The following is a 123,440-nucleotide window of genomic DNA, read 5'->3' as shown; positions in this document are numbered from 1 at the left end:
ATATGTGGTCGCACGGCGATCCGTTGTCGTATCGCCACCATGCCATGCCCCCATAAATACATTGCCCCCATCTCTGGCGTTCATGAATCCACTGCCGCCAGGATTTCCTTACCCACCAACCCAAAGTACACCCCATTATCTCCCAAGGTCTGCTTCATGTGCCCCCATGCATGCCACAGGCGGCATCCACCCAATCCACTTCTGCTCCCTATATCCTGGGTCCCCTCTGCCCTCCACTTACCTTCCTCCTGCCTCTGACCGGGCTGAGGCCTGCCCTCCACCCCGGGCTTCCCCTGTCCGCCGCCCGACTGCCGGGCGCTGACGTCATCCGCTCTGTCTCCTGCCGCATCAGACTTCGGCGCTGTCTTCCCACCTAACCTAGCAGGCCTAGTCGGCGTAGAGCTCGCTCCTCCCAGAGATTCCAGTCCGGCTGGTGAAATCCCCTTGCTTCTCCTCCTGGTGCTGGCTGTCCTTGCCATCCTTTGGGTCCTGATCTCTGGACTCAGTCGCTCAGGCGGCCTAGCCCTCCTCGCCAGCCTGTCCCCCCTCGGCCGTGGAGTCCTGCCTCTGCCTTCTGTTGTGCCTTCTTCAGCCGTCTCCATCCCGGATGCCGCCAACTGCTCCATCACCCACTCCCTGGCTTGAGCCATGGCCGTGACCGCCTGTAAGAGGTCCCACAACTCCGCCATGACATCCACTGCCGTCCGCTCCTGAAGGTAGGTAGAGCGAGTAGAAGCAGGTTCTGCTCGCACGTAATCTGTAACTTCTTGACGCCTATTCCTGGCTATACCCACCATTTTATACCCTACTCTAAACTCCTCCCTTAACATCCACCCCCTGGGCTCGGTTCACCCATCTTCTACCTATACCGGGGTCAATTGCCCCTTCCTCAAACTATGGTCTTGTCTAGGGCTGTCATTTTAAAAACATTTTTACTGAAGGTATCTAGTCCTATAGTATTATTCCCAATCAAGCTAATTTATTATCCCCTGGATTTTTCTTTGCATAAATGTTTAGTAGATGATCCATTTATATAGCCCATAGAGATTTTTTTTTTAAAAAAAAATGTATAGTTTTGCTTATTTTTAAATAACATTGTGCTGATTTTCAGACTCCTAACCAAGCCCCAAAGTTTTAGAAGTTGTATAATGGGTCTTTTCATATGCAAAGGAGGGGGTAGTGTCTGACCTTTTTGCTTTCCAGCCAATTTCAGTGGGTGTCCCTGCCTAACCTATTCAACAGTGCTTAACAGGGAGCTTCTAAGTAAGTTTTTAAAAGGTTTTATACTGGATGTTTAGATCAGTATCTGTGCATATTATTCGTTATAGTTGTGTCTATTACATACATATATTTATATGAAAACTGGTGTATACTGTCCCTTTAAGGGGGAAGTATAATATGAAGAATTATGTTTATGTATATTTTGTAGTTGTCCTAAAACCGTGAGCTTGGAATGTTGTGGGTGTATACTTGGCAATAAATTCTTTGAATTTTGGTATATGTGCTGCTGTTCTATTTTTTTTTATTTTTTTTTATTAGCTTAGGATGTAAACCAGTGTTTTGATTCTGATTAACAGTTAACAAGGGACAGTACTGTAAAAATGAAATTATATAACAAATTAGAACATTTAAACCCTCACAAAGAGGTTAAATGAGGTTAAATGTAGCTAAAATAATAATGATAATAATAACAACCATAATTGCAGAATTTGAACAGGACATTGCAGGTGATTGGTAGATTCATGCATAAACTACTCCTAATTGTCTCACTGGCTGTATCATGCTAAGAAGATGGTATGTATTGCAGGCAGCCCTTATTTAGTACTTAAAGGGACACTGAACCCAATTTTTTTCTTTTGTGATTCATATAGAGCAAGCAATTTTAAGCAACTTTCTGATTTACTCCTATTATCAATTTTTCTTCGTTCTCTTGCTTTCTTTATTGGAAAAAGAAGACATCTAAGCTAAGGAGACAGCCAATTTGTGGTTCAGACCATGGACAGCACTTGTTTATTGGTTCTGTCCAATCAGCAAGGACAACCCAGGTTGTTCACAAAAAATGGGCTGGCATCTAAACTTAAATTCTTGCTTTTCAAATATAGATACCAAGAGAATAAAGAGAATTTGACAATAGGAGTACATTAGAAAGATGCTTAAAATTGCATGCACTGTCTGAATCATGAAAGAAAAAATTTGGGTACAGTGTCCCTTTAAGCTATGTGCTTATCTCACTTCACAGCTTTAATCCATTGCATCCCTTAAAGGGACAGTGCATCGTAAAATAGTTTTGCCCTTAAAGGGACATGAAACCCTTTTTGTTTTTCTCTCATGATTAAAATAGAGAATTTGACTTTAAACAGCTTTCCAATTTACTTCTATTATCTAATTTGTTTTTTTTTTCTCTTTGTATCCTTTGTTAAAAAAAGAATACCTAGGTAGGCTTAGGAACTGCCAATTGTTTGCCACACGTATATGGCTCATGTTTTTGGGTCACCTAGCTCCCAGTTTTGCACTGCTACTTCTTCAACAAATGATACCAAGAAAATAAAGCAAATTAGATAATACAAGTGCATTTAAAACTGTATGCTCTATCTGAATCATGAAAGATGAAAAATGTTTGCATTCCATGTCCCTTTAATGTGTTTCCAATTACTTTTTATACCATCTGCAAAGGTTCATTTTTATATATATATTAGCTTTTTTTGTTCTTTGAAACCACAACCCATTAATATAGGATGAGCTTGCAGGAAAATCAGAGCTCCTTATTTTATCACTTTCTGTACACACAAATACTTCCTTATATCTAACATTACTTAAAGAGAGAGTAAAAACCAAAAATGGGATTGTTTAAAAAGATAGATAATCCCTTATTTACCCATGCCCCAGTTTTGCATAACCAATACGGTTATAATAATATACTTTTTACCTTTGTGATTACCTTGTATCTAAGCCTCTGCAGACTGCCCCTTATTTCAGTTCTTTTGAAAGACTTGCATTTTAGCCAGTCAGTGCTGACTCATAAATAATTCCCCGGGAGTGAGCACAATGTTATCTATATGACACACATGAACTATCACTGTCTAAGTGTTAAAAACTTTCAAAATGCACTGAGATAAGAGGCAGCCTTCAAAGGCTTAGAAATTAGCACATGAGCCTACCTACATTTAGCTTTCAACAAAAAATGTCAAGAGAACAAAGCAAATTTGATAATGAAAGTTGTTTAAAATTGCTGTCAAAAGTTTAAATTTGACTAGAATGTACCTTTAAAGAGAGCTTTTGAAAATTAACATTTAATTGCTTATCTTTCCTAATCCGCCACTGGGAGTGTAATTTTTTTTTCTGCTGGCTATGTTTACACACCTTTTCTATAGCCAATACTTAGAGGGACATTCCAGCCAAAAATTAAAATGTGCATTGGTGCATTTCCATTTTGAATATAAGCATTTTTTCAATATACATGAAATAGCAAAAATGCTTTTAATAAAAGTTATAGCTGTTTCAAGAGTGTACCGAAGTATGCTCCGTGTACCAGCGTTTTAAACGTAGCATTTGTTCAGAGAGCATAGGGTGTTGTGTTATCTGGTAATGACTCAATTTGCATAATTTCTGATATGATCCAATTCCCACTGGTTTTCTTAGCAGCTTCAGTATTTAAAATGCTGTTTCACTGAAAATATCTAGCTATGCTTCACCTGCACGTGCAGAGAAAAATGCTAACACTAAAACAATAACTTTTACTAGAAGCATTTTTTCCAATATACTTAATTCATCTGTGTGCATTTGAATTTTGACTGAAATGTCCCTTTAAGTATAAGTAGGGACTAGGGGTACCACAGGGATAACAAAAAAATGAAAGGAGATATTTGTAAAACAATTTAATACACTCCAGCAAGTAAAATGGATAATTTGGAACAAATTAAAGGGGAAAAAATGTAGGCTATACTGTCCCTTTAAGGAAATCACAGTCAGTGAGCCAATCACTGCCCTATTCTGCTCATGAGCTGCAATGTGTTGTCTACTTCTGGTGGGATTTTAACTGTGTGTTTAAGATTTTGTTGGGGTTCAACACATTCACCCCCATTCAGGCTGAATTTGCACAGGAACGCATTATATATGTTTATTTAAAAAAAAAATTTTTTCAATACCATTAAAATCAAAAAGCAAAATCTTAAATAAAAAGATATGAAACCAATTTTTTATTTCATGACTCAGAGCAAACAACTGCATAGAACTTTGTAATTTTCTTATCACATTTGCTTTATTTTCTTGGTATATTTTGTTGGGGGCTAGCTGAACACATTTAGTAAGCCAATGACAAGAGGCAATTATAGTATGCTCAGCCACCAATTAGCAGTTAGCTCCCAGTAGTGCATTGCTGCTCTTAAGCCTACCTAGGTATGCTTTTGAACAAAGGATACCAAGAGAATGAAGCTAATTAGATAATAAACAAAGACTAAACAAGTTTTTTTAAAGTGTATGCTCTGAATCATGTTTATTTTTTATTTTGTTGCTTTAGCACACACAAAATTATATAAAACAGACAGATTATTAGGATTTTCACACAACTTGGTTATTTACAACTCTGTGTGATTGTTTTCTTCACTGAAGAGTAAGTGAGTGTGTGTGTGTGTGTGTGGGGGGTAAAATGTTTGTACACTCAGGGATCAGATACCCCTGGCTCATCTCTGAGCTGCCTTGGATGAATGCAGGTTTTTTATAATGTGTTTTATATAATTTAGAGTATTTATAATTCTCATTTTTAAATCCAAAATGTTTCACTGCAATTATAAATAAACAGATGATAATTTGTGTAAAACATTCATAGTTTGAAAAGGTGAGGTCTAAGGTGCTGAATTGAGTGAAGAAAAAAAAAATATCCATTTGAATACCCTTGGCAAACTGTCCCTATGCAAGGTATAACAGTTTATTAGTAGTACAAATGCATTTGAAAAGTGTAAAGGGACAGTGTACTCTAAAATGGAGAGAATTAAGCAAATTAAATAGTAAGTTTGAAAGTTCTTTAAAATTGCATTCTCTATCTGAATCATGGAAGAAAAAAAATTGGGTTTGATGTAAAATGTATGTGAAATTTATCTTTAGATTTATTTTGGTATAAGAATGAATGTTTAGAGACAGTGTTTCATGGGCTCAAATCCCAACTCCAGCAATTAGAAATGAAAGAAAAACTTTTCAATATACCTAAACATTAATTTTGCTATATCAAGTAAAATCAGTGTTTTATGAGTACACACTTGCACAATATATCCCTTTAGAAAATGCAGGTACATACTCTCAAATCCAGACTTTCATTAGTAAATTTTAAAAATTACCATTTGTTTCCCACCAGTAAGTCAAAAATCAGAGACACAGGCAGAGAAGTCTGTTGTAAAATGCAAATACTATTCTATAATACCTTTCTGATTACAGTACTGTACTATCTTACTGATGGAACCATTATAGAATTTTTGATACTTATAAGCTGTATCATGACGTAATTATTGCCAAAATGACATAAGATACAGTTGTTTACAATTGGTCCCATTTTACAGATGCAAATGTTCTAAAATCCAAACTATTCTGAAAGCTAAACCTTTTCCGGTCCAAACCAGTTTAAATAAAGGATTTTGTTTCAGATTTTTAAGTTCTTCTCATTGGTTAAACTACATAGGGAATGCATAATGGTTTATTGTATAAGCTATATTTTGTAGTACAAATTGATGTAAAAAAAAAAAAGTATATATAATTTTTTTCCCCTAGACTTAGATTAAAGGGACATGAAACCTAAACATTTTCTTTCATGATTTAGGTAGAACATACAATTTTAAAAAACTTTCCAGTTTACTTCTATTATCAAATTTGCTTCATTAGGTTGGCATCATTTGTTGAAGGAGCAGCAATGCACTACTGGTTTCTAAATGAAAACATGGGTGAACCAATGACAATCAGTATATATATATATATATATATATATATATATATATGCAGCCACCAATCAGCAGCTAGAACCTAGGTTCTTTGCTGCTCCTGCGCTTACCTAGATAAATCATTCAGCAAAGGATAACAAGAGAAGGAATCTACTAAAATAACAGAAGTAAATTGGAAAGTTGTTTAAAAAATGCATGCTCTTTCTGAATCATGAAAGAAAGGTTTCATGTCCCTTTAAATCAAAATGATGTGCTCGATCATACGAGTTTTGAGATTCCAATTTACTTCTATCAAACTTGGTTCATTCTCTTTGAATACTTTGTGAAAATAATAAACCTAGGTAGGCTCAGCAGCAGTGCACTACTGAAACCTAACTGAACATAGTGGGTGAGCTAATTGCAAGAAGCATAAATGTGTAGCTACCAACTGCCAGCAGTGCATTGTTAAAAATAATAACTAGGTAGGCTCAGGGCAGCAAACAATACCATGAAAACTAAGCAAATCTGATAGAAGTGCATTGGAGAGTTTAAAATGTCATATGCTGTCTGAAATAAATTTGACTTTACTGTCCCATTAACAATGTCATTTATGACACACACTTGTGACCCATTTATACCTGTCCCTAACTGGCCACAGACAAGAATACATGGCACTCATTGCTTGAGACAAAGGACTAGATAAACTTACTGGCATGGAGAGAAATCAAACAAAAATAAATTGTGTGTGGAGGTGGGGGGAGAGAAGGCCTTATATATCTGTAACCAAACATGGATAAATAAAATTGACCTTTCTAAATTTCTTTGAAGGACCACACACAAGTACTGACAATACTTTAGGTAAACTTAAAGGAGCGGAGATCTTTAGATCAGAACCTAATTTTTTTTTACATATTCTAAAATGATCTATTCTGTTAAATGGTCAGTCACACAAATGGGCTGATTTAGACAATTCTTAAAAGAAACCTTTAACAGATTTAGTTTAAGGTATTCCTCAAAAAGTAAAAATACAGAGTGAGCGTTCCAGGGCAATCTTTTTGGTACTTTCACTAAAACTAGGGTTTAGCTACATTTGTTAATGAAATGTTACTTTCCTTATTATTGAAGAAGATTCAAATATTGCAAAGTATTGGTAATTATATTGATCCCAGAGGATACGTACCTGTAGGAAATATTCAAATGTAATTGTAATATAACATTTAAATGACCAAATCAATTTCAAAGTTAAAAAGGCTTGACATTTGCTGATCTCCCATTGAAGGATTGCCTTCATCAAGTAATACATTGTTTTGGTACAAACAATTCTACTCAAGTTGAAAATTGATTTTCTTTAGAAATCATCCTCCATACACATGGAGAAAAGACCCAGGTTACTTTAAAATTCTGGGCATTTAATATGTTCAATTTATTTTTTACTATATATGAAAATAAGCTTTGTTAAAAACAATCCAGAATACAGAACTATTAGGGATTTTGCACTGGGGGGGGTGAAGAAAAAAATAAGTTCGACAAAAAAAAACCAAAAAAAAAAACCTGTAAATTTTCATTTTATTTCTAGGTGGCATTAGTTTCAAATTTTCATTTTTAACTACAGCGCAGATTGACAATTTTTTATCTGAAGCTGTAATCGGCTATATTAGGGTTTACATTTTGTCATATGTAATTCTTAAAGGGACAGGAAACCCCAAAAAAGGTTAGTTAGGATTTGGATAGTACAATTTTAACAACTTTCAAATTCACATTTTATCAAAAATGCTTCTCTCGTTATCCTTTGCTGAAGGAACAACATTGCACTACTAGCAGCTTAGCCAATCACAAGACAAAATGTATGCAGGCACCAATCAGCGTATTCATTTTCAAGGATACCAAGAGAAAGCACATTTGATATTAGAAGTGATTTTAAAAGTCTTAAATTCCATGCTCTGATCCTTGCAAGTTTAAATTTGGTCTCTTATCCCTTTTAACTTTTTATTTATACATCTAAATTTGTGCACTGCATTTTTGGTATAAAAATGAAGTTTACTTGGGTACAATAACTAGCATACTTTTCTGAATAGACACTTTCAGTATAGGGACACAAAACAATGATTTCATTTGTGATTCAGAGAGCATGCTATTTTAAGCAACTTTCTAATTTATTCCTATTTTTTTTTCGTTCTCTTGCTATCTTTATTTGAAAAAGGTGTCTAAGCTTTTTGTGTTCAGAACTCTGGACAGCACTTTATTGGTGGATGAATTTATCCACCAATCAGCAAGGACACCCAGGTTGTTCACCAAAAATGGGCCGGCATCTATACTTGCATTTCAAATAAAGATACAAAGAGAACGAAGACAATTTGATAATAGGAGTAAATTAGAAAGTTTCTTAAAAATTTCATGATATATCTGAATCATGAAAGAAAAAAAATTTTGGATTCAGTGTTCCTTTAATTTGCTTCTTTTTCTTGGCATCCTTTCTTGAATACCGGTAGGCTGAGAAGCAGGAAGGGAGCTAGCTGATTGGTGGCTGCACATATGTCTCTTGAGATTTTTTTTTCTCTTTCTTCCAAAAAAAGAATGCACATGCCTTTTGTCTCCAGATGAGCAAAAAATAGTAGGCATAGAGCACACACATCCATCTGAGACCAGAAATGGGCAACATACAAAAAGCAGGGCCATTGGCAAGTGGAAATTTAGGTGGTGAGTGAATGTCTACAAAAATATTTTCTAAATGGAAATTACATATCCATGAAAGGGCAAGGATATGTTATTCCTCTAGGGCTATAAGGACCCCATTTGTGCTTAGACTGTTACTTCTGAGAGGGTAAACTAGGGCAGAGAGAAATAATGAAAGTCGGGAAATAGTGTTAAGAAAGGGTAAAAAATAAAATAGAGTGAGGAGAGAGTGTAAAGAGAAGATATGGCCTGAGAGAGAAGGGAGGGAGTAAAAAGAAAACTGGAGAGAAGGGAGTGAAGATAGATTAGATAAAACAATTTTTCCAGGTCTATGACCTCACATTAAAGAGCCACTGTAAGTAAATATTTTCTATGCCTGTTACTAACTACCCCAAATACGCTTTTTATCAATAGCATTTCATTAACATCTCTCTACCGTATATCAGAAATCTTGTCTGCAAATTTAATTGTTTTCCAAACCCACTCCGTGGGTATCCTTTGCTCTGTACCAATCCGTTTACAATACCTAGGTTTCAAAATGGCGCTTTAAACACAAAGTTATTGGTTTAAGTATTTTGAACATGCAGTGCTGAAAATAGTGGGCAGGATAACGTAACATCATCGGCGAATAAAAGATATAACTTTTAGAACGTTATGAAACTTCGTTTTGGAGAAAATATAGGTCAGTAGGTTTTAATTAATGTTTATTAACTTTAATATGTTAGTTGTTTGGCTTAAAAATTATAACGGAAAGTAATCCTTTAATGTCACTCTGCTTTGTCAGTTCAACAACTTTGATTTTCTGTCTAGCTGTCTTCCCTAGAATCAGCCGATGTTAGCCGTTATGCATTTTTGTTAATTACTGTATGTAGCATTTAATTTATGGTAAAACAAAATGACTGCACAAAAAAAAAAAAAAAAAAAAAAATTGCACATTGGCTTAAATGATTACTTTCTGTTATAATTTTTAAGCTAAACAACTAACATATTAAAGTTAATAAACATTAATTAAAACCTATTGACCTATATTTTCTCCAAAACGAAGTTTCATAACGTTCTAAAAGTTATCTTATTCGCCGATGTCACATCCTGCCCACTATTTTCAGCACTGTGTTCAAAATACTTAAACCAATAACTTATTGTTTAAAGCGCCATTTTGAAACCTAGGTATTGTTAACGGATTGGTACAGAGCAAAGGATACCCACGGAGTGGGTTTGGAAAACAATTAAATTTGCAGACAAGATTTGATATTCAGTAGAGATATGTTAATGAAATGCTATTGATAAAAAGTGTATTTGGGGTAGTTAGTTAGTAACAGGCATAGAAAATATTTACTTAGTGGCCCTTTAACACATGCAAAGAGGGGGGGGGGGTTTAGTGGCGAGTATCATTTTGGGCTGGTTAGTGGCTTAAGGCTTGAAATTTTGAGCCCTGCAAATACAATTTCTAATGTTAATCTATTTGAAGCCATTATATTTGGTTACCTTTCTGTAAGCACACCTATATTCAGTAAGACCACAATACAGGATAAAGCATTTGTTTAATATTTTATTTTTTCTATCAACATGAGCTATTTCTTAAATACATATTTTACAATCACAGCAGCACAAGCCACAAGAACGGCAAGACTTAGAGAAGTTATTGTTACTAAAACCCAGACTTCAAGGTGTATGGGCTCCTGCCTTATAGCAGCTGCTTTGTTTTCATCCTTGTTATGGTTACTGGGTCCAACCACCACTGCTGCTTTGTTTTCAGCCTCTTTATGGTTACTGGGTCCAACCACCATTAGTGGTCCAAGAGCAACCAAGCCTTGCTCAGAGTGATCCTCTTTATGGTTACTGGGTCCAACCACCACTAGTGGTCCAAGAGCAACTAAGCCTTGCTCAGAGTGATCCTCTTTATGGTTACTGGGTCCAACCACCATTAGTGGTCCAAGAGCAACCAAGCCTTGCTCAGTAGTGTGATCTGAAATGAAGCATAAAAACCAATTTTCACACTAGATACCAAGTATTATATATTAAGATTCTAAATATTAGGATGCTCAAAATATACTTGTTGGCAACCAGGAATTTATGCAAACTAATATGTACTAAAGCAACCTGCTTTCCTTGAAAGGACCATTAACACAGCAAAATTAACAAGATATGCATTTAAAAAAAAAAAAAAAAAAAAAAATTAAACAAAACTGCATTTGAAATGCAAACATTTCCTTTTTGTTACCAATCTCCTGTATCATTACAATACAGTATTTTATTGCGTCTTCAGGGTGAACTCTTGTACACGTTAGGAGCCGGTACTTCAGAAAGTGTGCACAATTTTATAATGAAAGTTGGAATTATTGTATTCATGAAAGCTTAAAATGAGACTGTTCCTTTCAACAGTTTTCTTTGTTAACCGACTCACCAAGTCCAGCTTTTCTCTTCCAATGTCTTCTACCAGCATATGACCCCATCCGCCTGCTCTGGCCATCAGGGACTGCACAGTTTCCAGTGTCACAACATATGCAGATGTTGCTGGTGCCTTCCAGAGGGGACCAACTATGGGTACAAAGTTTCCAGATTAAACCAGAAGTTCCAGAATAGTAAATTATATTAACTCCTTAAATTAGTATTCTAACAGATGTCCAACATGTAGACAGCTACAGGATTTAAGATATGAACTATAGAAAAAAAAACACCCTCCCCACATAAAGAGAAGATAGAATCTGTAACTGTACCCCCCTCCCATCTACTCACGTGTTGGTGATTTTGCTAAAGGAGCAGGCCTTATTCATACGATCTGGTGTCTGGGTGACTGGAACAGCTCTTAGATTACAGGTTATGTAGATCTGAGAGGGGACATTTATAATTGTTTTACTTGTTTCCTAGAACAAAAAGGATCCTTTCCAACCAAAGATCTAAATAAATTTTGTATAACTACTCTATACTTACTGTGGACACAGCTATCCCACTAAACCTGAAAGCATCAACTGTAAACTGGATCTGGTTTGGCTGGGGTCTTTGAGGTCTGAATGCTGAGGAGGAATCTTCTTGCTTTCCATCCAGCAGACACCTGTCAGTGAGAATGTGATCAGTCTCTAGCTCCAGTTATTAGCCCATTTATATTGCAGATTAAACATACCCATTCAAGTCAATGATGTCATAACGCGGATTAGAGTTGGTATCTGGAGATAATGTGGCCACACATCTATCAACAAACACCATCATAGGCACATGGTTGGCAATATCCACAGAGGCTTCGATATGGAAGATATCCCCCAGCTGGAAGGCCATAGACGTTTCTGGAGCACTCCAGTCATCTGAAGCAGAGCATTTAATTATACAGAGATCAGACCTTTTAATTTATGTAGGTTAATATAAACTTACCGTTCATGAGTTGTAAAGAGAAGACTAGCTTTTCTTCCACAGATATAGTGGAGATGAAGGGTACCCATGTTGGCTTAATTGCATCACTGCTTACATTACCATGTCTAAAATTGAGGGAGGAAAAAAATATCCTAGTTAAAGATGCAAAGAGTTTAAATAAAAAGCAACTGGATGGTTTCAATAATAGTAGGGATGTACAACTGAATATTACTTTCTACTTGTTTCACTTACCTTGGATAATAGCACTTGATTATAGTGACAGCATCATTGGTCCGGACAATTGGAGCATTACCTAATGGAGTTGGTTTGTATGTAATTTCTGTGCTGTAAATTACAAAGTCTGGGGACATCTGCAATGATAAGGGAAAAGACAACTGTAAAAATAACAAGACTTAGCATGAAAGGGTTGTTCACCAGCCACTTCAGAGAAAAAAATGGAAATAAAAGAACCATTTTTTCAGCTTAAAAGTAAAAAAATGTTTAAAATTTGAAGTGAAAATGGAAGTGTATGATTTACACCAGTTCTGGAACACTGCTGCTTATCAAAAAGGACAACTCAAAATATATTAGTGTAATCAGGAAACACCCCTACACACTGTTAAACATATGGTTCTAGAAAGAATTTTAATATGTGCCTTTAGAAAAAAAACAAAACCATTATCTATTTGTAATTGGCCATAGCAAGAGATAAAAATGAGCCATACACCTAGGAATTAAATAGCTATAATATCTGTTGCAGGGTAAGTATTCAGAACACTCTGGAGTAGTGGGGGGGGGGGGGGGAGAGAAGAGAGAGAGGAGGGAAAAAAAAAAAACCCACACATGGGGGGGCTGTGGTCAAGGCTTGAGTTACATTTTTACTAGTTTCCCATTAAGATATTCTTATAAGTTAGCAAATTTTTGCTTTAGGAACTTATGCCTCGTTAATTTGCACAAGAATTCCCAAAAAACAAACCAGTAGTACAAAACAAAAACAAAACAAAAAAGGGAAGGGGGGTAATTAAAATAGATTTATAGCCTCATTTACCTGTAACTGGATTCCACACTCCTGCAGCCCATTCTGGAATACAACACTGTCTTCCCTCTGGAAACTGGGCCCGCAGAGCTGGGATCCTAAAGTGAGGTCTGAGGCCTTCACCTGCTTTCCATTCCCATACAAATCCTTCAGTACAGTGACCACCATGTTGTCCTCCTGACACTGAACACTGATAGCCTGATGCTGAGGCAGCTGTCTAGATTGACCAATCATCTGAGAATATCCCCTGTCAAAACTCTGAGCAACTCCAATCCCAGGCTGAGCAAAATTGCTGCGCCACGAAGACTCCCCTTGTCTCCAGTTCCGAGCAGGGACATTTATCTGGCATGTTATTCTAGCTACAAGAAACACCAGGCACAGCCAGCTCAGTTTCCACCACAAACCCATTCTGGCTACAGCATGGAAAACACCATGGGATACTGCATAGAAAAAGCCTTTATACCCTCCCACCACTTGTAGATCCTTTTCACCTGGAGCAGATAATCACATGCCTGTATACTCATCACACCTAATTAAAGGGGCAGTAAACACCTTGATATTTTAATATAAAAAGTTTAGTTCATTTTAAGAAAAAAAAAACACTTTGCAAGATGCATTCATTTTCTTTTATCCCCTTTAGTGTAATTTAGCTTAGAAATTGTGGATTTCTAATTCTCAGAACTTAAAATGCACCCTGCTAACTTCTTATGGCAAACCCTGCTACATATTTTTCCCTAATTGTATTTAAAGGGACACTGAACCCAAAATTTTTGTTTTGTAATTCAGAAAGAGCATGCAATTTTAAGCAACTTTCTAATTTACTCCTATTATCAATTTTTCTTTGTTCTCTTGCTATCTTTATTTAAAAAAGAAGGCATATATGCTTTTTTTGGGTTCAGTACTCTGGACAGCAATTTTTTATTGGTGGATGAATTTATCCACCAATCAGCAAGGACAACCCAGGTTGTTCACCAAAAATGGGCCGGCATCTAAACTTACATTCTTGCATTTTAAATAAAGATACCAAGAGAATGAAGAAAATTTGATAATAGGAGTAAATTAGAAAGTTGCTTAAAATTTCATGCTCAATCTGAATCACGAAAGAATTTTTTGGGTACAGTGTCCCTTTAACCTAGGAGGTTCATATGCTAATTTCTTAGACCTTGAAGGCCACCTCTTTTCAGAATGCATTTTAACCATTTTTCACCGTTCATGTTTTTCATATAGATAACACTGTGCTCATGCACGTGAAGTTATCTGGGAGCAGGCACTGATTGACTAAACTGCAAGTCTGTCAAAAGAACTGAAATAAAGGGGCAGTTTGTAGAGGCTTAGATACAAGATAACCACAGAGGTTAAAAGTCTATTAATATAACTGTGTTAGTTATGCAAAACTGGGGAATGGGTAATAAAGGGATTATCTATCTTTTAAAACAAAAACATTCTGGTGTAGACTGTCCCTTTAAAATAAATGACATGCTCTATCTGAATCATGCAAGTTTAACTTTGCTTTCCTTTCCCTTTAAGTCACTTTAAATACACAGCCATTTAGTAAAGTGGTAAATAATATATGCATTAAATTACTGTGTCTGCTCTGCACAATTCAACTTTTCTTTTTTCTATACAACCTTTACTCAGTTGTATAGTTATTATCAATCATACTGTCATTAAAAATATTTATATTGTATTCAATTATAGTGAAACACATCCATTTTAATAAATACCACTTTAGGACTCACAAAACTGTAAGTTCTTTGATACACAGTATTTAGTGTGCTCTTGCATCTTTGCATTAATTATCACAGTGTACCTATATGTTGTATGACACAGCTCAGACTAGAGAACATAAAAGTAACATGAACAATGATATATCAGGTTCATTATATACAACAGAGAGCTTCACAATTCTCTATATAAGCTTTGTTTTGGTGGAAATGATCTAAACCATTTTCATGTTCCTATAGTGAGTTACAGTGACGTGCACTCATAGGAGGCAGGTGAGGCAGTGCCTCCCCTGGCCAAATGGTGCATTACAGGCTTATTTATAAAAATAATAATTAAAAAAAATAATGTTTTTTTATTTTCATTTTTTTTTTTTTTATCTTAAAAGGTGACCCCCCCAACCCCCCCACCCCTCCACCAAATTCATTATTTTATTTCCATTTTGGTTTTTAAAAAAAAACAAAAAACGTAATATACATTCATATTGTGCAAGAAAGAAGAGGCGAGCTATCCTTTCATTGCGCAATATGAATGTAACAGGAATGTGTTGTATATGGGCTGCTAAAGACTGCCACCCACTGGAATAATAGCTATGTGCAGCAGTCTCTTGCGGTCCATATACTGCTCCCACCGGAGGCTTGAGGAGCCCTCAGCCCTGCCTGCCCGCCCCTCAGCCAATCAGACATGAGTATGTCTGAGTCTCTGGGCTGAGTTACCGGGCGGGAAATTAGGCAGGTCTGCGTCTGCGTCAGGAGGACAGGAAGGAAGGGTCAGGTGGTGTGCTGTGTTGTGTGTAATAATCTTATGTATGTACTACTACTAACTACTGTGTACTGTCGGCGAGGGACTGAGTCACTGAGACAGTCTACGACCGGACCGGGTGTGGAGTGGGAGGACTGGTGGACTGGACTGAATGTCGGGCAGGCTGTCAGCTCAGCTGAGTGAGTCAGAGACTCAGAGGAAGTCAGTGCGGCACTGCACGGTCATAGGTGGGTGACTGAGTGACAAGAAGACAGCAGTAGTCTAGATAGAACTTGGTCTTGAGTTGAAATCTGCAATTGAAAAGAACTATTGAATATTATTTTATTATTACAGCCGGAGTACAGTAGTACACACACAGTGAGTCACGTGACAGAGACTGAGCTGCTGATCCCCCTACCTTAGGAAACAAAAATATCCCAGAATCATTTGTGGAATGCTTCCAGATGGATTAGAATCATTAGAGCTATATATCTAATGATTCTAATCCATCTGGAAGCATTCCACAAATGATTCTGATATTTTTGTTTCATATTAATCTGCATGGCCGTGCACTGCAACTGCATACAGGACAGGAGACTTTCTAATACAGACAGCATGCAGGGAAAAGACTCCGGTAACGGTTGCTAAGCAACCAGCTAGCTGCTGCAGCCTTCAGTGCACTTCCTGGATCTATACTCTGCTCCTACTGGGGACCTCAGCTTCTTCTTTTTCCCTGGATCCCCATGTTTATGGAAACCCCACAGCTGAAGGTAAGTCCTCCCAATGGAATATTTTCAGGGCAATTGAAAAACATCCTTTTAACAGAGACAAAATACTACATTTAATTTTGTATTTGAACATTTCCCTAAATTCTTCAGTGTAACCTTTACAATACAATTTGAGCCTGTTTTATAAAATAGTTAAACTATTGCTGCAGTATCTTGTTTAACCTCTTGCCTGCCAGATTTCAAAACACAGGCACATGAACTTTTTTATGCATTGGTTATTCTATTTCTGTAGTTCTTTTTACTGATAATTCAATGTTGTAGCACTTTAAATATAATTGTATCCTCATTTAAATTTTAAGACCACATTATACATTTTATGAAAAATAATATATAGAATAATTATTTATAAAACAAAATGCAAATTTATACTGAATATTTTACATGGTTAAAAAAATGTATATAGGGATTTTCAGCATAGACTGAAGCTTGCTTAATGTGCTTTGCTGTAGAAAGTACAGACTTTTGTTCCATGCAGCCTTTTTACTTGCTTGCTGTCATGGTTTTTATCCTGTTCTGTCACTCCTCTAGTTAACAGTCATTATAACAGGTGGGAACTTGTAAAGGATGGTGTGAATACAGTTATATCTTTATAGTTTTGTCTCATTGTATATTAAATGCTTTTTATTTATTCAAGGGAAATTCATTTTATATGTATAATGTGCTTGGCAAGCAGCACTGCATAAAGTCTGCACACATTTAAAATTTATTTTGTTGGGAAAAAAGGGGGGGTGGTTCCTACTTTAGAATAAGGATAAACCACTTGAAGATAACTTCTTGCTATGACCAATTAGAAGCTACAGTTAGTCTGTTTAGCATCATGGCAACCTTTAGTGCAGGTCAAATCTGAACACTCTTGGTCCTGCACTATCTCCCTCCCACCCTTCCTCCCCTGTATCTCTCTCCCACCCTTCCTTCCCTGTGTCTCTCCCCCACCCTTCCTCCCCTGTGTCTCTCCCCCTCCCCTGTGTCTCTCCCCCTCCCCTGTGTCTCTCCCCCTCCCCTGTGTCTCTCCCCCCTCCCCTGTGTCTCTCCCCCCGCCCCTGTGTCTTCCCCCCCTCCCCTGTGTCTCTCCCTCCTCCCCTGTGTCTCTCCCCCCTCCCCTTCTCTCTCTCTCTCTCTCTCTCTCTCTCTCTCTCTCTCTCTCTCTCTCTCTCTCTCTCTCTCTCTCTCTCTCTCTCTCTCTCTCTCTCTCTCTCCCCCCTCCCTGTCTCTCCCCCCCCTCCCTGTCTCTCCCCCCCTCCCCTGTCTCTCTCTCTCTCTCTCTCTCTCTCTCTCTCTCTCTCTCTCTCTCTCTCTCTCTCTCTCTCTCTCTCTCTCTCTCTCTCCCCTCTGTCTCTCTCATTCTCTCCCTCCCCCTCTGTCTCTCTCATTCTCTCCCTCCCCCTCTGTCTCTCTCATTCTCTCCCTCCCCCTCTGTCTCTCTCTCCCCTCTGTCTCTCTCTCTCTCTCCCCTCTGTCTCTCTCTCTCTCCCCTCTGTCTCTCTCTCTCTTCCCTCTGTCTCTCTCTCTCCCCTCTGTGTCTCTCTCTCTCTCTCCCCTCTGTCTCTCTCTCTCTCTCCCCCTATCTCTCTCTCTCCCTCCCCCTCCATCTCTCCCTTTCTCCCTCCCCCTCTGTCTGTCTGTCTCTCTCTCTCTCTCTCTCTCTCCCCTCTGTGTTTCTCTCTCTCTCTCTCTCTCTCTCTCTCTCTCTCTCTCCACTCTGTCTCTTTCTTCTGTCTCTCCCCCCCCCTCTGTCTCCCCCCCCCCTCTGTCTCTCCCACCCCCTCTGTCTCTCTCCTTACGTGTCTCATTTTCCCTCATGGTCTCTTTCTCTGTCTCTCTCCCCTCTGTCTCTCTTTGTCTCTCTCTCTCCCCTCTGTCTCTCTTTGTCTCTCTCTCACCCTCTGTCTCTCTCACCCCCTCTGTCCAATTTACATTTAATATATAATAGTCTTCATTCTCTTGATATCCTTTGTTTAAAATCATATCTAAATATGCTCAGTAGCTGCTGATTGGTGGCTGCACAATAGATACCTCATGTGATTGGCTCACCCATGTACATTGCTATTTCTTCAACAAAGGATATCTAAAAAATGAAGCATATCCTAGCCAGTGCCTCACCTGCCTCTGACCTCACTGCACGTCACTGGTGAGTTATGTGTAATAGATGACTGGGTGTGAGTCTTTCCACAGGTGTAAAGCATTTGCAGGTGGTGGGAGGGTATAAAGGTTTTGTTTTTCTCTGTTTTTCATCTGTTGTAAGCAAAATGGGTTTGTGGGTGATTCTGAACTGGCTGTTGCTGGGTTTTGTGGTAACTGTAACTTGCCAGTGGAATATTCCGCCTCCTAATAGGAGACAAGGGGAGACTAGGTGGAATAACTATCAGCCTGTAATTGGTGTTGCTCAGCAATATGACAGGAGATATCCCCAAGTAGAACAGTCAAGACAACTGTCCCAGCAGCAGCCTATCACAGTCCAATGTCAAGAGGATAGCATGGTAGTCACTGTTCTGAAGGATCTGTTTAGAAAAGGAAAACTGATAAAGGTTTCAGACCTTACTCTTGGAACTGAGCTCTGTAGGCCCAACTTCCAGAGAGAAGACAGTGTTGTGTTTCAGAATGGGCTGCAAGAGTGTGGAAACAGTTTACAGGTAAGGGTTTTACCCTTTTATCTTTCAGCTTTAATGTAATTTGTTTAACTGTTGCACTTGGCTTAGGATATGTTCAACTGAGGTGTTAATACTAACTGGGATAAGATACTGTCTTATATACACAAACTCTTGTGCATATGTGTTTTCATTATTTAACTCTTTCTGCCCATTCTCCACTTGTTTTGATCCCATTATACAGAATATGGGATAGCAGCACCTTATTTATGATTCTTCTATCATAACTTACATTAGCCCTATAAGACTTAAACTGCTTTTCATGTGAAATGATTTCCTTGTGCTATATACCAGATTGGTCTGTCATTTTGATATTGCCTCTTGTGAAAGCTAGAAAAAGTACTAACAGCCACTTTATTTTAAAGTAATATTCAAGATAGGGTTGTTGTTTTTTTTTGTTTTGTTTTTTTGCCCCTCTAGAATGCTAATATACTCCTTTTATTTATTTTTTTTATTTTTTTTTTAGGAATTTTCAAATACCAAGATAAAGGATCTTACTTTGTTGGCTATTGACCCAGTGTTTTTAGTCTTCTTGCTTAAATTCCCTGCCATTGAGTTAAAAAAAAAAAAGTCACAAGTTAAAGGGACACTATACCTACATTTGATTCAGGTAGAGAATACAATTTTAAACACCTTTCCAATTTTACTTCAATTATCTAATTTGCTTCGTTCTTTAGATATCCTTTTCTGAAGAAATGGCAATACACATGGGTGAGCCAATCACACGAGGCATCTATGTGCAGCTACTGAGCCATTCAGCAATGGATAAAGTGAATGGAGCAAAATAGATAATAATAAAAGTAAATTAGAAAGTTGTTTAACATTACATACTTTATAAATCATGAAAGAAACATTTGGGTTTAATGTCCCTTTAAAGGCATTATTCCCGTCTGTAACTTAACCTCATCCTTAGTAATCTGCAATCTTTTGTATTTGCAGATGACCCCAGATTTTCTGATCTATAGCACAGAGCTGACATACAGCCCAACACCTTCTGGTAATGTTCCTATCATCAGGACTAATGCGGCAAAGATTTTAGTCCAATGTTATTATCAAAGGTGAGGTGTTTCTGGACAAAGGGTAGAATATAGTTGTGATGCCAAATGCTGTAACTTTGTTTATTTTTGCTCCCCTCACTTAAAACAAAATATACTAATGATCAACAAGACTGCACTATGTAGCATCAGCCAGCTTTCAAACATTGACCTAAATGGATTTTCCTCCCCTTTACAGAAATGCCAATGTGAGCAGTAATGCCATCAAACCAACATGGATTCCTTTTAGCTCAACAGTATCTGTGGAAGAAAGGCTTTCCTTCTCATTGCAACTCATGAATGGTGGGTGATATGTCTTAACAGACTTGGTTTTGGGTTTTTTTTTTTTTTTTTTTTTTTAATAGTTTTTCTTCATCAGATGACTGGAGCGCTCCACGAACTTCTACAGTCTTCCATTTGGGTGATGTCTTCCATATTGAAGCCTCTTTGGATACTGCCAACCATGTGCCTATGATGGTGTTTGTTGATAGCTGTGTGGCTACATTGTACCCAGATGTATCGTCTGATCCTCATTACGACATCATTGCATTGAATGGGTAAGTAATGCAGCATGCATTAAAATGTTTACTGATTATAAAACAAATGTTAAACTACAGGTGGCTTCCAGGTGCTTGATGGATGGAAAACAAGAGGATTCCTCCTCTGCATTCAGATCCCCAAGGACCCAATCCAATAAACTTCAGTTCATGGTTGATGCATTCAGATTTACTGGGACAGATGCATCTATGGTAAGAAAAGGTCTTAACTGTAGTTTAATTATGTTTTGTTAGGGATGTGGGTGCCCTCTAAGTCGGTGTATGTTGAAGTTAAAATAAATTTTGTGTTTGGGATTTTTTTTTTTCCCCTCAGATCTATGTAACCTGTAATCTGAGAGCTGTAGCAGTCATTCAAACTCCTGATCCTGTGAACAAAGCTTGTTCCTTCAGCAAAAGCACCAACTCGTGAGTAAATGGGAATGCAAATTTGGAGAACTAGATTTTTGCAAGAACCAGTAAAATATATTTATACTTGATGACTACAGAACGACACTTTAAAGTCGTTTGTTTGTGTTTGTTTTTTTTTTTTCTAAGCCCACAATTTTCTTACTCATTGATATCCTTAAATAAAGTGTTGGGTCAGACAGTTAAATTTGACATTAGATGCCCACTGTGGGGGAGAGTTTCTAGTCCTTGGATTAACCTTCAGCAACAATGTTTTAAAGTTACCCTAATGTGTGGTCTCGAAGTTATATTCATACAGCTATTTGCTTTTTATTTTTTCCTACAGATGGTCTCCTGTTGAAGGAACACCTAACATCTGTAGGTGCTGTGACACTGGCAACTGTATGGTTTCTCCCCAGAGCAGGAGGATTGGACCATATATAGGTGGTGGAAGGGGAAAAAGACAAGCTGGACCATGTAAGGGAAAAAAGTCATTGTGTGTGGATATATAACACTATTCCTGTGTAAAATTTGCACCAAGTGATATTGCTTGAGTCTACTAAGTACTGGCAAGAGCTCCTAAGGTATATTGCCCCAATGAAAGTTTGGGTATCCTCCCTTAGGAGTCATGAGCAGCATTAGGAGTGCCACAGTGTGAAAGGGAGCTTTTTAAAAAAAAAAAAAAAAAAAAAAAAAAAATTGGGTTGGATTGCCACTAACGTGCTTTACTTTAGGTGCCAATCTTTGTTCTATGTGCTAGTAAAAATGCTCCTTTGGTAATGCTGCCACTTTCTAAAAGTATGAAGATGGCAAAAAAGTGTGTGCCCCCCTCCCCCAAAAAAGACATCCATGTTGTCTTACTTCTACCATTGTAAGATAATAAACACCAGTTCTACCAATCAACATTAAAGGGATAGTAAGGTCCAAATGATCCTTTCATGATTCAGATAGGACGTGGTTTTTATTTTTAAATCAATCTAGCTTTCTCTTAGAATTCTTGGTTGAAATCTAAATCTAGGTAGGCTCATTTCTAAGCTCTTGAAGGCTGCCTCTTATTTGAATGCATTTGAGTTTTTCACAGCTAGAGCATTAGTTCATGTGTTTCCTATAAATACCATTGTGATCATGCACGTGGAGTTATTTATGAGTCAGCACTAATTGCCTGAAATGAGAGTCTGTCAAAAGATCTGAGATAAGGAGGCAGTCTGTAGAAATAAAAGGTAATTTCAAAGGTAAAGTATATTTCTAGAACAGTGTTGGTTATGCAAAACTGAGGAATGATAAATAAAGTTTTTTTTTTTTTTTTTTTTTTTTTTTTCTTCCCCCTCACAGATTCCGAGCAAGAACATGGCTTGGCCACTCTTGGACCTTTAATGATAATTGAACCAAATAGTATCAAGACTCTGACAGAGACTCAGGATTCTGGTTCACTGGAGTTTTGGGTGCTGATCACCATAGGTTCTCTATGCATATGTTTTGTACTAGCGATCTGTGTTGATGTAATTAGGAAACAAGTATTTAAGAAGCCTATTGTTCCACAGATTAAATAAAAACCTTTCTGAAATGAGTTCATCTGACTTTATATTTTTTGTTTTAATTCCCCACCCCGAATGTTCCTAGTTTGCTAAACTGGGGTATTTAATCATCTAAATGTAGAAATTGGTTGCATAAAAAAATGGAAGTTCTCGTGTACAAATGCACTCTTGATATTTTAGTTTATTTTTGCACACTCCATGCATAGCTTACACTGTCGGAAAAAAGGGTATGGTTGGGGTAAATTTGTGAACACTTGGGGTACAACTGCTATGGTTGTACCCTCGATGGATCATAATTACAACTTGAACTAATATCTACCATTTAGTGGTAAATAAGGTACAAATGTTTCCAACTGTTAGTGTCCATGTTGTACCATTTAATCCCCCAAAAAGGTACAATCACTTGTGTGACTAAAAGGTTGAGCGGGGTGGGTGGTTCAAGGCTGCCAAACCCTGCAAGGCCATATAATTTGTCCACCTCCATTATTAATTGAACACATAACTGGCAGTCGCAAAAAATGAATTCAACAAACATGTTGTACAGCAAAATAATTAATGTTCAATGGTTGTTGGTAATATGCAAGAGGTGGGCAAGGCAACAAAATACTTAACTCATGTTCAATGATACTGAGTGCTTGTATGCCATTTAGAACCAGCAACAAACATTTTAATGTTTATATTTAGAGCATTAACTAAAATTACAGAGAAATGTTTTCCTTTTAAACTCAAAATAAACAAGAGCTGTTTAAGAACCTGTTTTAAATAATAAAAAAAAAAAAAATTAAAAATAAATTAACCATTCACATACATGGACATTGTGTAACACGCTATAGCGCCATCTATTGGTTGAAAGTTCCTTGACATGTGTAACACAGGCCCATCTATTGGTAGAAGGTTCATCACCAAAATATGTACTGGGGAAATGGACTAATATATTTTGCATAGTGACAATTGAATATATGGTTGTAATTTTATTTTTATTTTTTTGTCGCTGCAGCTCTTTAAAGCCTTTCTCGTCTTCTAACAAATTACAGAAGCCTGTTGATAAAGCTCTGCGGGTGCCGCCATCTTGTAGCACGCATATTGTTGCATCCTGTGATAGAAGCAGTGAGCTTTCAGATTAGTGAAGCTACTGCCTTTTGACAGCTGTACCCTTTGGGAGGGAAACTGCAACTATGTAAAGCCTCTGTTTTCTGTTGTGTAAGCTAACTAACAGTTTAAGTTACATAATATATAAAAAGGCCTCGGGAATAATAAAGAGCAATGTACCCACAGCAAAAATGTACAGCTCCTGCTCAGTATTGTGCACTCTGAACTGAAGAGAGCAATGAGGCTTGTGAAGAAAGCAATATCGCTGATCTGTGAATGTGCACTGCTGTGTGTAGGGTAGCCAGCTGTCCTTCAAAAAAAATACTGGATAGCCAAATGGGGAATTAAAGCATGGTAGGGTTTTGAGGCAGAAAAAAGCGCACACGTGTTAAATTTTTATATATATATATGGAATGGCAAAGGAGAAAATGCCTCAGGATTATAATCCTGAACAAAAGACAGGGAATTCAGCGCTTTTTTTTTTTTTTTTAAGGGAGAAGCTCATATCATTCAGTTTCAACAAAATTGCAATTCTTGTTATGGGATAGCATCCCCTATTACCGAAAAGGCACACACGATGGAAGAATAATTATAACTCTTTAATAGATAATTAAATACATGAAGGATATAAAGGAAACTTTACAAACGAAAGATAGAAACAATGATAAACCTGACCAGTCAGTGGTACATGTTGATGTCACAGTGATGCAATAAACGGTAACAGAAGTGGTGTTCTCAGAGGACCGTATTCTTGGTCTGGGCCTAATGAACCCTGCTCAGCCTATTGAACACAGTAAGTGTGGCTGTACCCTAAGCAGGAAAATAAGTTATGGAAGGCCAGAGCAGAATACCAGTAATACATAAAATGCAAAATTCAAAACGTGCAGAATGCAGGCTCTAATAATTGTACAACGTATGTAGCGTATACCTAAGAGGACCACTCTAGCTACACAAAGCACCCCTGTGAGGGGGAGTAACGCTGGGCAGGTTTTCAAAGGGGATCTAAGCAAACTGATTAGTGGATCCCCCAGATATGTACATAGTAGGACACAATTATAGGATGGTGCACAACAGAGTAGTACTTGATAAGGTAATAGATACAACTGTGTTTCATGCCCAGCTTATAGGCTGCTAGAGTAAGGATATATGGAACATGCAGGGTGTATGCAATAGCCAAAGCTCATGTTATAGCAAGTTTGTCATGCAGTCGTACTTATGAGCAAAGCCAAAAGCATCACATATTCCATGCAGCCACAGTTAGTATTCCAAAGCCTAAGCCAAAAAGCATCACGTATTCCATGCAGCCACAGTTAGTATTCCAGTAGCAGAATTTGAGAGCATGAATTAGTAGGCAAGCACACAAGTAATGCGTGTATCGTCACTTATTCAAGTAGTATCCAAAAAATCAGCCAAGTGTATCGGTATGATCTTCGTCGAAGCACGGTCTGAATTGAAGACGGGCGGGTGAAACGCGCATTGGCTAAGCCAGCCGGTCATGTGATACATGTTTGCCACGGTCGATTGGATTCATGAATGAAGCCTCAGTTCCGCTCTTGCTTACAGAATTTGCTTGAACAGTTAAACCTGTTGCGGAAAGAAGCAAAATAGGACACCATCAACGAGATCATCCACAGATACTGCATAAACAGGTCGTATGAACGCTGTCTCTAAAATGGCAAATCGAGCACTGCCAGCTATCATACTGGGTAGTATTTCCTGATTGCTGTTCCCCCGCTGAGGGTTGTTGTATGAAAAATAGCAGCTAAACGACCATATTCCTAACATCATACCGATACACTTGGCTGATTTTTTTTTTTGGATACTACTTGAATAAGTGACGATACACGCATTACTTGTGTGCTTGCCTACTAATTCACGCTCTCAAATTATGCTACTGGAATACTAACTGTGGCTGCATGGAATACGTGATGCTTTTTGGCTTAGGCTTTGGAATACTAACTGTGGCTGCATGGAATATGTGATGCTTTTGGCTTTGCTCATAAGTACGACTGCATAACAAACCTGCTATAACATGAGCTTTGGCTATTGCTTACACCCTGCATGTTCCATATTACCTTTACTCTAGCAGCCTATAAGCTGGGCATGAAACACAGTTGTATCTATTACCTTATCAAGTACTACACTGTTGTGCACCATCCTATAATTGTGTGCTACTATGTACATATCTGGGGGATCCACTAATCAGTTTGCTTAGATCCCCTTTGAAAACCTGCCCAGCGTTACTCCCCCTCACAGGGGTGATGGGTGCAGCTGGGTGTAGCTAGACTGAAGTGGTCCTCTTAGGTATACGCTACATTCATTAGAGCCTGCATTCTGCATGTTTTCAATTTTGCATTTGATGTATTACTGGTATTCTGCTCTGGCCTTCTATAACAGTGTTATTTTCCTGCTTAGGGTACAGCTACACTTACTGTGTTCAATAGGCTGAGCAGGTAGCAGGGTTCATTAGGCCCAGACCAAGAATACTGTCCTCTGAGAACAACACTTTTGTTACTGTTTATTGCATCACTGTGACAACCACATGTACCCCTGACCGGTCAGGTTTATCATTGTTTCTATCTTTCGTTCGTAAGGTTTCCTTTATATCCTTAATGTATTTAATTATCTATTAGAGTTACAATTATTCTTCCATCTTGTGTGTGCCTTTTCAGTAAGAGGGGATGCTATCCCATAACAAGAATTGCAATTTTGTCGAAACTGAATGATATGAGCTTCTCCCTTTAAAAAAAAGAGTGCTGAATTCCCTGTCTTTTGTTCAGGATTATAATCCTGAGCCATTTTCTCCTTTGGCATTACATATCACATTTTTTAAGGGACTGCACCATTATGTCTACAATACAAATTTAGGCTATTGTGCCTGTAAAAGTTTTTGCTTTTTGTATAAATTTATTACAAGCTCTTGTTTGCAATTGCGTCCCCACCGTAACGTTCTTGATTATTATTTATATATATATAAAATTTTGAGGATATTGCAAACACATACCTCATGGTGAGGTAAACTCACTGTCAGTTTCACACTTTAACTTCCGACTGCCTAGCAGGCTGCAAATTTATTATACTCAGTCTCAGACCACACAGACCGCAGCTTGCTCTCTCTACCAGAGAGTGCACGGACTTGCTTTGCTGTCTGACACTCACTCTAGTCTCAATAGCATGTGCGCTGTGTGGGTCTACAGACGCGCTTATGTCACTTAATCATGTGACTTGTGTGTCAGTCTGATAATGCTGCTAGCCTGCTACCCCGACTGGTGGTGTGAATTGAATGTTATGTCAAAAGAAAACACCAGCAGGGTGGCACCAATCCAATACTTTAGTTTACACTGAGCACAGCACACAAAGCCATATGGAAGTTAAGTGACAAAATAAAAAAAGACCTTGAAATGTCCGTTTTTTTTCTACCACAGATAATACTGGACAGAAAAGTAAAATCGGTCTAATACCAGACACCTGGCAACCCTAATAGTGTGAGTGTATTTCAATTCCAAGATGGTGGCACCCAGTGTGTAGATGCAGAGCTTCACTAACCGGCACTTGTATAGGGTTAGAATAAGAGAATGGCTTTAAAGAGAGCTGTAGGTACAAGAGGGAAAATAGTATGCTGAGTAGTAACTTTACTATTGTAGTTTTAAAGAGATAGTAAATTCAAAATTAATCTTTCACGATAAGGCATGCAATTTTAAACAACTTTCTAATTTACTTTTATCAAATTTGCTTTGTTTTCCTGTTATTCTTAGTTGAAAGCAAAACCTAGGTAGTTTCATATGCTAATTTCTAATCCCTTGAAGGTCGTCTGCATTTGAAAGTTTTTCAGATAGAGGGATTTAGTTCATGTGTTTCATATAGATTATCACTGACTGCATGAGCACAGTGTTGTCATACAGTCAACATGAATTGCATTGCAGAAGCTTAGATACAAGGTAATTACAGAGGTAAAAAGTATATTTCTATAACAGTGTTGGTTATGCAAAACTGAGGAATGGTAAATAAAGGGATTTTCTATATTTTTAAACAATATCATTTTTGGTGTTTACTATCCCTTTTTTAAAGGGACAGTATATACCAATTTCTATATAGCTGCATGTAATACACTACTATAAAGAAAAATATGCTCAGATACTGATCTAAAAATCCAGGAATATTTTTTTTTTTAAATTTACTTAGACCTGAAACTGCCAGTTTAGAACTGATGAGGTTAGGCTGGGGCACCCACTGAAAGGGGCTGAGAAAACAGGAACAGCAGACCTTCTCCCCCCTTCCCTTACATATGAAAATACAAATTATACAAACAAATATTTAGACATCGGTATACATCTAGAACTTGTGGATTTTAAGACTCCTAGCCAAGCCCCAAACATGTTTAAAAAGAATAAGCAAAACTATACATAGTTACAAAAACACTCCCAGATTTGTCTGCATAAATGTACTGTAGATTTATATAAAGAAAAACCTAGTGAAAAATGTCCCTTAACTTCTGTTAATTAAATGTTCCTGTCATTAGAACTAATGCTGATGTACCACTTTGTTAATGACCAAAGTGAGATGTCTCTATACTTTCTACCTCTGCTTTTTTTTTTATAAAGGAAATTTCAAATGATTAAATATATGTATCCTATTTTTCCAGAAATAAAATTACAAAGATTAAACATTTATTTATTTTTTATATACAAGCCCCACTGGCTCTTTGAGCAGCTGCAGTATTTAAAATGTTGATGCACTGAGAATATTTAGCTATGCCTATATTCTAATACTAAAAGTAATTTCTTTTTACTAGAAGCACTTTTGCAAATATATGTATATTGCAAAAGAAACAAAAAAAATCAGTGTGACAGTGCAGCGTGTATCATGTAAGCAATTAACAAATTGAATCATTACCGGATGCTACAAGCACCTTTAGGCTCTCTGATCAAGTGCTGTGTTTAAAATGTTGGTGCACAGTGAATGCTTAAATACAATTTTGAAACAGCTATGGCTTTTATTAGAAGAATGTTGGCTAATACATGTATATTGCAAAAATGCTTATATTCTAAACTGAAAGGCATCTATGTGGATTACAATTTTGGCTGAAATGTCCATCTAACAAGCTTGTAACTAGATAATATCTTTATTATTGTTCTGATTTGCACCATTCACTAACTTTGCCCAGATATGGAATAGAAGCACTATCACTATACCCTAATCTCATTAATATTTAAAATAAAAATACTCGTAAACCGTTAGTGAATCTTTTAGTGATTTTTATTTAGATTTTCTTCCTGTCTTTCTCTATCCATTATTCAGTCATTCTTCTACAGTATCCATACTGGCTTTAAGGACAGAGAGTGTAAGAGGGTGTTCATAAATATTCATAAAGGCTGTTCTTCCATAGCTAGATAGCACATCATGCTCCCACTTTCCTGCTGTAAATTTTAATACTAAATGAAAGCTACAGAACAGTGAGATCTCCAGTCTTGCTCTCAGCCAGGTACTAAAGCATCTACACATAGCTGCAACAGTCCCTGATTTCAAGTGACAGTCTCTGGATTTTTTCTCTCACTGGAAATGTCCCCTCCAAGAGCTTTGGAGGGCTACAGCTAAGCTGGGGCATGTGTGATACAAATTAATGGGGAGGTGCTCCTGGTCAGGCTGTGCGTACAGCAAGTATTCTGCTTGAGCACGCAGACCAGGTCTAGGCCGGGAATCCTTGCTGCACTTTTTCTGAGTAATCATTGTTTAAACTACCACAAATTAAAAACGCATACAAACAACTCATCCATATTAGGTAAGGAGCTGTGCTGATATGTTGTAAAAGAGGGAAGATTACTTGGTAACTACTGTAGATAATTGCATCTATGCATTATTTAGTCTGACAGTAATTTTCATATTTTAGCACTCTATCTGCAGCTTACTGGTTTTAGCATGAGTTTTAAATTTACACCACTTCCTACACACTTTGCAAAAATATGAAAATTGCTAAATTATATAAAAATCTATTTGCCCCCAACAGCTCACCCAGTTCGGTGCTGTGCATAATCACACAGTAAGATCAGCTGCTGTGTCTCCCCTCCTGTTTATAGTAATTGGACACACTGCAGCCTTGCTCCTCCCCTGTACCTGTGCCCTCATAGTGTCATTAGGAGTACAGGATAACTTAGGAAGCATTGCTGCTGGCTATTAAGACAGTGGATCTAAAGTAGTTTTGTTTCACATCAGTTCTGTGTGTTTTTAGGTACTCAGCTGATCCCTGCATTAGTGTAATACATAGGGAAGTGATAATATAAGAGCAGGACAGTTAAAATGAATTGATTAGACCAGTATTTCCCAACCGCGGTCCTGAAAGTACCCTTAACAGTCCTGGTTTTCATTATAGCTGAACTAGAGCACAGATGAACTATTCAGCTGATGGACGAGAGCAGGTTAGTAACCATGATTACTGATCAGTCGATTACTTCACTTGTGCACTGGTTCAGCTATAATGAAAACCAGGCCTGTTGGGGGTACTTGAGGACCGCAATTGGGAAACTGCATCAGGAGATGGTTTATGTTTAATTATGTTACTGCAAGAATGCTTTTATTTTTATGGTCTTTTGTAAACATATGTGCACATGTATTACTTTACGTTTAAATTAGATACGTTAATACATTTTGACTAGTGATGCAGACTACTTTAGAATTTGTGAAAAAGAGTACAATTATAGCACTCGTAACGTTATGTGGTTATACTAGCTTGAATATTGTGGCAGAAGGCAAAAAAATATAAATAAAACTTTTATTATTTTATTAACTTAAAAAAGGGGGAAAAAGGAAAAATATCTCACATTAAAATTAGCATATGCCTGTCTGAATGCTGTCTAATAGGTATAGGTGTAATAAGAGGAAATGTATACACTGGCAAAAAATATATACTAAAAAGTGGGCATACGTCTACAGCTATCTATAATAAGAGGTGCTCATATTCAAAGCCAAAATATGGCCTGTGCTTATTTGCAACAAATTATTACAAAGACCTTTTAGTTACCGCTATGAGTGGTATAGATATAATTCAATTATAGCATGTGCTCTATAAATTATGGCTCTAAGAAGATCAGAGACCTATACCTTTTAGTTACTGCTATAAGTGGTATAGATATCATTAAATTATAGCCTGTGCGTATGCTCTACAGATTATGGTTCTAAGGAAATCAGAGACCTATACCTTTTAGTTACCGCTGTGAGTAATATCAGAAAATAGCCTGAGCATATTCTCAACAAATAGTGGCTCCGAGGAGACCAAAAACCTATACCTTTTGATTACCGCTATAAGTGGTATTGTGAGATAGCAAATTATGGCCTGTACTGATTCACAACAAATTGTTACAAAGACCTATACCTTTTAGTTACCGCTGTGAGTAGTATAGATATCATTAAATTATAGCCTGTGCATATGCTCTACAGATTATGGTTCTAAGGAAATCAGAGACCTATACCTTTTAGTTACCGCTGTGAGTAGTGTCAGAAAATAGCCAGTGGATATTCTCAACAAATAGTGACTCTGAGGAGACCAAAAACCTATACCTTTTGATTACGGCTATAAGTGGTATTGTAAGTTAGCAAATTACCTTTCTGGAAATACCAGAAACCTATACCTTAAATACCGCTATCTATAGTGGGGAAAACAGGAAGAGCTCCTATTCGAGAGTCAATCTCTGTGTGTATCGCCTGTTGAGAATATGACAATCCTCAGAAAAATCCTCTTAGTTACCTATTAATACCATCTGTGGCGGTCTTAAGAAACAGGCATAGCGAGTTAAAAATAGGGGGGGGGGAGAAGGGGAGCAGGGACACCACTGATGCGTTTCGCCGTAGTGGCTGTATCAAAGGGCAATCTCGCAAACTTCTCGTTGGATTTTTATACCCTTAGCTGTGTTATGATTGGCTGATTAGAAAACCTATCATAGTGCGGTTAGAGGATTGGCTGATATTCCTGTCAATCATCAGCTGCACAGGGGGATTGGTTGATTTGGGATTTGTTTACTCCCCAGTTTTAGCGTGGCATAAAGAGAACAAAAAACGTATGTATTCTGACAATAATATAGCGTATTACACCAGTATGTGACAAACTGACATTGTTGAACTATAGATGTTAGCGTAATGTTCTCATTTTGATGGTACTTGTCTTTGTTTCAACGTATAGTAATCCGTACATCTATTGGTTTATGCATTTGTCAATCAAATAATCAGAATGTTATAATTGGATGGGGTGGCATTCATTGAAACAATTATGTACTATAATTTTTTGGAGTGACATACTATTTATATATCAATCTACCTTTCATACTTAATAAGTGAATGTTAACATAAGTTCCTTTTTGGCCATAAAATAGTGAGTATATATAAAAAAGAAAGGGATGAAATAATTTCTCTTAGGATGTTCGATTTTGTTTAAAATGTACATACTTTTGTTTTTTTCTATATAAGTGTAATGATCAGATACCCATTGATTGTGAACTTATCAATCATATTAAAGTATATTAAAATAAAACGACATGATGATCATTCAGTTGTCTTATGCTTTAATTTGAGTGATATTGGTACTTTGGATACTGTGTATCAAACTATGATCTACACTTGAGAAACAATTTCATACATTTGTTGCAAAAACAGTATCTATTAAAATGTGAATTTTATGTTGTGATATAAAGTGTTTGCTAAACAATAAAGCACAAAAGTCTATGTATTTTTGTATATACTGCTATTTTTCTACAATTGAATATGATAATATATTTATTTTGGATTCATCAGACATAGTTTGTACAGGTAGCCCTCAGTTTACACCGGGGTTAGGTTCCAGAAGGAATGGTTGTAAATCGAAACCGTTGTAAATTGAAACCCAGTTTATAATGTAAGTCAATGGGAAGTGAGGGAGATAGGTTCCAGACCCCTCTCAAAATTGTCATTAGTAACACCTAATACATTATTTTTAAAGCTTTAAAATTAAGACTTTAAATGCTAAACAGCATTATAAACCTAATAAAATAATCACACAACACAGAATATATAATTAAACTAAGTTAAATGAACAAAAACATTTGCTAAACAGCATTATACACCTAATAAAATAATCACACAACACAGACTTCACTTGAATTTTTCTGCAAAATGTTCTTTCTATGCATTCCAATCTGGACTGATTTATAGACAGGAAGATATTGTTCCTTTGAAATCTGCTCGATAGCTCAGGTCTGGTTAAACTGATTAATTTCAGCTTGCTTGGCTTTGCTGCAACACAAGCGGACAGCTCCACCAATTGTCTATTTTAATAAATGCACTGTTTCTCAATGCTTTTCAATAGCAGTCACATGACTGGAAAAAAAGGTTGTTATTCTGAAACGGTGTAAATTGAACCGTTGTAAAACGAGGGCCACCTGTATAAATCTATAAGGACTGCTCTTTTCCAAGCAGTTACCTAATGTTAGACAGTATTTATGAAGTATATGTTATAATTGTAAATGTGGTCAGCCATCTCTTACGCTTGTTTGTACAATATTTCCAACAGATACAGGAATGTAATTGTATCACATACTGATTGTGTCTATTGAATTTTTTGAAACTTAAGATGACAAAATCTGTACATATTGATTAATAAAACATTTCAGTCTCGCATAGAGATTCAAACTGTTGTGAGTGCAGTGAAAAAAGAGAAGCCCGGTACAAACTATCGTGGGCTTTATATAATGGACCTGCGAATAAGGGAAAAAGTATATTTAATTTAATAAAGGAAGAAAAAGTGAATATTAATATCCTTATGTGAATATTTAGGATGTGTTCCTCTTACTAGAGGTATTTTTTGTTTGATCTATTATATGTGTTGATTAGATTAACATAATAAAACACAATATATAGGTGATGAAAGTTATAAGTGCATCAAAATTTAACATTAAACAGCAAGTGATAACTTGTGATTTAAAAATGTGAAAACATTAAAAAAGTGAATGTGTTTGTTAAAATAAATCTCTACTTTGTGTTATCATAAATACATATTTTTTTAATGAACAATATAAGTATGTGATGTAAATTACTTTTTATTTTTATATTGTTATTTAGGTAAGAACACATAATAATTATTGTTCTCATTCAATCCATTGGGATTGACTGTATTCAGTGCATAGATCCATCTGCACTCTGCTTGTAATAATGCATTCTCAAGCTCACCTCCTCTAATACCTAATGAGATTTTTTCCAATCCAAAGTATGATAGATCCTCCACTTTTTATTTATGTCTTTGAAGAAAATGTTTTGGCTACCTGTGTACGTAAATCAGATTCAGCATTTCTGATGTTACTCATGTGTTTGCCTATTCTTTTTTTTTCATGGGCCGGCTAGTCATACCCACATAGTACAAATCACAATTACATTTTAAAGCATATATTACTCCACACGTATTACATGTGATATGTTGCTTGATTTTTTGTAACTTGCCAAATCTGACTTTAATTTGATTGATTGGAATCATTTGGGAGCAATACGTGCAATTTCTGCAGAATAATTGCCTGGGTATGTGATAAACGATCTTTTTCTTTCAAAATGGCTTTGGACCAAGCGATCTTTGAGATTCCTTGATCTTGTGTAACAGATTGATACTCTTTCCCCCAGACTTTTATTTAAGTCAGGGTCATTCAAAAGAATGTTCCAGGATTTTGGATATAATTGGAGACATCTTTTATCTGGGAATTGAAAGTAGTTATTAATCAGTTTTTTTTATTTTTAGGATGTAAAAGTTCCATCCTAGGGGTATATAGCACTCTGTGTTTAGCTCTTTTCAGGCTTCTATTGCTGTATCCTCTAGCTTTGAATCTTATTTCTAATTCAGTAGCTCTTTTTTTGAAAATTTCCATAGATGAGCAATTTCGACGTATGCATAAAAATTCACCAGTCGCTAGTGATCTTAGGGTTCTTCTGGCATGTGCATTTTGATGATGTAGGATGGAATTGGTGGCAGTTTGTTTGCGAAATAGGTCCGATATTAGATTGCCTTGATCATCTTTCAGAATTTTGAGATCCAAAAAACTGATTTCAGTTAAACTGCATTCATATGATAATTTAAAATGAATACTGTTCTGGTTGATTTGCTATAAAAATGAATCCAGATCTGTTTTGGATCCTTCCCAGATGAACAGGATATCTTCAATGTAATGTATCCATAGTGGTATATGTTGCATATAAAGGGTATTACTATTGGTGAACACCATCTCTTTTTCCCACCAGCCTAAAAAATGATTGGCATATGTGGGGGCACACGCCGTGCCCATTGCTGTTCCTCTGACTTGTAAGTAATGTTGATAGTTAAATTCATCCTAAATCATAATTTTCTGTATTTAATGAATTCCAAGATAAAAGTATTGTGTTCTGGAGTTTCTGTTGGGTCTAGATCTAAAAAATGTTGTATGGCCTGTATACAATAGCAATGCTCCATGCTGGTGTATAATAATTCAACATCGGCCGTAACCAACCAAGTATCAGATGATAATTGAATGCCATCTAGACGCTAGAGTACTTCAGTTGTATCCCTTACATAGGAGGGTAATTCCTCAACAAAACTTCTTAATCTTTTATCAACCTATAAACTTGCCTTTTGCCCAATACAATTGGCAGGCCGGGGGGATTGGTGATATTTTTATGGACCTTCGGGATAAGATATAGTGGCGAGACTCTTGGATGTGTTACTTTTAGAAATTTATATTCTTTATTACTGATAGTATAATCCTCCTTAGCTTTATCAATTAGATTGTTATAGTGTTTTATATATGAAGCTGAGGGATTAAATATCAGTTTCTTATAACAATTGGGGTCGTTTATTTGCTTCACATAGATATTGTTCTACTGGCCAAATGACTATTTCCCCCTTTATCAGATCCCTTAATCACCACATCTTCCCTGCTCTCAATTTCCTTTAAAGCTTCTTGTTCGTGACGGGAGATGTTATTAGCTGAGTTTTTGATAGAAAGTATGTTGATTTCATTGCATACTATTTGATTAAAAGTTTGGATGTTGTGGAACTGAGTTATGTTTGGTATGTATTGGGATTTATTTTTGATTAGGTCACGCCATTTTGGAGTGGATAGTGGGTCATTACTTTCTTTTAGTAATTCCTCTAGATCTTTTATTGTATCCAGTCCTTCATTAGTCCACTGGATGTTATTTGGATTATTTCTCATAGAATGAATCTTTTTTAGCATCAATTTTCGTACAAAAAGATGAATATCTTTGATCAATTGAAACTTGTCAAGTTTGTTAACGGGGCAGAATGATAAGCCTTTTGTCAAAACTGATAAATGATGTTCAGATAAGATATGATTAGATAAATTGATGAGTTAATTGTTCAGTCGAATGTGTGAGAATGGACTCAGTTTGTTTCCTCTGTTTGACTCCTCTGGTTTCTCTCTTCTCTTCTTGGGGTTCCCGTTTTATTCTTGCTTTGGCCTCTCCCTCGCCTGGTGTGTCGGTTTCTGATCCTGAACTGGGATCTAAAAAACTAGTGTGTTTGTGAGGGAGTATGAGTAGTGGTATTAGAGATATTGGTGTTATTGTTCTCAGAGGTAGCTGTATCAGATATATCCGTTTGTACCACATTTTTAGAGGCTGTTGGATTCCTCCATCTATATACTTTCTGATTAGAGAAATCATTCTTATCTCTATTTAATTTCTGTCCCTTTTCTTTAGTTATTTCTTCTTCCAATTTATCCAATTCTTTTTGATATTGTTTATATAGTTTTTAAAAGTCTTCTAATGGTTCAAACTGGATTAATTTAGATTTATATTCATCAATCTCTGCTTGGAATCGGGTTACTTCTGCTTTGTCATGTTTGACTAAGATAGCCATTAATTTTTGTGAGCATTCTGTTAATGCTTGCTCCCATTCAGTAGTTAGATTATCATCTTTGAATTTAAATGCTGGGAAAAGTTGAACACGTAACCGACGTGGAATTTATTCTCAATATAGCGTTCAAAAAAGTGGTGATTCCACCATACCTTGGATTGTTTGTATAATGATTTATGCAGTTCCCTTAATATGCTATTCATATCTGAGGTTTCATTTATGATTGAGGTTGTTGAATTAAATACTGCATTTAAATCTTTTTTGTTGTCGAGCAGCCAAATCTTGGTCTAATTAATTCAGTCTTGAATTTTGGCCTATAGCCACACAGATTATGTATATAATTGAGTGTGCTCTATTGGAGAAAATCTAGTGAAGACTAGATAATATAGATTATAATAGAGAGAAAAACAATGGCACTACTCAGATCAACGTTCCCATATAAATGATGTGGTTATACTAGCATGAATATTGTGGCAGAAAAACAAATACAACTTAACTTTTATTATTAACTTAAAAAAAGAGGGGTAAAAAGGAAAAATATCACATTAAAATTAGCATATGCCTGTCTGATAGACAGCATTCAGCTAATAGGTATAATAAGAGGATATGTATACACTACCTATTAGACAGCATTCAGCTATCAAGACGGGCATATGCCTATTTTAATGCGTGATATTTTTTCCCCCTTAAGTTAAAGTAATAAGTTAAGTTTTATTTATGTTTTTCTACCACAATATTCATGCTAGTATAACCACATAACGTTATGAGTGCTACATTTGTACTCTTTTTCATTCTTTCACTGATTAGCTTTAAATACATTTTCAGTACAAGCACCTTCCCCATTGTTATGAAAAATAATTCATATGGGAACGTTGATCTAACTGAGTAGTGCCATTGTTGTTTTTTTCTCTCTATTACTTTAGAATTTGTACCAGTAAACTGAAAACAAAGGATTTTTTATTCTTTAAAAGTCTCTTTTTGCGTTTTACTTTATGGGGCATCTATTTCTATGAAATCTTACTTTGATGTCACTGAATATGAAAAATGACTGCAAATTATGAAACTTAAAGTTGTGAAGATTGCTCTCAGACCTCTCAACTGTCCCTATTTCGAGGTATAGTCCATGATTCCAAGCTATGTCCTTTTGTCTCTCTAAGACAGCCAAATTTCCCTCTTTACAGAATTTCCCATAGCCCCACCCAGAAACATCCACAATCCCGCACTGACACCTACAGACCACCCAGAATCCTGCCCACTAACCACCCATCTTCGCTTCCAACATGGCTTCTATCAACCCCCTGTATTCCCAATTCTCAGCCACAAATGATGGGAGGTGTGTGCTTTTTATGGTTGGGGGAGGTCTGCAATACCATTCTGTCTAGAAAGCTTTGCATCTAATTAAAATGGTTTACATAAAGATTTGTATTACTGTGTTATTAACCCTTCACAGGCTAGACCTATATATATATATTACACATACACACTTCTATATGTATAGCTCAGAATTTCAAGCCCTAAGCTACTAACTACTACTTTGATCCCACCCCTCCCCTTTGTAAAGGTTGTCAATGTGAAACACCTTATTGTACAGTAATGTAATTTTTTTATACCATAAATTAAATAATGCTACATACAGTAATAGATTGACAAAAATAAGTGCCTAGCAGTTAGCATCATCAACTAGGGTTCTGGGGAAGACAACAGCTGGACAGAAAAAGGAAATTGTTGAACTCAGAGTGTTGACATTAATGTGAGGTCATAGTAGACCTGGAAAATTGTTTAATTCTCTCTCTTTCGCCACTCCAATCTCACTTTTTACCCACTCCCTTCTCCAATTAATGAAGTAGTGTAAAGAGAAGATATGACCTTAGAGAGTCATAACAGCAAACACCATACCATTTACCAAATGAGAATATCAATGCACAGGCTCACTAATACAACATGAGCATGATCTAACTGGGCATTAAGAGGAATATGAAAGTCAAAATGTAAGCTTTCATAGTTCAGAGAGGGTAAGTAACAGTTTATCCAATTGACTTCTATAGTTGAATTGATCTCTTGGTATCCTGTGTTTGCTACTTCTAAATCTACATAGGTATGTTTCAAAGACAGCTACAGATATGCATCTTGTAATGTTGATGAGGTGGTATTAATGTTTGTTTAATTACAAAGAAAAATGGTAAAAACTATTGCTAGGACATGTTTCCCTTCCTTAGCAAAATTCACATTTCTTAAATTAGAAAGAAGCTGCTTTATTTTTCAAATTAGGTTTTTTTCATTTGAATCATAACTACACATTGGGTGGTCACTTACAATTTCTGTCAGCAGTGGCCCTCAGCAGCACTATTCTGGTTAGTTCTTAATACTGGATTAATTTAAGAAGCAATGCACCACTACACCATGTAATTACTTCTCACCCGTCCATCTCGCTCACTGATGCCAGCAAGAGGTTGGCAACTTGTATCAAGTTCTGATTCTTTTTCACTGGTCAAGTTTTGCGCCCCCCCCCCCCCCATTAACCCTTCCACCAGCCTTTGACCTGGATATGAAAGTATGAGGGTCTCCACTGGTGTCTGAGCAGCCCTAGGTAACTGGTTCTTGTCAGCACATATGAACAATCCAGTGTTGAGCATTGAGGGAGGGAAAGTTAGGACAGGGAAATTACAAACCTTACTATAAATACATAAGGTATCAGGGGGAAGAGGTTACAAGAGTAATTGAATGTCCTGTTGACTAGAGAATAAGGTAGGTCGCGCATCACAAAAAAAAAAAAAAAAAAAAAAAAGTGAATCTGGTAGGAAGGCTAGTATGTGTTAAGCATGATGTATAGTTATAAAATTTAGAGGGTGGAGAGGATTTTCATAGAGCAGCAAAACTTCAATGCCACTATTTTACCCTCATATGAAACCTAAGATTGAGGTATTGTACATGTTATCCCCCTATTCTACTGGCTTTTGCATCAAATTTTTAGTCTCCTAAAATCTTAATGTTTAACCATTGATTCCATGTGTAAATTAAAACCCATGGAATAGTTTGAATTAAGAGATTCCTCCATATTGAGCATATTTGATCAAGACTCCGTGATCTCCAGCAGATAATCTAGCAATTAGTTGAAATGCACTGTTACGAAATATAAAATGGCATCAAAATGAAATATTTTATATTCAAAAAAAGGTTTTATTCAGCCAGCAGGATATGTTTCCCCACTACACGTTTCCCCATTACAGCAGCACAAACCACCAATACAACAAGACTCAGAGAACCTACTGCCACCCACACCCAGAACTCCAATGAATCCAGATTCTGGGTCACTGCCAGCACTTTGTTTTGGTCCGGTCCAATTACCAGTAAGGGTCCCAGAATGGCCAAGGTTTGTTCTTGCGCTACAGAAGTACCTGTAATAGATAAACAGATTAAAGGCTTTGTACTATACACCTACCTATGTGTGCTAAAACTTTGCTGTACTGTTAGTGTACTAAAGTTGCATTGTGGTGGACTTAAGATAAGTCAGGCAGTTGTATGTAGTTATAAACACAGCTATTTAGACTTATGGATGGGACACTTTAGAATCAAATTCTGCTCAATTGTTTAATATTGGCATAATTTACTCCAGATTATAGTGAGGTATGGGTACAAAGAACCACTCAGTTATTCTAGGCAACCCAACAGCATTAACATGACAAACCTACCAGGTCCAGCTTGCCTCTTTCCTCTACCTCGATTATACTGGTTAACCCTCCTGCTCTGACTAGGAGATGCCACACAGTTCCCAGTGTCACAGCATCTACAGATGTTACTGGTACCTTCAAGAGGGGACCAACTGTGAAGACAAATTAGGTCATTAAGCCTATGTTAGTGACCTGTGTTAAAGAATTATGGGGGGAAAAAAAAAAGAAAAATGCTAGTTCAAGTTTTGTTTTTTATAGAAGGCTTTTTACCACACTCACAGGACCAAACAAATAGTTGTCTTGTTGTACTAGAATCCTTTAACCTATTCTGCAAAGCATAAAAAAGGAGTGCTTTTATTAAGATAGATGTTTCCCAAACTGCTTCTAGGCTACTTACCTATTGCTGGTTTTGCTGAATGAACAAGCCTTGTTCACAGGATCTGGAAGCTGGGTAGCTGCTGCAACTTTTAGGCTGCAAGTGATGTAGATCTAGGGAACAGATTGGAGAAAAAAAAAAAATTAGACTCAAAATTATAGTGTGAGAATTTATGAGCTCCATATTTCATTTAATGCATTACTTACAGTGGATACATCTCTCCCAGTAAATCTAAAAGCATCAACCGTGAACTGGAGTTTGTCTGGCTGGGGTCTTGGGGACATGAATGCAGATGTGGAATCTGCCTCTTTCCCATCCATCAAGCACCTGTAATTGATTTACAATAAGTATAATAAATATGCCAGTGCCTAGCATTACTAGCTGTTAAGACTCACCCATTAAGAGATATTATTTCATAGCTGGGATCAGAGTTGGCATTGGGATTTAATGTGGCCACACAACTATCAATAAACACTGTCATAGGTACATGGTTGCCAGAAGCAACAGAGGCTTCAATATGGAAGACGTCACCCAGTCTGAAGACTGTAGAGGTTCTTGGAGCACTCCAGTCATCTGATGAAGAGCACAAAGTATTACATACAGAATTCTAACACCCTTTCTTCAGGGAGTACAAACTTACATACCGTTCATGAGATTTAAAGAGAACCCTAATCTTTCTTCTGCAGAAATTGTAGAGCTGTAAGGCATCCATGTTGGTTTGATGGGATTGCTGCTCACATTGCCATGTCTGTAGAGAAAAAAAAAAAAAGTCTAGTACAGGGTTGTTTAATGTGTATCCACCACTCATTGGGCAAGAGTATTTTAACAACTTGTCAAAAAGCAGGAGTTGAGAACTTTTCATTTAGTGATGGAGACCCAAGACTTTGGGATCTTTAATTCCAAAGTGTTGGGTAAACCTGTTCAATAAGGAAAATGAAGACTCACCGTGGATAATAACATTGGATTAAGACGGAAGCAGCATTGGTTCTTATGATAGGAGAATTGCCAGCTGGAGTGGGGTTGTAGTTCAAATTTGTGCTGTAGACCATGAATTCAGGTGTCATCTGAGAAGAATTAAGTATTCCTTACTGTCAAAGTGATGTATAACTAGATATGGCAACTAAGAGTTACATGCAAATTGAAACTAAGCCATAAATAAAATGATTTTGCAGTTTGATACTATCTTGTTCTGTCTGTTCTTCCTGCTTTTTCAGCCCATTTCAGTGGGTCTCCCAGCCTAACCTAATCAGTTCTAAATTGGGAGCTTCTAAGTATGTTTTTTAAAATGTTTTAGTTTGTAAATTAGGCAAGTATCTGCATGTAATACACTAGTATAAAGAATATGCAGTTATATGAAAATTGTTGTATACTGTCCCTTTAAATTTAAATGGATTAAAAGGGATCTGCAATCAGAATGAAGTCAGGTATCAGAATAAAAGGAGGGAGGAAGATCTAACATAACTTTAATGAGTGACCATAGTGCCTGCATGGTCAGGTCACAAACATTGTTCCCTCCAAGATCAGTTTTGTAAGCGGCTTACTAGTGAAAAAGAGAAATTAGCAAACGCTACTGAATGCAAGGTGTGGATCCCTTATTAACGGTTTCACTGCTGGGTCACAAAACTGACAGAGGAAACACTGGTCAAATTAATTTTACACACTTACAAGTAAATCTATTTTGCAGTTCAGTTTAATTGACCTTATGCAGAAAACACCTAGTTCTCCTCTTTAAATGGGACAGTAAAAAAAAAAAAAAAAAAAAAAAAAAAAAAAAAACCACACACCTCACAATTCAAAAAGGGCATGTAATTTTAAAGCAAGTCTGTCAAAAGAACTAATATAAGGGGGTAGTTTGCAGAGACTTAGATACAAGGTAATTACAGAGGTAAAACTTGTATTATAACTTATTTATGCAAAACTGGGGAATGGGTACTTAAGGGAGGAGCAGGCAGTGCGCTGCTAGGTATTTCCAAAATACTACACATTCCTCACAATTTCAGTAAAATTAAAGGAAAGTCAATAAAACTTGCAATATTCAGATAGCACATGTAATTAAGACTTTAATTTACTTCTATTTAGAAGTGTTTTGTTCTCTTATTATCCATTGTTGAAAAAGAATGTACATATCCTACACTACTGGCAGCTAACTGGCGATTGGTGGCTGCACACGTTTGTCTTTTGTGATTGGCTCACTTGATGTCCCGCTAGCTCCCAGTAGTGCATTGCTGCTCCTTATACAAAGGAAAACAAGAATTAAGCAAATCTGATAATAGAAGTAAATTGCAAAGTTGTTTAATATTGTAAAGGTATCTGAATCTTATAAGAAACTTTGCTTCTTGTCCCTTTAAGGGTTTTCTATTAAGAGAATGACTGCTGTCCTTTTATGATTAAGGATTTCCTACATGAAAAGTTAATAGGCCCATAGTCAGAAGTTATTAAAACAAATATTAAGTGCAGCTTGTTAACGTTGTGAGAGCAGCCAAGTTTATTTTTATAAATGAAAGGACGGGGCGTGTATTCATATAGGGGAGAATAAATATATAGGACTTTAATAATCAAATTTGTATTTTAGTCATACATGGCCGTCAACAGCATTTTTAAAATAGTCTATTTTTATGTGGATGTGCACCAGTAAGTCCTGTTTTGTTAAAGCTATTTGCTGGGTGCTCTCCAAATGTGTATTTAAGCCATTTATTAGGTGTGCCAAACAGTGTGTAGTTAGACCTGGGGTCAGTCTTCCTATTTGTAGCCACTTCAGGTTTGTATGAAGTAGATCTTCCAATTTACTTTTATCAATTGATTAGTGTTATTGGTATCCTGTGATAGAGTAATTCTATGTGAGCTCAGGAGCGTGCATGTGTATTTAACCATCTGGCAGCAGTGTTTATAGCAAGGTTATACATTGTAGCAAATAGACATGTGCACACTCCTAAGCTCTTAGGCTACCTAAATTTACACTGCAACAAAAGATGAGCAAAGCAAATGTGACAAAAGAAGAAGTAAATTGGAAAGTTATTTAAAATGCATGCACTAGCTGAATCATAAGTGTAATGTGGTCTTTACTGTCCCTTTAAAGGGAGACGTTGGAATGATTCTATATAGAGATTCTTTTAGTATCAGGACAGTCAATATTTAACACTGTGTAAGAAGATGAATGGCAAAGTTGAGTATGGACATTCTGTATGATTAAACATCAAAGTTTTATTCTAAAAAGCAGAAGCAATTGTATACAACACACCTCTAAGTTTAGGATAGTTAAGAGCTCCTCAGCTCCTTACCTGTAAGCTGTTGCCACATTCTTGGAGACCATTCTGGAAAACCACTATTAGATTTGTACTCTGGGCACTAGGCTGGCAACTCTGGGTTCCTAAAGTAAGGTCTGAGGCCTTCACCATCTTCCCAATTCCATACAGATCCCTCTGCACTGTGACCACCATACTGTCCTCCTGACATTGCACACTGATAGGCTGGTTCTGAGGCAGCTGTCTAGATTGACCAACACCCTGAGGATACCACCTATCATATCCCTGAGCAACTCCAACCCCAGACTGACGCCTCAAAGTCTCCCCTTGACTCCATCTGTGAGGATGGAAATTCCCCTGGCAAATTACTCTAACTACCATAACCACCAGACACAGCCAGCTCAGCTTCCCCCACAAACCCATTCTGACTACAGAAGAAAAAGCACATGGAAAGGTTTTGGGGAAGAAATATTTATACCCCTCCCTCCAACTGATTTTAGGTTCCACCTGGGGCAGGCAATCACACACACCTGATCATGTATTACAACCCTTAAAGGGACACTGTACCCAAAAAAATTCTTTCATGATTCAGATTGAGCATGAAATTTTAAGCAACTTTCTATTTTACTCCTATTATCAAATTTTCTTCATTCTCTTGGTATCTTTATTTGAAATGCAAAAATGTAAGTTTAGATGCCTGCCCATTTTTGGTGAACAACCTGGGTTGTCCTTGCTGATTGGTGGATAAATTCATCCACCAATAAAAAAGTGCTGTCCAGAGTACTGAAACCAAAAAAAGCTTAGATGCCTTCTTTTTCAAATAATGATAGCAAGAGAACGAAGAAAAATTGATAATAGGTGTAAATTAGAAAGTTGCTTAAAATTGCATGCTCTATCTGAATTACAAAAGAAAAAAATTTGGGTTCAGTGTCCCTTTAAGGCTACAAACCTGCCAGGGTTGCAGGATATCTCTGTTGGAACTAATCTGGGCTAATCAATTAAATGTATCCTATCAGAAGCTTAGAGATCTAATAATTTCCTTATTTTATTCCTAGGCCTCAACACATTACACAGGACCTCTACTTGTTTGTTTTCTTTTCTATTACACAGCTCTGAAGTACAGAAAACATTTGGTATCTTTATTTCAGAGCTGTCACAGTTTGAGACATTATGACACTATTCTAGGCCTTTTCTCAGAACACTCTATGGATCAGTAAAATCAAACTATAAATTAAAAAATGTTTTCTGCAAATCGAATCCTGTGTGAACACCCAGGTAACTGATCTGTTATAAGTTGTATTTGTTATATGTAATAGTTGAAGTGTTCTGTCACTTTAACTGTGTTCAGCTTCTCTATATAAATAATCAAATAATTAAGTGAAGCAATATATTTAATATAACAAATAAGTTACACTTTTTTTGCAACTGCCATTCAGTTCATACTGTACTAAGCTTAAAGTGATGGTAAAGCCTAGTGTTTTTGAAACGCTAGGACTTACCAGTACTACAAATAAAGGGAACTTTAAGTCAGAAAGTATAAAATAATTCATGCTGAAAGTTACTTTATTTGCCTGCAGTATATGCCGCTCTGAGTGCCTCAGGCTGCCCACGGCAGAAAGCTATTGTATCAATGACGTGATAATAGAAATAGCGTGGTAGCCATACAGCATAATGCCAACTGGTCCGCACGGTTATTGGCTAAGAGATGGACAACAATTGCTGGGGGGGGGGGGGGGGTTAGAAAAAAAATTTGTTTCACCCTTGAGAACATGCAATTTTAAACATCTTTGTTGACAAGAATACCTAGGTAGGCTCAGGGGTAACAATGTACTACTGGGAGCTAGCTTGTGATTGGAAGATGCAGGTATAAACCTCTTGTTGCTGGTTCAGTCAATGTGCTCAGCTAGAACCATGGGCGTCCGCAGAAATTTTTCTAAAAGGAGGATTATCTAAATCAATGATTTAAACAAACTCCCCTCCAGTGACTGGTCCTATAGTACCCCAGTAAGCCACAAATTCACATTAGATCAGACCTATGGCCCTTTAACCCTCTGTTAGCCTCATTCCAAAAATCAGACCTTAGATCAGACTCCTGTACTACAGCCCAATCTCTATACCAACATCAGATTGACCCCACACAGCCCTGCAGCTGTTTGAATTCTAAGGGTATTTGAACGTGGATGGCCCTCTAGTGGGCCTGTAACAAAATTAAGGGCTAACTGACTTGAAGTCTGGAGTTTGCTATGTGTGTGTTTGTTACTTTGTTGCAACTGGAGGGGCGGAGAGTGTGCTTACCTTTATAGGTCCATGTTGCAGCAGTTCCAGGCTCTATTCCTGCTTCCAGACTTCAAGAGGATTTTTCCCGCCCACCCGTCCCCTGGAGAAGCAGATGTTGGCTGCAGGAAGTAATGGGTGTAGGTTTAATTGAACTAGCTCTTTAATCCCAGGTTTTACCTTAGACCTCCACCCTGATTCGGCGGGTTGCATGGCACATTGATAAGGGTCACTTAACTTGGTTGGTGGTATACATACCCTAGCTGGGCGGTCGGTCATGACCCTTGGGGATGCAGTCAAAATGAAGAGTGACGGCCTTTGAGAAAGGGGAGGGGTGACGCGACCACTAGGTGCCGGCCTAGGGGTTTCCCTCCTTGACGAATTGGTGGCCGAAGACCTCTAATTATACAACCATTCTCTCTGCTAATGAGCGTGAGCAAGCCGTGACATGCTGCAGATACAAAAGGGGCCTTGACCGTCTGTCGGTAGAGGTTAATTAGTTTTTAAGTGCCGCCAACGGATTTAGAACTTTTACAAAGTTCAAATGTAATGAAAAGCTTCCTAAACTTTTAAATAGTTGACAAAGTTTAACGTTTTAATAAACGTGACCGGTCTTTTTTCCCAAGCAGATGTATGTGTCTTAATTATAAGATTGGTTGTTATGTTAGTAAACAAAATGATGTAATAGGAGGTTTAGCCCTTAAAGGGACACTAAACCCCAAAATTTTCTTTCATGATTCAGTTAGAGAATACAATTTTAAACAACATTCAAATTTACTTCTATTATTTAATTTGTTTTATTTTTTAGATATCCTTTGTTAAAGAAATAGCAATGCATATGGGTGAGCCAATCACACGAGGCATCTATGTGTACCCACCAATCAGCAGCTACTGAGCCTATCTAGATATGCTTTCAGCAAAGAATATCAATATAATGAAACAAATTAGATAATAGAAGTAAATTAGAAAGTTGTTTAAAATTGCACACTCTTTCTAAATCATGAAAACAAAAATTGGGGTTTCATGTCCCTTTAAGATTTTACAGACTCAAAATACTGGTATAACTATATGCACACACCTATACACACATAAATATACTTACATACAGATACACACACACACATTCATATACTTACACACACATATACTTACAGAAAAACAAACACACACATAATTACTCACATATACGGTAATTACACACAAAAATACTTACACCCCACATATATTTACACACACATATACAATTACACACATATATATGCTTACACATACATATATGCTTACATACATAATTACACACACGTTTACACATACTTACACACATATAATTACACATATACCATATACCTCCACATAATTACACTCACATACACATGTGCACACAGATATACTTACAAATACTTACACAAATTTATATTTATACACATTGATGTTTAAATAATTGATTTGCCTCTTACAAATATAACTTACACAGATTTAAACAGTGCAATTTTCAGCAGAAAAGAAGTCTTCATTAGGTAGAATGATAAGATTTTGTAATTAAATTATATCATATGATAAGCAAGTATCTGAGTAAATACAGTTAAAATATGAATATGCAGCAACCCGAAAACACTGTATATGCAGTATATATTGTATTATGGGGGGGTTCTAGATTTGAATCACAGTATTGTCTTGTGGCAGAAATAAAGGGAAATGGCACATATATTAGTTTAGGTTTATTTATATATATATATACACACACACATATAAACTCACATAGATAGTATGTGTGTATATAGCCCATTTTTAATAATATTGTGTACAAAAAAATAAATATATATATATAATTTTTGAGAGAGATTTAAATTAAATATATATATATATATATATATATATATATATATAAATAATCTATATTAAATATATATATAAAATTTGCTGTGTGAGTGATAAATAAAAAACAACAATATTTTGTATAGTTTAAATATATATATCTATCTAAACTCACTTATACATAGTTCCGCCCGCCCCATGCAAAACCTTACAACCACCCCTCCTATACCTAAAATAAGACACAGGAGACAACATCTTGGTACAAAAATTGTCCGCAGCACCTTTATTAAATAACAAACCTTTTAAATACTAATCAATACCACATTTGAACATAACATAAACACAATGTTCATAAATAAATTGACCTTAACAACATTTAAAATGCCGTACTGGACTATCCCCAGCGGTGCTAGTTCAATTATTAATTAGAAACATGGCCATTACTCCATCTGGACTCAACCACGTACTTGTTGAGTCCGTTACAACCTCACCTCCACTTTAATAGGGAACCCCTTGCCCCTATAAGAAACCAATTGCACTCTCACCCCGTGGAGAGGCAACTTGTTCAAAATCCCCAAATTCACTTGGCCATATTCCTTCCTTGCTACCTGAGAACTAGCACCCCCGCCACGCTGTGACAAGCTACAAATAAAAGAATAAAAACCATCAACAAAAGGGTGGGCGGGAGGGAGCTGCTGTCACCACAATGCTTATTCACAAGGGACTTCCTGCCTCTTCCTGCTTAGCCCCTTAAGTATGGCTCAACTTGAACCAACCCCTTCCTTCTACCCCAACCAATCAAAAGGGGGCCTCTTCCTCCCTTAGGTCAAAGTCCCTTCCCATTCACCCTGTCACTCACAGGGACTTCTTGACCTCTCAAGTCGTCAAGTTCTGCCCCCCCCCCCTATGCAAAACCTTACAACCACCCCTCCTATACCTAAAATAAGACACAGGAGACAACATCTTGGTACAAAAATTGGTTGCAGCACCTTTATTAAATAACAAGAAACCTTTTAAATACTAATTAATACCACATTTGAACATAACATAAACACAATGTTCATAAATAAATTGACCTTAACAACATTTAAAATGCCGTACTGGACTATACCCAGCGGTGCTAGTACCCTTATTAATTAGAAACATGGCAGTTACTTTATCTGGACTCAACCACGTACTTGCTGAGTCCGTTACAACCTCACCTCCACTTTAATAGAGAAGCCCTTGCCCCTATAAGAAACCAATTGCACTCTCACCCCATGGAGAGGCAACTTGTTCAAAACCCCCAAATTCAATTGGCCATATTCCTTCCTTGCTGCCCGAGAACTAGCACCCCCACACATACTGGCCTGATGAAATTAGCCCAGTCCCACCAAAGCCAACAATTCCCTCAGGGATTCCTTAATTTCCAGTAAAAACAGCTGCTGGCCAAATTGATTGAGGTGGACCCCGTCCTTCAGATAAAACTCCCCAGATCCCACCTCCTCCAAGTCAGGGTGGTTAGCCACCATGCCCCCAATTCTTCTAACAAAGGAACCTATCAACTTATTGACTTTCCTCTGACTCCGTTCTAAACTGGCATGGTCCCATGCCACCCTCCAAACCAACCTCGGCACAATCTGAGACCAAATAATTTTCAAGGCCGGGTGAAGACCCGCAATTCTCCCCAGATCCCTTGATTCTCCTAACCAGCTCTCACTGGGACAGGAAACCCAAATCATTGCCCCCCAAGTGCACTATCAACACCTCTGGAGGAGGGAATTGCCTACAGTAATACACGAACAATGGCAACAAACTCTCCCACCTCAAGCCCCGAACCCCCAACCATTTTACCTCCCACTGATAAACTGGGCACCCCAACTGAAGGCCGTCCACTTGCACCTTGCACCTAGGAACGCCTAGGAACGCTCCTTGCACCTAGGAACAAAAAAAACAAAACACAAAGAATACCATTAACAAGAACAGTCCCTCCCTTTTACCCTCAAGTCAGGTCTTACATACGACCTATACCGTGCCGACCCCCATCTCCCAATACGTTTGACCACATCCTCCCCAATCCCAGCATTGAGGTCTCAGTTGCTGCCGCAATACGGAAGGAATGCAACCCAAATTCTGATGGGGACAACCCTAAACAACCCATAACTACTTTTAGGACTGCCCTAAACTGATATTGCGACAGCCAGGACCCATCTGAATGAATTAATAGTGGGCCCCCCTGCCAAGGCCATAGGGCCGCATACTGTGCCAACACTCTACAGGGACAAACCTCACAACCACTAGGGAATAACACTATACTCCTCCTCTTCCCACACTGGTCAGTCTTACTGCATCTCAAAAACATGTCCACCCTACCAGCCCCCCACACCACATCATCAATCCCCAGACCCCCAGGTAACCGCTTACTCTGGCTAACCAGCTCAAAAATCTGCAAGGCCCCGAAAAAGGCTAAGACGAAGGCCATGTGAAATAAAGAAATCTCAAAGGGGGGAAAACAAATATTGGGCAGGATTCCCCAAATTCTCGCCAATAAGGCAAAGGTAATGGGCCGCCTACTATCTATTCTCTGACCCTTCTTCTTCAGACCCTTGAGAACCTGCCGAACCCAAAAGGCTTCGGTCACATCCCCAGGCCTAACATCCTAAACCTGAAAGCTAAGGCAGACAGTCTCCTGTCCATATTAGCCGGATACAGGCCCAAACTACCCCAATGCCACAACCACTCTAAGAGGCAGCCCGTAACATCATCCACTCCTTCCCTAACCCAAGCCTGCTGCAACCATTCCTCCCAATCCCACCAAACTCTAACACAGGCAGTAGAACATGTAAGGTTAGGGGTTATTGGAGTTAAATAGTAACAGATGCTGCTCCTATGTATTTATCAAAAGTAAATATACCTTAAAAATAGGAATGATATACTAATTATTCTCAATTACTGGACCAACATCTGATGTGGATTCTAGGTTAGACAGAACAACACAACTAGATAAACTAATTGTAAGAAGGATTACAACATAGTTTGTAGCAAAGAACCCCACAAAAATACAATGATTTTAACTCCAAAGAAAAATTAAGTTAAATTCTGTAATTCTCCTATTTTAAAAGTTCCATTTCATTCATACATTATCAACTTTATTGCTAAACTAGGAACACACATTCATACTGTGGCACAGCAAAAAATTAAAAACACTTAAACCTGGTTTAAAGGTAAATATTAATTGCTACATTTATTCATCATGATAATTTATAATTTTTATGAGCCCACAATTGTTTATTTATACTAAAGCAAGCTAAGCCCTTACAATCCGAGGGCTGTATTACTTTTAACTGTTAGTAACTGATAAAGTGGGCACCATAAGATCATATATCAGAATTTTAAAAGCATATATATATATATATATATATATATATATATATATATTAACCCAGACAAGCAAGTTAAAAACAACAACTAGGAGAGACACAGCTGCTCCTGTTGGACCCCTGATGCGCGTTTCACAGAACGCTTCCTCAGAGGGGGTGCGGCCAACACTTTCTTCTCACACCCCTTAAGCTTAGCGTACCGTGTGAGCCAGGGGGCCATCCCACTTACCCTCACCAGAGTTAGACCCCTTGTCAGGCAAGTCTGAACCCCCGCCGGTTTTCCCCTTTCGGGAAACACTTAGAGAAGGGGTGGGAACCCCCACACCCTGAACACTCATGCCGAAATTTGCATGACGAGCCCCACTTACACACCTTCTCATTGAAGGCAAAGCAGAAACCTTTTCTGACAGATGCCGATGGTCCTCCTTGAGGGGAACCGCCTGCTCCCGCACGAAAGGGCTGTGACGTCCGGAGCAGTGTCATAACCTTGAGCCATATTTATGCTGCGCAACAGCAATCTCGTCCAAAATAACAGAAGAGCGCAGACCCCTGGTCAGGAAACTTGCCCGCCATGATGATGGCGTAGATGACAAAGGCCTGAAACCAGTTAGTGAAATTTTTTGGCAACTTCCTATAGCACTTCTTCCTCTCCTCTTCCTCCTTTTTGGACGCATCCTTCTTTGAATCCTCTGGGATTTCGATAGATTGGTCCAGAGGCAATAGGGAAAACAACTCAATGAATTCCCTCCTCCATATCTTTTCCTTAAGTTCCAGGCCCACCGCCCTTTTACCTAATGCAGTGACAGCAGCAGGGGGTGCACCATAGAGGACTGGCCCTGGGGGCAAACCTCCGCCGCGAGACCCGACCCAACAAATGGCGACCTGACTGTGACAGTACTTACTACAGGGGCAACCGGCAGGACCCATGTCCTTAGACAGCACCCCAGATCCCAGCGACCCAGAGCCCTCTAGCCTCGCTAACAAATCACGTAACCCTTTCACCACAGTGACTGCAACAGAATCCTTACAGACATTCACCCCTGTATTCACCCCAAAACCCTGACCCACCATGCAATTCTTGCCCGTACCTGTTCTTGCTTCCTCAGCCCTCTGGGGCTGACCCGAGTTGGACACAGCCATATCTATCTTCTGGCTCTGGAACCCGCTACCAAAATGTTCCGTAGCAGCCGCCTGCTCCTCTCCTTGGTGTCCTGTAGCCTGCAAAAAAGACACATGTGACAATCCCCCCACCAGCGCCCACATACCCGCACCTGTCTGTACTGTGGAAAAACCCATGGCACTGGCCAAAGCCCCCCCACCCCTCTTTGGAGCTGTGGCCTCTGCGCCTCCCTGACAAGGATCCTCAGCCCCGTACTTCCTAAGCTATCTGCCCCTAGTTGGCCTCCCACCACCCCCCGGCCTATACAGCCATCTCACATAACCAGTATTCCCTCTAGACACAGAATAATTACCCCTCCCCACTTTACCCCTCTGGCCATGACCGAAGTCCCTGGCCATACTCACCGACTCCTCCAAGTCAATTACTTCAGCACGTTCCTCAAATGGAACGCCATCCTCTGAATCCAGCCAGATGGTCTCAGTCCATGAATCCTGCAGGCCATAGGAATGCTCACCCCCAATAGCAAGCAGGCCGGAAGAAGTCCCTGGCCATGACACTACATCCCCCACATCTACAAAAGAAACATCTTTAGGCTCAGTCCCAACACCCCTAACAGGAACAGCCCTACCCAACACCCCCCCACCCCCCCCCCTAACTGCCGAGAACCCCCTCAGCAACCGCTGTGAGCATGGACTGACTCTGAGGACCCCCCTTTTAGGTCTGGGTGGAACAATATCCTCCTCTGAGGATTCCAAACAAAGAGAGAGGTCCTCAAAGTCATCCCGGGCCCCACAGACCCCATGGGACTCAGGAATATCACCCTCCCCATCAGCCCCCCCAACTACATATATGCCCTGGGAGACCTCAATAACACCTCTTGCCCCATTGCCCCTGGCCGTATCAGAACCCACCACCAGAGCCTGGACCTCCAAATGTGGCTCCCCTCCCCCCAGGCCAACATCCCTGGCCGTAAGTACCTCACCCACCCCTTTGGAACCTTACCCACTCTACCGCCACTGCCCCTTACCACTTCAGGCCCCCCTGGGCCGTGACACCTGTCAAGCTGCTTCTCTCCTCCTCCAGGCCTGCACAGGCTGTCTATTCCCATCTGGATAATGACATCATTGAGCTCCACTGCGCAGGGCTGCTGCATAGCTCTTGGGACCTCCGGCACCACGGGAACTGCCTGATGGCTTACATGTTTCGGCACTGAGCCATAATCATAGCCTAAGGTGCAACACATGATACTTGACTTTAAAAAAAGGTTACAAATCACCTGATAGGTCAGAACATTAAAACAAAGATTACGCCCTCTAAAGACGATAAACAGTATCTTGATGCCTAGCCTGAATGACACATACATAGACATTAACCCTGTAAAGTACAAGTTAGACCATTACAGAATCCAACACTTTTCAATTGTACATTATAAACAATGTTCAACAGACGTAGTGCACAAATGTATAAATGTATTGCACAAATGCATAACAGGCATAATGCAGACTAAATTTGTGGTATTATAGGCAAGCATCTCCCAATACTAATGGCAGAGGACAGTTTGAAAGATTTTGTGCAATCTGGGTGCAATTTAATGGCAAAGAGAGGATGTACCTTAGGGAATGTATTGTCACCTAGCATGCTTAGAAAACAACCCAGTGCTAGCAGCTGGCTACATGTGAGAGGGCATTATAAATGCCACTTTAACAAATGTATTGCATGTGGGTGTACTAGTGTGACCCAAAATTTCCAGTCTATGGTTACACAGAAAGTGTATCTTCTTAAATATTGCACAAATTGTCGTACTCATAACGCTATTTACATGGTGGACTGTACACTTTGCAAGAAGCAATATGTAGGATGCTCTTCTAGAGAGGCACGCACACGAATTTGCGAGCATTTGAACAATATTGATAATGGGGTTGAATGTTCGGACCTAGCATTTCATTCAAAGACATGGTAAAAATGTAAATAGTTTCCGATGGCAGATAATAGAGCAGGTTAGAGCTCCAGACAGAGGGGGCGATATTACTAGTAAGCTTCTTTATCAAGAAGCTTACTGGATTTTCCAACTAAGGACTAGGAGACCAGAAGGTTTTAATATTGAAGGAGACATTATTAATTTTTGGCAACGTAAGTAAATATATATATCACTCTTAATGTCCAGTGACATAATTTATTTTAATACTAAATTGGTGCCTGAACCAATAATCTCTAATTTAAGGCTAATATTACAGTGACCATTTTTCATTTTTTATACTAACGTTTCACTCATTAACGTCTTTATCCCCACTTCCTATATTCTTTATCTCAATATACATACATATACATGACATATATTGTCAGCTCACCTAAATGGATCTACTAAAGTTTGATCCATTAGCTATTTAAGTAAATGCTTTGTGTTAAAGATGACTGAGGTTACGTTTCAGTAAATAAATAAATATGAACGAAAGTGTAATTTAATTTCAAGTAAGCCTAGCCTGTAGTAATCTGCAGATCCCTAGTATGTTGTCAATACATAAAAATAATACATAACTAGGGACACTTTTGTGAGTATTAGGTGGTCTTTTTGAGCTTACATATTTAACGGCAATGCATGGCCCTCTAATTCTTGATCTGGCACTCCAGATCTGGTGTATAAATAATAGGCTGTATACTGATACGACTATATAGTATTTCCTTGTTCCCCTAATGATTACCCCTGCACATATATAATTGGTCATAACTTGTATTATATATCATATACCTGTATATCAATTGTTAGCTGTCACCATTCTGTATCCGTTTCAATAATTATACAAGGTAATGTCCTTTTTCACTTTAATTATTCACAGCTGGGGCTTTACAATTGCACTAGACACAGGGCTATTTAAGCCCTGTGTTCAGTTGCACAAAGTATGTCTATGAGTAAGGCTTGAACTTAGCCGAAACGCGTAAGACAATCCAGCTTATTGTTCTTATGAACCTAATCCTGTTTTAAGAATATGTTTTTCTTATGGTTTTCGAATAAAGCTTGAAGATTTTTACAGAATTGTGCCTTGAGACTCACCCGGTTATTTGTGTGCTATTACATTTTGGAGAATTTCACCGGGTTGGAATCTCGGCACACAGGTGATCACGGTGGTGCTTTGGGGCTACAGAGACGTAGGAGGGAATACCATTGGCTGAGAGGATGGATTGTGTCACAGACCGGAAGTACACTGTGAAGGCGTGCAGCGAGACAGCGTTGCAGTAGTGTTGGAGTGGCATATTCTTTTACAGATGCCGGGGAGCAGGCAATCACTTTTACAAGCAGGAGAGCAAGGTCCGGTGAGAGGCACGGGTAAGCGAGCTTCCGGCAAAAGGATTCAGGAGCAGTGTGGTGAGTTGAGCACCATTTCAGTTTTAGCTGTTACCAAATTTGCTATACCGTAGACCTTGTTACTTCTCTATGAACGCCTCCATGACATACGACTGTGAATACAAGCCTAAAATAAGCATAAATGTTTGTTAGATGTCCTGTTTTATTCTAACCTAACTACCGACTCAACTTGGCATTCCCTCCCCATACACCACACACCTTGAGCCGCACTGGGAAGATTTTCTATGTTCTGTCTATCTGTTGGATAATGCAGACTAATGCACACATAATCAACATAAAAACATACGAGAATGTACTAATACTATTCTTATAGAGCCCTCTTACATGTGCAAGCCCGTGAATATGACTGAACGCTAAAGAGATTCTAAATATAAATTCTAAATATAGGAATATACATATGAGAATAAACATAAAAAAGGGAGTATATACATGATCCCAACACACAGCTGGGTACAGCAGAAAAACACCAATATATATTATATGCTGATAAACATGCTATATTTTAATAAAACGCACATATATATAAACAAATGCCACAAAAATAAAAAATAAATTAAATGGTGGATCCTTAAAAGAACCGGGGTATATGCAGAGACTAGATGAGACTAAAAAATATATGAGAATACATGTATATTGCAAAAGAAACAAAAAAATAATAATTCAGTGTGACAATGTAGCGACAATGGTTAATCTCATATGATGTGTAGTACTGTGTAGTACTGTGCAGATATTATATAAATCACTAACAAAGTATTTATCATCCTGGAAGCATAATTGAGACCAGACTCATTGTGAAAATTCATGGATCAGAGTTTTTGACTTGTACACACTATTATGATTATCACACTTAATGGTTATTCTTATACGATAGACCAGTATTAGGGGACAATATTGAACTCTCAGATGCATGTTATTTTGTAGACTATGTAGGAGATTGGAAACCTGAACATACAGAACTAAGATTGTTTAGGACCTCAATAACTGCCTACCCATCTATCAAATAATTTTTGTATAACGAGATAATTACTTTTGCCCCCTGATAACACACAAGTCAGAAATCTGCAGTATCACTTAAATGCGTACCAATTGTGTTCAACATTTGTTGTCATTATTCAGTGTGACAGATTAAAAGATCGTTATGATGTGAACAATCACACACATAACCTTGTGTAGATGTGTGATTGGATTCACAAATATCGATACCATATATTATCAACAGGTCAGAATTAGTAAAAGGGTTTAGCTAGTATATGAATGTGGAAAAGCTAGGGTTCATTTTCGTATTCAGTTGCGCATTATAAGTTTATTATTTTTGACAGGACAGGAATGTAATTATGAACCTAATTAGTGAATCTAGATGTACTACTTCAACCTTTATAACTACTATCTACGGAGAAGCCAACTTATTTTAAAAATCGGCCGTAATACATAAGAGCTTACAAATAATATTCCCTAGATGTATATAGGAGTAGACCTTTGCATGACACTAATTCTATTACACTGCTTTACAACATGCAAAATGAATTCCAAAAATGTTTCCGATGTAATGTTTCGTAAGGTGAATACTAGGACATACAGACACCTGCGCTTTAAAACATTTGCGCTTATAACACGGACTTATGTTAAACCACAAGGGTTTCTAACCAAAAATACCTAAGTGTGATTACGGATGATAGCATACAGATTATCACTATGTCTGCTCAATATATGTTATCATAAATGTTAGAACAGGCATACAATGAATGAGATAGAGTCGACAATGCTTACATCCAATAACAAATCATTACTGACGAAGTTGACACAGTTATACCTATCAGACAGAAGCTTTCACATACGCCCCCAGCACACAGCCTTCTATTGGCGAAATGAAGGGCGTTCCAAAGGGATTCATGTGATTGGCTGTGAGACCGGTTATGAGCACTATATAAGAGGGTGGCACCCGGGCCTCAGTTTGTCTTACCACATTGACAAAGGCTGAATAGTACAGCCGAAACGCGTTTGTGCTCTCTGTAAGCACTCCTGTGCACAATTGTTGGTTTTAACTTGCTGTCCCTTGTCCCTGCCACCTGAAGCCGAGGGAGCTGCTATCGGCCAGGAAACAGGGGGACAAGGTGTACAGCGGCTTAGTGTGTACTTTAAAAGGTGTTATCCTTTTCTCTTTTTAACTGTAATATAATAAAAATTCTATTTTTTAGTTACTTTAGCAGGAATGAGTGCTGTTTAAAACCCTTAACTTGAGGTTCTCTTACCTTAGATATTTAGTATGTACGCTGTAGGGTTAGGACCGGACTAATCATCCATTAATTCCTCTGCATAAACTATACCTAGTGCCAGTTCTCAACTTTATACTTAATACAATGTAGCGTGTATCATGTAAATAATTAACAAATTGAATCATTACCGGATGCTACAAGCACCTTAGGCTCTCTGAGAAAGTTCTGTGTTTAAAATGCTGTTGCACGGGGAATACTTAAATACAATTTTGATTACCTTGCTGCTCCAGTGACACCCCCAATACGGTCCTTGACTCGTCACCTGCAATGCAAACAAGTACTTGTTCTCACCTTTCTCCCTGAGCATGCAGTCCATGGGCCTCCAAGCTGATAGTTGACAGGGCTTGTAACAGGTATTTCCTTTGCTCCGTTATTCCCCGTAGCTTGCTCTTCTCCGTACCTGCTGTTGGCGTCTGACGTCATCCAGTCATGTGGCATACTCTCCGCTAATAGGTGTAACAGGCACTCCTGCTGTTCTGCTACGGGTGTAAGAACTGCGGTCCGGGTGTCACTGGTCCTGGTGGCTTTCTGTGGGACAACCCGTAGCCTCCTCGAGTTGTTAGCTAATGCTTGCGTTCCTCATATCTGGACAGCACTCTCCAGTGCCGATTAATGCATAAACATCCAAAAGCCGGTATGCTGTGTAAAACTGTTTTTTTCCAAAAAGGCATAAAACATGGCTCACAATAAAATAAATAGTTGGCACAGTCATGGACAGCAAATATCAATTGCAGTAAGCAATTGCAAGGATGTACTTGGGTAGCACTCACCAGCAAATAATCTATTTAAGTCCAATCCTACCATAGGTAAAGAAGCCCAAAGAAGGGCGAATTAAAACTTAACTTTTATTACATAAGTTAAAATCTTGACAACACATTAAAATTTGCAAACAGTGTGTGGTGTGGGAATGTTGCTCCTGGGAAGGAGTTAACAAATTATATATTCTAGGTAAATTCTGAGGAGAATATCCTCACTATTGTGGGGTGCTACAGTGTACCTCGGGTGTCACCCTTTTATGTGAGATCCTGAGTTATATCTCAGGTGTAGCTAATCCACCAATAGTTGTGTCAGTCCTCAGTGTGAGGGGTGTGAATAATAATATTAAGATGATAAGGACCCTGACTGTAACGGTCCCCGCTTGCTATTTGCCACTTAGATATTGGTAAATAGAATAGGATTACCACCTTACTGATTACACTGGGGGGAGTATCAGCTGCATCATACTGGGTTAGGAGGATATTATTATATTGTGAGGCGGTATCTATAAGGCGATATAGCACGTCTTTTTTTTATATTTTTATTATTTGTTATACCCACTTATATACGTGGGTTCAAAAGTTTTCCCCAGCTTGTAGGGATAATCAGATTAGGTGTATTCCAGTATTAATCTGATATTACAAATACTCTGTACTTGTGTGTGGATAGCTCTGTTGGTTAATTAAAATTGTTTATGGGTGCCAACAAATGTTAGTGGAATTCCATACAGAGAGCTAAGCATACATATAAATCCGGTACAGTATTAGTTTATTTATTACTGGATGAAATGCTTCGTGCAAGCTTATATATATTGTAGTGTGTAGTGCTTATACTCGTGCGATGACGCTTAGCATCTAGGTGAGACCCTTTGAGACGAAATCAGGCAGATCTCGGCTGTAAAATGACAGCTGTGGTATTCAAAAAAGATTGCTTCACTTGATACTGACCTCCTAAGTCTCAAAGTTACTAATTTATGTAGCTGTGATGTCAGATTACTGCCCCTAATTGGTTATGTGTACACGGACTTTCGTAGCGTCAAGGATACACTTATAGATTCCTTTACATAAGGTTCAAGTTAGCAGTATACATCACCAGTAATTACTGTCTATATTGACCCCCAGATTGGATCTAATATATCTCCTCGGTAAGTATTATATGCTGGTCTCGGAGTATATAGCTTATTTAACCGGAAGGCTATCTATGGTTGCCATTGATGGAGTAGCAGAACGGTTATTTGAGCCTTGATAATAAAATTAATATTTCCGTTAAGCCTCCCCCGCTTTAATGTGAATAAGTAGATCACTTAATATTCTAGGTTACGGTAGCTGTGAAGCCCTTTTACCATAATATATTAATTCGTAGTGTATCTATTGTTAGAGATAGCGGTTAGTAAGGTGCAGGTACAAATACTTAGCAGCTTGTATATAGCTAGAAGGTCTCGGTTGCTTTCGTAGCGTCAAGGATACATCTATAGATTCCTTTACACAAGGTTCAAGTTAGCAGTATATATCACCAGTAATTACTGTCTATTACTGTCTATATTGACCCCCAGATTTGGTCTGATATATCTCCTCAGTACGTATTATATGCTGGTTTGGGAGTATATAGCTTATATAACCGGAAGGCTGTCTATGGTTACCATTAAAGGAGTAGCAGAACGGTTATTTGAGCCTCGGTAATAAAATTAGTATTGCCGTTAAGTCTCCCCAGCTTTTAATGTAAATAAATAGATCACTTAATATTCTAGGTTACGGTAGCTGTGAAGCCCTTTTACCATAATATATTACTTCGTAGCGTATCTATTTTAGGAGATAGCCATAGGTAAGGTGCCGGTACAAATAATTAGCAGCTTGTATATAGCTAGACGGTCTCGATTGCACACACTCTCTCACACATATACCATTTTAAATTATATTCTGGTTAAACATTCATACACCAAATCACACTGTTTGTTATAAGTTAAAAAGGAGAAAAGTTCTCCAGCTGCCCTGACATGTTTCACCACAAAGGCTTTGTCAAAGGTGGGGCGCCCGCCGAACTCGGGGCTTTTTATTGGCTGACCGGTGGGAGTTACTCCCTCGTCGGCTGTAGTAATTGGTTCCCTGTTTCTCCTATAGTATTTGTAGGAGAAGGGGGTGTGTAGAGGGTTCGCCATTTCTGTCACCGCTTATTGGGTGCCTGTCTTTAATTCTAAGTGCCAGATTGTAATACTTGGGCACGTAACAGGGGTTGTGTACTTAAGTGAGGTGGGATTCTGCAACGGATATAAGAAGATCGTTAGAGTACCGGAGCTGACATCTCCCAAATGGGGCGTTCTACCTGTTAGAGGATCTAATAATAATTTGATCGCAACCAAAATCGAAATTGATAAAAAACGAACAGAATTAACACTTTCCATGATTTACTGTGTAGTCATAGATGACACGTATTGTTAAAGGGGAAACAGAGTGCGAGGCCATATTGTGTGGATGAGATCAGGATGTCCTCCTGTTCCAAGTAGTGATATCGTGTGAGAGAATGAAAAAAGTGTGAACAGACAATAAAAATAATAATAAAACTGGTGCCAAACGTGAACCACTTGATCTAGTGTCCCATTATTTAACCTCGTTAGATTCTCGGTCCCAGGACAAAATTCTAATTTAGCCAGTGTGTGGTTATGTGCAAATGTGAGCCCAGTTGTCAAAAAGTCCTGGGCTATCCAAATAATTTTGATAGAGAGTTATAACAGATCTGTATAGATGTGAGCTTCTCAGACTTGTAGTGACATTTAATATTGGTGTCATAGGTGTGCTTACATCATAGGGTGTGCTAACAAATTATAAAGTGCACCTTTTACATTGCTGTGAAAACGTGAGTAGAGGTGGGTTTTTAACAAGTTTAGGATTAGTTATTTATTGGTAAATCAAATGATGAAAGAGGTAAGTGGAACCTGTTCATTTGTGGTTCCCCTTGTATATTACTATGCGATTTAGTGGTCCCATTCCTATATGGTTTCTAGTGGTTAGTACTCAGTTTTACTCGGACCATATAGGAAATGGTATAAAGTTATATTAATTCTATTATATATCCTGCTCAGGCTTTCCCTTTTGGAATCCTGGTAGTGTTATATCTCATTCTCACATCCTAAGGTGTCCTGTTTGGATGTATTTTAGTGTCTCTCCACAGGGTACTTGTTAGTCTCTGAGTTTGTTCATTTTTACAGAAAACAATAATAGTTGTTTTGTTCATTTAATCCCTTAGGATACACACTGTCTAGCAGATATATCCACCTACACTCCGCTCTTAACAGGGCCTGTTCTATGTTGCCCCCTCTGATGCCTAAGGATATTTTTTCGATTCCTTGGCACTTTAGCTCTCTTGGATTAGAGAAATGGCGTTTAGAGAAATGGAGGGCCACTGAGGTTATGGTTTTTCCATCTTCAAGGTCCTTTGCAGCATTTTTAATGTTCCTTACATGCTCCTGTAGTCTGACTTTGAGCTGGCGGCTGGTCATTCCAACATAGATCTTGGAACAGCTGCAAGATAATGCATATATTATATTGTCCGTTGTGCAGCTGATGTAATTCTTGATTTTGTGTGTATGGCCAAACCTATCTTGAATCATATCCGTTCTACGGATATATTTACAAGAGGAGCAGGTGCCGCACGGGAAAGATCCTGCCCGAATGGCAGTCCTGGTTTTCCCCACTTGGTAGTGGCTACGGGATACCCTATCTTTTATGTTCTGGGTTCTCCTGTATCCTATTTGTATCTTTTCTCCTACAATTGGCTTCAGATCTGGGTCTAAAGTAAGAATGTGCCAGTGTTTGTTCAGTATTTCATTTACAGCTTGCACTTGTGGAGTGTAAGTTAGAATTAGTCTGGTTTGTTCATCCTTTCTCTTGGACTTTTTATGGAGTAATTCTGTTCGGTTGGTATGGATTGCCCTATTTTTGGCTCTTTTGATATTTCTTTTACTGTAACCTCTGTCCTCTAGTCGTTGCTCCAGAATTCTGGATTGCTCTTTGAAAAGATGTATATTGCTACAATTCCTTCTTATCCTCAGAAATTCCCCAACTAGTCTGACGAGTTTCAGCCCCAAGTGGCCTTATTCATAGACACTATTTGTCTCTAATACATGGAGGCTTTTATTCACCTCCTTACAATCTAATTGGTTGTCATGACACATGCCCAATACCTGTCCCTGCAATTAAAGTGATAGCAAGCCTTACGCCTGAATATGCAAATGTGTCAATAAAAAATTGTTAGTAAATAACTATTTAATAGCTATTGTACCTAGTTAAAATAAATACAAAGTTGCCTGTAAAATAAATATAAATCCTAAAATAGCTACAATATAATTATTCATTATATTGTAGCTATAGTAGGGTTTATTTTACAGGTAAGTATTTAGTTTTAAATAGGAATACTTTAGTTAATAATATTTAATTTATTTCGTTAGATTAAAATTATATTTAATTTAGGGGGTGTTATGGTTAGGGTTAGACTTAGCTTTAGGAGTTAATACATTTATTAGAGTAGCGGCGAGGTCCGGTCGGCAGATTAGGGGTTAATACTTGAAGTTAGGTGGCAGCGATGTTAGGGAGGGCAGATTAGGGGTTAATACTATTTTTATAGGGTTTGCGAGGCAGGAGTGCGGCGTTTTAGGGGTTAATACATTTATTAGAGTAGCGGCGAGGTCTGGTCGTTAGATTAGGGGTTAATAAGTGTAGGTAACGTAGCGGCGATGTTGGGGGGCAGATTAGGGGTTAATAAATATTATGTAGGTGTCGGCGATGTTAGGGGCAGCAGATTAGGGGTACATAGGTATAATGTAGGTTGCGGCGGTGTCCGGAGCGGCAGATTAGGGGTTAATTGTGTAATGCAGGTGCCAGCGATAGCGGGGGCGGCAGATTAGGGATTAATAAGTGTAAGGTTAGGGGTGTTTAGACTCGGGGTTCATGTTAGGGTGTTAGGTGCAGACTTAGAAACTGTTTCCCCATAGGAAACAATGGGGCTGCGTTAGGAGCTTAACGCTGCTTTTTTGCAGGTGTTAGGTTTTTTTCAGCCCAAACTGCCCCATTTTTTCCTATGGGGGAATCGTGCATGAGCACGTTTTTCCAGCTAGCCGCTACCGTAAGCAACGCTGGTATTGAGAGTTGAAGTGGCGGTAAATATGCCTTTACGCTCCCTTTTTGGAGCCTAACGCAGCCCTTCAGAGAACTCTAAATACCAGCGTTGTTTAGAAGCAGCACTAGAAAAAAAAAGACATGTAACTAGCGCACCCCTTCGGCCGCAGAACTCTAAATCTAGGCATAACTTAACTAACAGTTACCCTCTATCTCCTCACTAATATCATTCTCACCTTTGCAGTTCCACCTCATGTTTCCCATCCTACTACCCCTCTAGATTGTAAGTTCCGACGGGAATAGGGCCCTCAATTCCCCCTGTATTTGTCTGTAAAATGTTGACTTTTATCGTATTGTTTCTCCATTGTACTGTTATCCTTGTACCCATGGGCAGCTCTGCAGAATCTGTTGGCGCTTTATAAATAAAGAATAATAATAATATCTTCTCTTTACACTCTCTCTTAAATTTCTACACTTTTTTTCTCCACTCTGAACACTATCTTTTTCCCCACATCTCTACTCTGCCCCTGTTTATCCTCTCAGAAGTAACAGTCTAAACACTAATGAGGTCCCTATAACCCTAGAGGAATAACCTAATTCTTGCCCTTAAATGGATATATAATAACCCTTTAGATAATATCTGTAGTAGGTAGCCAAAATCCACTCGCCAATGGCTATATATATATATATATATATATATATATATATATATAGTACACACACAGTGCTGTTTAAATATAATTAACTCCTACAGGAATATTGCTATTATTATTAAATGGGATCACATATTATTTGTCTGCCTCATTTTGATACTGTGTTGTAACAATAACCATATGCCTAGAATGTGTTCCAGAGATTGGTATTGTCGTTATTACGGGGTAGGTGTAAGAGCTTGGTGCTGTTATCTGTATAATAAGATATGAATAAGTCTAAATTATACTAATACTATCAAATGCGTGTGTTTTGATCGCACAACTGAGTGAGTGGAACAGTTGATCAGTAGCTCGTCAGTACTCCGGTAACCTGCTTGCTTGCTCTGCTGCAAAGTGTCCCTGGAATTTATTTTTTAAATGTTGGCAACTGTACCTACATGGGACAAAAGTAAAGACTAGGAGCTGAACTAAATACATTTTATAAGCATAGAATAGAGTTCATCCCCGCCTCCCTCTAGTGATGGGTACCGTCATGTTACATCAATATAGTCACAGCAAAGAATGAGCTTCATACCATGGATAGTGTGCGTGTTCTCTAAAATTGCACAACTTGCAGCAGCAGTTCAAATGGGCAGATAAGAAACCAGAAACGAGGAGCAGCTGGACACTGTAGTAAATATTAGGAATGTCCATTTGGACCCTTCTTGAGGAATGTGGAAGTATTTAGCCGCTCATGCCGTTTGGATCTTTTAATAGCCGTATTAAATCTAGTGAAAGATCACCACACTAAGATCTGTACAAATCCAGATCTTAGTGGGGGATTCTGGCAGAGGTAGCGATGGACGCACTGACAGTTGAGGCAGGAGTGACATTGGCAATACTACTTCTGCTGCTTTTAGCTTTGCCACCAAAAATGTGTAGATTTAGACCAAAAATATAATTTTAAAGCCACATCACCTTCCTTCGACTTGCTCATAAATTAGCTCTTCTGTGGGAGCGAGTTGCACAACTGGCCAGTGATACTGCTGCAACAGGCAGATGGCAATAAAGGGGTGATTTATTTATTTTTAGGTGGCTGCTGGCCCTGATTTTTCTCAGCCGTATTTTTCTTTATACTTATGTGACTGCATGTTATAGCTAAGCTGGCTATAAAAAAAAAAACCATTGTATTGCTGGTAGCGGTGTTGGGACCTGGACAATGAGACCCACACTACTCTCAAATGAAACATCACTGCTGATGCAACACTAAGAAATGTTTTGTTTCTCATATTCCATATTCCCACCTTTCTGTATGTTCCTTTGTCATCCAAAATAGTATGTGCTCAATAAAATATACAGATGTTCTTTTCCTTTAGTCCCTGGTGTCTACACAGACAATTAAGACTTAATTAAAAGGCCAAGATTACACAAGTTTGATGAATTCCTCCCGCATCCCCTTTGTAGTGTTTGGAAATCCAGGTTGTTTAGAAAACAACTGACATTTATACAGCAACTAACACTATTTCCATGATCTGAAAAAGGACAGACTACACCAACATTTTTATTGTTTAAAAAAAAAAAATAAAAAAAAAATAGTTGTGCTTTTGGATCCGAATGCAGAAGATCCATTTGTATTTTCAGTAGCCGTATTGATTGTGATACAAGATCTGAGCAAATCCAGAACCTAACGGTGATTTTGCAACAAAATCAATAGCCTCCAAAAACAGATGAAAAAGCCCCTTCTTCAGTATCCCCCGTTTTGCATAGCCAACACTTTTTTTTTTTCTTTGTTTATTTTTATTGAGGTTCAGTTCAAGGCATAAACAAAATAAATGTCAATACACTGTAGACAATAAAGGAGATTAGAGAAAACAAAAAGCTTTCAAAGCTTACAACTGCTATAAGTTAAAGGAAAAACATTGTCATTACACGTTTGTGACATATGACATTGATATATACATCTCTTGCCAAAGAAGCTATAACCCTACTTTTAAATTAAAAAAAAAACTCACAAGGCCACTTTTGGATCTCGCATTAACATATGTGATGCCAAGCTACAGTATGGGGAATCATGAGGGAACCACTCTTGGGTCCCAACTGGTGAACCTTGTTTTATTTATTTTGAAACAACCTCTGTTCAGATTTCTTTGAACGATGTGTAACCAATTTTGATATATAACTCAATTAATATAAGACAACTCATAGGGCTTTATAAAATGTTAATTTTATATATTGATACCCTTGAGGATATATTAAAGTAGAATTATCAACTGTAAACTAATAATAGCCAGGGGGTTTCTTAAGGGAAGGTTAGATTTCAAACTACATGAAACTTTCTATAAAATAAGGTAGTAGGGATGTTACGGCAAAGCTAAAGCTATAGATATTGCACAGGGGAAATTTCCGATTCTAACATATCAGGGACAGTTTTGTAATTGCAAAGTTTAATAGAATAGAGCACAGGGGAATAGGGCTATACCATGTCATAGTCTAATTATATAGTGTCATCCTAATAGCATAAGGTTTGGGGGCTGGTGGTTTTAGGTATTATAGAAACAAAAAAGTATCAGGGTTTCTACTTGGTCCGATACTAGGCATTAAGAACAATTACCAACGGTGCCTATGTTATATAGGATCTGGTGCATCGACCGCTCCATATTTGACATTATAAAGTCGCCAATGCCATAGAGCTATTGTGTAGATTAAGTTTTTTTTTTTTTTTATCTTGCAGCATAGAGAAAAAGTGGCTTATGCGGATGGTCTATACCCTAGATACAATGTATGGTAAAATATAAGCACTTATGATGTCTTCAAGTTTGCAATAATACACTTCAAACATGGAGTATTACAAATAATAGTTATGGATCCCAGGTTAGTATCTAGCCAAAAAAGAGGGGGGAAACACATTTTATACCTGGGGTGAGACGGATGACAAAAAGGTACACTGAACTTAAAAATTTTTCTTTTGCGATTCAGATCGAGCATGCAATTTTAAGCAACTTTCTAATTTACTCCTATTATCAAATTTTCTTCATTCTCTTGGTATCTTTATTTGAAATCAAATTTAGATAAGTAAGTTTAGATGCTGGCCCATTTTTGGTGAACAACCTGGGTTGTTCTTGCTGATTGGTGTATAAATTCACCCACAAACAAATGCTGTCCAGTGTTAACCAAAAGTTGGCTGGCTCCTTAGCTTTTTTTTCTCAAAGATAGCAAGAGAACAAAGAAAAAAATTAGAAAGTTGCATGCTCTATCTGAATCACAAAAGAAAAAAAGTTGGGTTCAGTGTCCCTTTAAACATGCCCTAAGGGAAATCCTTACAAAAAAAAGTTTGCAAACAACTAAATGAATGAATAGACGTAACATCTAATAATAAAGTGTGCTCGAGTCACGAGCCATATCTTTGTCTATAGGAATCAGCCTATACCAGAGCGGCTATTAAAGTAAAAATGCTACGTTGGTACCATTCGGTCATCCGGGACACTATGCCCGTCACAACCAGTAGGCCAAGGCTAATGACAAGAGTACCTTGCAAAGTTGTAGATCACGCTGAATGGTGGTACTAAGGTCCGTACCATGCTCCGGTGTATTTCTAAGAACAGCATCCTGTGTATTTCTATGAACAGCATCCTGTGGGTTTCGTGCCAACGGCGACTTCTCAACCCACCGATTCGCTCAGCAGAAATAAACCAGATTTAGTGGTATAGCTCAGCCATTGTACTGGTCTCAAAGATGGCTCTAGCAGGAGTCGTGGTATCTTCAAACTCCACAGCCAGCTGGGGCTCACAGCTTGATGACTATTTTCACCGGATTCTCCTCAGGTTTCTCAGACTTGGCGATGAAGTAGGAATAGCTAGGCTCTCTGGTTGGGATGCACTGTTCTAGCTCAGGGGAGGAACACTTAAAGGCAGCAGACCATAGAGACAGCTCCTGTTCCAATATCTTGAAGTAGTTATCGAGCATCGCTAGTACAGAATCTTTTTGGGCTCTGTATAGGAGGCTCAGTAGAACTGTGTGTTCCCCCTTCCCTATGGTATTGTTAGGAGTAGTATCTTCAAGGGTTTAGTTCAATGGTAGTTGTGTGAGCTTTTGCCATTTAACCCGGATTACTTGGGGGGGGTCCCCAAGAAGGCCACAGCTGTATTACTCTCCGTCTCAGTACCCCAGAGACGAGGAGATTAAAAATATATATATATATTCACGCCTGCAGATTCAGTGTTGATAGTATAGGCATATTTATCATGAATTGATTGTGGATTGTAGTTGTGAGTGATATACAGCCGAAATATCAACTCAACCTCTGAGATAAGCAGCCATCTTGGTCGCCACCCAGAAGCATCCCCCCAAACTTATTTTAATAAATAAAATAAAAAAGTTCTCTGCGATTGCCTTGTATCAGCCTCTGCTTGCGTTTTAGTCAATCAGTGCTGACTCAAACTCCACAGAAGTGAGCACAATGTTATCTATATGGAACACAAGCTAGTAGTATCTAGCTGTAAAAAACTGTCAAAATGCAGAGATAAGTGGTGGTCTTTAGAAATTAGCATATGAGCCTACCTAGGTTTAGCTTTAAAAAAAAAAAAAAAAAAAAAAAAAAAAACCCACAGCAAACTTGAAAGTTCTTTAAAATTGCATGCCCCATCTGAATCCTGAAAGTTTAATTTTGAATGGACTTTAACAGTTCCTCTTAGAAATGTAGATAGTTGCAAAATCAGAGCACAGACTAGGAAGTATAACCACCAACACTCTTCCGTTTACCAAAGGGTAATAACAATGCACAGGCTCACTAATACAACATAAGCATGATCTAACTGGGCATTATTAAGAGGAATAGGATGGTCAAAATGTAAGCCTGAAAGTTTAACTTGTTTCCCAATTTACTTCTATAGTTAATGGATCTCTTGGTATACTGTGTTTAGAAAGCATACCTAGGTAGACTCAGAAGTAGCAAAGGCAGCTACAGATATGCATCTCGTCATCACCTGTAAAGTAAAGTGACCAGATTTATCTAGACCCAAATAGGAACACCTCAAATGTTGGTGAGGTGGTTTTAATGTTTAATTACAATGAAAATCAAAAGTTAAAAAAAAAAAAAAAAAAAGCCAACAATAGTTTCCCTTCCTTAGCAAAATTCACATTTCTTAAATTAGAAAGAAGTCGCTTTATTTTTCAAATTAAGTCTCTTCAGCCAAATCATAACTACACATTGGTTTGTTACTTACAATGTCTGTCAGCAATGTCCCTCAGCAGCACCATTCTGGTTAGTTCTGAATACTGGATTGAATTAATAAGCAATGCACCACTACACCATGTACTTCTCACCCATCCATGTCACTCAAGAGGTTGGCAACTTGTATCAAGTTCTGGTTCTTTTCACTGGTCAAGTTCTGCCCGCCCCCCCCATATCCGTTAACCCTTACACCTTCCTTTGACCTTGATGTGAAAGTATGAGGGTCTCCACTGGTGTCTGAGCAGCCCTAGGTAGTCAGCACATATGGACCTGGACATGATCAAGTGTTGAGCATTGAGGGAGGGAAAGTTAGGAAAGGGAAATTACAAACCTTACTTTAAAAGCCATTTAAGTGTATTAAAGTCAGTGGAGGTGGTTACAAGAGTAATTGAATGCCCTGTTGAACAGGGCATTAGGTAGGTTGCACATGACAAAAAAAAAAAAAAAAAAAAGTCTGGTATTTGCATAAAGAAGCAAAACTTCAATGACACTATTTTACCCTCATATGAAACCTAAGATTGACATATTGTACGTTTTATCCCCCTATTCTACTGTAGAATAGGATTTCATTTTGCATCAAAGTTTAGTCTAAATATTTATGTTTAGCCATTGATTCCATGTAATAGTTTGAATTAAGAGATACCTCCATATTGAACATATTTCATCAAGACTCCATGATCTCCAGCAGATAATGCATTACAACTATATATAAAATGGCATTAAAATGAAGTCATTAAACATTTTATATTCAAAAAGGTTTTATTCAGCCAGCAGAATATGTTTCCTAACTACACGTTTCCCCATCACAGCAGCACAAACCACCAATACAACAAGACTCAGAGAACCTACTGCCACCCACACCCAGAACTCCAATGAATCCGGATTCTGGGTCACTGCCAGTGCTTTGTTTTGGTCTGGTCCAATTACCAGTAAAGGTCCCAGAATGGCCAAGGTTTGTTCTTGTTCTACAGAAGTACCTGTAATAGATAAACAGATTAAATGCTTTGCACTATACACCTACCTGTGTGCGCTAAAACTATGCTGTATTGTTAGTGTACTTAAGATTGCATTGTTGTGGACTTTAGATAATCAGGCAGTTTAAATATCTGTGTTAGTAACTATGTAGTTATTTAGACTTATGGGACACTTTAGAATCAAATTGGCATAATTTACTCCAGAATATAGTGAGGTATGGGTACAAAGAACCACTCAGTTATTCTAGGCAACCCAACAGCATTAACATGACAAACCTACCAGGTCCAGCTTCCCTCTTTCCTCTACCTCGATTATACTGATTAACCCTCCTGCTCTGACTAGGAGATGCCACACAGTTCCCAGTGTCACAGCATCTACAGATGTCACTGGTACCTTCAAGAGGGGACCAACTGTGAAGACAAATTCAGTCATTAAGCCTATGTTAGTGACCTGTGTTAAAGAATTATGGAAACAATGCTAGTTCAAGTTTTTTTTATTTTTTAATAGAAGGCTTTTTGCCACACTCACAGGACCAAATAGTGGACTAGTTGAACTAGAATCCTTTAACCTATTCCGCAAAGCATAAAAAAGGAGTGCTTTTATTATGCAAGATGTTTCCCAAACTGCTTCTAGGCTACTTACCTATTGCTGTTTTTGCTGAATGAACAAGCTTTGTTCACAGGATCTGGAAGCTGGGTAGCTGCTGCAACTTTTAGGCTGCAAGTGATGTAGATCTAGGGAACAGATTGGAGAAAAAAAAAAAAAAAAAAAAACAACTGAAAATTATATATAGTGTGAGATAATTTACGAGCCCCATATTTCATTTTAATGCATTTCTTACAGTGGATACATCTCTCCCAGTAAATCTAAAAGCATCAACCGTGAACTGGAGTTTGTCTGGCTGGGGCCTTGGGGACATGAATACAGATGTGGAATCTGCCTCTTTCCCATCCAACAAGCACCTGTAATTGAGGTTTTACAATAAGTATAATAAATATGCCAGTGCCTAGCATTACTAGTGGTTAAGACTCACCCATTAAGGGAAATGATTTCATAGCTGGGATCAGAGTTGGCATTGGGATTTAATGTGGCCACACAACTATCAATAAACACTGTCATAGGCACATGGTTGCCAGAATCAACAGAGGCTTCAATATGGAAGACGTCACCCAGTCGGAAGACTGTAGAGGTTCTTGGAGCACTCCAGTCATCTGATGAAGAGCACAAAGTATTACATACAGAAGTCTAACACCCTTTCTTCAGAGAAAAACTTACATACCGTTCATGAGATTTAAAGAGAACACTAATCTCTCTTCTGCAGAAATAGTAGAGCTGTAAGGCATCCATGTTGGTTTGATGGCATTGCTGCTCACATTGCCATGTCTGTAGAAAAAATATATAAATAAATTGATTTCTAAATTAGAAGTGTCTAGTGCAGGGTTGTTTAAGGTGTATTCACCACTCATTTGGGGGAAAGAGTATTTTAACAACTTGTCAAAAAACAGAAGTTGAGCACTTTTCATTTAGGGATCTCCATTTCCCTAGTGTTGGGTAAACCTGTTCTAGGAGAAGGAAAATGAAGACTCACCGTGGATAATAACATTGGATTAAGACAGAAGCAGCATTGGTTCTTATGATAGGAGAATTGCCAGATGGAGTGGGGTTGTAGTTCAGGTTTGTGCTGTAGACCATGAATTCAGGTGTCGTCTAAGAAGAATTAAATTCTCTTTACTATCAAAGTGATATAGTAAGTAGATATGGCTACATGCAATTTGAAAGTTAACCATAAATAAATGATTTTGCACAATTTGACACTTGTCCTGTCTGTTCTTCCTGCTTTCTCAGCCCATTTCAGTGGGTCTCCCAGCCTAACCTGTACTAAATTGGGAGTTTAAGTATATTTTATATGGTAAAATAGATAAGTGCATATTCTTTATAGTAGTGCATTACATGAAGTTAAATGAAAATTGGTGTATACTGTCCTTTTAAATGGGTTGTTACCTGCAAGCAGAATGAAGTCAGTTATTTAAAAAGTTAAATTAGATCTTCCTCCTCTTATTCTCAGTGACTATAATGCATGCATGGCCAGCTCACAAACAGTGTTCCTTCTAAGATCAGTTTTGTGAGCAGCCCACTAGTGAAAAAGAACAAATTAGCAAACACTACAAGGTGTGGTTCCCTTATCTTTTTCACTGCTCGGGCGCTCATAAAACTAACCTTAGGAGGGAACACTGGTCGCAAACTGAACTGCAAGGGAATAGATTTACTTAAGTGTATCAAATTAGTTAAATTAACAATTGACCTTATGCAGAAAACACCTAGTTCTCATCTTTAAGCAGACAGAGCGAGCTACATTGAGTGTAATGGCGTGATCGTGCCAGGCTGTGACTAGACAGTTGCCCAGATGCGCTCAGGGGGAAAACCAGACCCGCTCAGTAGAGCAAGACGGCGGTCTGAAAAATACTCAAATTTTAGCTGCAATATTATGTTGCATTAAGTTTGCGCCAAGATAATGTTATATAATTCTGCACAGAATTACATAACATTTTGTAGGTTTACTGTCCCTTTAAGGGACAGGAAAGTTTAAAAAAAAAAAAAAAATTGCAATATTCAGATAGCACATGTAATTCTAAGATTTAAATTTACTTCCATTTAGAAATGTGTCTTGTTCTCCGTTGTCAAAAAAGAATGTACATATCCTACAATACTGACAGGTAGCTGTACACATTTGTCTTTTGTGATTGGCTCACTTGATATTTCTAGCTAGCTCCCAGTAGTGCATTGCTGCTCCTTTAAAGGATAACAAGAATGAAGTAAATTGAAAAGTTGTTTAATACTGTAAGTTATCTGAATCTTATAAGAAACTTTCTTTTCCTTTTAAGGGTTTCCTATTAAGAGGATAAATGCTGTCCTTTTATATGATTAAGGATTTTCTACATGAAAAGTTCACAATAGGCCCATAGTAAATTTGTTTTCCTTTTTTTTTTTACCTTCTAAGTGCAGCTCACTAATGTTTTGAGAGCAGCCAAGTTTATTTTTATAAATGAAATGACAGGGCGTGTATTCACATAGGGAAAAAAAAATAAAAATATTTAATCATCAAATTGGGGTTTTAGTCATACATGGCCCATCAACAGCATTTTTACTAATTGTCTATTTTTATGTGGATGCACGCCAGTAAATACTGTTTTGTTAAAACTATTTAGTCTTACGGGGTGCTCTCCAAATGTGTATTTAAGCTATTTGTTAGTTATGTCAAACATAGTGTGTAGTTAGACCTGTGGTCAGTCTTCCTATTTGTAACCACTTCAGGTTTGTATGAAGTAGATCTTCCAATTTACTTTTATCAATTGATTAGGGTTATTGGTATCCTGTGATAGAGTAATCCTATGTGAGCTCAGGAGCGTGCATGTGTATTTAACCATCTAGCAGCAGTGTTTATAGCAAGGTTATACATTGTAGCAAATAATGCTGTCAGACATGTGCACACTCCTAAGCTCTTAGGCTACCTATATTTACACTGCAACAAAGATGAGCAAAGCAAATGTGACAATAGTAGTAAATTGGAAGGTTATTTAAAATGCATGCACTACCTGAATCATAAAAGTGTAATGTTGTCTTTACTGTCCCTTTAAAGGGAGAAGTAGGAATGATTCTATATAGAGATTCTTTTAGTATCAGGACAGTCAATATTTAACACAGTGTAAGTAGATGAATGGCTAAGTTGAGTATGGACATTCTGTATGATTAAACATCAAAATTTTATTCTAAAAAGCAGAAGCAATTTTATACAACACACCTATAAGTTTAGGATAGTTAAGAGCTCCTCAGCTCCTCACCTGCAAGCTGTTGCCACATTCTTGGAGACCATTCTGGAAAACCACTATTAGATTTGTACTCTGGGCACTAGGCTGGCAACTCTGGGGTCCTAAAGTAAGGTCTGAGGCCTTCACCATCTTCCCAATTCCATACAGATCCCTCTGCACTGTGACCACCATACTGTCCTCCTGACATTGCACACTGATAGGCTGGTTCTGAGGCAGCTGTCTAGATTGACTAACACCCTGAGGATACCACCTATCATATCCCTGAGCAACTCCAACCCCAGACTGACGCCTCAAAGTCTCCCCTTGACTCCATCTGTGAGGATGGAAATTCCCCTGGCAAGTTACTCTAACTACCATAACCACCAGACACAGCCAGCTCAGCTTCCCCCAAAAACCCATTCTGACTACAGAAGAAAAAGCACATGGAAAGATTCTGGGGAAGAAATATTTATACCCCTCCCTTGAACTGATTTTAGGTTCCACCTGGGGCAGGCAATCACACACACATGATTATGTATTGCAATCCTTAAAGGGACAATAAACCCAGATTTTTTCTTTAATTATTCAGATAGAGCATGTAATTTTAAGCAACTTTCTAATTTACTCCTATTATCAATTTTTCTTCGTTCTCTTGCTATCTTTCTTTAAAAAGCAGGAATGTGATGCATAGGAGTCGGCCCATTTTTGGTTGAGAACCTGGGTTATGCTTGCTTATTGGTGGGTAAATGTAAGCCTCCAATAAGCAAGCGCTACCCATGGTGTTGAACCTAAAATGGTCTGGCTGCTAAGATTTACATTCCTGCTTTTAAAATAAAGATAGCAAGAGAACAAAGAAAACATTATAATAGGAATAAATTAGAAAGTTGCTTAAAATGTCATGCTCTATCTGAATCATGAAAGAAAAAAAAATGGGTTCAGTGTCCCTTTAAGGCTACAAACCTGCCAGGGTTGCAGGATATCTCTGTTGGAACTAATCTGTGCTAATAAATTAAATGTATCTTATTAGAAGCTTAGAGATCTAATGATTTTCTTATTTTATTCCTAGGCCCCAACATACACAGGGCCTCTACTTGTTTTTTCTTTTTTTCTTTTTAATATGCAGCTCAGAAGTACAGAAAATATTTTGTATCTTTATTTCAGAGCTGTCACAATTTGAGACATTATGACATTATTCTAGGCCTTTTCTCAGATCACTGTATGGATCAGTAAAATCAAACTAAAAATTAAAAAATGTTTTCTGCAAAACTAATCCTGTGTGAACACCCAGGTAACTGATCTGTTATAAGTTGTATTTGTTATATGTAATAGTTGAAGTGTTCTGTCACTTTAACTGTGTTCAGCTTCTCTATATAAATAATCAAATAATTAAGTGAAGCAATATATTTAATATAACAAATAAGTTACTTTTTTTGCAACTGTCATTCAGTTCATACTGTACTAAACTTAAAGTGATGGTAAAGCCTAGTGTTTTTGAAACGCTAGGACTTACCAGTGCTACAAATAAAGGGAACTTTCAGTCAGAAAGTATAAAATACTTTATGCTGAAAGTTCCTTTATTTGCCTGCAGTATATGTCGCGGTGAGTGACTCATGCCGCCCATGTCAGAAAGCTATTGTATCAATGACGTGATGATAGAAATAGCGTGATAGCCATACAGCATAATGCCAACTGATCCGCACGGTTATTGGCTAAGAGATGGACAACAATTGCTGGGGGGGGATAGAAAAAAAGTTGTTCCACCCCTGAGAACATGCAATTTTAAACAACTTTGTTGACAAGCATACCTAGGTAGGTGCAGGGGTAACAATGTACTACTGGGAGCTAGCTTGTGATTGGAAGATGCAGATATAAACCTCTTGTTGCTGGCTCAGTCAATATGCTCAGCTAGAACCATGGGAGCCGCAGAAATTTTTCTAGGAGTGGGGGCAAAATCAAAATCAAAAGGAAGATTATCTAAATCACTGATTTAAAGAAACTCCCCTCCCATGCCTGGTCCTATAGCACCCCTGTAAGCCACAAATTCACATTAGATTAGACCTATGGCCCTTTAACCCTCTGTTAGCCTCATTCCAAAAATCAGACCTTAGATCAGACTCCTGTCCTACAGCCCAATCTCTATACCCACATCAGATTGACCCCACACAGCCCTGCAGCTCTTTGATCGGAATTCTGAGGGTATTAGATTTAACAGACTCAAAATGCTGGTTTAACTATATGCACACACCTATACACACATACATATACTTACACACACCTACTTACAGATACACACACATTAATATACTTACACACACCTACCTACAGATACACACATTAATATACTTACACACACATATACTTACAGACACACAGACATACACATAATTACTCCCACATACTTACACACACATTATTATACACACATATAAAATTAAGAGATACCATTTTTCAGACATAATTACACACACATATACTTACACACATATTAAATTATTAACACATAATTACATACATATATACTTACACACACATATACGTACACCCAACATATACTTACATACGCATATACTTACACATATGATTACACAAACATAATAATTACACACACATACACTTAGACATAAAATTATACACACATATATCATTATACACACATAATTATAGATACATATACTTTCACACATACAGTATATACTGCACTTACAGATATATAATTACACACACACATACTTACACACACATATAATTACACCCACATATGAGTACACATATGATTACACACGCATATACTTACATATATATATATATATATATAATCCACATAATTTTACACACACACATACTGTACTTACACATATTTAATTAATTACACACACACACAAATACTTTCAAATATAATTACACACATATGCACACATATACTTACACACATAAACTTGCACATATAATCACACACACATATACTTACACTGAACATATATTGAATCTACTGCCAAACAATAGTTGAGCTGGGGAAACTCCTGTGGTGGGGTGTTGAGTAACCCTATATTGTTGCAAACATTTAAAAATGTTTTTAGTATTCACCTGCTTCTCTGCTTTTAGAGCTTTCAGTGCCCTTTTAAAGGTTTGGACAAATCTCTCTGCTTGCCTGTTGGTGGCTGGGGGATATGGTGCCTTCCGATGATGGTCAATTCCATTTGTATGTAAAAAAATCTGGAAGTCTTGTGACACAAACTGGGGGCCATTGTCTGTGACCAGTTTTCTTGGCAACCCAAATACTGAAAGCAGTCTTTCTTTTGCTGATATAACTTCAGTAGTTGTAGTCCTTGTCATTGGAATTACTTCTGGCCACTTAGTGTCATAAATGGATTCCTGTCTCTTTAAGGGGCGTTTTTTCTAACCTTGACATTTGGCTATAAAGGAGCTTGTAACATTCAATACCTTGCTTGGTATTGAAGTTACATGCTTCCTTTCTTAGCCACCTCTACAGAGGAACCTGCCTGTCTCCCTGCTCGGCTGCTCTTGTCCTCACACGCTGGATGTGTGACGTCATCGGACTTCCGGTTTCACGGAACACCCGCACTTCCGGTTTCACGGAGAAGAACGCTGCAGCTCTGTGTGCAGCTCTCCCCTCTCTCTTTGCTACTAATTTCCAAAACAAACACTGAACCACCACTGAAGTATAAATTATATTCCCTCCGGAGGTTAGTCTTTGCTGGACATTCTTATTTTGCATTTTCCTAAGTTAATTCCTCATAATTTTTGTACCAAACTTTATTTTTTTCTTTTTATTTTTTTATGCAGTCCAAAACTTAAGATCTATAACTGTACCTTATCATTCACTGTTTTAATGAGAACCACTATCAAACTCACATATATTGTCCATAACAGTTTATGCTCTCATAATAAATCCCACTCACCCAGATTATGTGTGTATTTACAGATAAATACATCACTATAATCTATGTGAGACACAACCTTAATTTTTATGGTCTGCTACAACTATTTTTTGATACATGTTTTGCAAACTTCTAACTTTAAGTTAGTGTGTGTTACAGAATACCAAGCCACATAATATTGAGAATGCTGAACCCTGCTGACCTACAGGCTCATGTCATGCAACTCTCCCATAAAGTAGATCAGTTGACACAGGGTCTCAGAGAACTCCATTCAGAGAATTTAACCCTCAAAAGTATTATAAAATAGGGATTTAGTACTCCTCCTGTTCCCCCTGAACCACCTATTAGTCCCCCTGAGCATTTTTCAGGTGATAGAAAGACTTTTAGACAGTTCTACAATGCATGCAGGATGTTCATTACGCTAAAACCTAAAACATTTCCTACTGAAAGAATTAAAATTCTAACAATTATATCCTATCTAAAAGGAGAACCCCATGCTTGGGCGGACTCCTTATATGAATCTAATGACCCTATACTTGAATCAGTTGATGAATTTTTTAGAGCAATGTCTGATCTGTATGAGGATCCTCATAAACAATTAACTGCAGAAAATACCTTACGTAGCCTCAAGCAGAACAAAAGACATGTAGAAGACTACATATCTGAATTTAAAATCTGGCAAAGAGACACTCAATGGAACCAGATTTCATTAATAAACCAAATCAGATTAGGTCTATCAGACCCTATAAAAGACGAATTAGTCAGAATTGATCTTCCAGATTCTCTAGAAGCACTAATGGCCCTTACCATTAAAATTGATAGGAGATTCAGAGAGAGAAGGTTAGAGAAACAAACACATGACACAGTAGCCAGATATTATCCATCCCGTCCTGTGACATATAGCCCAAAGGGTAATGCAGAGGCCATGGAAATTGGGTTTATTAAAGGACCGCTAACCCCAGAAGAAAAGTCTCATCGTAAGGAACATGCACTCTGCATGTATTGTGCCTCCAAGGACCACTCTGTCACGGATTGCCCATCTCTGAAAAGACAGAAATCTGGTGAGTCAATTTGTACTTTACACAACTTTACACTGTCTACCCATAAACCCACTTACTTACTAGTTCCCATCTTGTTACAGTGGGAAAAACAGCTACTAAACCTTGAAGCCGTTGTGGATTCTGGTGCTTATGCCAATTATATAGATATCTCTATAGCAAAAAATAAAAGAATACCGCTTGTTGTGAAAAAGAATCCTGTTTCTGTACATTTGATTGATGGTAATAGTTTATCTACAGGTCCCATCACACACCAAACAATCCCTATACTTGTTAACATCCACAATAACCACCAAGAATATATCTCCTTCGATATAATCACCTCTCCAATGTTCCCAGTCATACTTGGCCTACACTGGTTAAGACAACACCAACCTACGATACATTGGAAACAAAATAACATAGAATTTAACTCACCTTACTGTAAATCAACTTGTCTTCTTTCCCAATCCATACTTCACATTAATCAAGATAAAGGGTTAATTCCCCACCAATATCATGATTTTTCATTGGTTTTTGATAAAATAGAGGCAGAATCTCTACCCCCCCCATAGAGAGTATGACTGCCCTATAAAGCTTATACCAGGGTCAGACATTCCATATGGGCATATCTTCCCTCTATCTCAAACCGAATTAGTAAGGTTAAAGGAATACATAAATGAAAACCTTAGAAAAGGATTCATAAGACCTTCCACCTCTCCTGCAGGTGCAGGCATATTCTTTGTCACTAACAAAGACAAAACCATCAGGCCTATCGTGGATTACCGTGAGCTCAACAAGCGCACTGTGAAAGATCGTTATCCTCTGCCACTCATCCCTGAACTTATAGAAAGATTGAATGGGTCATCCATTTCACCAAACTTGACCTCAGAGGTGCCTACAATCTTATCCGTATGCGTTCAGGGGATGAGTGGCTGACGGCGTTCCGTACTAGGTACGGACTTTTTGAGTACACGGTAATGCCATTAGGGCTATGTAATGCCCCTGCAACGTTTCAACGTTATATCAATGATATCTTTAGAGATCTACTGGACACCTTCCTAGTAATATATCTTGATGATATTTTAATATTCTCTAATACGTTGACCGAACATATAAAACACGTGAGAACAGTCTTGGCACGGTTACAGGCACATAAACTATACGTTAAGGCTGAGAAATTTATTTTTCATAGTCATGATATCACATTTCTGGGGTACCATATCTCATCAAAGGGGATTCAGATGGAAAATTCAAAGGTCAAAGCAATAGTTGAGTGGGCCATACCACATAATAAAAGGAATGTACAGAAATTCCTAGGGTTTTCGAATTTCTTTCGAAAGTTTATCAAAGGGTTTTCCCATATTGCCAAACCCTTAACTAACCTCACTAAAGATAACACACCTTTTGTGTGGACCCCCTCAGCTAATGATGCCTTTAATTATCTAAAAAATGCATTTATTACAGCTCCTATTCTTGCTTATCCTGACCCTCAGTTCCAATACACCCTTGAGGTAGATGCATCTGAATATGCATTAGGGGCTGTACTCTCTCAAAGATCCAAAACCACCAATAAACTGCATCCAATAGCATTCTATTCCCATGTTCTCACGCCTTCTGAACTAAACTACCACGTAGGGGAAAAAGAATTGCTCGCCATGAAGAGTGCCTTAGTTAATTGGAGACATTTATTAGAGGGAACCGCTGAACCTATCATTATATATACTGATCACAGAAACTTACAGTATCTTAAAACCAACCGTACACTCACATCTAGACAGGTCAGATGGAGTCTGTTCTTTTCAAGGTTCAATTACATCATTACCTATAGGTCAGCCTCCCTAAACACAAAGGCAGACATCCTATCCAGGCTACCTCCAAAACCCCCTCAGTTACTTCACACAGGTACTCTTGTTTCCCCAGAATGTATAATTGGTGGTATTGTAGATTTCACTAAAAAACTAAAGTATGAACAAGCAATTGACACATCAAAGGATAAATATAATCTAACTCCTCAAAATGATGGGTTACTTTGTTACCAAGGTAGGACATATGTCCCTCCAAAATTGAGACTTCACATACTTGAACAGGTACATGACTCCAAACTCTCTGGACACCCAGGAGTCAACAAGACTCATAGATTGCTTAAGCGATTATACTGGTGGCCCAGAATGATCTATGATGTACAAAAACACATTTCATCTTGTAAAATATGTACCACATGTAAAAAAGATAGAAGACACCCTCCAGGGTATCTTCTTTCTCTCCCAATACCCAAAAGACCCTGGAGTGAAATTGCCATAGATTTTATTGTTGAACTACCCAAATCCGGTGGGAACAATACAATCATGGTTGTAGTTGATTTATTAACGAAGATGTCACATTTTGTCCTTTTCCATAAGCTCCCTACTAGCATGGAAACAGTGACATTGCAGCTTGAGAATGTAATCAAATTACATGGTGTACCCTCCTCTATCACAACTGACAGAGGGACACAATTTACCTCTCGCCTCTGGAAACAACTATGTAAAACCCTTGAGATTAATCAACGGTTATCGTCTGCTTTCCACCCCCAGACTAACGGGCAAACCGAGCGTACCAACCAGTGGTTGGAGAAATACATCCGTTGTTTCTCTACACAACAACAGGATAACTGGAACGAATTACTCCCTATTGCCGAATTTGCGCATAACAACACATATCACACTTCAATCAAAGATACGCCTTTCCATGCCAATTACGGATTTCACCCATCATTTCACTTACCCCTTGACAGGGAAAGTGATTGTCCTGTGATTAACGATTTCACTAACTCCATTTCGGAATCCTTTACATTGCTCTCAGAAAACATCAAGAAGGCCCAACTACGTCATAAACATTACTATGACCTCCGCCATAGAGCATCCCCTACTTACAGTCCTGGAGACTTGGTATGGCTATCCACGAGAAATCTACGTCTCACGGTGCCTAGTCGTAAATTCAACAAACTATTTATTGGACCCTTTCCTGTGTCTAAGGTTATCAATGACAATGCTGTGACCCTTATTCTACCCTCACATTATCGAATACATCCAACCTTTCATGTCTCCCTTCTCAAACCCTATCAGGCATTTAGGAATCATCAGCCTTCTTCTGTGGATGACCCTCCTCTGGCGCCTGAAGTGGAGTATGAGGTTGAAAGCATCCTGGACTCTCAAAAAGTGTCTGGTAGACTCCAGTATTTGATCCACTGGAAGGGCTACCCCCGGGAGGAGGATTCCTGGGAGCCTTCGGTTAATCTCTCAGCTCCGAGACTGGTGTCTCTGTTCCACCGTCGACATCCCGTCAGACCTCGACCTTGAACCACGGAGTGGTTCCTTAGAGGGGGTACTCTGTCATAAATGGATTCCTGTCTCTTTAAGGGGCGTATTTTCTAACCTTGACATTTGGCTATAAAGGAGCTTGTAACATTCAATACCTTGCTTGGTATTGAAGTTACATGCTTCCTTTCTTAGCCACCTCTACAGAGGAACCTGCCTGTCTCCCTGCTCGGCTGCTCTTGTCCTCACACGCTGGATGCGTGACGTCATCGGACTTCCAGTTTCACGGAACACCCGCACTTCCGGTTTCACGGAGAAGAACGCTACAGCTCTGTGTGCAGCTCTCCCCTCTCTCTTTGCTACTAATTTCCAAAACAAACACTGAACCACCACTGAAGTATAAATTATATTCCCTCCGGAGGTGAGTCTTTGCTGGACATTCTTATTTTGCATTTTTCTCTTAACCTAAGTTGATTCCTCATAATTTTTGTACCAAACTTTATTTTTTTCTTTTTATTTTTTTATGCAGTCCAAAACTTAAGATCTATAACTGTACCTTATCATTCACTGTTTTAATGAGAACCACTATCAAACTCACATATATTGTCCCTAACAGTTTATGCTCTCATAATAAATTCCACTCACCCAGATTATATGTGTGTATTTACAGATAAATACATCACTATAATCTATGTGAGACACAACCTTAATTTTTATGGTCTGCTACAACTATTTTTTGATACATGTTTTGCAAACTTCTAACTTTAAGTTAGTGTGTGTTACACTTAGAATGTGCATCAATTATAATTAAGTATTAGATTCCATCAATAGGACCGGCAAAGTCCAAATGTAGTCTCTCCCAAGGAGTAGTAAGCCAGTCTAATGGTTGTACAGCTCCTCATGGAAGCTGTCCTTGAGCCTGGACACACCCTTTGAATGCCATAACATAGTTCTCAATGTCCTTATCAATGGCCAGCCACCAAACATGACCCCTAGCCTTCTGTTTCATTCTGACAATGCCTGGGTGTCCTTCATGAAGGAGTTTTAACATAGCTTGCCGTAGCCCGTTAGGAACCAAAACTCTCTCACCCCATAAAATACATCCATTTCTGAGTGTGAGTTCTTTCGCTCATAGTATGTATGCTCGCTGCATATCACAGCCAGTTCTTGGCCAGCCATCTCTCAAATACTTTGCCAGAAGTTGTAATTCAGTATCACAAGCTGTCTCCTTTGCAATTTGTTTGGCATGTACTATATCCGTAAAACACACACTTGGAAGGCTTTCTTGAACAACTGGTGAGGAATTCATTAGTGGAAGCCTGGACATAGCACCAGCATTGCCATAGGAATCATGGGCCTGGTCTTTGATGGAGTAATTATGCGTGATTAAGGGGTGTATACCCCGAAACGTTGCTGTATTTTTGATGTCCTAATAAAAGAAGCTGACTTTGTATGGTGTTGTGGACATTTGTATATTTTGGATGTATCTTTGGGTGAATAGGCAGTTCACCTGTCTTCACGATCACCAGATTTAGATAGTGCTGTTCCAACATTACAGTTTTGATGGAGTAATGATATGCTCCCAAAATTAGAACATACCTTTGCAATCTAGCCACTGTAGTGGTTGAAATTACTTTCCTTGGATTAAAGATGGTCAGCAGTGGCTTATGGTCAGTTAAAAGAGTAAAATTTCTACCATAAATATAGTTATGGAACTTCTTAACAGCCCATACAATGGCCAATGCTTCCTTGTCTAATTAGGAATAGTTCTTCTCTGCCGTTGTTAGAGAACGAGAAGCAAAGGCTACCGGTCGGTCTGTCCCATCTGGAATCGTGTGTGATAAGACAGCCCCTAAACCATAAAGCGAAGCATCACATGCTATCATGAGCGGTTTCTGAAGATCATAGTGCATTAACATGCAGGAACACAGGAGTAGGTTCTTGGATTCCTGGAAGGCTTGATTGCATTCACTGCTCCACAACCAGGGTCAATTTTTCTCAAGAAGCTGATGTTGTGGGTGTAACGTATGGGCTAGCTGTGGAAGAAAACAGTGGTAATAGTTAAGGAGACCAAGGTATGATCATAGTTGTGATGCATTCTGTGGTATAGGAGCTTCTTCCAAGGCCTTAACTTTGTCATCAGCAATGTGTAGACCATGACAATCTATAACATGGTCACAAAATGTTAATTTGTCACGCATGTAAGCACACTTCTCCAAGTTGACCTTCAACCTGTAGGTCATTAGCTGCTGCAGTACCCTCTCTACATAGTGTCGATGTTCTTCCTCCCTCCTGCCCATGATTAACATGTCATCTAAAAGGCATTGGACATGGGGTAATCCATTTAACAGTTCTTCCATGGTGTGTTGCCAGATGGCCAGTGCAGGAGAAATGCCAAAGTCCATACGATTATATTGAAATAAACCACAATGAGTATTGATGGTGAGTAACTTGCTGGAATCTGGATGTACTTCAAGTTGAAGGTAAGCATTTGTTAAATCAATCTTTGTGAAATGTTGTCCCCCAGCTAAGTTAGCAAAAATCTCTTCTGTCCTGGGTAATGGATACTTATCCACTGCTAACTGTTCATTCAACACCATCCGAAAGTCTCCACATATTCGGATCTGTCCATCTTTCTTCCTTACCGGTACAATAGGAGAAGCTCACTCACTAAAATGCACTGGGGTTATAATCTTTAACTCTTCTAACCTCCTAAGTTCAGCATCAACTCCTGCCCTTAAAGCAAATGGCATAGTTCATGCTTTGAAAAACTTTGGCCTAGCTCCAGGTTTTAACTGTAACCATACCCTTTTGTTCTTAACTTTTCCCAGAACATTTTTAAACACAGGGGCATATTTGGTCTTAATGTCCTGAATCTACTGGGCACAATCAACTCCAATATGATGAACTTCATTGTTTTTGAGGCTCTCAGGCATGCCAAGGGCCCATATCCAGTCCCTTCCATAAAGAGGTGGGCCACCTGATTTTAGTATATATAGTGTAAGATTTGCAGTTTTACTGTTTGTACACACAGATACAAATGCACGCCCCAGTGGCGTCAAGACTTCTCTGGAGTAAGTTTGTAGCTTCAAGGTAGTGGGCTGCAGCAATACTGGAATCTTCAGCTATTTCCAATCTTTAATCATCATAACTGAACTGCAGTCCCAGTATATAAGTCCATGGTCAAATCTTTTCCTTCAATATTAACATGAACAGTCTAAGGCTCAGACCCTGCTGCCATGGTGTATACAGTCAAACTCTAAACAGTCACTTGCTCTTTTTAATCTGATGTGGCTCCACTATAAGCCATGTGGTAATTTCCCTTCTTGTGTGTTTTGCTTATGTGTTTTGTTTTGCTGAGATCCTCTGCAAGCCTTCTTTAAGTATCCTATTTTACCACAGCCATGATGAGCATTTTTAAATCTGTATTCAGAAGCTACATGATTCTGTTCCAAAACAGAAGCAATCGCTAGTGCTTTATGGAAGGTCAGGCTCTCCTCTGTCAAAAGTTGCTTTTGAATACATTCTGTATCAATACCTATAACAAACTGATCTCTAAGGGCCATATTCAGATAATCCCCAAAAGCACAGGTGCTAGCCAATTTTTTTAAACTGATTGCAAATGTAGATACAGTCTCTTGTACACCTTGGTGTCTGCTATAAAACTTGAACCGTTTAGCAATCTCTAATGGCCGTGGTTGGAAATGTTATGTTAAGATCTGTATTATTTCAGACAAAGACTTGGTGGCTGGCTTTTCTAGGTGTAGAAGGTCTTTTAGAATCTCATATGTTTTAGTACCAATAGTTGTCAGACAGACAGCAACAGACTTAGTATCTCTAATGTCATTGGCAAGTAAATACTGCTGTAGCCTTTGAGTCCAGGAAACCCAGTTATCTGTGTCAGGGTCAAATTCTTTCAATGCTCCAAATACAGCCATTATACTGTGAGTTTGTGGTAGTATACTCGTCGCCATATGTAATGTCCTTACATAGCAAACATTAACTCTTTACATGAATGATGCACTTGCAACTTCTAAATGTAGACTGGCACTTTATTTACTGGATTACATAACAAGGTGGCTCCTGTAGATTTGCACACAGTAATATGGATATATACATATATATCGTCCTTTATAATGACTGGCTGATGCACTCCTTATATTAGCAGTCCTGTACACTGTGTATGCAGCACTATAGTAATCTCAGTATCAGGTAGTATGCAAGATGACAAGGGAACTACCTGACCAGCTGTATAAGTATGTTCTGTAGATAGTAATCCTGGGAAACTTATAACTGTATAACTGCAATATAACTTATAATGTGTAACGGACAGTTATTTCTCTTTATGAATAGCTGATGCTGTATCCTGCTGCAGTGATCTGTAGCTGACATTACACTTATTATTAGCAGCACTTGTCAGATCCTGAGGCTCAGTCCTTGCTACTTGTACTTTATAACTGCATCACAAAACTGTCACAAGATGGCTTCTCTGAACTGTTCTGATTCTAAGCACAGCCCACTTAATGACATAATCTTTTTATGGAAGCCTCAATGTGCCATCTAACCAAACCAGGAAGTAAGCACAACACTACACATATACTTACACACACATATGCTTACACATATAATTACACACACACACACACATATATTTACACATATAATTACACACATACACTTACACACAGACTTACATATATAATTACACACACATATACTTACACACATAAACTTACACACACATATATGCTTACACATATACTTATACACACATATATGCTTACATATATAATTACATACACATGCTTACACATATACTTATAATTACACATATACCTACACATAATTACACTCTCTCATACACATGTGCTTACAGATATACTTACAAATACTCACACAAATTTATATTTATACAAATTGGTGTTTAAATAATAGATTTGCCTCTTACAAATATAACTTACACAGATTTAAACAGTGCAATTTGCATCAGAAAAGAAGAAAGTCTTCATTAGGTAGAATGATCAGATTTTGCATTTAAATTATATCATATGCAAAGCAAGCATCTGAGTAAATACAGTTAAAATATAAATATGCAACAACCCAAAATCACTGAATATGCAGTATATATTGTATTATGGGGGGGGGGGGTCTAGATTTGAATCACAGTATTGTCTTGTGGCAGAAATAAAGGGAAATGGCACAAATATTAGTTTAGGTTTATTATAATTTTTATATATATATAATTTGTTGTGTGAGTGATAAATAAAAAACAACAATATTGTGTATAGTTTAAATATATATATATTTTGTGTGTGACAATAATAGGCTGAGTGATCATGTAACTAAGGGATATACCTCATGATAAGGTGAAGTGTGTCCCTCACTGTCTCCCAAACTCTCACACTGTCTGACAGGCTGTAAATTTAATCTCAGTAAGATACCTCTGCAGCCTGTAATGACAGTCAGTGACAGTGTTATCTTGCTGAGCCTGAGTGAATTCACACTTACAGCAGTAGCCAGTATCTGTAAAGTGCAAGGTGCGCGTGTCTTCTCAAGCTGACATCACAGAGATGCGTGATCACGTGACGGTGTCTCTAACAGACCCGGGGCAAGATGCGCCTGCTACTATGGCTCCAATCCACTGTGACAGTCAGTCAGTACTGGTATACGCGCCCCTGTATGCCTCAGTGTTGATAAATCTAGCCCTATGTAGCAGGAGCAGGGATCCATCACTGAGAGCAGTGTGTCTGTGTGTGTAATCTGATACCTTACTCACACGGAGCACACAGCTGAGTGCTGACTGCAGACAGAGCCACAGTGCAGCATCACTTCTGATTTGATCAGATGCAGAGAGAGCAACTTTGAATTTGCTCTGCCACCTGGAAGGGGATTTTAGCGCCCCAGAATGCACTGCACTAAAGAAGAGATTGAAAGTTGTTTTGCCTGTCTGCGAGTTGATCAGTGATGATTATTGCTTTAAGTTTGTGCTGAAAATGTTCACACTGATCTGGAGGGACACAAGAGGAGGCAGTAAAAATCCAGGAGCAGGGCAGCCGCCCCCTCTTGCCCCTCCCTGCAGACACCCATGGCTAGAACCCAATAGTGCTTTGCTGCTCTTCAACAAAGTACTGATAAAACAAAGCAAATTTGATAATAGGGGTAAATAAGAAAGTTGCTTAAAATTGCATGTTCTTCTGAATCATGAACAGTTCATTTAGATTACTTTTATTATCAAATTTGCTTTGTTCTCATTGGTATGCTCCATTAAAAAGTAACTCTAAGAGCAGCCATGCACGGCTGAGTGCTAGATGAAAACATCTGGTGAGCCAATGACAAGAAGCATATATATGTTCAGCTACCAATCACTATCTAGCTCCCAGTTTTGCAATGTTGCTTCTGAGCCTATCTAGGTATGCTTTTCAATAAAGGACTTCAAGAGAGCAAAGCAAATTTGATCATTAGTCACCTCCTCACATTCCCGTCTATCGGACTTCTCCAGACTGGCTCCTGTTTTGAGAAACTCTCTCTGACTCACTCCATAAGACTCCTCTAGTCTTAAAGTTTCAAGCGCTCTTTAAAACTCTACTGTTCAGGGATGCACATAATATACACTAACTTTTTCTAACCTCAGTTCCTCCCCTGTTTTGTTATCCCTGCTGTGAAGTCTACAAGCCAATCTCCCTTTTGCTTAGGGGAGTGATAATTTTCCCTAAATTCAGTAAACAATGGCCTCTATTTAACAAAGGTCTTGCGAACCTGATCCGACAGTGCGGATCAGGTCCGCAAGACCTCGCTGAATGCGGAGAGCAATACGCTCTCCGTATTCAGCATTGCACCGGCAGCTCACAAGAGCTACTGGTGCAACGCCGCCCCCTGCAGACTCGCGGCCAATCGTCCGCCAGCAGGGAGGTGTCAATCAACCCGATCGTTCTCGATCGGGTTGATTCCCGGCAATGTCTGTCCGCCTGCTCAGAGCATGCGGACAGGTTATGGAGCAGCGGTCTTTGTGACCGCTGCTTTATAACTGCTGTTTCTGGCAAGCCTGCAGGCTTGTCAGAAACACAGGACATCAAGCTACATTCGGAGTTTGATAGATAGGCCCCAATGCATCAGATCATGAGGAATTTGTGTAGTTTTGTCAAATGTGTATTTAGTTTTTGGGTTGGTTTTTGTGTGTGTGCTGCATTAGGAAAACTCCTTCCTCTTGAACTCCAATGTTCAATTTTTATCCCATTTCTGCTTCATACAAATCTTTAGAGATTTTGGTCATTTATGTACTCTCACCAAGACAAACAGATCACTGAGATGTAATAAAGTTAAAGGGAGATGAAACCTTTTCTTGATTCAAATAGAGCATACAACTTGTCAGTTTACTTCTTTTATTAAATCTGCTTTAGTCCCTTGATATCCTTTGCTAAAGGAACAGCATTGCACTACTGAGAGCTAGCTGGACACATCTAGTAAGCAAATCACAAGATACAAATGTCTGCAGGCAACAATCCCCAGCTAGCTCAATGTAGGATATTCAATTTTAAACCATGGATACCAAGAGAACAAAGTGCATTTGAAAATAGAAGTTAATTTAAGTATCTTAAAATAACATGCCTTATCTGAATCATGCAAATTATTTTTGACTTTCCTATCTCTTTAATGAATAACTCATTGGAGAGTATAGGAGTTGGTATCATGCCATGAAATTACCCCTTAAATGGACATTAAAGGTTCCTTTTAAATGGATATAAAGCAAGTTGGGATAGAGACAAAATATAATATGTACTTTAATTACTGTACCTGCAAATATATACTGCAGTGCCTCGCCTTTAACCCTTTCTTTTAGTTTCTCAATTGTAAATCTCTAACTCCCCCCTCCATATTTCCTTCTATGGCTGTATCTATATCTATTGTTGTTTCGATAGAATGCATAGGGATTATCTGCTGGAGCATGCATTGAAGCTGTGAACTCAGTTGAAATACAATGCCTGTTTCTAAACACTGATAATGGGGGGGGGGGGGGGTGTTGGCTGCTCCAGGCAGCTTAGCTATGTAATTCATTTTGCTTATTTTTGAAAATTATTTGAAAATACTTGCCAGCAATTTTATAAACAATTTTTTTATGCAAACTAGTTCTAATTAATTAGCCCTTTTTGTGATATGCACAGATCTCAACCTGTTTTATGTCCCTTTAAAAAGGGCCTGGCATCAGCAATAGTGGACAGCAATACAATGCCTGCATTTATCTCTGTGCAATTCGCCGCATGTGTAACGCAGCCCCCTGCTCGTGAATGGCCTATCGCATGTGAGCAGGGGGGGAATACATTGAGAAACGCCACTTTAGTTGGCATAGTGAGTAAGAAGCAGCACCCTGCAGCAGAAGACACTCAGAAGCTGCATGTGCAACAGCTCAAATTGAGCCCTAAATCTCATGCTCCTCCCGTAACTTAGGATGCTGCTATCTTGTAACCTAGGTTACACTGCAGGCATCTGAAGGAGAGTTGTGCAAACACAGCACTGTAATGCATTAAGTTACTTTTCAACATAATGGCACCCATGACTAGAGGGAGGCGGAGCATAAAATCAATACAATACTTATAAAATGTGTTTAATCTCCCTTTACATTTTTACTGTCCCCATAAATCCTGCTTCCCTAGACCAGAATAGGCCCCTGACTTTTAGAGTAAAATATCTTATAAAGATCATTAAATTATTTCATGATAATACTCTTGGTTACAACTTTAGTAAAATGGATACTACTCACTATGCATGTTTTTTTCTCCTGTAGCTGCAGCTCTCTTTAAAGCCTTTCTCTTGTTTTAACCAATTACAGAAGCCTGTTGGTAAAGCTCTGCATCTTTAGACTGGGTACCGCCATCTTGTAGCGCGTATATTGTTGCATCCTGTGATAGAAGCAGTGAGCTTTCACAGATTAGTGAGGCTACTGCCTTTCAGCTGTACCTTGCACTTTGGGTTAGCTTACATAACAGAAAACAGAGGCTTTATATAGTTGCAGTTTCCCTCCCACAGTTTAAGTTACATAATAAATAAAAAAGGCTTCAGGGATAATAAAGAGCAATGTACCCACAGCAAAAATGTACAGCTCCTGCTCAGTATTGTGCACTCTGAACTGAAGAGAGCAATAAGGCTTGTCAAGAAAGCAATATCACTGATCTGTGAATGTGCACTGCTGTGTGTAGGGTAGCCAACTGTCCTTCAAAAAAATACTGGACAGCCAAATGGGGAAATTAAAGCTTTTTGAGGATAATATTGCAAACAGATACCTCATGGTGATGTAAACTCAAACTGTCAGTTTCCAAATTGAATCTGAGTCACACTTTAACTTTTTAAACTTCTCACTGCCTGGCAGGCTGCAACTGCAAATTTACTACAACCAGTCTCAGACCACACAGACAGCAGCTTGTTCTCTCAGCCAGACAGCGCACTGACTTGCTTTGCTGTCTGAAACTCTCTCTCCCCTCAATAGCATGTGCGCTGTGCAGGTCTACAGACTCAGTGATGTCATTTAATCATGTGACGTGTGTGCCACAGTCTGATTACGCTGCTAGCCTGCTACCCCGACTGGTGTTGTTAGGCTGTTACAAACACTTTACAGTTCACACTTTGCACGGCACACAAAGCCACATGGAAGTTATGTGACAAAATAAAGAAAAAGACATTGAAATGTCCGGTTTTCTACCACAGATAATACTGGACAGAAAAAGTAAAATACTGGACAGTTCGGTCTAATACCAGACACCTGGCAACCCTAATAGTGTGTGAGTGTATTTCAATTCCAAGATGGTGGCACCCAGTGTGAAGATGCAGAGCTTCACTAACCGGCAATTGTAAAGCGTTAAAATAAGAGAATGGCTTTAAAGAGAGCTGCAGGCACAAGAGGGAAAATAGTATGGTGAGTAGTAACTTTACTACTGTAGTTTTAAAGGGATAGTACATTATAAATTAAACTTTCATGATTCAGATAAGGCATGCACTTTTATTCAACTTTCTAATTTACTTTTATCATCAAATTTGCTTTGTTCTCCTGTTATTCTTAGTTGAAAGCTAAACCTAAACCTAGGTAGGTTCATGTGCTAATTTCTAAGCCCTTGAAGGCCGTCTCTGCATTTGAAAGGTTTTTATAGCTAGAGGGCGTTAGTTCATGTGTTTCATATAGATAACACTATGCTCATCAGTCAATGATAGTCATACAGTCAACACTAATTGCCTGAATTGCAAGTCTGTCAAAAGATCTGAGATAAGGAGGCATTCACCATAAGCTTAGATACAAGGTAATTATAGAGGTAAAACGTATATTTCTATAACAGTGTTGGTTATGCTAAACTGGAGAATGGTAAATAAAGGGATTATCTATATTTTTAAACAATACCATTTTTGGTGTTTACTATCCCTTTAATGTTCCTTTTAAAGGGACAGTATACACCAATTTCTATATAACTGCATGTAATAGACACTACTAAAAAGAAAAATATGCACAGATACTGATCTAAAAATCCAGGACTTTTTTTTTTTAACTTACTTAGAACTGAAACTCCCAGTTTAGCACTGTTTATGAGGTTAGGCTGGGGCACCCACTGAAAGGGGCTGGGAAAATAGGAACAGCAGACCTTCCCACCTCCCCTGCATATGAAAAGACAAACTATACAAACAGGAATCTTTAGACATCAGTATACATCTAGAACTTTGGGGCTTGGTTAGGAGTCTGAGAATCCACAACATGTTATTTAAAATATATATATATAAAAAAATAAGCAAAACTATACATTGTTACAAAAACACTTCCAGATTGGCTATATTAATAGATCATCTACAAAACATTTATGCAAAGAAAAATCTAGTGAAAAATGTCCCTTTAACAACTCCTGTTGATTTAATTTTCCTGTCATTAGAACTAATGCTGATGTACTCCTTTGTTATTGGCTAAAGTGAGATATCTCTCTTTATAACAACAAAAAAAAGCAGAGGTAGAATGTATAAAGGAAGCTTCAAATGATTAATTCTATGTATCCTAGTTTTCCAGAAATAAAATTACAAAGATTAAACATTAAAAACATTGATACAAGCCCCATTGGCTCTCTGAGTAGCTGCAGTATTTAAAATGCTGGTGCACTGAGAATATCTAGCTATGCCTATATTCTAATACTAAAAGTAATAACTTTTTACTAGAAGCACTCTTGCGAATACATGTATATTGCAAAAGAAACAAAAAAAAATCAGTGTGACAGTGGAGCATGTATCATGTAAGCAATTAACTAATTGAATCATTACCGGATCATACAAGCACCTTAGGCTCTCTGAGCAAGTTCTGTGTTTAAAATGCTGGTGCATGGTGCATACTTAAATACAATTTTGAAACAGCTATGGCTTTTATTAGAAGAATGTTGGCTAATACATGTATATTGAAAAAATGCTTATATTCTAAACTGAAATGCATCTATGTGGATTCCAGTTGTGTCTATTTAACAAGCTTGTAACTGGATAATATCTTTATTGTTGTTCTGATTTGCACCATTCACTAACTTTGCCCAGATATGGAACAGAAGCACTATCACTATACCCTAATCTCATCAATTTTTAAAATAAAAAAGCTACAGAACAGTGAGATCTGCAGTCTTGCTCTTAGTCAGGTACTAAAGCATCTACACATAGTTGCAACAGTCCTTGATTTCCAGGGACAGTCTCTTGTTTTTTTGACTGGAAATGTCCCCTCCAAGAGCTTTGGAGGGCTGCAGCTAAGCTGGGGCATGTGTGGCACAAGTTAATGGGGAGGTGCTCCTGGTGATGCTGTGCGTAAAGCAAGTATTCTGCTTGATCACGCAGAGCAGGTCTAGGCCGGGAATCCTTGCTGCACTTTCTCTGAGTAATCATTGTTTAAACTACCAGAAATTAAAGACACATACAAACAACTCATCCATACTAGGTAAGGAGCTGTGCTGATTTGTTGTAAAAAAGGGGAGATTACTTGCTAACTACTGTAGATAATTTTTTGCATCTATGCATTATTTAGTCTGACAATAATCTTCATATTTTAGCACTATGTATTGTCTGCAGCTTATTGGTTTTAGCATGAGTTTTAAATTTACACCACTTCCTACACACGTTACAAAAATATGAAAATTGCTAAATAATACAAAAATGTATTTGCCCCCAACAGTTCACCCAGTTCGGTGCTGTGCATAATCACACAGTACGATCAGCTCCTGTGTCTCCCCTCCTGTTTATAGTAATTTGACACATTGCAGCCTAGCTCTTCCCCTGTACCTCTGCCCTCATAGTGTCATTAGGAGTCCAGGATAACTCAGGAAGCATTGCTGCTGGCTATTAAGACAGTGGATCTAAGGTAGTTTTGCTTCACTTCAGTTCTGTTTGTTTTTAAGCACTCAGCTGAGCCCTGCATTAGTGTAATATAAAGGGAAGTGATAATATAAGAGCTGGACAGTTAAAATGAATTGATTAGGAGATGGTTTATGTTTAATTATAATTTTACTGCAATAGTGCAAGAATGCTTTAATTTTTATGGTCTTTTGTAAATATATGTGTACATGTATTACTTGTTTAAATTAGATACGTTAATACATTTTGACTAGTGATGCATACTACTTTAGAATTTGTACAAAAAGGGCCCAAGAGAGGCAGAGAGCTCCCTCTTGGAAAGACAGACTACATTTATAGCACTCAAAGGGTTAATAATTCATAAATTGACTTAAATTGATTGGCATGTTTAAATTACAAAAAGAGAGGTAACTGTACTCAAAAGGTGAGCAGGTACTGCTGAACGTTTTAAAACATAACTTTTATTTAATAAAGTTCACATATAAAACAAAAGAAAATACATTGTTAAAAGCACTCTCAGGAGCCAAGTACCAGTCAAGTGACCATAGTTGTGATTGGTTAAATGAAGGATGTAATATTATATGATTGTCCTGCTAAGTAGTGAAGCTGCCTATATATTCCTTATACAATATGTCTGTAAGTAAGATTTTAACTACCGGTATAAGTAGTAACACTGTTTACTCAGCTTGAGTGAGGTATATTAATTATCCATGGCTGGTGGGAGGTACCCACCTACAGGGGTTGTGTGTACGCTCTGTAACTCTAATAGAGCTGCTTTGGACTGATAAGTGCAGCACTACTAATATAATAGCCTGAGCTAGAGTGCTTATCAGGCCCCCACCTACGCTTCATGATAAGATATTAAACCTAAGAGTTGTAAAGTTGCTTCCTTAAAGGACCAGTCAACACAGTAGATTTGCATAATCAACAAATGCAAGATAACAAGACAATGCAATAACACTTAGTCTGAACTTCAAATGAGTAGTAGATTTTTTTTTCTGACAATTTTAAAAGTGATGTCTTTTTCCACTCCCCCTGTACCATGTGACAGCCATCAGCCAATCACAAATGCATACACGTACCATGTGACAGCCATCAGCCATTCACAAATGCATACACACTTATTCTTGCACATGCTCAGTAGGAGCTGGTGACTCAAAAAGTTTAAATATAAAAAGACTGTGCACATTTAGTTAATGGAAGTAAATTGGAAAGTTGTTTAAAACAGCATGCTCTATCTGAATAATGAAAGTTTAATTTTGATTGAGTGTCCCTTTAAATTGGGTGGGCATAAATAAAGTCTATGTACTCACTGCCACACAGTATATTGTAAAAGAGGCATAAATGTTACCATAAATATCTACGTCAATGATATATCACCAGGTGGGGTTAATAAACAGCCAAACGTGTATGTTTTAATTATTGACAAAACCAATTTTTACTTATCCAATAATACGGTTGCTTGCAATAGCTTAATAGTTAATTGCGCTTATGTCTCAGCAACATTGTATTTCTATCAGATTAGATTCTAGACATCATGAGACGCTTATTTAGAAAAGTTATTATTGTTGCTAGTAGCGGTATAAGTAGCTCCTTTGCGCATACAGCGCGAATACATGTGTCTGTTTCTGCTTTAAGATAGCAATCAAAATAATTCTTAGTGTGTAAATAGAACTAAAGGCATTGCGGTCAGCAACATTTATTAATTTAGTCTAGTTCTATATTTATAATGAGGGTCCGTCCTCACATATGGTCAGTACAGGTAAATAAAATATATATATATATAAATCACTATCGTCTTATTCCAAGTACTGTAACCGTGTACCTTAATCTAAAAACCACACTATAAAAGCTGCGTTCGCTATGTCGATTAGCAGGAGTAAATATGTGGAAAACACGGCCAAATTTGAAGTGACACCTCCACGACTGCGGGTTTCCGGTGGGAGGAGCTGATTCGGAGCAGAGCACGCTAGTTGCGGCGTGGTGCTGAGAGTCAGCGTATGGAACAGCTTTTGCCTCCCGGGCTTTACTCTCCCGTTGCTGATGTGACATATACATCCTAGGGAGTCGGGCAATCTTCATCCGTGCCCTGGCAGGAAACCCGTGAGAGCGGTATGCTCCGTCGCAAGAGCCGCAAGTAGCCTCTCTATTAGGAAAAGTACACCCCGCGGGGGTGACTTCTCTGATCAACCACAGGGCGTTTGCCCTTATCTGTACTACACCGGCACCTTGGATACAACATAAAGGTAGAAAGTGCCGCATTACAGGTGCACAAACAAATACCTGTATACTATAAGGACTCTGTAAATCCTAAACCTTCTACCGCACTGTTGAGTGCATCGAACGTACCTAAAATATGCCAATTTACCGCCTGTAGCGGTCTCACGCTGAAGCAAATCCACTTCCCAGGATACGCTGTTACACTGATCCGGGTTCCTGGCAAAGTTGCTACCTGAATATAATACATCTGAGTAAAAGACCTGGGGCAGAGTACCGAGCAGGGTAAAGTGCTAGCCTACTTATTGCTTCGTCAGCTGGTTGGAATTACCGGGGTCGTTGCTGTGTTTTTCTGACAGGTGCTACGACAACTGCAAGGGTAACAGCTGAGGCAGGCCGGATCTACAAAAGCCTGTATTACAGACCATCACTGTAAGCTATACATGCTGGGCAGAGCTGGACCACTGCTGTTGTATTCATTGCTAAGCTGGAAAGTGCAAGTATATCTGGTTCCTTGGTTTCCTTATTCTGACTGTTTGTTTGACTGCTTGCTGTGTCCGCTACCCCTAAAGTAAAGAGAACTTCTCACTATATTGTTGCTGCTGGACCGCCGCCGTGCGGGTTCAAGTAGCCCTGAGAACGGCTGGACATTTTAAAGTGCCAAGTCCTACTATTATTACGGACAATATTCAAGTCTGTTTGGTCTACATATTTAGTCTTTCTGAGGTTACAAATATGTTACTTTAACCTACAAGTTTAATATAGTAATTGCACCAAAAAGTTAAAAAGTTAGACGAATATAACTGCATGAAAAGATTTATTGCTTAGCTGTGTATTAGGGCCTAGATTGTTTTTACAGCTCTATCATGAAAAAATCTTCCTCTCTGACATATCATAAGCACTTGATCTTACTATAAACGTCTTATTAGTTCTAGAAGTTTAACTAATATATCTATACCTGTTTCTACTTACACTTATATAGATTGATATCCTGTGATCATGTAAGCACTGTATTTACTGTGTCTGACATATTATTTTAAGAAGCCTGGCAACAAAACTCTTTAGGTGCTGAGTAAATCAAATAGAGAGATAATTTACATGGTATAAGATTCTTTTCTGTGCTGGAATATATTAGATATCAACCTTTCTATACAGGTTTCTTTTTCCTATTCTGCCACATAAGTAATAGTTGACGTATGTAACTCCTGGTTAATAACCTATAAACATACAACTTGCTTTTTCCCCCTTATAACACTTCACGACACTTGCACTGATTATTTTATTCATATTATATTTTTTTTTTGTAAGCTTTGATATATAGCCACGTCCACTTATTTATTTGTATGCACACACATACACTATTTGTATAGATAGGCATCAATTGCCCCGAATTTTTTTTTTTTTTTTTTCCCCCCTCTTTATTTTCCTTTCGCGCTATTGAGCTCTTCACTTTCTTTCTTCGCACTCTATACAATATTTCTCACTTAATAGAATTTTTCACCAAGGGAGAAAGCGGGTGATATATATGGACAAATTTGTTACGTCTAAAATAAACTCGCCCATTATGCCAGTTAAAAATAAAGACAGGAAAACACGCGTCTCTGATATTCAGCCAGAAACAGCTAAAGAGCCTACACTCATTAAAAATGATACTCAACAGCTGGTTAACCAGCTGTCTGGAATATTTTTACCTCAGTTTGAGCTGCTACAATCCCAGATGGCTAATTTAACAGCGGAGGTGAGACAATTCTCAGATAGGCTTAATGAGGTTGAAAATAGAGTATCTGAAACAGAGGATGCTATAAATAGTCAAGCGATGCAATTATCAGATCACAATAAATATATCAAAAATTTACAGGAACGTATAACAGATCTTGAGGATCGCTCTCGTCGCAATAATTTAAAAATTGTAGGTTTACCAGAATCTAGTGAATTTGTTGACCTTTTACATTTTGCTTCTACATCTCTTCCGCAAATATTAGGGGTGCAACAACAGAATACTCCGCTGTTGATTGAAAGAGCACACAGAGTTGGTCCCCAAAGGAAGCTACTGAACGGGCTAATTAAGCCTAGAGCAGTCATGATCAAATTCCAAAATTATCAAGATAAAATGACACTTTTAAGATCCTACCGTAAAATTGACCTGGTGCAGATAGGAGAAGCTAAAATCTTAATTTTTCAAGATTACTCCAGTGAAACTTCCCAAAGAAGGAAAATTATGTCACCTTTCTGCACCAGGCTAATCAATGCAGGGCACAAAGCAAGATTAATTTACCCAGCCAAAATAATAATAGAAGATAAGGAAACCACACATACTCTGCTAACCGAACAAGAAGCTAGACAATTTTGTATAGATCTGAAAATCAATGTATAGATGAGGGAACGAATTAAAGCTGTAAATACATTTGTGGATATCGTGAGATATAGCTATTTGCTACATAAAGCCTTGTTTTTAAAATTCTCTTACCTCTGGTCTTTTTCCTTCTTGTTCTCTTGTTTTCTTTTCTTCCTTTTTTTTTTTCTTTTCTTTTCTCTCTCTCTCTTTCTTTCCCCCCTCCCGGCCTCCACCTCCACACCTGATTTAGATATGAAGACTAGAAGAAATGCTTAAGTGTTTCTCGTGGAATATAGGTGGAATAAATTCCCCTATTAAAAGGAAGTTAATTATTAAGCAATTAGGTAAACATAAACCGGATCTTGCCTTCCTACAAGAAACTCATCTTAAGGCTGCTGAAGCAAATAAACTTAAATCAAAATGGGTGGGTCATGTGATTGCCTCCCCCTGTAATAGGAAGAAGAGAGGGGTAGCCATCTTGTTTAACAAATGTCTATCATATAGAATTTTGAAACATATTCATGATAAAGAGGACAGGTGGCTACTGGTCGAGATCGAGATAGGGAACACTAAATACATTTTTTGCAATATATATGCACCAAATCAGGTAGATGTATCATTCTGGAATCAACTCATTATGATGCTATCCCAATATATTGGACAAAACTTGATCTTGGTAGGAGACTTTAATCTTATTCCAACCTCATTCCTAGATAGACGTGACGTACTCCAAATAACTCTAAATTTTCCATTGCTAAGGCCAAAATATTTCGGCAGATATGTAATAATTTAAAGGTCCATGATATCTGGCGCATTAAACACCCGGACGCTCAACTATTTTCTTGTGAGTCTAAGTCTTATAGAGCCCTTTCCAGAATAGACTTCTTCTTAATTTCTAGTGTCATGTTAATGATGGATATTGATACACATATTTCTGATATAATAATTTCAGATCACGCTGTCATTTCTCTGAGCATAGCGATCAAAAACACTGCTACTAACTTTGTAAATAATTTCTTCTTCCCCAACTATCTATCCCAGGATAAAAAGTTTGCTGACTGGTTAGGCCAGAAATGGCGGGAGTATCAATCCTTCAATAGAGAATATCTAGATAAAACAGAGATCTACTGGGAAGCCGCTAAGGCTTACCTTAAGGGTGAAATTAAAGCCTACATGAAGAAGCAATTCAAGGCCCGTGAAATACAGCTGGCTAACCAGCTCAGCAACTCCTATAAAAATTATATTAGTAATACTTCTAAATCTCTTTGGGATAAATATCAGAAGGCCAAACAGGAATATGATCTCTTCTTCAAAGAGAAAATGATAAAGGAAGATATTAAAACTAATGCTAAGTATAGTGGGCAATTTGGCAGGTCAGCCAAATTTCTGGCTGGATTAAATAAGGCCAGGAAAAAGAATAATATAATTGAAGCTATTAGGGTTGGCCAAGAAAGATGTTCAGATCCTCTAGAGATTAGAGAGAGTTTCTTCAAATATTTTAAAAACATATATGCGGCGAATGAGATTAATTTTGAAAACAAAGATATTTTCTGAAATTCAATTGTAATTCCTAAAATCTCTTTAGCTTTTCTAGAAGTCTTAAATAGTCCTATTGCCTTGGAAGAAGTAGATGAGGCAATACTCCAGGCCAAGTCAAATAAAGCCCCCAGCCCTGATCAGTTAACATCAGAATTTTATAAGATTACTCGATGTGATATACTTCCTACTCTGGTTAAATTATTTAATGAATATTTTATAGCTGGGAAGCCTATGTCGGAGCACTTCTCGGCGTCGGCGGTTACTTTAAAATTAAAGAAAGGTAAAGTACCTCTTGATCCATCCTCTTACAGGCCCATATCACTTCTAAATGTAGATTATAAACTACTTACCTCTATAATGGCAAAAAGACTCAAGTCTGGCATAGAGCAAATTATACATGAGGATCAATCAGGCTTTATGCCTGGGAGATCTTCTATCAGAAATATACGCCGTGTCACTACTGTACTAGAATACTGTTGGTATAACCTGCAGGATAATGCTCAAAATGCAAAACAAGACTATGCGTTATTAACCGCAGACGCCGAGAAGGCTTTTGACTCAGTCACATGGGATCACTTATATACCGCCCTTGATAAATTTGGGTTTAAAGGGAATTTTTTCTCATTAATAAGGTCTATCTATAACTCACCTACTTCATACGTCCTAGTCAATGGGGCTCCAACACCTAGGTTCCATATCCATAAAGGAATGAGACAGGGCTGCCCCCTGTCTCCCCTTTTATTCAATCTTGCTATAGAACCTCTTGCAATCCTCCTGAGAGACACCATATCAGGTATAAAAATTGGAGATCAACAATTGGTCTTATCACTCTATGCTGATGACTTGTTGCTGTTTTTACAGAACACTAAAATCAGTATCCCTCTTGCTCTAAATACGTTCAAGCAATTCAGCTCCTTTTCGGGCTACAAACTAAATTTGAGCAAGTCTGAAATTCTTTGGATACAGCAGAATAAAGACAGTTTTAGGGAACACCCTTTACAGGTCACAGAAAGCATTAAATACTTAGGAATAAATCTCCATAGAAATCCTAATCTCTAGTATGATAACAATTTCTCTGCTTTCTTTGCAAACGCTGCTGAGACGTTAGACAGATGGGTCTTGTTCCCTATCTCTCTCTCGGCCAGAGTCATGTTAATTAAGTCTATTCTCTTCCCACAATTAGTATATCTTCTTCAAAATCTTCCTGTCTTTATTTCTAACAAAGATTTAAGGCTTTTCAATAAGAATTGTTCATCTTTTGTTTGGAACAAAAAAAGGCACTATCTATCCAGAACTAAATTATACCAGCTCTCAGAATATGGAGGATTTGCGCTTCCTGATATAAAATGGTATAATATAGCTATCCTGGCACGTTTTGCCTGTGACTGGATCACAGATACTAATTATTTCACAAATCCTTTAATTGAAAGACAGATGGTTGCCCCTCTCTCTCTTAAAGCTACTATCCACTGCCCAATGGCACAACTACCAAAACACATTAAAAAGTTAACGGTAATCAGTAATGTGGTCTCAGCCTGGCAGAAATTATGTACAGTGTTAAACATAGACTACCGTATATCAGCATACCTCCCTATTAGAGGTAACAGCCTTTTCCCTCCAGGTTTAACATCAGAAATTTTTACAAGGTGGGAGGAAAAGGGGTTAATTTACATCTCCCAAGTTCTTGATAATGAATATTCAGTCAGAACATTTGAATCTATTCTCCAAGAATATAATTTATCAAATCAAAACTTTTATGCATATTTGCAACTTGGACATTATATAAATGGAATACAAAATATTAGACAAGACTATAAAAAATTTGGTAAGCTTGAAGACTATATCATTCTACATAAGAATGGCATTCATACAATCTCGCTAATTTACAATATCTTAATGTCGAAACAAGGACAATTGGGGTTGGAAACTTTAACCGGCTACTGGAGACCCCACTTCCAAGAAATAACAGTAGAAAAAATTAAATTTAGTATTAAACAAGTAAGAGAGGCAAGAATCCCCACCTCCTGGAAAGAATCGCATATCAAACTAATTAATAATTCATACATTACACCGAGAACGCTAGCCAAGTGGGCTGGTGACAAATCCACTAACTGTTTTAAGTGTAAAAAAAAGGAGGCTGATCTCCTCCATTGTTTTTGGCTCTGTCCTAAAATTAGGCAGTTTTGGTCTAAAGTGTCCTACTGGGCCTCTAAAGTCTTACATGAAAATGTGATACTGGATATTTACCAGGTTTTCTTTTTATCTAGTGAGACCAATATTACATTCCATAAATCTATTAATACCCTGATTCTCCTAGGATGGAACCTAATCCTCAAGTATTGGAAGAAGAGGATTGCCCCTCCGTTTGGTCTATTTAAACAAGCCGTGTTCTCGCAAATAATGTTTGAACAACTAAATATCAACTCCTTGTCAGAGAATCAGATAAAAAATTTTTATCACTCTAATATTACAACAATCTAATAATCTGCAATATGCACTAACTAAATGTTTTCACAAAACAGATTTTTTTGGAACTCTGATCTTGAATAATCTATTTCCCTACTCCTGGTATTAATGTCACATTTTCTAACTGGTAAGATGGAGGTGTGGAGTTGGAGGCAGGGGGGATTTCTTTTCTTTTCTTTTCTTATCTCTTCGCTCCTTTTTCCCCTTTCTTTCTTTTTTTTTTTTTTTTTTGTGCTTGGTTTTGTTTATTTTGTTTTGTTCTGTTTTGGTTTGTGTTGTATGGTTATGTTTTGCTATGTTATCTTAGGTAACTAGGAAAAATAGCACAAGTATACAATTATAAAGAGTAAGATATTGGAAAGTCTGTGGTAATAACTTCTTTAAAATATGACTTTGTGGAACCTCTGAAGTCAAGAGTGAATTAATCATTGATTGTGTTTATTTCTTCTCTTTTTTCTGTTTAACAAAGAAACTTACCTATGTGATAAATATGTACTTGTTGATTTGTACTTTGTGCTTGGAAATAAATAAATGTCAAAAAAGCAGGAGTAAATATGTAATAACTATACCAACGTAACTAGAAAGGCACCCTGAGGCTGTCTAAAACACAGGAGCTCAAAGACTCCTCACCATTTCCTTAACGTCCCTGACATGTTTCGCCCTAACAGCTTTTTCAAAGGGTGAGCGCGCCGCTCACTGACTGGCTCTTAATAGCAGGAAGAACCCACCCTCCAAGTAGTGACATCCTGAAATAGTCAATCATTCTTCATGATCCTACACAATTAGATATGTATTTAGCTATTGATCTTTCAACTACTGTTTTGCCGAGTAAATTGTAAAAAACTATGCTGTACATTGGGAACGGATCTAGCAGTAACATGAATAGCATTAGTGTCCTATTCATGCGAGCCAAAAAAATTTTCATGTTTGTCTGAATGTTCAGTTTGTTGACCTCCCACCATATAGTTCCCACTGTAAAGTCACATATTATCAGTTACAAAGTCGGGCTTATGATTGCATGGATAACATCAATGTCCTATTTATAAGAACAGTAAAATACCTGTTTATCTGAATGTTCAGTTTATTTGGTCCCACTATATTATCACTAATATAAAGTGACATATTGGTGAGTGCAAAGTCGGGCTTGTGATTACATAAGGGTTAGCTGGTTGACCTGTAACCGATGATTGATAATAAAACATAAAAATAGTTTAGTGTTTCTTGTGACCTGTAAAAATCATAAATTAATGTGACAAACTTCTTGCTAATGATGTGATATATGTGAGTTATCAAGGATGATAGAATTTAAAAAGACAGTGCTCAATAATAATAAATAGTTTACGATATATTATTATATGTTTATATATAAAAACTTACAACCAGTGTTGTGAACCACATGAGTATCTGAAAGAAAAAATAGTGTTTCCCACGTGATAATATTGTTATAAGAACTTATGCAGCAAGAACAATTGCTGCCGTAATAGTAAGTGGAACTTATAATACCCAAATATCCATTGATCTATGATAGAATAGGGTATTTGGTCTATCCCAATCGATTTAACTAAACAGAAGGTGATATATTATTACCAGGTAGCTGCCCTTTGTTATTAAACTGATATATCTTATAAAAGACAACCAATGCCTAGTTGACTTACCCATTCTCGGGAGATACAAAATGAAGAATGAGGATAATAATTCACATGGCTATCATGATAGAATGGCTAATAAATAGCTATAAAAAAGGAGAAACGTTATTATGCTCATTAAGGCCAGATGGTTGAACTGTGTTCATTAAGAAAATCCATTTGCTTTCAGCTTGTAGCAACATTTTATCCAAATTTCCTCCTTTGATACCCAGTTTAATTTTTGTAGCCCAAAACACTTTAAAGGGACAGTCTACACCAGAATTTGTATTGTTTTAAAAGATAGATAATCCCTTTATTACCCATTCCCCAGTTTTGCATAACCATCACAGTTATATTAATACTGTTTTAACCTCTGTCATTACCTTGTATCTAAGCCTCTGCAAACTGCCCCCTTATTTCAGTTCTTTTGACAGACTTGCAGTTTAGCCAATCAGTGCCTGCTCACAGATAACTTCACGTGCACGAGTACAGTGTTATCTATATGAAATACATGAACTAACACCCTCTAGTGGTGAAAAACTGTTAAAATGCATTCTGAAAAGAGGTGGCCTTCAAGGTCTAAGAAATTAGCATATGAACCTCATAGGTTAAGCTTTCAACTAAGAATACCAAGAGAACAAAGCAAAATTGGTGATAAAAGTAAATTGGAAAATTGTTTAAAATTACATGCTCTATCTGAATCATGAAAGTTTTTTTTTGGCCTAGACTGTCCCTTTAAGTCACTCTGTTTAGAATTATGTTTGTCAAAATAGTGTCTTGCAACTGAGGTTAACTGTTTTCCTGCTTGCAGATCTTTGGCTGCATTTTTGATGTTTGATGCTCTTGCAATCTTACTCTTATTTTTCTGGTTTATGTAGTATAAATTACACTTGCACTTAAGTGCATAGATTATTCCTTCAGTTTGACAATTAATGTGTGAATTTATTAAATGGCTTTTATTAAAGCGGTCATGTATTGTGTGTGTTTTTAACATAAAACTACATGTAAAGCAAGTTCCGCATTTAAAAGAGCCATGTGTGAAGGCACTTGGTGTTTTAGTACTCTCTAGATGACTAGAACTGATAAGATCTTTTACATTTCTGCTTCTTCTATATCCAGTTTGGATCATATTGCAACAGGGAAAAAAGTAAATTGCGCTATATGAACTGACTCAGTATCCTCAGAGACTATAACTATATATATATATATATATATATATATATCTCGCTTGTCAATAAATAAATAGTCTACAATCAACTCAAAAAAATATATAGATATAAATATTAAAATTTCTAAAATCACCTAAAGGAAAAAATGCATAAAAATTGGTCAAATGCATAAAAATTGGTCAAATATGAAATATAAAATATAAAATATAAAATATAAAATCCACAATAGCACCCTCGGTATAAATATAAATATATGTGGCAGGAGATATATAAAAAAATATAAATATAAAACAGTACCTTGATTTAACAACTTTTTTTAAATACCTCCTGTATTGCACGCTGTTTATATTTTACAGTACCTCTAATAGTTTCTCATGACCATTCTCATTACTGTCTTTTACTAAAAGTGAAGCATCCAGTATAAGGTGATATGTCCCTTTAAGATGAATGGAAACTTGAGTCCCGTTTTGTGCAGCTCCAATCAGACAGGGTAAATCCAAACCTCAGTCGTAGGGATAATAGTACATGCAAAAAGAAGAGAGAGAGAGCGCACAAAAGTTTCAAGTGTAGATTTTTATTAACAACATTAGCACACATAAATTGATGCACTTACTAGAAGTAAGATTAAAAAGGCAATCAGAGGCAATCAGAGTTCAACTCTCTTTCCTCCACTTGTATAGCCGCTCCACACTGCTGCCTAGGAAAGTCAGGAACCGGCAAACAGGTCCGACGCTCAGACTCCAATTTTTGATCCGCTCCCTCCCATTGGCAGACAGGCAGTTAGCAGAGGCATCCGGAAAGCCCTGCTACAGAAGCCGGTATCGTGCATCAACATCCGGGGACACTGACTTTCCTAGGCAGCAGTGTGGAGCGGCTATACAAGTGGAGGAAAGAGAGTTGAACTCTGATTGCCTTTTTAATCTTACTTCTAGTAAGTGCATCAATTTATGTGTGCTAATGTTGTTAATAAAAATCTACACTTGAAACTTTTGTGCGCTCTCTCTCTCTTCTTTTTGCATGTACTTGGATCATATTGCCTAATACATTTTATAGGATGGGATCCGATAGTAAAATGTGCCAGTTATCTTGTAAGATAGTTTTGATTAGTGGACTTGCTGGATTGTACGCCAAAATAAATCTGATCTGATCCTGTGTGGATTTAGCCTTTTTCTGAAGTAACTCATTTCTATTAGTATATCTGGCTCTGTGCTTTGCTTTTTTAATCGCCCTTTTACTGTAGCCTCTCATTTGGAGTCTTACTGTAAGTTCTTTAGCTCTCTTGTGATAGTTTAAATCTGAGGAGCAATTTCTCCTCATTCTGAGAAATTCACCCACCGGGAGAGCAGGTATTGTATTTGGTGCATGTGCACTAGAGCTGTGGAGAACACGGTTGGTAGCTGTGGGTTTTCTATGTACATCCATGGAGAGTGTTCCTTCTTCAGTCTTACTTATTTCTAAGTCCAGAAAATTAACTGTAGTTAAACTGGCATCATAAGTTAATTTAATATTAAGTGGATTTGTGTTTAGATTAAGAAGAAATAGATCCAATTCTTCTTTGGTGCCCTCCCATAGGAAGAGCACGTCATCTATATACCGTATGCGGATTGGAATTTTGTCCAGAAAATTAGAGTTAGTATCTGTGAAAACAATTTTCTGTTCCCACCAGCCTAGAAATAAATTGGCTTAGGTTGGGGCACATGCAGTGCCCATCGCAGTGCCTCTTGTATGCAGAAAAAAAACATTATTGAAAGTGAAATAATTGTGTTTTAATACGAATTTTAATAGTTGTAATATAAACTCATCGTGTATAGTATCTTATTCAGATCCCATAGTGAGGAACCATTGAACTGCCTCCAATCCTAATTCATGCTTGATACAGGTGTAGAGTGATTCTACATCAGCAGTGACCAACCAAGTGTTTGCAGAGATGTGAATATTGTCTAAACGTATTAAGACATCTGTAGTGTCTTGGACGTAAGATGTAATTTGTGTCAGATAATTCCTAACTCTGTAATCAATATATTGGATTGCTCTCTCAGTAAGACTATTAATCCCAGAAACAATAGGTCATCTGGGGGGATGAGTTTTATTTTTGTGAATCTTGGGAATTAAACAAAAGGTATCTGTCAGGATTCCATTTCATGTTTTACTTCTCTCACTTCTCATCACATGGTTCTCTCACTTTCATGTTACTTAAGGCTCCACCTGTCAGCAAACAGGTGCTTAGTTATTTTCAATAGCAGGAGTAACAGCTTACACGCAGTCTCTGAGCTGCATTGATTTTCTCAAACCAACTGCTTTCATAAAGGACTGTTTGCTTGGATTACTCTGGACTATTTTCTACAAGGATTACATCCCCTGAAATATCCTGTTTGCATCCTTGGATTTACAGCTAAGTTACCTCTTAATTTTATTCCATGCATACTATTAGAGAACTTATCTGCTGAATTGTTATTGTACACTTACAGCATCACTCTTAATTTAACTGGAGCTGACAGCCGCTGCAGTTTTCTAAATTACTCTGCACACTATTTCATACTGGGGAATCACTCTCTCCTTTCTCACTTCATAATATATATGCTGCTTTAAGAACAAGACACTTTGAGCTCCAAGATAACAAGCTTGAACTGAAGAGGATTTAACTATTTCAAAATAAAAACTGTTACTTGGTTTTGCAACCGCAAGTCTGGGCATGTTGCCAAATTCCTCTCTTACTCTGCAGAAGCTGCTCTCAATAAACACAGCTACAAAGTAGCAGTTACAAGACAACTGAAGCATTCTCTGTGACTTGTTAAAAGTATATCTCTTGCAAAACAAGCTTACTTCTTACAAGGATTAACTCAACACACTCCTGCATTACATGTTTATTTAATGTAAGCTTAAAAAAGAATTTTTGGTCTCTCAAGTTCTTCAAATTAGAAGCATATTTTTTCTATCATTTTTTCCTTATTTTTCCATACTGTGCCAGTCTAACAGTATTGGAAATATTGTGCTTAGAAGGATTCATGTTGTGATAGTACTAACAGCATTGAACCTCTAACTTAATATTAATTCACCACAGGTTTACTGGTCTATGCTCACCTAAATAGCCCAGAAACCCTGGTGATACAAAACAATAATTGATCTGCAGTTGCGTTCCACTTACATAGTTGAAATAGACTTTACAGTATCTACTGTTGGATTAGTTACTTTCAGGAATTGAAATTCCTTTGCAGTAATGATGTTATCATTTTTAGCTCCTTGTATCAAATTCATGTACAGAGATAGATATTCTTGAGTGGGATTATATCCCAATTTAGAGTAACAAGAATTGTCTCTCAGTTGTTTATCTGTTTCCTGTCTGTACAAGTTAAAAGGCCACAACACGATGTTACCCCCCTTATCAGAATTTCTGCAGATAACAATCTTGCCATGATTGCATATTTTTCAAGGCTTTACGTTCTTTGTTTGTTAGATTCTGAATATCCTTTTTGTTATCAGGGAATTTTAGTATTTTGTCACACACTATGTCATTAAAGACCTGTAGTTGTGAGCATTGATTAATTTTAGGCATAAATAGGGATTTATTGTTGATTTTATCTCGCCAATTTTCTGTTGTTATATTTACAGAAGGAGTATCATTAGATATTTCACTTTCTGAGAGGAGAATTTCTAAGTTTTCAAGAGTATTTCTTTCCTCATCTATAAGTATATTTAAGTCACTTTGATTAGTCTTTGCTGTATTAAAGTAGAATCTTTTGAGAGCAATTTTTCTAATGAATAATTGCACATCTTTTATTATTTCGAATTTGTCCACCAAAGGGGTGGGACAAAACGTCATGCCTTTTGTGAGTACTTGTATATGATCATTAGTTAAACGTTTCTGGGATAAGTTGATGATTCTTAGTGTGTCATTTTCATCTGAGAGAATGGGCTTGGGGGTCTCTGGTATGGTTTCCAACTCTTTTTGTGTGTCTTGTTGCTTGGTTTGCTTTTGTTGTTTCTTTTTGGTTTGCCCCCTGCCTCTTTATAAGTAGTGCCATTAGTCCCCCCTTTTTCTCTTTGTATTAATACTTTAGAATTTGTAACAGGAAACAGAAAAAAAAGGAATTATTTGTATTCTTTAAAAGTCTGTTTTTGCGTATTGCTTTACTTCATGTGGCATCTCTACCTATGAAATCTTTTACTGTGATGTCACTGAATATAGAAAATGACTGCAAATTATGAAACTTAAAGTTGTCAAGATTGCGCTTTCAGACCTCCCAACTGTCCCTATTTGAGAGGTACAGTCCCTGATTCCAAGCTATGTCCCTGTGTCCCTCTAAGACAGCCAAATTTCCCTCTTTACAGAATTTCCCTTAGCCCCACCCAGAAACACCCACAATCCTGCACTGACACCCACAGATTACCTAGAAACAGCCATAATCGCGCTCACTAACCACCCATTTTCCCTCCCAACATGGCTCCACACACAAATTGGTGACAGACTCCTATCAACCCCCTGTATCCCTAATTCTCAGCCACATAACCTCCTGTGTCCCTCATTCTCAGCCACAAATGTTGGGAGGTGTGCGCTTTCTATGGTTGGCGGATGTCTGCAATACCATTCTGTCTATAAAGCTTTAACTCTAATTAAAATGGTTTACAAAAATATTTTTTGTATTGCTGTGTTATTAACCCTTCACAGGCTAGACTATCACAGATATATATATATATATATATATATATATATATATATACATACTGTATATATATACATACACACATACATGTCTGAATATATATATATATATATATATATATATATATATATATATATATATATATATATATATATATATATATATATATATATATAAACAATAGATAGTTAGAGCCCAGCACCATAAGTTTCAATACTGGCTTCCAGCTTGTGTGCTCGTTACTGTGGAGTATCAGCCACACTCCAAAAGATACAGTCCATATATGCAAAGTGTAACAGCACCACAGCACAGTCTTACTTCTTAGAGGTGAAAAATTATTTTATTGAGGTACAACAACCATAAAAAAGCGACGTTTCGGACCTACATGGTCCTTATTCATGCATATATTCATAAAATAATTTTTCACCTCTAAGAAGTAAGACTGTGCTGTGGTGCTGTTACACTTTGCATATATGGACTATATATATATATATATATATAATATATCTCAGAATTTCAAGCCCTATGCTACTAGCCAGCCCAAAATGATACTCGCCACCTTTGATCCCACCCCCCCCCCCCTTTGTAAATGTTTAGTCAATGTGAAACCCCTTATTGTTCAGTATTTTTTTAATATTGTTTTTGTTTTATACTTTAAATGAAATAATGCTACATACAGTAAGAGATTAACAAAAATAGGTGCATAGCAGTTAGCATCATCATCTAGGGTTCTGGGGAAGACAACAGCTGGACAGAAAAAGGAAGTTGTGGAACTGAGAGTGTTGACATTAATGTGAGGTCAAAGTAGACCTGGAAAATTGTTTTATAATTATCTCATCCATTTCGCGACTCCCTCCTCTCTTCAATCTCACTTTTTACCCACTCCCTTCTCTCTAAGGTCATATCTTCTCTTTACACTCTCTCTCATATCTCTTTACTCTCTTTTTCTCCACTTTCACTTTTCCTCTCCAATCTCTCTCTGCCCCTGTTTACCCTCTCAGAAGTAACGGTCTAAGCACTAATGGGGTCCCTATAGCCCTAGAGGAATAATCTATTTTTCCACTAAATGGATATATAATATCCCTTTGGATAATATTTGTAGCAGGTAGCCCAACATTCACTCGCCACTGTTAAATTTACACTCACCTACGGTTATATATATATATATATATATATATATATATATATATAGATGCTCAAAAAACAAAGTTATGCAGTGATACCTTTTTTATTGGACTGACATAATATTTAAAAGACAAGCTTTCGAGAGTTTTCCTCTCTTCCTCAGGTCTAAATCAATACTGATCATTCTGATATAGATACACATCACATACAACAAATAGAAGGGAGGGAGGGGGGTGAGAGGGGGGTCATAAAAGCAGAGAATGTGTCTGAAGGAGAAAATAGCTGAGAATAGCCAGAAAGAATAAATAAACAGAGGAGAGTAAATAGGCCAGATGAAATGAAAAACAAAAGGAAAAAGAAACCAATAAAGGACAATAAGATGAGAGATTATAGAAAGTTATGGTAGTGTGTGAGAAAGCCAGAGTCTACATTAAGTCCTTCATTTCTGGTATTGAAATGTGTGATCATTTTCATCTCAAACGTCTTTCGTTCATGAGAGTCTTTGAAATTCCCTTTAAGAATTTTAATCCAGACCAGTCTGGGTGAAGTGATGACCAACAGGGGTACAATATTCTTTTTCCTTGTGGTTTTTGATACTCCAATCTTCAATATATATATATATATATATATATATATATATATATATATATATATATATATATACATACATACATATATATATATATATATATATATATATATATATATATAAATTAGAGTCAATGGGAAAGGCACTCCATATATAATGTAGCAGCTTCCAGGGTGCACTTCAAAAGTTATCAAATATCCGTATAGAAAAAAGGCACTCACTGGTTCAAAGTAAAATATAACATTTAATAGTTTAAGCTAAGAATGCATGATGTTTCGGAGGCATTACACCCCCTTTCTCAAATGCATGATACAAACAGTTTGAATATACAAAAAGCAGTATAACACATACAATACCCCATCACCTTAAATACCCCAGTGGCTTCTGATGGCGCCAAGCCGCAACCGCGGCTTGCATGGTGCAGAACCGGAAGTCATGTGACCGGAAATTACGTCATCTACGTAAACCACGTGGTGACGCCGGTTACCATGGTGACAACTGTTTGTTGTCTTACGATATACACAGACAATGAGGAAGTGTCAATCAAATAGAATACAAGTACTTAGCTTGAACACCGCAAAAAATCCTCTTGTCAATGTCATAAAGTGCCATAGAATACTGCAGTGAGCCACAAATCAGAATGCCAACATATTAAAAACAACAAAGGTAATCGATCATAGGTGACCGAATGTAATATAAAAAACATGATAATGGTGGACATACAGTAACTTTTTAATTAAACACTACATTTGTTTAGCTGTTGGTTGACATATATACGATACCACATTACCATCAATGATCAAATATATGAGAGATGGGAAAAAATCATCATCAACCATCCCAGATCTTGGATAATGAACAATACATACACACATGTCCACAACCAGTCAATTTGTGTATTCTCAGTGTCTCCTGGAATATGGTAGAAAGTGCCTGAGGACTTATGAACTAAAAATGATAAAAAGTCATATTATAAAAGTCATTGAAAAATGGATATGATTTATGATTCTAAGATAAAATTAACAGTTATAATCCATATAGAGAGGTTAGATCAGCTCGCAATATAAAATGGCGAGAAATCCAGCATAGTGTTTAATCCCCTAGGTGCTATGGTATCCAAAGTGTAAATCCATCTTGTCTCCATTCTTAGAAGTCGATTGCCCCTGTCACCTCCCCTTGTCAACGGTGGTTTAGCACATCAAGAATGGCGACTCTGATCAGCCAGTAGCACGACATTTCACCAGACATAAACATGGTGTATCAAGTTTAAAAACCATGCTGATTGACCAAGTACCACCGTTGACAAGGGGAGGTGACAGGGGCAATCGACTTCTAAGAATGGAGACAAGATGGATTTACACTTTGGATACCATAGCACCTAGGGGATTAAACACTATGCTGGATTTCTCGCCATTTTATATTGCCAGCTGATCTAACCTCTCTATATGGATTATAACTGTTCATTTTATCTTAGAATCATAAATCATATCCATTTTTCAATGACTTTTATAATATGACTTTTTATCATTTTTAGTTCATAAGTCCTCAGGCACTTTCTACCATGTTCCAGGAGACACTGAGAATACACAAATTGACTGGTTGTGGACATGTGTGTATGTATTGTTCATTATCCAAGATCTGGGATGGTTGATGATGATTTTTTCCCATCTCTCATATATTTGATCATTGATGGTAATGTGGTATTGCATATATGTCCACCAACAGCTAAACAAACGTAGTGTTTAATTAAAAAGTTACTGTATGTCCACCATTATCATGTTTTTTATATTACATTCGGTCACCTATGATCGATTACCTTTGTTGTTTTTAATATGTTGGCATTCTGATTTGTGGCTCACTGCAGTATTCTATGGCACTTTATGACATTGACAAGAGGATTTTTTGCGGTGTTCAAGCTAAGTACTTGTATTCTATTTGATTGACACTTCCTCATTGTCTGTGTATATCGTAAGACAACAAACAGTTGTCACCATGGTAACCGGCGTCACCACGTGGTTTACGTAAATGACGTAATTTCCGGTCACATGACTTCCGGTTCTGCACCATGCAAGCCACGGTTGCGGCTTGGCGCCATCAGAAGCCACTGGGGTATTTAAGGTGATGGGGTATTGTATGTGTTATACTGCTTTTTGCATATTCAAACTGTTTGTATCATGCATTTGAGAAAGGGGGTGTAATGCCTCCAAAACGTCATGCATTCTTAACTTAAGCTATTAAATGTTATATTTTACTTTGAACCAGTGAGTGCCTTTTTTCTATACGGATATATATATATATATATATATATATATATATATGGGTCGAAGAGGGGAGGGGCGCACAGAAAGACCAGATCCTAGTGCAGCAAGTTATGGCAGGTTGATAAAATACACATACACAAATGTACAAATGGTCACTCACTTGTTCAAACCTCAATCCTAATGAGGTAAGGGATAAGCATGGAGGCTATATGCAGCCTGACAGGTGCAATTATCAAAAGTAAACTTTCTGGACATCACACTTGAAGGTGTATCAGGTCAGGGGGTAAGGACGGGGGTTTACCACAAGCCAATTGTGGGGAATTCACTTCTCCACGCATCTAGCTGCCACCCACAAAGAGTATTTGGGTGTGTGGCCAAGAGCCAATTCATCCGCTTAAAAAGAAACTGTACTGTTTCGTCTGTGTATGAAAAACAGGCGGATAACTTTGTTCTGAGACTTAAAGAGAGAGACTATAGTCCCCAGACTATAGGTTTAGCTAGAAAAGCAGTTGAAAGAATCCCCAGAGATAAGCTACTAAGCCAAAATAGGATCAACCATAAAGGAATAAATAAAACTGGCCCTTCAAACACTAAGGTCACTTTTATCACCGAATACTCAAGACAGTATGGTGAAATTTGCCAAATTATAGACAAACACTTTAAACTCCTGGCAGCAGATGATGGTTTGATTGATACGGTTGACCAAGGAGTTAGGTTTGCCTATAGGAGGAAGAGAACAGTTGGAAATATTGTAGCCCCAACCAGGATTAGGACCGAACATCCCGCTACCTCTTCATGGCTCAGATGTGTGGGCACGTTTAGATGCCATTTTAACACCTGTGTGGCCTGTGAAAAGGTGAGCGTAGGTGATTCCTTCAGCTCGTCTGTAACAGGAGAGGTCTTTAGGACCAAATACTACTTGAATTGCAGACAAACCTACATCATATATGTCATCACTTGCAAGGAGTGTTCTCTCCAGTACGTAGGGCTTATGACTAGGGAAGCTAGAACATGAATCAAGGAACACATGTTAGACATCAGAGCAGGTACATTGTCAACATCACTAGTTAGACATTTTACTGATGTACACCACAAAAGTTTAGGGTCCTTTACATGGACCATTATTGACAAGGTATTCCCCAAGAAAGGTCAAGCTGATAGAACACACAAATTAGGGGAGAGAGAGGCCTTCTGAATTTTCAGGTTGAGAACTAGAACTCCAGAAGGCCTCAACTCTGAGTTTGATTTGATCAAATTTTTGGTTGGTCTAGTGCTTGACTTTACTTCTGCAGTATTGAATTTATGTGTCTAAACTAGCACGTTGATCCACTAAGTATGATATATGACTCTCCTTTTAAATATAGAAACCACTATTCTGCTCTATCTGTTATATCAGCATGAGGGGTTGCATGAGTGGTTGCCATCCATTTGGTGTAATGCAACTTATGGTGTGGTGGTTGTTACCCTGTATTAATTCCATGACACTAACTTCTGGTTTCTTACTTGACACACTTTGTTCTCAGGCTCCTGATTTATCTATGTATTTATCTATCTTTGTGTTTAATTAGGAGCAGACCATCTGGTTGTCCTTATATATATATATATATATATATATATATATACTTATCCTTTGTGTTTCCCTTTCTATCTTTTCAATTTTTGTTCTTTTTTTTCTTAGTTCATTTATATTCCCTTATAAAAGGTGCTTTGTAATGTATTGCCTAAGAGTACCTGACTTTGACTATCTTGTTCTTAGTTTGGAGGCAATTGGTGCTTCTTATCTTTTCTTTTTGTTTTATGCACCTTTTTGGGCTGAGTGAGCACGGAGCTTTGGGCTGGGGGCTGCAGTTTGGCGCAACGAACCAGAAGTGCCAGTAGGATGGGGGACCGTGTTTTGCCTCAGACAGGAAGCGACTTGTGTGCACGATATACCAAACTGCATCCCAGGTATTGAACACAGGAAAGAAACCGAAGTTTTGCAAGATTAAAGGTATGTGCATTTTCACTGGGAGGCAACTGGTTTTCAACCTGTGTTAATGGGATTTTTACTATGATCACGCACTTGGATGTGTTTATTAAACCGGAAGGTCAGGTTCCTACAAGCAAATAAACAAGTGGAGAGGGGAACTCCGTCTTGCAATTTGGTTAAGGTGCTTAAGGTCCAGGGGGACATAATTTGTGAATTGTATGTGCTAAAGGGTTAATTGCAGTTATCTGTATATACCATCAAGCCTTTCACTTTGATCAGTTTGTCCCACCTGGCTATATTTAAACCACCTGAACTGATTCCTCTATATTTGGTGTAATCTTTACCTTTGTGTGTGAAGCCATAGGCCTGGCTCCAGGTGTAAATTTCAGTCAATTTTGCCAATTCTGCAGCCATTATGGACAATGGGGGTAATACAGAGACAGCCCCAGTCTCGCTAAGGTCTGAAAAAGAAAGGGATTTAACTACAAGGGATTATAATAAGATTTTCTCTACAAATAAAACCAATTACAGCTTGATAACCTTGTTTGAGGAACTAGAATTTCTACTTCTCAAAGAGGATACATTGATTTGGGACATTAATACACTAAAGAAGTATCAGGAATTAGGTATAATTCCAAGGGGCTTAAGGTTGAACAAGTACCCCACATTCCTGACAAGAATTTTATAGAACTGTGGAACAGTAACTTATCAGATTGCTCCTTTAAATTGATGAAACTCATCTGTGAATATAAACAGAAGGAACTGGAGGAGATTGCCCTAAAAATTAGGGAAGTACAGAAGGAGTTGAACCTACGGAATAAGGAACCTAACCTCCTGAAGTTTGATAACATCTTACAACAGATAGTGGCAGAACCTAAAACACTTCTTCTTTAGGTAAAACATAACAAGTACTTGAGGGATCAACAAGATTACGATCTAAATAGGGTGTATATTTGGAACAAAAGGGACTGTTCACTACTGAGGAAGGAACAGAACAGAAGTACATTCCTCCCTGGCCAACACCGCGGATCAAATAGACACAGACGTAATCAAGGAAGAAGGGTGAATTTTTATGAAAGTGAGGGTGAGTCCCTGGATGAAGGGTCAGCATCAGGGGGCGAGGAACGCCGCCAAGAGCAAGTTGTGAGACCAAAGGTGACTCCCCCTATCTTAAAAGCTCCTACCCCTCATTTTCACTCACAGTCACATTACAGAGACGAGACAGCTCTTGGATTGGAGGGCCAAAGTGACATCAGTGACCGGGAACAAACCCAGTAGGAACAGGTTTTTTCCATCCCCCAAAGAACACCAGAAGGGGGGAGAAGGAAATCTAAATCAGGATCCCACCTACCAGTACAAGGAGCAGAGGAGATATCCACAGAGGAGAGGAAGAAGGAGGGGGAACTATGGATACGGAACATAATGAATCTCTCCAAATATACCCCTGATCCCCATGAACTAGAAGTCTTGAGCCTGGGGCTGACCTTTGTACCAACAGCCAATTTTAATTTGTTTGGGACTCTATTGAATGTGAATAAACTTATAAGGGACTTAACATTGAAAAAGTTCTATAATTTAAACCCCAAGAGAGGGGAATAGGAGAGCCATGATGACATTCAAATTAACGGGCATATGGTGTCTGTTGGGACATTAAGGGATGACACTCTTAGCTTTCAAGAGATATGTGATATAGGAGTTTTGGAATCTCTGGAAGAAGGTGGGGATAAAGACGGCCGCAATTGTGCCAGAACTCCCTATTTTCGGGAGAAGTCTACCTTTTACCCTATACACTGCAGAGGTAACCTTCTCGAGAAGTTTCAAAGAAAAGTAGAGGAGGATCTCACTCGACTTTATTACAAATCTGTTAGGGGTAAAAACAACAACATTACCAATAAACAGAAGATGGCGCTAAACAGGTTGAGTAAAAACAAGGATATTTTCATCAGGGCCGCGGACAAAGGTGGAACTATTGTCTTACTAGACAGAAGTGATTTCATAGCAGAGGCTGAGAGACAGCTATGTAATCCTGAGGACTACACTAGGTTGCCTGGAGACCCCACGCAAACCTACCAAAAACAGTTGGCCTCCCTTGTAGATGATGGGGTTGAATTTGGTTTCATTGATCCGGATACAAAGAATTATCTTCTTGTATCTAACCCCACTATTGATACTTTCAATCATCTACCAAAAGTCCATAAATCGGTAGAAAATGTACAGGGGAGGCCAATTGTAAGTGGTATTGGCTCTTTATCAGAGCACCTGCCCGAGTGGCTGGACAATATCTTGCAGCCCATAGTGGGCACCCTGTGGAGCCATTTGGCGGATCCCAAGCATGTGATAAATCTGCTTAGTGGTATCATTTGGAGACCGAACTACAGGTGGCTCACTGTGGATGTAAAATCCTTGTATACCTCTATACTGCATGCTAAAGGCTTGGAAGCTATACGTTTCTTCATGGATAGACACCATGGTGTGGACCCAGACTTTGTGGATTATGTGGTGGAGGTCACTAGATTCCTCCTTACACATAATTATTTTGTATTTGGGGGGAGTTTCTTCCTCCAGAGGCGTGGGACAGCAATGGGGGCTAAGTTTGCCCCCTCCTATGCCAACCTGTTCATGGGTTGGTGGGAGCTGTCCCATGTCTTTGGGGAGAGGAATCCCCACAAAGGGGAAATTGCCTGGTATGGTCGTTTCATTGATGACCTGCTCTTTATCTGGGAGGGGTCAGATATACACCTGACTGATTTCATTGAGAACCTGGATAACAACACTATGGGTATTGGCTTCACTTCAGAGGTGCAATTATCAAAAGTAAACTTTCTGGACATCACACTTGAAGGTGCAGGGAATTCACTTCTCCACGCATCTAACTGCCACCCACGAAGAGTATTTGGGAGTGTGGCCAAGAGCCAATTCATCCTCTTAAAAAGAAACTGTACTGTTTCGTCTGTGTATGAAAAATAGGCGGATGACTTGGCTCTGAGACTTAAAGAGAGAGACTATAGTCCCCAGACTATAGGTTTAGCTAGAAAAGCAGTTGAAAGAATCCCCAGAGATAAACTACTAAGCCAAAATAGGACCAACCATAAAGGAATAAATAAAACTGGCCCTTCAAAAACTAAGGTCACTTTTATCACCGAATACTCAAGACAGTATGGTGAAATTTGCCAAATTATAGACAAACACTTTAAACTCCTGGCAGCAGATGATGGTTTGATTGATACGGTTGACCAAGGAGTTAGGTTTGCCTATAGGAGGAACCGAACAGTTGGAAATATTGTAGCCCCAACCAGGATTAGGACAGAAAATCCTACTACCTCTTCATGGCTCAGATGTGTGGGCACGTTTAGATGCCATTTTCACACCTGTGTGGCATGTGAGAAGGTGAGCGTAGGTGATTCCTTCAGCTCGTCTGTAACAGGAGAGGTCTTTAGGACCAAATAGTGCTTGAATTGCAGACAAACCTACATCATATATGTCCTCACTTACAAGGAGTGTTCTCTCCAGTACGTAGGGCTTACGACTAGGGAAGCTAGAACACGAATCAAGGAACACATGTCAGACATCAGAGCAGGTACATTGTCAACACCACTAGTTAGACATTTTACTGATGTACACCACAAAAGTTTATGGTCCTTTATGTGGACCATTATTGACAAGGTATTCCCCAAGAAAGGTCAAGCTGATAGAACACACAAATTAGGGGAGTGAGAGGTCTTCTGGATTTTCAGGTTGAGAACTAGAACTCCAGAAGGCCTCAACTCTGAGTTTGATTTGATCAATTTTTGGTTGGTCTAGTGCTTGACTTTACTTCTGCAGTATTGAATTTATGTTTCCAAACTAGCACGTTGATCCACTAAGTATGATATATGACTCCTTTTAAATATAGAAACCACTATTCTGCTCTCTCTGTTATATCAGCATGAGGGGTTGCATGAGTGGTTGCCATCCATTTGGTGTAATGCAACTTATGGTGTGGTGGTTGTTACCCTGTATTAATTCCCTGACACTAACTACTGGTTTCTTACTTGACACACTTTGTTCTCAGGCTCCTGATTTATCTATATATTTATCTATCTTTGTGTTTAATTAGGAGCAGACCATCTGGTTGTCCTTTATATATATATATATATATATATATATATATATATATATATATATATATATATATATATATATATATATATATATATATATATATATATATACTTATCATTTTTGTTTCCCTTTCTATCTTTTCAATTTTTCTTCTTTTTTTTTTCTTAGTTCATTTATATACCCTTATAAAAAGCGCTTTGTAATTTATTGCCTAAGAGTACCTGACTTTGACTATCTTGTTCTTAGTTTGGAGGCAATCAGTACATTATGATTGCTTGTTTCATGTGTATATTGAAGCTCTCCTGTACCGCCAATGAGAAAATGTTCACTAAATAAAAAAGAATAGTATTATGTCAGGTCCTGTAACTTAGAAATTCTGTTTACTTAGTCATAGTGATTACAGTACTAGGCTAGCGTCTACGGAGATCAAGTGGGCGTGTGTTGTCTGTACATCGGATTGGTCGCCTCGATAAAGGGGTGTGAATGCCGGGGACCAATCACGATGTGAGCTAGAGTTTTTTAATCACAGTAAGATTGAAGGTTTTTTATTGTGGCTATGAGTAAGGCTTACGCCGAAACGCATCAGCCATAGTGTCTGCTAGCTCTTTAGACTTTTTTGTCTCTGTATTTTACCCGAGGGTATTCACCCTCCAACACTTCGTTTGGAAATTGTTTGGATTTCCTTTCCAATAAATACACTATCCAGCAACCGCTCTGTGCTTCTCATCTTTTCTTTTTGTTTTATGCACCTTTTTGGCCTGAGTGAGCACAGAGCTTTGGGCTGGGGGATACAAGTACAAGGAGCAGAGGAGATATCCACAGGAGAGGAAGGAGGAGGGGGAACTACGGATATGGAACATAATGAGTGAGCACGGAGCTTTGGGCTGGGGGCTGCAGAGTTTGGCGCAACGAACCGGAAGTGCCAGTAGGACTGGGGACCGTGTTCTGCCTCAGACAGGACGCGACTTGTGTGCACGATATACCAAACTGCATCACAGGTATTGAACACAGGAAAGAAACCAGAGTTTTGCAAGATTAAAGGTATGTGCATTTTCGCTGGGAGGCAACTGGTTTTCAACCTGTATTAATGGGATTTTTACTATCATGGCACACTTGAATGTGTTTATTAAACCAGAAGGTCAGGTTCCTACAAGCAAATAAACAAGAGGAGAGAGGAACTCCATCTTGCAATTTGGCTAAGGTGCTTAAGGTCCAGGGGGACATCAATTGTGAATTGTATGTGCTAAAGGGTTAATTGCAGTTATCTGTATATAATATCAAGTCTTTCACTTTGATCAGTTTGACCCACCTGGCTATATTTACACCACCTGAACAGACACTTAAAGGGACATGCAAACAAAATGATATATTTTGCAGGAGCATATTACTTTTAAATTAATACCCTTAGTGCTTGATTATATTATATTTGTAAACTTTATGAATGGGTAATGACAACAAATACCTCAAAGTCTGTGGACATTTTTGATTTTTGACAAAGTTTACAACTACATTGCAATTTAACGTTAAATGTAATGTAAAATAAAATGCATTAGTAAAGTAGTTTGTCTATTTTTTTTACACTAGAATGTCTCATATATTTAATGGGCTCTAATTCAGTCCGCTGTGATAGCTCTTTTGCCAGTGTGATAAACCACAGTGTGATAAATCAAAAGAACATCAAATCTACCAAAAACAAAGGTCTAGCACTCACGGGACTCACATTGGGGTAGAATGGGGGTTCTCAACAGAAAATGTTGCCAGGCAGCAGATGGTATAAAGAAGCCTTCATATGTTATCTGTTGGTACTATATATGATTTATTAAGATTAGAACAGAAATACTTATGTGTTAAAACTGTACTTGCTATATAAAAACGTATTTCTCCTCTTCTGAAAAATGTTTGAGTATTGTCATGTTAGACACCTGTTTGTTATTGAGGGGGGGTTGCTATGGTTCTAGTAATAGTATATTATGCCATGGCAGTATAGAAATTAATCTCCCCATATTAATGTATTCTAGACACTGTTAGCAGTTATTTGTAGCCACCTTAAGATCATTGGCATGCAGATATTGAATGTGGCTACTCTGTATGAATAATGTTTTTGATGCCATGATAGACTGCATCCCTCTTCTGTATTTAGTGATACAATATGCAAGGGAGATCTCCAGAGGATTAATCAGAACATAGGAGAATTGATTGGATGTAAGTTTATTTCTGATCTATGTTGTTTAGTAAATGAGGAGGCAGGCAGTTTTTTTTCCTAGATCAAAGTAATTGTCGTACAGTATACATACACTACTTACATACATACATACATACATACACACAGATATATTCACAGACTACACACATGTACAATGTACAGATAGGCAGACCCACACATACATACACAGTCACACACTACAAACATAAACGCATACACTCACACATGCATGTACCCACATACTTACATTCACACACATGCACAGATAGACAGACATATACAGAGGCATACATGAATACA

The 123,440-nt window shown here is 38.0% G+C and overlaps 5 protein-coding genes across 5 annotated transcripts in view; 1 reads left to right on the top strand and 4 right to left on the bottom strand.

Annotated features, from left to right (window-relative positions):
* Positions 1 to 10,147: 10,147 nt before the first annotated feature.
* Positions 10,148 to 13,146, bottom strand: LOC128664713 (zona pellucida sperm-binding protein 3-like). Its single transcript, XM_053719521.1, has 8 exons — positions 12,970 to 13,146; positions 12,174 to 12,292; positions 11,943 to 12,046; positions 11,698 to 11,875; positions 11,508 to 11,628; positions 11,313 to 11,404; positions 10,981 to 11,114; positions 10,148 to 10,542 (listed from the first exon to the last, which is right to left on the bottom strand). Exons 1-8 carry the CDS (start codon positions 13,123 to 13,125, stop codon positions 10,148 to 10,150), a joined length of 1,299 nt encoding a protein of 432 aa, XP_053575496.1. The 5' UTR covers positions 13,126 to 13,146.
* Positions 13,147 to 18,655: 5,509 nt separating this feature from the next.
* Positions 18,656 to 22,378, top strand: LOC128664712 (zona pellucida sperm-binding protein 3-like). Its single transcript, XM_053719520.1, has 8 exons — positions 18,656 to 18,838; positions 19,793 to 19,911; positions 20,087 to 20,190; positions 20,267 to 20,444; positions 20,516 to 20,636; positions 20,758 to 20,849; positions 21,175 to 21,305; positions 22,161 to 22,378. The coding sequence occupies exons 1-8, from the start codon at positions 18,683 to 18,685 to the stop codon at positions 22,376 to 22,378; spliced, it is 1,119 nt and encodes a 372-aa protein (XP_053575495.1). The 5' UTR covers positions 18,656 to 18,682.
* A 17,104-nt stretch (positions 22,379 to 39,482) lies between these two features.
* Positions 39,483 to 43,801, bottom strand: LOC128664711 (zona pellucida sperm-binding protein 3-like). The gene is made up of 8 exons (XM_053719519.1): positions 43,628 to 43,801; positions 41,295 to 41,413; positions 40,994 to 41,097; positions 40,745 to 40,922; positions 40,556 to 40,676; positions 40,371 to 40,462; positions 39,995 to 40,125; positions 39,483 to 39,700 (listed from the first exon to the last, which is right to left on the bottom strand). The coding sequence occupies exons 1-8, from the start codon at positions 43,784 to 43,786 to the stop codon at positions 39,483 to 39,485; spliced, it is 1,122 nt and encodes a 373-aa protein (XP_053575494.1). The 5' UTR covers positions 43,787 to 43,801.
* Positions 43,802 to 70,259: 26,458 nt separating this feature from the next.
* On the bottom strand, positions 70,260 to 74,507 carry LOC128662329 (zona pellucida sperm-binding protein 3-like). The gene is made up of 8 exons (XM_053716132.1): positions 74,334 to 74,507; positions 72,083 to 72,201; positions 71,774 to 71,877; positions 71,528 to 71,705; positions 71,336 to 71,456; positions 71,137 to 71,228; positions 70,774 to 70,904; positions 70,260 to 70,496 (listed from the first exon to the last, which is right to left on the bottom strand). The coding sequence occupies exons 1-8, from the start codon at positions 74,490 to 74,492 to the stop codon at positions 70,279 to 70,281; spliced, it is 1,122 nt and encodes a 373-aa protein (XP_053572107.1). The 5' UTR covers positions 74,493 to 74,507; the 3' UTR covers positions 70,260 to 70,278.
* A 45,653-nt stretch (positions 74,508 to 120,160) lies between these two features.
* LOC128664710 (zona pellucida sperm-binding protein 3-like) overlaps positions 120,161 to 123,440 on the bottom strand; it is a 16,572-nt gene continuing 13,292 nt past the window's right edge. The window contains exons 9-10 of the mRNA XM_053719518.1: positions 121,585 to 121,718; positions 120,161 to 120,371 (exon numbers count right to left, since the gene is read on the bottom strand). Coding sequence (XP_053575493.1) covers positions 120,161 to 120,371; positions 121,585 to 121,718 — 345 coding nt within the window. The remainder of the gene's footprint in view (positions 120,372 to 121,584; positions 121,719 to 123,440) is intronic.

The sequence above is a fragment of the Bombina bombina genome, chromosome 6 (genome assembly GCF_027579735.1).
Source record: "Bombina bombina isolate aBomBom1 chromosome 6, aBomBom1.pri, whole genome shotgun sequence".
Taxonomy (NCBI): Eukaryota; Metazoa; Chordata; class Amphibia; order Anura; family Bombinatoridae; genus Bombina; species Bombina bombina.
The sequence above is the reverse complement of the archived record's forward strand: the minus strand, read 5'-3'. Positions and strand labels throughout refer to the sequence as shown.

Coding starts and splice junctions, on each gene's coding strand:
- LOC128664713 (XM_053719521.1), bottom strand. CDS start 13,125: ATGGTGGTCACTGTACTGAAGGATTTGTATGGGAATGGAAAGCAGGTG. Junction 11,876..11,942: donor CTCTTTACAACTCATGAACG/GTAAGTTTATAT, acceptor GCTCTGCTTCAG/ATGACTGGAGTGCTCCAGAA. Junction 11,629..11,697: donor GACATCATTGACTTGAATGG/GTATGTTTAATC, acceptor TCTCACTGACAG/GTGTCTGCTGGATGGAAAGC.
- LOC128664712 (XM_053719520.1), top strand. CDS start 18,683: ATGGTAGTCACTGTTCTGAAGGATCTGTTTAGAAAAGGAAAACTGATA. Junction 20,191..20,266: donor CTCATTGCAACTCATGAATG/GTGGGTGATATG, acceptor TTTCTTCATCAG/ATGACTGGAGCGCTCCACGA. Junction 20,850..21,174: donor TTCAGCAAAAGCACCAACTC/GTGAGTAAATGG, acceptor TTTTTCCTACAG/ATGGTCTCCTGTTGAAGGAA.
- LOC128664711 (XM_053719519.1), bottom strand. CDS start 43,786: ATGGTGGTCACAGTGCAGAGGGATCTGTATGGAATTGGGAAGATGGTG. Junction 41,098..41,294: donor ATCCAATGTTATTATCCACG/GTGAGTCTTCAT, acceptor TTTTCTCTACAG/ACATGGCAATGTGAGCAGCA. Junction 40,677..40,744: donor GAAATAATATCTCTTAATGG/GTGAGTCTTAAC, acceptor AATCAATTACAG/GTGCTTGATGGATGGGAAAG.
- LOC128662329 (XM_053716132.1), bottom strand. CDS start 74,492: ATGGTGGTCACAGTGCAGAGGGATCTGTATGGAATTGGGAAGATGGTG. Junction 71,878..72,082: donor ATCCAATGTTATTATCCACG/GTGAGTCTTCAT, acceptor TTTTTTCTACAG/ACATGGCAATGTGAGCAGCA. Junction 70,905..71,136: donor TTCAGCAAAAACAGCAATAG/GTAAGTAGCCTA, acceptor TTGTCTTCACAG/TTGGTCCCCTCTTGAAGGTA.